Source organism: Hippopotamus amphibius, chromosome 6, assembly GCF_030028045.1.
Source record: "Hippopotamus amphibius kiboko isolate mHipAmp2 chromosome 6, mHipAmp2.hap2, whole genome shotgun sequence".
NCBI classification, from domain to species: Eukaryota; Metazoa; Chordata; class Mammalia; order Artiodactyla; family Hippopotamidae; genus Hippopotamus; species Hippopotamus amphibius.
In genome coordinates, this window is record NC_080191.1 from 44,961,712 (window position 1) to 45,105,890 (window position 144,179).

The 144,179-nt window shown below is 38.8% G+C and overlaps 1 long non-coding RNA gene across 1 annotated transcript; it reads left to right on the forward strand.

The window, feature by feature from the left end:
• Positions 1-64,817: 64,817 nt before the first annotated feature.
• LOC130855592 (uncharacterized) lies at positions 64,818-118,674 on the forward strand. Its single transcript, XR_009054347.1, has 4 exons — positions 64,818-64,983; positions 93,663-93,756; positions 109,022-109,134; positions 115,790-118,674. It is a non-coding gene; the product is annotated as an uncharacterized LOC130855592 (long non-coding RNA).
• The last annotated feature ends 25,505 nt before the right edge of the window (positions 118,675-144,179 follow it).

Here is a 144,179-nt window from a genome sequence, read left to right on the forward strand (position 1 = left end):
TTTTCAATAGTAAAGAGATTAGTATAATGAACACCTACATATTCATCATGTAGCTTCAGTAAATATGAATTCATAGGCACTCATGTTCCAGCTATACCTCTTTCTACATTATTTTGATGTAAATCCCCTGCATCATATTATTTCATCCATAAATATTTCAGGATATGTCTCTAAAAGATAAGAACTCCTTAAAAACATCTAATCAAAATACCATTGTCATATCTCAAATAGTAAAAAATAATTCCTCAACATTATTGATCATCCCAGTCATGTTTACATTTCCCAATTGCTGCTCATACACTTCTTTTTCCCCATGAGTTTGTTTGTATGAAGTAGGATTACAAATAAGGACCATAAACTGAAATAAATTGCTAGGTCTTTTAAGTTTCTTTTAATCTGTAGCTTTCCTCCATAGTTTTCCCACTAGTAATCTGATAGGGGAAGAACTGGATTGTTTGTTCTGTGGGTTTCCCAGGAAACTCTTCCCTGGTGTGGATGATTGCCTCTTCACCATGATGTTTACCTCTTCCTCTGTTTCCTGTTTTCTTTTATTTTTTTTAAGCTCTTTATTGGAATATAATTGCTTTACACTCTTGTACCAGTTTTTGAGGTACACCAAAGTGAATCAGCTATATTTATACATATATCCTCATATCCCCTCCCTCCCACGACTCCCTCCCACCCTCCCTGTCCTGGCCCTCTAAAGCATCACCCATCATTGAGTTGATCTCCCTTTGTTATACAGCAACTTCCCACTAGCTATCTATTTTACATTTGGTAGTGTATCTATGTCTGTGCTACTCTCTCACTTCATCCCAGCTTCCCCTTCATCCCCCACCCCAGCCCCGTGTCCTCAAGTCCATTCTCTACATTTGCATCTCCACTTTTGCCCTGTCACAGGGTTCATCAGTACCATTTCTTCAGATTCCATATACATGAGTTAGCATATGGTATTTGTTTTTCTCTTTCTGGCTTACTTTGCTCTGTATGACAGTCTCTAGGTCTATCTACCTCATTACATATAGTTCAATTTCATTCCTTTCTATGCCTGAGTAATATTCCATTGTATATATGTGCCACATCTTCCTTATCCATTCATCTGTTGATGGGCATTTAGGTTGTTTCCACGTCCTGGCTATTGTAAATAGTGCTGCAGTGAACATTATGGTCCATGTTTCTTTTTGGATTATGGTTTTCTCAGGGTATATGCCCAGGATTGGGATTACTGGATCATGTGGAAGTTCCATTTTTAGTTTTTTAAGGAAACTCCAAACTGTTTTCCATAGTGACTGTACCAGCTTACATTCCCACCAACAGTGCAGGAGAGTTCCCTTTTCTCTACACCCTCTCCAACATTTATTGTTTCTAGATTTTTTGATGACGGCCATTCTGACCGGAGTAAGGTGATACCTCATTGTGGCTGTGACTTGCATTTCTCTAATGATTAGTGATGTCGAGCATTTTTTCATGTGTTTGTTGGCCACCTGTACATCTTCTTTGGAGAAATGTCTATTTAGGTCTTCTGCCCATTTGTGGATTGGGTTATTTGCTTTTTTGTTATTAAGCTGCATGAGCTGCTTCTATTTTTTGGAGATTAATCCTTTGTCTATTGCTTCGTTGGCAAGTATTTTCTCCCATTCTGAGGGTTGTCTTCTGGTCTTGTTTATGGTTTCTTTCGCTGTGCAAAAGCTTTTGTTTCATTAGGTTCCATTTGTTTATTCTTGATTTTATTTCCATTATTCTAGGAGGTGGGTCAAAAAGGATCTTGCTTTGATGTATGTCATAGTGTTCTGCCTATGTTTTCCTCTAGGACTTTTATAGTGTCTGGGCTTACATTTAAGTCTTTAACCCATTTTGAGTTTATTTTTGTGTATGGTGTTAGGAAGCGTTCTAATTTCATTCTTTTACATGTAGCTGTCCAATTTTCCCAGCACCACTTATTGAAGAGGCTGTCTTTTTTCCATCGTATATTCTTGCCTCCTTTGTCAAAGATATGGTGCCCATATGTGCTTGGGTTTACCTCTGGGTTCTCTATTCTGTTCCATTGATCTTCTTTTCTATTTTTGTGCCAGGACCATACTATCTTGATCACTGTGGCCTTGTAGTATAGTTTGAAGTCAGGAAGCCTAATTCCACCAACTCCATCGTTCCCTCTCAAGATTGCTTTGGCTATTTGGGGTCTTTTGCGTTTCCTTACAAATCATAAGATTTCTTGTTCTAGTTCTGTGAAAAAATGCCATTGGTAATTTGATAGGGATTGCACTGAATCTGTAAATTGCTTTGGGTAATACAGTCATTTTCACAATGTTGATTCTTCCAATCCAAGAACATGGTATGTCTCTCCTTCTGTTTGTATTGTCTTTGATTTCTTTCATCAGTGTCTTATAATTTTCTGCATGCAGGTCTTTTGCCTCCTTAGGCAGGTTGATTCCTAGGTATTTTATTCTTTTTGTTGCAATGGTGAATGGGAGAGGTTCCTTAATTTCTCTTTCTGCTCTTTCATTGTTAGTGTATAGGAATGCAAGAGATTTCTGTGCATTAATTTTGTTTTCTGCTACTTTACTAAATTCATCGTTTAGTGCTAGCAGTTTTCTGGTAGTCTTTGGGGTTTTCTATGTATAATATCATGTCATCTGCAAAGAGTGACAATTTTACTTCTTATTCTCCAATTTGGATTCCTTTTATTTCATTTTCTTCTCTGATTGCTGTGGCTAAAACTCCCAAAACTATGTTGAATAATAATGGTGAGAGTGGGCACCCTTGTCTTGTTCCTGTTCTTAGAGGGAATGCTTTCACCATTTAGAACGATGTTGGCTGTTAGTTTGTCATATATGACTTTTATTATGATGAGGTAATTTCCTTCTGTGGCCATTCTCTGGAGAGTTTTTATCATGAATGGATGTTGAATTTTGTCAAAAGCTCTTTCTGCATCTATTGAGACTATCATATTGTTTTTATCCTTCAATTTGTTGATATGATGTATCACATTGATGTATTTGTATATATTGAGAATCCTTGCATTCCAGGGATAAACCCCACTTGATCATGGTGTATGACCTTTTTAATGTGCTGTTGGATTCTGTTAGCTAGTATTTTGTTGAGGATTTTTGCATCTATATTCATCAGTGATATTGGCCTGTAATTTTCTTTTTTGTGACATCTTTGCCTGGTTTTGGTATCAGGGTGATGGTGGCCTCGTAGAATGAGTTTGGGAGTGTTCCTCCTTCTGCTATATTTTGGAAGAGTTTGAGAAGGATAGGTGTTAGCTCTTCTCCAAATGTTTGATAGAATTCGCCTGTGAAGCCAACTGGCCCTGGGCTTTTGTTTGTTGGGAGATTTTAAATCTCAGTCTCAATTTCTGTACTTGTGATTGATCTGTTCATATTTTCTATTTCTTCCTGGTTCAGTCTTGGAGGATTGTACTTTTCTAAGAATTTATGCATTTCTTCCAGGTTATCCAGTTTATTGGCATATAGTTGCTTGTCTCTCATGATCTTTTGTATTTCTGTGGTGTCAGTTGTTACTTCTTTTTCATTTCTAATTCTGTTGATTTGCATCTTCTCCCTTTGTTTCCTGATAAGTTTGGCTAATGGTTTATCAATTTTTTATCTTCTCAAAGAACCAGCTTTTAGTTTTATTGATCTTTGCTATTGTTTCCTTCATTTCTTTTTCATTTATTTCTGCTCTGATCTTTATGATTTCTTTCCTTCTGCTCACTTTGGGGTTTCTTTGTTCTTCTTTCTCTAATTGTTTTAGGTGTAAGGTTAGGTTGTTTATTCGATATTTTCTTGTTTCTTGAGGTAGGACTGTATCGCTATAAACTTCCCTCTTAGAACTGCTTTTGCTGCGTCCCATAGGTTTTGGGCTGTTGTGTTGTCATTGTCATTTGTTTCTAGGTATTTTTTGATTTCCTCCTTGATTTCTTCAGTGATTTCTTGGTTGTTTAATAGCATATTGTTTAGTCACCATGTGGTTGTATTTTTTACAGTTTTTTTCCTGTAATTTGATATCTAGTCTCATCGCATTGTGGTCAGAGAAAATGCTTGATACGATTTCAATTTTATGAATTTACCGACGCTTGATTTGTGACCCAAAATGTGATCTATCTTGGAGAATGTTCCATGTGCACTTGAGAAGAAAGTGTATTCTGTTGTTTTTGGATGGAATGTCCTATAAATAGCAATTAAGTCAAGATGATCTAATGTGTCATTTAAAGCTTGTGTGTCCTTATTTATTTTCTGTTTGGATGATCTGTCCATTGATGTAAGTGGGGTGTTAAAATCTCCTACTATTATTGTGTTACTATTGATTTCCCCTTTTATGGCTGTTAGCATTTGCCTTATGTATTGAGGTGCTCCTATATTGGGGGCATAGATATTTACAATTGTTATATGTTCTTCTTTGATGGATCCCTTGATCATTATGTAGTGTCCTTCCTTGTCTCTTGTAATAGTCTTTCCATTAAAGTCTAATTTGCCTGATATGAGTATTGCTACTCCAGCTTTCTTTTGACTTCCATTTGCATGGAATGTCTTTTTCCATCCCCTTACTTTCAGTCTATATGCATCCCCTGGTGTGAAGTGGGTTTCTTGTAGACAGCATATAGAAGGGTCTTGTTTTTGTATCCATTCAACCAGTCTTTGTCTTTTGGTTGGAGCATTTAATCCATTTACATTTAAGGTGATTATTGACTTGTATGTTCCTATTACCATTTTCTTAATTGTTTTGGGTTTGTTTTTGTAGGTCTTTTCCTTCTCTTATGTTTCCTGCTTAGAAAAGTTCCTTTAGTAATTGTTGTAAGGCTGGTTTGATGGTGCTGAATTCTCTTAACTTTTACTCATCTGTAAAGCTTTTGATTTCACCATCAAATCTTAGTTAGATTCTTGCTGGGTAGAATATTCTTGGCTATAGGCTTTTCTCTTTCAGGACTTTCAGTATATCCTGCCATTCCCTTCTGGCCTGCAGAGTTTCTGCAGAAAGATTAGCTGTTATCCTTATGGGTTTTCCCTTATATGTTATTTGTTGCTTTTCTCTTGCTGCTTTTAATATTTTTTCTTTGTGTTTAATTTTTGTTAGTTTGATTAATATGTGCCTTGGTGTATTTCTCCTTGGGTTTATTCTGTACGGGACTCTCTGTGCTTCTTGGACTTGATTAGTTATTTCCTTTCCCATGTTAGGGATGTTTTCCACTATAACTTCTTCAAATATTTTCTCAGACCCTTTCTTTTTTTTTTCTTCTCCTGGGATGCCTATGATTCAAATGTTGGTGTGCTTAATGTTGTCACCAAGGTCTCTGAGACTGTCTTCCATTCGTTTTATTCTTTTTTCTTTTTCCTGCTCTGTGGCAGTTATTTCCCCCATTGTATCTTCCAACTCACTTATTCGTTCTTCTGCCTTAGTTATTCTGCTGTTTATACCATCTAGAGTATTTTTATTTTTGGTTATTTTGTTATGTATTACTGTTTGTTTGCTCTTTAGTTATTCTGAGTCCTTATTAACTGTTTCTTGTATTTTCTCTATTTTGTTTTTGAGATTTTGGATCATGTTTACTATCATTACTCTGAATTCTTTTCCCAGCAATTTTCCTATTTCTTCTTCATTTATTTGGTCTTGTGTATTTTTACCTTGTTCCTTCATCTGTGACATATTTTTTTGTCATCTCATTTTCCCCTCACTTTGGATGGGCGAGATTGTGTTCCTGTCACTGGGTGTTTGGCCTGAGGTTTCAAGCACTGGAGTATGTAGGCTGTTGAGTATAGCTGGGTCTTGGTGTTGAGGTGAGAACCTCTGGTAGACCTCACTATGATAAATATTCCCTGGTAGCTGGGTTTCCCTGTTAGTCCAATGTTTTGGACTCAGAGCTCCCACCTCAGGAGCTCAGGCCTGACCCTGGGCTTGTGAATCAAGATCCCACAAGGTGTGTGGAGCAGGAAAACAAAAAATATAAAAAAAAAAAGTAGGAGAACAGCAGAACAATAGCAAGATAAAAAATACGATAGTAGGAAACTAACAGATGTGTTAGAAAAAATTAAAAAAAAAAGATGGAGCAACATCTGGAAGGTAAAACAACTGCAATAGTCTAAATGAGGAGGTGAGAAGAAATAAAAAGGAAAAGAAAAAAAAAAAAGCCAGAAAAGGCCTTGGCTGTGGGGGCGAGGCTTAGACAGGGTGGGCTGGGAAGTTAGGCAATGCGCAGGTCCTATGCTTACCGCCCTGGGGGTGGTGGGGAATGGGGCTTAGGCTCAATGAGGCAGAGGGGCCCAGGAATGCCTCTGATCCTGGGGGCAAAGGACAAGGTTGAGGTACCCAGCAGGCTTCCTGGGCCTGAGTTGGTGGGAGAGATGCTAGGCACCTCCGCTAGTCCTCTAGTCTCAGAGGGTCACTCCCCCTTGGGTTCTCTTCTTCCTCATCCCCTCTCTCCTATTCCCCTAGGATCCTCACAGCTGCAGGGGGCACTGGAAGGCAGGAGACCAGACTTTGATGCCCAACAGGCTTCCCAGGGTCAACTGGGCTAGGGTGATGCCTGCGGCACTGCCCCAGATCTCCCAGTCTCGTAGGGTCCCTGTCTGCCTCTCTTCCTCTCCCCTGCCCCCAACTCTCCTAGGTCCCAAGCAGCTGGAGGGGGCCCTGGAGTGTGAAAGAGCAGGTCTGTGAGCCTAGCACGCTTCCCAGAGCTAGTGGGCAGGGGAAATACCTTCTCCGCCTACCTTGATCCTCCAATCCCAGAAGACCCCCTCCCCTGCCCTCTTCTCCTCTTCTCCTCTGCTTTCCTTCTACACCCCTAGGACCAATGAGACCTAGAGGGGCCCCTGGAGGACCGAAGACCAGGCCTGCATGTGCAACAGGCCTCCTGGTGCCAAGTTGGTAGGGAGAGTTCCTGCAGTGTCTCCCCTGATCCTCCAGTCCTGCAAGGTCCCCCCACTGCTGTCTGCCTCTCTTCCTCTTCTCCTCTCCTCCCTCCCTCCCATGCCTGTATGACCCACTCAGCCGGAGAGACCAAGGGACCAGACTCGGGAGCCCAGCAGGCCCACCGGGCCCAAGTGGGCAGGGGAAAGGTCCTCTGCACCTCCCAAGGTCCTCTGCTCCTGGAATGTCCCACCACCGTTCTGCTTCTCTTCCTCTTCCCCTGCCACGCTCCAACATCCCCAGGACCAACGCATCTGGGAGGCGACCCTGGAGAGTTGGAGACCAGGCCTGGGAGCCCAGCAGGCTTCCCAGGCCAGTGGGCAGTGGAAATGCCTTCCGCTCCTCCCCGATCCTCTGATCCCAGAGGGTCCCTCCCCACTTCTGCCTCTCTTCTTTTCCCTCTTCTCTTCCCTCCTGTACTTCTAGGACCAACGGCCGGGAGGAGCCTTGGAAGGTGGAGGACCTGCCCAGAAGAAATACCCAGTGGCGCCTCCCCTGTTCTTCTGACCTGGAGAGATCCCTTCCCAGCCCCACTGTCTGCCTCTCTCCCTCCACCCCCTGTCCCCATCTCCCCCAGGCCCCCAGGATCCTCATGCTGGAGGGAGGCCGGAGAGTGAAGGACCAGGCCCGGGAGCTCAGCTCCCTGTCCCCCAATCTCAAAGCCTTCCCACACCCCCAGGACCCAGGCAGTGGCGGGGGGGGGGGCTTGGAGGGTGGAGGACCCTCCTGGGGAGCCCAGCAGGCCCCCAAGCCGGGAGCACATCAGGCCTGCTGGCTGGGAGAAACCCAGTTGCAGTTTCGGATCTCCCCAACCCCTGACGGTTCCTCCAGGTGGGAACCTACCCCCTCCGCCAGCCACCCCCAGGGACTCCGGTCCCATCCAGCTTCCCCTTCCCCGCCCCCCTGACTTCCCCCAGGTCCTACCCGGTTGCTCCGGGTTCCTGCGGTCTGCTTGGGCCTCAGGTCCCCCGCCGGCCTCCTGCAACTGATCTATTTATGGGGAGATGCGATCTCCATGTCTTCCCAAGCCGCCATCTTGACTCCGCCCCCTTCCTGTTTTTCTTACATTTTGATCTAGAAGCCTGGTAAGATTCAGGTTTTTTGTTTGTTTGTTTGTTTTTGGCAAGACTACTTCATAGGTGGTGATGTCTACTTCCTGCAGGAGGTACATGCTTTCTGATATTTCTCTTTTTAGCATGTGGCTGTCATTGATGATTATACATATATCCATTCATTCATTCATTCAAGGTTATAAATGGTGCTACTCCACTCCCTTTATTATACAGAAGACTTCTATGTAGAGAAAATTTCCTAATTAGCTATTTGTTTACTATGATTTACAGTCCTTTTAGGGAAGGCAGAATAAATGCTTGATTTCTCCCCTTTTTTAGTTTTCAGATAATGTATTGTTTCCTGATTATGGATTCAAAAAAGTCCATTTCCAACACTTTTTTAAAAAGATAAAACTCTTCCAATTTGTAGAAAAGTTGACAGAGTATGCCCCTTAACCTAGATGTAATGGTTATTAAAATTTTGTCACATCTATTTTGTCTATTCCTCCTGTATATGTAGAACCTCCTAAAAGTAAGTTGTATACATCATGACAGCTCATTCCTAAATACTTTAGCATATATTTCCAAGAAACAAGAACACTTTCCTACATAGCCACAGTACTATTTTTATAAGAAAGAAATTTAACATAAATACAGTATGTAACAATTAACCCATATTCAAATTGCCTGTTGTCCCAATAATGTCCTTTAAAACTCTCTTTTAAAAATCCAAGAACCAATGAAAGATCTTGTATAATATTTCATCATGCCCCTTTAGTCTTTTTTATTCCCTTACATCTTTCCTCTTGGTGAGATAGCAACCAAAGTGGGCCTGACCTGGAGCCCATTATTCTACATTATGCTGCCTGGAGGGTCACGTATATATATTACATAGGTGATGTTGTTTACTACTCAATGCATCATATCAGGAGGCATATAATGTCAATTTGTCCCAACATTTGTGATGTAAAACTTGATTCTTTGGTTAAGTTGAAGTGTGTCTAATAGCACACTTCAAAGTGATTTTGAATAGCGCAATAGCAAAGAACACTTCAAAGTGAATAGTGAATAGCACTACTGCAAAGGGAATTTTTCTTTTGTAACTAATAAGTAATATGTGGGATAGCATTTTTGGATTATTTGGACCTTCTGTCTTCCCCAAAGGTGTTAGCATCCACTTCTGATCTTGCCTGAATCAATTATTACGTTGGTGGTTGCAAAATGATGATTTTTTATGATGTTAATATGTCTCCTGTAGCTGATATTCTTCTGTGAAAAGGAACTTTCTCTACTCCCCCATTTTTTTGGGTAACACTATTGACTCATAGATTCTTTTTTGATTCAATGCATTGTAAACCATTAACATTGTTATTCTTTTTCATGTTTAAATTGTTCCAAATTTGGCCTATGTAAGCTCCTTCAAGATGGCTCCTGTGTTCTTTTAAATATATCCCCATTGGTCTTCAAGCCCTTCCTTGCTTCCCAGCACAGCTAGATATTCTGGCTCACCTTGTCCCCTAGTGCTCGAGTCAGCAGCTTCTCCAAGGAGCCCTAGTTCTCTTCTGTGAATAATGGTCTTTAGAAACTGTGATCTGGATGCCAAGAATGCTTATTGCTATTGAAGTGTCGTTACTTCAGGCCCTTTCAGTAGGAAAAGCTGGGAGATACCTTTTTGTCCTTTTTGTTAAACCAGGAATTCATACTCAGCAATTCCCGGTTTCCTTACCTTTTCCCTACTCCACATTTGCCTGGAGGGTCTTCCTTCTACCACAGTGAGGACGTTAGTTCTGAACACTCTTAATAAACTTGTTCATTCTCTCTATCCCATAATATTCACAAACATTTTAAAAGAATTATTATTCAATAGCTCTCCCAACAACAATTCTACAGTAAAGTTCAAAATTTCTTCTTAATTTTTTGTTTTTTGGTTCTCAGACTATCTCCCACTGCAATAGGATTTCTCAACCTGAGCACTATTTATTTGGGGCTGGATAATTCTTTGTTGTAGGGGCTGTCCTGTGCGTTGTAAGATGTTTAGCATCACCCCGGGCTCTAGATATTGGATACTCCCTCCGCAGACCCCAATGGTGGCAGTCAAAGATGAATGTAAACGTCATCAAATGTTCCCTGGGCGGGGGGTGGTGGCGGTGGCGAAATCACCCTCAGTTGAGAAGCACTTCACAAAGAGGGTACATACAGCCTGAGCACTGTTTTCAAAAGCTATTTAAATTAAGTTTTTTATGCCGTTGTATTATCAATTTGATGTACAGTTATATTATCAATTTGATACTGATTTATTTCTTTGTGTTCGACCTTAGCATTTTGCTTTTCTTATATCATTTTGAAATTAAATTTAATTTCGTGAGTAAATAAAGCATCTGCATGATTTAGAAGTAAAAAACAACATAAAAAAAGATATATGCTGTAAAGTCTCATTCCCATCCTTATCCCTGCCCCTCTGTTCCTGCTCACCATCTGTAGGTTACTGTTTTCATTAATTTCTGGTTTATCCATTCTTACACAAACCATAGCATATTATATATTCTCTTTGCAACTTGATTTCTCCATTAAAAAATATATCCTGGATATCACTTCAAAACAACTCATAGAGATCCTCTTCACTTTTTACAGCTGCTTACTACTCTGTTGTGTGCCTGTTCCACAATTTATTCCCCTGTCTCCTAGGGATGAGCATTTAGGTTGTTTCCAGTATTTTGATAATGCAAATAATTTCACAGTGAATAAGCCTGTACACATGTTGTTTTGGATTTCTGAAGATGTGTCACTGAGATCAATTCCTAGAAATGGAATTGTTGGATCAAAGGGTAAATGCATATGCAGTTTTGTTAAGGATTGCTAAATTCTTGTTCATGAGGCTTATCCTATTTTCCATTCCCACCAGCAAGATGTGAAAGAATATGTTGTCAGCCTTTGAATTTGTGCCAATCTGATAGGTGAGAGAGGACGTCAGTATAGAATTAGTGTAGTGTTGACTTGTATTTTTTTTATTGTGAGTAAAGTTGAATGTCTTTGCATCTGTTTATCTGTGTCCATTTCTACTGTGTGTGTGCGAACTATTTATCTTTTGCTCATTTCACCTTAAGTTTTTGTTTGTTTCTTTTCTGGCATTTTCATTTTTACCAGTATTAATATATTAGATAGATTAGGTCTTTATTTGTGATGTAGGTTTCAAATATTTTCTCCTTATTTGTCATTAGTCTTTTAATTTCACTTGTAAATTTTTTTGCCAAGTTATTTTTTGAAAAAATTATTTAGATAAGCTTATCAATGTATTTTTTCATGTCTGGATTTAAATAATAATTAGAAGGTTTTTCCCATATCAGATTATAAAGATAGTCACCCATGTTTTCTTCTACTATTTGAATTATTTCATGTTTTACATTTAAATCTTTAATATATTTGAAATTTATTCTGGTGTACTGATCTAGCTTTATCTTTTCCCAAATAGGGTCACATTTTCTTCAACAGCATTTAATAGTCTTTATTTTCTCTATTGATTTGTGACATCACCTTTGATGTCATATACCAATATGTTGATATTTGCGTCTGTTCTGTTTCATGGTCTGTCTCTCTATTCATATTAGAGTAGAGTGTAGCACTTTCTTAATTATAGAGGCTTTGTAGCATGCTTTAATTCTGCTATGGCTAGTCCTCTGTCTCTACATTGCTCTTTTTTCCCAGGGTTTTCCTAGCTATTTTTGAAAGCTGATTGTATTTTTTTCTTTTTTTTAAATATAGACTTCAGAACCAACTTGACTAACTCCAGCAAAGTTTATTGGTATTTTTATTGAGATTGCATTAAATTTATATATATTAATTTAAGGAGAACTGATCGATATCTTTGTAATATTGAGCCATTCTATCCAAGAGAAAAGGAAATCTTTCCATTTTTTTGAAGTCTATTTTCATGTCTTTCAGGAGTAATTTAAAGCTTTAAAATTATTCTCATGTAAGATTCATATATTGCTTGTTAAATTTACTCTTGATTACTTTATCTTTTTTGTGACTCTTGCAAAACAGTATATTTTCTAATTGGTTATAGTTTATATATTTGAAGGCCATTGAGTTTTATGTTAATTTTGTATCCTGATAGCTTACTAAATTATTTTATTGTTTCATCTTATCACTGAATAGCTAAGGTTTTCCAGGGATTCCATCATATCACCTACAAATAGAAATAATTTAATTTTTATTTTAAAATTTTTATGTGATGCCTATCTGGAATCTTCCCTCCTTTTTGCTCTCTGACACTGTCCTTGCTGTTAATATGAACTCAAGTTATCTTTATCTTTTCTTTTCTAGTAAGGTACGTGAATGGACACAGTATGATATACTGCAGGCTCTACAGCCCTGTGCACATGATCCTAGTGACAGCATTCCAGAAGACAAAGGATGTACCAGTATGTCCCCAGTTGAAGATGTCACCTCCTCCAAATCAGGTCTTCCACTGCATTTCTAGGTTATTTCTGGGTGTTCCTAAGTCTTGGCTTTAGCTCTGACTTTTCTTTCTCGCTCCACCTTCACGTCTTCACATTGGATCACCTGCAATTCATGCAGATTTCACTTCAGCAAACTTTCTTCCTTTTCCCTACATCCCATGGCTGGCTCACTTAATGGGTACAAAGGCCCCGACCCATTGCTTCCATAGGAGACCTTTAAAGGGCCATCCTGGCTTCAGAAGCTCATCTGGGATTGGCTCAATCCCTCTAGTGCTACTGCATTTCAGTTTAACTTTTCTCTCTGTCCAATCCTAACTTCCTCACTGCCTAAAAGGTGTTTCTGAGATCACTCCCCAGTAAACTTCCTGCATAAATATCTCAGAATCTCAGCTTTCCTGGGGATTCTGATTCCTGGGGAATCCCACTTGTGACATCTCCTTTTCATGTATGCTGCTACACCCAGGTATAGACCCCTCCTATTTCTTAGAATATTCTAAAAGCCTCTTCTCACTGGCACCCCTTCTATAATCAGTTTATACAACTGTAGACAAATTATTTATCCTAAAGCATAGGTCAAATCATACTGTTTTCTTGATCAAAAACCTTAGAGGCTCCTATTAATTTAATTTAAAAGGACCTCCTGCTTTGGGGAATCCCTTTAATTAGGTTCTTCTTCCTTATTGTGACCTTCAAGGCCCTTCCTGATCTAGCCTCCACTATTTTTATCCATCGTCCTCTACTCTGGTATAAGGATTCCATGCTCCGTTTAAATTTGGCTACTTGCTTTTCTCTGAATCTACCATAAAAATTTCTCCTTCCTACATTTGTCTCAATTTTTCTTTCTTTTATTGTCTTTTGTTTATCAAATTCCAACCATATTTCAAAGTCCATTTCAAACATCACATTCTCCGTGAAGATTTTCTTTATACCTCAATCAAATATCTTTTTTTTCCTCATTAATTATCCCAATGATGTTTATACTACTCATTGATACCTGATTATATTGACTTGTGTGCTTATTTCAGCTTTTTATCTCTCCTCTCCACTGCCACCTGTACTGATGGAATATACTCTTCAGAGCAAGGTTTTAGCTAAATCATCTTTGTATTGCTCGAAGCAACAAGCACAATCGTTAATACAGGAATTCAATAAGTTATTAATAATTTCAATGGAGTGTAAGCTGCCAATTTGTTTGGCATTTGCACAAATGCTTTTTATCTTTCCCACTTAAAGTTTGGTGGAGGAGGACTCCCTATTAGGGCAATAAACTGAAATTTTTAAAAAATGAAATAATATTTACACTATCTTTTCCAGTGCAATTTTCATTGTAACAAGATCCCTGCATTTTCCTTTTAAAAAGTTTCTAAAACTCAGGACAGATTGGTGGCCCCATAGAGTAATGGCCATCTCCTGTTAAATGTAGGCAAACACTATGACTACAAATTCCTAAGGGTGGAGAGGAGAACCATGAGACCATGTAATCAGATGATGTGACATCAAATCTGTGGTGCAATTCAAAACACAGCTGTGGAGCAGGAATCTGGAACCAACCATAAGTCTCTTTCTCTCTTGTTTCCATCCCCCTGTTGAGGTGGTGTGGGTTTTAGTTTTCTTATTCTGCATGGGCAGTTTCACCCTTATCAAGATAGAGCTTTTCTTTTTCCACGCACCTTAGCCTCGTTTTATTCACTAACATCTCTTTCCTAGCCAAACGAGAGTAGTGATATTTTCCAAAGCATTCTTGATTGATACTTGATATTGTCCGTAACACTGCAATTAGAGACAGTAAAAGGAGGGCACTAATTAAAAATAAGTTTTTGGTGTTAAAAATAATATTTATGTAGGCAATCTATAGAAAGAAAGAAATAAAATTAAAGGAGATATCATATACCTCAAGATACACTTTAAATTTTATCCATGTGTTTATGTCATTCTATTTGTCAGAGTAAGCTAACTACAAATAGTACAGTACTAGAATGTTAACTTCTCCTTTGGGGGGTATAGAGGTTGAGTTTTCAACAAGCAGAGTGTGGTTATGGTTGGATAGACCAGTACAAGGTTGTGTTTACATAAAATCTTTCCTTGAAAGAACTTTGAGTGCTTCATAAGCATTGCCTCATGAATCCTTCCAACATCCTTAGGAGATGAATGGAGTTATTGTTCCCATTTAATTAATGGAAGAATTAGAAAAGAGAGAGTTTGAGTTTCATATTCACCAGTGACCATACAAATATAACCTATATAGCTTTTCAATTTTTGATGCTCTGTCTATACTTGTATAAATGATATCTCCCTGTTCTGATTTTGTGCTATTGATTTTTCTTTGCTTTTGCATTAAGCTATTTAAAAATTATCACATAGAGGGAGCTTCCTAGGTGACGCAGTGGTTGAGAATCTGCCTGCCAATGCAGGGGACACGGGTTTGATCACTGCTCCAGGAAGATCCCATGTGCTGTGGAGCAGCTAAGCCCGTGTGCCACAACTATTGAGCCTGAGCTTTAGAACCCGTGAGCCACAACTATTGAGCCCACGTGCTGCAACTACTGAGGCCCGCGCACCTAGAGCCTGTGCTGCGCAACAAGAGAAGCCACAGCAATGAGGAGCCTGCGTACCACAGCGAAGAGTAGCCCCCACTCACCGCAACTAAAAAGAAAGCCCGTGCACAGCAAAAAAGACCCAACACAGCCAATAAAATAAATAAATACATTTATTGAAAAAAATTATCACATAGAAACTTTTCATAAATATTCTGTATTGTGAAGTATCATCTTTAAACTTTTGCTATTGTAGTAGTTCTACTAGAACAGGACTTTGTTGTACCCCATTTATCTAGAAGTTACATCTCAGTTGCTTTAGCCACCAGGAAAATAGCCACAATCTCAAATTTGAACTAAGACTGGTTGCCAGGTGGGGAATTGCTAGGGAATCACAAAGCCCATGAACCTTGCTTTGTAGAAGATGGTACTAGTTCAAACACTCAAGCAATATGTGTAGAGTAAAGCAAACAACAGTAGGACACCAATCTACTGACATCAGTAAGGAAATGACACTTGAAAAAGGAGGACGAGTTCTAAAAAGCGGTTTGCTATGGATGGTGAGAGTATATGAGGGATTGTGAACATTCTCAGAAAAAAAAAAGGCTGTTTAAACGACAACAGCCTAGTAATTGAATCTTGTTTCTAGTTCTGTTTCACAGTAGTTTGGGAGTGTTCTCTTACATCGCTGTGAGACAAGGAACAAAATGGCAGTGGTAAATATGCAAGGTTGATTTGGTGTGCTGATAAATCTTAGCGAGATTCAATTAGAATTAAGTTATATTTTGTATCTCTATAAGACATTTCTAATTCTAAAGGCCAATATCAGAAATGGTTAAAAAAAAAAGTCCTTGAAATAATTACATCAGAAAACGAAGCGCTGCTTCTTACCCTTTTTGAATTGCATTTATCCAATATAAGTCTGGAATCTGAGCCAATCCGTGAGTGAGATGTATACTGGCCCTCTGACAATTGTCAGAGGGTCTTGACATTGCTGCTAATGTTCTGTTGACAGGAACACCTGGTGATGGTAACAGAGGTGAGTATTACCAGAGAAGAAGGCATGGAGCCTCACTGAGCTACTTTAGGACAGAGAACAGCTGGATGGGTGCCAGTCAGACCCCCATTAATTGACCCTTGGTAAACTTCAGGCTCTAGATTTTATAGATTCTACTTGGGGTGGAATAAAGTTTATCTACACATAAACTTATTTCAAGGGGAAAATTCTGATTGTACCCTTTCTGTAATTCTGCACCTGAGTTTTTAAAATCACAGAATATTTTGGATTCAGTATTCTTTGGATCATTTGTCTTTGTGGCAAATAACTTTTGGGTCTCATAGCACTTGAAAAACATGTTTTGGAGATTCTGTGTAACATTCTGGGTGGGGTGGTATTTCAAAGGCTTAGTCTTAAACACAAAGCAGAGCTGTAAAACCAGTGATTAGCAATGATGCAATAAGTTCCCAGCTATGCTGAACATGCAGTGTTCCAAATGCTTTAAGCCCATGCTGGCCTGACACATCTCTCACTATACATTGACAGAAGAGGGCTAAATCGTGTATGCTACACATTTATAATCTTTAACCAAACAAACTTGTTTCTGTAAAAGTTATTTGATAATGAGAATTTATGTGTTTCTCTTTTGAAAAATTATGAAATATTTAATAGATATAAAGTAAGAAATACAAAGTATAAATTATAACAATAAAATTATACCCTTGTGTTTACCATCTAGTTAAGAAAGAAAATATTTCTAATTGTTTTGAAGTGCCCCATAATTATATCTCACTCCAGAGGTAACCACTATCTTGACTTTTGCATTTACCATGAATCTTTTTCCTTACAATTTATATATATAAAACTATAATATGTATCATAAAACTATATATGTATATGGTAACATACATGTGGGAAAACATATAAGTGGCAAAACTGTAATGAAAAGGATATATACATATACATACATATATATATTAGTTATAACAAAGTAGTTATAATTCTACAAGTTTTCTAACTTTATATGAAAGATATAATGTTTTATGCCTTCTGTAGTTTGCTTATTTGTTTAGAATTTTATTTGTGAGATTCATTCATATGCATGTAGTTCATTAATTTTCTCTGCTGTAGAATATTCAGTGGTGTAAATATACCACAGGTTATCTGTTTACTTCCTTTTTGACTTACACCCAGGTTGTTTGCAGCCTCTCAGGAACATTCTTGTGTGTATCTCTTGGTGTTCACAAGCAAGATTCTCTCTAAAGTATAAAAAGTGGAATATGTACACCTGTAACTTTCCTAGATAATGCCAGACTGTTTTCAAAATCAGCAAATCGATTCACACTCCCACCAACAGTGGCTTGCAGTTCTCATTGCTCCACTTTCTCTCCAACCTCTGGGATAGTTAGACCTTCAAATTCTTGCCAGTGTAGTGGGTGTGAACTGATATCTTGTAGTGGATTTAGTATTATTTTCCTTTGTTTCTAAAAAGGTTGAGCTTCTGAGTATATGTTTCTGCTTTGGTTAAATGTCTGTTCATTTTGTATGCCCTTTTTGTTTTGGGGTTGTTCACTTATTCTTGTCTGTTTTTAGTCATTCTTTATATATTCTGGACACATATTTGTTTTCCATTATGCATGTATGTTGCAAATATATTTTCCCAGGTTGTTATCTTTTCAGTTTCTTTTGACACAGTCTGTTATGTCTTTAAAATTTTTACTAAGGTAAACGAATATTTTCTACTTAGTATTTGAAGAGGCAAGATTGGATTAATTATAATATTCAGAATTTTTATTCGGACATAAGAATCAGAAATGGTGCATTTGTGCTCATGTTTTTAAAAGGCAAAATGGCAGATTTATTCTTCCCGACAGACTCTCCAGCACAACTTATTGCGATGATGATAATTAGTCTTCACCAAATGAGTTCCTTTATTTATTTAACTGAATCCTGTCATCATTTTGGGCATATCCAAAAATTCTGTACATAAACCAAATAGCAGCACATCTCTTTCCTTCTAGCATCCAACTTCTGGGAAAAGTAGTCTATTCTTGTCTCCCCTTCCTTATAATCACACACGCCTTATCCTTTGGTGATATGGCTTCCCTGTGACTAGTTTGAAAACTGATCTTTCAGAGATTGAAGTGAACTTGCAGTTTCCAAATTGAATGGTTTCTTATTTAGATTTGCCAGATTTAGCAAATAAAAACACAGAATTTGCAGTTAAATGTGAGTTTCAGGTAAACAAAGAATAACTGCTTAGTATAAGTACGTCACAAATGTCCCGATATATGTCCCAGATGTTTGCCCCCCAGCCCCTCTCTCACAAACACGTTCAATAGAACACAAAGTACTATCAATGCCTCAAATATTTATATTAATAATTCTCTCATAGTGATTGTAATTCTGGAGTGAAACAAAGATATGGAAATTTTGGTATTTAGTTCATGTGATACATTTATAGAACAGTGAGCTCTGATTACATTTCTTTCTAATCAAATGCTATTCCACCAGTCTCCATGCCTGAGATTTCCCCCTCCTTCAGCTGGATTCTCCCTAGGCAGTGTGATTGGAGAAGAAGATGCAGACTAACATAAATTATCCTAGTGGGAAGAGTTAGAGCCTCAGAGAACGGCTCTAACCAAGAGAATTCAGTTCTGAAGACAAAAGAGAAGGTTAGGTTGGGGAGGTTGGGGGTGGGGAGGGTGAGAAAGGCTTGGAATTGTGCCTGGGGCATGCCTTTCTCTCCTTCTCTAATCCTCCATCAAGCATTTTTACTTTTTCTCTAACTTCTATCCTCTGGAAGGAAATGCAAAAGACTAATAAACATAAACCCCAGAAATGGAAATTAAAGCTACAATAAAATATCTTGGAAGGGTTTCAAACAGGTGAGGGAATGTGGTCAAGAGCCTTTCTAAATAAATATACTTTTGTTTGATTTGAACTTTTAACTGCAGTAATAATTTCAAGATGTAAATGATTTGAATTACAGATTTTCAATAACTTGGGAATAAGAGTAGTATACCATAAACAGTGGCAACATTTAGCACTTAAAAATAGCCCAGCATGTCAAAAAAACAGAATTTTCAAAACTAAGAATCACTACTTCCTTCAGGGTTCGAAGTCTTTAGTCATTGCTTTAGGTATTGAAATTCAAGTGTTCATTTAAGATCCACCTTAAAAGTCATTGTCTTGAGAAGTCTTCACCTGTCTTAATGGCCTCCATCACTGGCTCAGAGCAAGTTTGCATTTTAATTTAGTCCTTACTTACTGTCACTGTGTACTGTAGTTTGTTACAAGTCCCTGTCTGCTCCTGGATCATCATTTCCTCAAGAAATGAGTTCATGCCTCATTTGACATTATTTCTCCAGTGTTCTTGGCCTTGGGTTGTGTTTAGAGACTGTTGACTTGAGCCTCAGTTAGCCTTAAAGTAAAGAAGAAACAATTCATTTTGCTCAGCTGGACAAGCAAATTTCTTGCAGAACAATGTTATACATGTATTAGTAAAATAAATCGGCAATATATTCTATCTCCAAAATGATATGTTGAAAATCTGTCTTTGAGTCCACACACATTCAAGTTTTGGAAAATGCTTAGAAATTTCAAAACAGACAGTTGTATATTTAAGATACAAAGATGTATTTAAAAAGCAAGAGTCTGAAAAAATGCTTGATCCACTAAGCAAGGAAAGGTCATTTTTAAATGATGGGTCTTTCTCTTGTCTGAAAAGTCAGAAGACTTAATAAGTCTGCAAGGAGAATGTTTGAGGAAGCAAGGAATGTGGCCTTTCCTCCAAAGGCTTCAGCTATATATTATCATGAAGCCCCGTGTCTACATGTGGAAACTGATGACATTAGGCAACTTGCCTAAAGGGAGTCATTGACTAGAGCTGGGAAAAAATCTCCCAGCTTGTGCCATAACCCATAGATTGTGTTGACAGAAGTCAGGCTCCACAGACTGTTCTGTAAGTGTAATGTTAGCATAATGTTAGCAAACAATAAAGCAACATCTGCTACAGACATGGCCAGAGAAATCAGTTTTTTAAAAGCACAAAATGACCTGGGTGAGAGGAAGTAGATCTGAGAAAGATGAGCCCTGTGGTTGCTAACCTTTTTATTAGAGACTTACAGAGAAATGAACGTCCAACCCCGCCGTGAGTAACTCAGGGAGCATCCCAGCTACCACAGTTATCTGGCACAAAACCTCTCTATTCCTTGCTTCGAAACAGCCCAGTTTTCTTGTTATCTGACATGGACACAGCTTTACTGAAATGATGGGAGGAAAGGGAAGGAGCCATGTTTCACATGGGGGAGGGTATATTGAAATAAATACTGAAATAAAAAATAAGCCTGGCATTAAGAGAGTAGTTTAGAGTGTTCCACCACAATGTTTCTATGAGAAAAAGTAAGCACGCCATTTAGATCATTGCTAGAATATTGAAATGCTACCGTTGGCTTTTCACAGTTTGGGTAAAATATATGACCAAATGCTAACACTCATTACGAAAACACATAAGGAAAATCCTTTTTATTCAGAGTGGACAAACTAGAAGCACTGTTTTAGCCACAAGAATGTGTCCCTATGAATAGGACACCAGAACCCCAGACTTCAGTGCTGCTATAATTTGCTACACAAGAGCTAGGATTTTTATTTTGCTTCACATTTCTCACAAGTCTCTATTTTGAAACTCTAAGGCAAGAGGTGACGTGGGGACAGCATTGTATTCATGAAGATTTCAAAGATGTGGAGGTTCCCACTGTTTGACCTATTTGCCACTCATGCATTATATACTGAGAAAGTTTCATGCATGCAGCAAACTCATTAATGCTTAACGTGCTTATTTCTGTGCATTGATATGTGTGAGTGTATATACATACATATATTTTGGGGATCCAAATGCATACTTTTTCCTAGATGATAAGGTAAATAAACTGAATATCATCAATTATTTCAGCATTTTGAATAAGATTATAATCAGATATCTTAAAGAATTTACTCTTCAAATCCAGAATTCTTTAGGCAAAGAGAATTAGGTTTGAAATTCAAGAAACAAAAAACAAAACAACCCCCTCCCCGTCCACCCAACAGGAGTTAATGTATAAAATACAATGTGCCAGATTCTTTCTATCACCAGCCTCTAGCTAGTCATGAGAAACATACTTCAGAAGATCTGTCAATTCTTTCAGGCCACTAATACATTAGTGTACTAATAGCCTAAGAATTGAAGTGACTATTAAAAGTGCCTAATTTACAACTCGGAGTAAGTTATCTAGTGGCCGAATCTCTCTCAACATAATGTTATTGCCTGAATCTCAAAAAAACCAGACAATTGTTTTCTTGGTGAATTTAAGGCAATAATAGGGCGAATCGGTTCCACCTACCCATTCTCCATCACTTACTGATTTTTTTATTTGACACATTTTTTTGAATGACTACTCTGAGCTCAGCACTGTTTTATGTTCTAGTATAGAATGCTGGGTTAGTCAGACAAGCCCATCTTTTAGGAGCCTATGTTTTAGTGAGGGAGATAGACCAATAAACAATTATATAAACAAATAGGACGTGATTTCCACGAGTGCTGAGGGCTATGAAGAAAATAAAGTGGGGCAACTTTTTGTGGGGGGAGTTAGGAAAGCCTCCTGAGGAAATAATATTTGAGCTGAGCTCTGAATGGTAGAAATAAACCAGCTTCATGAAAGTCTGAGAGGGTGAGTGGTTCCAGGTAGTGGGCATAGTAAGGCCTGAGGCAAGGCTATGCCTGGGTGGTCAGCCAGGCCTGAGTGGTGAGCGGGAGAGGGGGTGAGGTAGAGGATGAGGGCAGAGAGATGGGCAGGGACCTGGCCCTCTGGACCATGGAGAGGAGTCTGGCCTTCTGTGACAAAAAGCCATTGCGTGTTCTAAGTAGGCCACTGGCTTGACTTATGTTTTGAAAGATTACTTAGACTATTGTGTGGAGAAGGGATTGTTTGTTTTTTTCTATTATGGTTTATTATAGGATATTAAATATATTTCCCTGTGCTATACAGTAAGACCTTGTTGTTTATCCATCCTATATATAATAGTTTGCATCAGCTAATCCCAAACTCCCTTTCCATCCCTCCCCCACTTCTCCCTGTTGGCAACCACAAGTCTGTTCTCTATGCCTGTGAGTCTGTTTCTGTTTCATGGATAAGTTCATTTATGTCATATTTTAGATTCCACGTATAAGACATATCACATGATATTTGTCTTTGTCTGACTTGCTTCACTTAGTATGATAATCTCTAGGTCCATCCATGTTGCCGCAAATGGCATTATTTCATTCTTTTTTATGGCTGAGTAGTACTCCATTGTATATACATATGTATATACCACATCTTCTTTATCCATTCATCTGTGGGTGGACATTTAGGTTGTTTCCTTGTCTTGGCTATTGTAAGTAGTGCTGCTATGAACATAGGGGTACATGTACATATTTAAATTATAGTCTTGTCCAGATATATGCCCAAGAGCGGGCTTACTGGATCATATGGCAACTCTTTTTTTAATTTTTTGAGGTATCTCCATACTGTTTTCCATAGGGGCTGCACCAATTTACATTCCCATCAACAGTGTAGGAGGGTTCCCTGAGAAAGCATTATTAAGGGACAGAAATAGAAACAAGAATTTTAGATGAGAGTCATTGAGGTTTGCACTAGGGGAATAGCAGTGGGAATGGAGAGAAGGATCTGTGGATGGAGTAGGGATGTTTTGGAGGTAAAGCCTACAGGATGTTTGGTTAAGGGAAAAAGCAGAATCTCAGAGGCTTGAACAGTTCTGTGATGGTGGTGCCGTTTACTGCCAGGGTAAGTTGGAGAAGGAGTTGGGGTCGATGATGGGTTGGGCGAGAATGCAGAGTTCTGTTGGTTAAGTTACATTTGAGATGCTGGTGAGACACTCAAGTTGAGGTTGGTGATCACGAGGAGAAAGCAGGACTGTTTGTTGATCAGATGAGAGCACTGGGGAAAACCAGTGGAACTCCCAAAGGTCGAAAGCCTCCTTACAAAGCTTTGAAAGCCTGGCGTCAGAATTCCTAAATCAACTCCCTCCTGTGCCTTTTCTTTAAACTCTTCTCTTTATCTTAAAATCCTCTCTCTGCCTTACCTTTAAAATCCTCTTGGTTCCCAAGGTGGGATGAGTGTCTGGGGCCAATGAATTAAGGACCAGTTGGAAAGATTGTAGATTCAACTATAAAAGCACAGTTTCGGCACAGTATCCCCACCCATCCCTTCCAGAGCACGTCCCCCACCAGTCGGGTTTTTCTCTAATCCATTTTGAACCACATGCCAATGACAGATGTGAAGGAAGAGATCTGGTTGTACTTGTATTGCTCATCCCACTCATCCTTCCAGGAGAACAGGCTATGTGTTTATAAGAAACCAGTAGAACTTTGGGTGGGAAATGTTTTTTTCCTCTGTTATCAGAATGTAGCCAGACTTAAAGAAGACTGGTTATCTATTAGTCATTTGGTATTCTAAACACGCGGGTGTGGGCTCCCCACCTGGCTGTGGCTTGTTTGTATTGTAACCAAGTTTGTCCCAATTAAGTTGTCTAAATGCTGTAGAGAATAAGCTTTTTGGCAGTTCAACCAGAAGCCCAATGCTTAGGCCAGAATCTTGATAGTATCATACATTCATAAAGGACAGAACTGACATCTAAGAATGTAACAACGAAGTAAAGTGAGTGCTTTCAAAATGAACATAACAAAAACATAAACTCAGAAATGAGCTTGATTCTTTAAAGGATCGTTAGGGAAACAAATGCAAATCCAAAGCATGCTTTTAACTCCTTAAAAATTCTTTTAGGAATGGTTTGCGTTGCACGTGTGGAAACTTTTTTTTTTAATTGACATTTCTCACTTTTGATTGAAATTTATTTATCATTGTAGGGAAAAAAATCGTAGTCTTTAGAGAGTCACAGACCTGGATCAAATCCAACCTATGCTACAGTCTAGGTTTATGACTTTGTTCAAAGTACTTCTTTGAATTTTCATTTACTCATCTAAAAGTTGGGGAAATTATGACAGCCACTAAATATATGTATGCATGCCTTGAATCAGGCAATTCTACTTGGAGGAGATTATCTGAAAGAAGTGATCACAGGGCTCTGCAAAGAGTGCTCTGTGAAGAATGCTCATTTGAAACATTGAAATCCTGGAATTTGTTGCGTGGATGATGACATACCCACATTCAGGAATACCAGGCAGTGAGTGAAGATGCTTTTGTAGGAGAAATTCAGTGACTTGAAAATTGTTCAGAATATAATATTAAATGAATAATTATAAAGTTATGTACCATGTGATTAGTTTTGAGGGAAAGAGCATATTTATATACTCACTCATAGAAAAAGCATAGACCAATAAGCACGGTAATGTCAATAGTGGTTAGATCTGAGTGGTGAGACCTTGAAGGAGGTTTGGTTTCTTCTTTCTACTTTTCTAAATTTTCCAAATTTCCTTCCGTGAACATACACTAATTTTATAATTATTAAAGAGGTATTAATAAGGGACACTAACATCTGCCTTACAGATTTGTGGTGAGAATTAAATTAGGTGAGATAATTTATAAAATATACTTAGCTTAGTGACTGACATTTAGTTGGCATTTTCCACTGTTTTTACCCAATTTAATCACTTGTCATGGATTTAGCTCAAAGTCATTTTTGACCTAAAACAAAACCAAAAATATTACATTTCTGCCAGTAAAGATTTTTCATCATTAAAGATATTCCAAAGAATGTATTGCAAGCTAGGAAGGCAATTTCAGAAGAGCTGTACCTGAAATGCTTCGTACAATGGGGGTGGGGGGTGGAGGGTGAACACTGAAATCAGCATTTAAACTTAAGGTGACTACCTGCTCTGTGGGGTTTATTTGGACATATGAGCTTTGTATTGTTTGTTTAAAAACCTGTTGTTCCGATATAGCCACATAGGGTACCTAGATAGATAGACCAATAGCACTCAAAGTGAGCAATTAGTCTGTCATGATAAATGCCCCCTCTTCTTCAGGCTGATAAAAAGTGTCTTGTCAGAGCCTCCGTGTCATCCCAGAAACACCGTACATGAGCCCTGCTGCTTTCTCTTAGCAACATTCTTCATCCTGCAGAAATGCAGAGGGAATCTTTTGTGGGTATGGTTGAAAGACAGCTCATATTATCCCTGTCTCTCTTCCGGGACTATTTATCTTCCTCACGTGCTGGGCTCCTCTCCCACCACCCACGTGCCCCCCCCCCCCAACTCCTTCTTACCTTCCCCAACCCCCTCCTATCTTCCTTCCCTTATGCTGTGCTCCTCTTTTTTATTTTTTATTTTTAAATCTCTGTTTTAGTATTTACCATAGAACATTGTAAACACTAGTTTGCTTATCTTGCTCCTGCACTGGAGTTCCCTGAGAGATCTGCCACTTTCATGTAATGTCTCAGAGCCTTCCTTTTTTCCCTAAATTTTTCATTGGTGAAGGGGGAACTTAATGCCTCATTTAAGGGTATGTTGTGGGCATTCCATTGTATAATGGAAGTAGAGTGCCTGGCACATGTTAGGCACCCAATAATGAAAGCTATTATAATGATCAATTATATTATTTATTTACTTCTGTACCCTTAGGGCCTGGCATAGTGCCTGATGTGTGATGGGTGCAAAATAAATTTCTGGTGAATTAATTTATAAGCTTACAGAATGTGGCTTTAAAATATAGAAAGAATATCTCTTTGTAGTATTTATAGACTTGAACAACAATTTCATGCACTGCCCCTTCTCATTTCTTTCCCCACACATCCTGTCTGGTGCCTATCCCTGGGCACTATCCATGAGAAAATCAATGTCTACCGTATAGGTATAGAAAGCCTATTGACATGTAGCTTAATAGAGATAAGAGGAATTTTCTGCCTTGATCATCATCTCCTTAATCTACATAGTTTATTGTTTAGGGACCAGCCTTTTTCATTTTGTTAACCTCTGCATTTTCTCTAAATCCAACAACTAACTCCTGGCCACAATAATCTGATTGAGATGAAATTCGTTCTACTGCTAACCCCAGACTCCATCTGATCTGTTAGTTCCAATCTAGTCACCTCTCTCAGTGTTGACAAAACCTGTCATCTCATTTGCATTCCACCTCCTATCTTTCCCCCACTTCCTTTAAGGAAGATGTTTGTGAGTTATTTTAAGCCAGTTGAATCACTTTGAGAGTTAAGTGCTATTTTTAAGCCTTTGAGGAGCGGTTGAGAAGGAATGATTTAGGGATGTGATCCATTTCACAATAACATCCCACAGAAACTTCAAGTTTGTGGTAAGTTTCAGCATTTTAAGATACGAGAGATAAGTAGGTCACTGTTCTCAGATGCAAAATTCTAAGGTACTCAGTAGCAAAATGCCCCTGAAAGCAATGGTGTACGGTGCAGGTGAGACACGTGAGAAGCCACCTGCTGCTAAAGAAAATGCGTCCTTTCCAATATCTTCTAAACAGACTGCCTCCTCTCTTTGCTGTTTTCTCCGCCTGGATGTAGAACTTTGTTCTCTTTTATTGAGACACCTGTCGCCATGTCCTTGTCAGACTTCTTGTCTCCTATCAGTCCTTGCCAACAGGAGGTCAGCTGCTGCACCATCCTCTCCTCCAAAGACTGTACGGTGGGTCTAGGGCCCCAGGTGGCCTTGCAGGAGGAGCAAGACTTCTGTAAGCTGATCACAAGAGGAGAGCCCTCTAGATCGATTGTCCCATTTGTTTTTAAGAACCTTTTCTGAGCCCTCAGCCCACTAACCAAAGAACATTTCCCCACTGAAAAATCCAGGACATCATCCCAGATTATTAAGAACTCAGGTGTTTTATCTTACCTCAACTTCTCTAGAGCTTTGTATGGTTCCTATCTCAGTTATGCATCTAACGCCTCTGCTGTCTCCTTTACTGCTCACCCTTGTATGTCAGTCTTTGCCTTCTTGATTAACTGTGCTGGGTTTTTTTTGGCCATCTGTATGTCCCTATCGTGCTGGTTTGGGCACTATTCCAATAATAGTCTGTGTGTTGTTGGAAGGGAAGCAGCATGTTACTCTTCTTTCTTTTTCTTCCTTTTAAGGTGATCAGTGAAGCATCAAGTATAATTATGGCTTAACAAGTGCTTTTTTGTTGATGATGATGAAATGTTCTTTCATAGTTACAGACTGTACCTTCCTATAATCCAGGTACTATAGTTCACGGAGAAGCAATAGTGCGATATTAAAGTTGATGAAATCTGGAGTGCTATCTTTGTTATTAACAAACTGAAAATTTGGATACAATTTTAAACAATTCCTTTATATACATTACACCAGCTGCTATCAGGGGTTGGGGGTGAAAATAAGTCCACAGTTTTCATCATGGATTGTGGAGTTTGGATAAAGACAAGGAAATTTTTAAAATGCCAAGATTCCTCCAACCCTCATGGAAATCACCACTCCACACATGAGGTAACATACACTGCAATATTTTTCTAGTGAGGGCACCAGATATTTCTCTGTACATGTGTTTTCTTTTGACATATGGAATACTGGGGAAATTACCATTAAATTTTGGAGAGGTTGCCATAATCACTGATTTCACAGGGAAGAAAGATGATTGTGGTAATATTTTTCTTACTTTGTTGCTGTTGTTACTGGTAATAATTCATGGCATTGTTGAATTAGGAGTTGGTATTTTATCCAGATTTATCAATAGGAATATGAGTATGGGAAATTTTAAATTTAGAGCTAGAAGGGGGCTTCTTAGGTGGCACAGTGGTTAAGAATCCGCCTGCCAATGCAGGGGACACGGGTTCGATCCCTGCTCCAGGAAGATCCCACATGCCGCGGAGCAACTAAGCCCGTGTGCCACAACTGTTGAGCCCATGTGGTGCAACTACTGGAGCCCATGTGCCGCAACTACTGAAGCCCATGCGCCTAGAGCCCGTGCTCTGCAACAAGAGAAGACATGGCAATGAGGAGCCCGCGCACCACAAAGAAGAGTACCCCCGGCTCGCTGCAACTAGAGAAAGCCTGTGTGCAGCAACGAAGACCCAACACAACCAATAAATAAATAAATAAATAAATTTATGAAAAGAAAAAAAGAGCTAGAGGGGGCCCAAGAGCACTCTGTTTTCTAAGTTAGGAAGCAGATGCTTAGAGAGATGACATTTAAGATTAGATGGCTGACATAACCCATCCCATTGATTCCAGTCTAGTGCCCTTTTTGGTGACTGGTGCTGCCTCTATGAGCTCTTGGCACTGAAAGTAGCGTAGAACATGAAGATGTTGAAAAACTGCTCCCAAGTTTTGCCTATTTAAATAGAAGTCTTCATAGTGCTTCACTGATGCCTTTACTTTTTATGGAGGTGTTATCATGGACACAAGCAATATGTGCTTGTATATATGGAGCACATATACCTGGTGTGTAAAATAAAATAATGAGACACAGTAATGAAAACTTTTGCTCCAAATAATGCTGAGCCATCACTAGCCTGGCCTATAGGTCTCCATGAGTAAGAAAAAAAAAAAATTAAATATCATGGCAGCCAATATTTGATGTGGGGTAGAAGGACTGAAGGTGGGAGAAAGGTGGAAAGAAAGGTTTTCAACTTTCTGTGCCTCTTTTAGGCCAAATGATTCTAGCAGTAGTGCGGTGCTCTGGGCTTACCGGCAGAGGAGAGTTGCCCCCTCTTTTCTTTTATCCTCTTATTTCCATGCCCCACCCCTCAATAGAGTTTCGGAAGTTCCTGTCTCCAGTTTAGGGGAAGAGATACTACATCTCTCCCTAACAGGAAAATTTATTTACTTATTTATAGGATCTTGGCTCTGGTGATGATTGGCTTGTCTATAAATTCAAGACAGAAAACAGAAACAAGACCCATAAACCTTCTGTAGACTCTCTTCCTCTTTGTGTCTCCCTCAGAGTCAATCCCTCTTGGCCTTGGCTGTGTCACCTGGCACATTTCGTGTCACCACAGAACTACTGAAGTAAGGCTGGCCCTTTTCCCCTGCTCACTAGCATTATAACAAGGCCTTCTTCTTTGTTCTCCTTTTCAGGGCAATGAATTGCCCTGAAGCACAGGTCTCCCCTTCCCCAGAGACTTTAAAATGTACGTCTCTCTTCCAAAATTATGGGAATCTTAATTTGTAATAAAATCACATGAATGAGTTGTGGTAGATTTTTGGCAGGATCTGGAAAATAATGATTTCATTTAGGCATGAATCACTAAAACACTGCTTCTTTAACACAATTAACTCAAAGCAGCCCTTATTGTTAGAATTAAGAGATTTCCTCCACAAATCTCTCTTCCTTACGCAGACTTCCAATATGGAAGTCTAGGCACCACAGCACAGAAAACTGTTTCAACAAATCTTCTTTACTCTAAAACAGAATAAAGATGTGTTTCTTCTCATTGTCTTCCTGAGGACAGCTTCTTAGGTTTCCAGAGTCTTAATAGACTAAGACATGCATAAGTAAATATATCAAAGGTGGAAAAAAAAGGAAAAGTTGAAGAATGTCATCTCTTCTGAGGGAGATTTTTTTCAGTAATCACAAGAGGAGCATGGGGACTGCTATTATTTAGTGTGGAAGGCACTTTGGTTGGCAGCTTTGCTAGAGTAGGAACTTAGAGTGTGTACCTAGGTTGTCTTGTTCTAAACAGAACTGCAGTTGGATGCATATGTGCATATGGGGTCATGAGCCAGGGATGCACTGAGAGTGAGGTTGTAAGGAAATATCAGTGCAAATATCAGTGAGAGCTTTGCTTTGTTGTGGAATCGATTGTTACACAGTATTGCTTCTGAGCCACACAAAGAATAACATTATTTTCCAACAATGTTTATTTTAAAACATAGGTAGACTTGACAATGCTTAAGATGCTGAAGAAAATTAAAATGTTTTCCCCTTGAAGTCTAAAAGACAACATGATTGGCAGCCTGAATAGTAAATATTACTTTTCTTTTCCAAATGAAGGACTTGAAAAGACTTTATCGTTTTTATCCTCAGGCCCCTTTCTTTCTTTCTGTTGCAAGTCAGTGTTTGGTGATAAGGAAAGGTGAGGAGGTGTATGACCATATTTCATTGTAGAGGAAACCAGGAAGCTGACCAGAGAAAACAGAGCTGACTGGAGAAGGAGTATTTTTTCTTTTAGGGTAGGATGGACGAACCATAAAATAGCAAGGTATGTTAACACATACCATGTTTCCTATTAAGAAAATTTTGCAATAATTGTTGAGCTTGATTCCTTTTTTCAAGTAGGAACCTATGATCTACTCTTCCCGTGGGATGCCTTTCACGTTGAGTAATATCCAAGGAGCTGAGGAAGGCTCTAAGTCACTACTACTCCTATAGGAAAGATGAACACACAAAGTGGGATAGGTTTTGAAGGGACTTTAAAAGAATTACATTTTATTTCTCTTTGATTAGATGACACATACACACGATACAAGATTCAAAAGAGCACACAGTGAGAAGTCAGCTTCCCTCAACACCCACCCCACAACCAGCTAGCTTTTCTCCCCAAAGACTATCATCGTGGTTGTTTTTATTTTGTTGTTCTGGAGTTAGTCTATAGAGGCTTCTTTTAAAAATTCTCTTTTAATCCTTCTGATAACATCAGGTCATGGAGCCCAGACATTTCCCACTAGGGAAAGGCATTTAGTGCCTTTTTGGCAAGAGGTTTGGGTGTACAGTGCCACACAACAACCTGAAAGGTAGGTGTAGCCAACCCCATTTTCCAGATGAGGAAAACTGTGAATCCAGGAGATTGTGTGATTTGCTGGCTGAGCAGGTTGTTCCTGGTGGAACCAGAATTCCCACCCAGGTGGTTTGCGCCCCCAGCCTTACTCTTTCCACTGCGCAGCTGTGCTTCACCACCCCAGAGGTCTCCTTGGCGCCAACTGGCCTTCTCCAGTGTGGGTGCAAATTGGTTTTCCTCTTTTGAAATCATGTTCCAAAACAGCTTATAAGGAAACTTGAATGTTTTACTAACAATATCCAGATCTCCAACAACACGTTCTGTGCTTTAATACAGATACACACAGGCCCACAACCCCTCATGACTTCCTCACGTCTTCCTGCCCAACTCTGATGACAAGTTTAATTGCTGCCATGATTCACTAATATTCTAAGCAAGAGGTTGGGCTTGTGTCTTCTCTTCAGCCACAGGAAAACATTAAGAAAGGAGATGATTTAAGACAGACTTGCTGCAAGTGCCAGGCAATTGGTCACCATTGGTGGTGGATTTTATCTGCCAGCTGGGCATCTCCCACCTCCCTGCTCCACACCCAGCACACCCTATTTCATCCTTGAGGTGGTGCTTCTGGCAGCAACAACTACTAGACATGGGAGGCTGTCAGGGACTCTGCTGGTTTCCAGTTGGGTTTCACTGGCTTGAGCATTCTCACTTGTGCACATCGTGATTGGTTGCACATGACCCAGTTTCTTTAAACTGCTCTGCAAATGTGGCCGTGATGGACATACAGCATTTATTTTAGACTCACTTCTTAAATCGGGATCATAAATAGCTTCTGAAGCATTAACAGGAGGACATGCTGTTCCTCATTTGTATCACCGTGTCACTTTGGAATGTCATTAATAATTGGCTTGCATTATGCATGTACTACCCCGTACTCTTCAAAAGGAATAATTTCGGCTTTATTTTTAGTCTGTATACATAGTTCTGAAAGTGACCAAGGGGAGGAGGAGTACTCTTTTAAAGGAAATTCTTTCTGAACATGGACTTATCAGCTGTGTTCACAAAGAACAAAGTGTTCTGCCATTTATTCCTGCTCCCCCAACATTAAAACATTCCTTACATCTCAGAATGGGCACCTAAAAACCAAAGCTCATAGCTCTCAAGGTATGTAGGATGTACTTTCTTTTCCTTGTTATATGAAAAGCATAGAAACATGTCCGACTCAGATTAGTATTTCTCAGGATTAGAATGAATAAGCTTTTAAATTGCTTTGTAACTATATTGAAGTTAATTGAAACGCACTATTAAATTTTTTCTCTCTTCTCAGTTATGCAAGAAAGAATGTGCTTCAGAGTAATATTCCCCATTTGCGGTATTATAAAAGAGAAATTGTATGTAGCATTTCAATCCTCCCCCTTTAGGCAGGAAACGTGCCTACAGGTGACACGGGATTTGTCATAGAAACTTGGACTGCAATTCATTGGTGGTTGAGGTTGGGCAACACCAGAGACCTGTCTAATTGCTGCCATGGAACCGGAGTCCTGGGTGTGAGGCAAAGACCACCTTCACCATTGGAGCCAGACCATTGACTATGGTGGAAAAGCTCTGATCTCTGCACACAGGACAAAGCATTTCCAAGCATGTTCTGGTAGGATGTTCACACCAGCTGTTATGGGACTGAAGGTTTGTGTCTCCTCAAAATTCCAGTGCTGGAGCCCTAACCCCTAATGGGATGGTATTTGCAGGTGGGCTTTTGGGAGATAATTAGGTTTAGTTGAGGTCATAAGGGTAGAGCCCTGTGATGGCATTAGTTCCCTAAGAAGAGGAGAAAGAGAGACTAGTGCTTTGTCTCTCTCCACCATGTGAGGACTCGGTGAAAAGACAGCTATCTATAAACCAGGAAGAGGGCCCTCAAGGGGGAAACGAATCAGCTGACACCTTCATCTTGGACTTCTGAGCCTCCAGAACTAAACAAAGTAAATTAACTAAATAAATTCCTGTTGTTTAAGCCACCCAGTCTATGGTCTTTTGTGATGGTAGCCTGAGGTGACTAAGACATCTGCATACTTTAATGCTACCCTGACACTGAATTTTTCACTTATCATTTTATCTTTTTACTCAATACTGCTCTTTGCCTTGATCTGGGCCCGTTCTTGCTTGTAGCCAGGAGAACCTATCAGGTCAAAAGTCATCATGTTGTTCAGTGGAGATAGTTGCTTCTCCATCTCCCAATTCAAAGATTTCTTTAACCAGGGGTATTTAGTTTTCTTTGTTACATTTCCTTGATGATTTATTCATAGCGCTTAATCCTCAGCACTGTGTAAAAATTATCTAATTTATTCCCCTTGTCTGCATTTCTCCACTAGAATCTTAGCTCTGTGAAGGTCAGGATGCATTCTTTTTTGTTCTTCTGCATCATAAGCAGCTAGCATGGTACCCAGCTCCAACAGGTGCCTGAGTGAGGATCATTGCTAGGTGTGATCAAAGTCCCTATGTGAGAGCACCTCTGATTCAGTGCTAACTTGGACCCTGAAAAGAATTAAGGAATTTTTTGGATGATGTATCTTTTCTAGGGTATTTCTTTCCGTCTGCCTCTCTATTCCTTGTCTGGATACTGTCAAACTCATTTCCTTGCTTTGCTTAAAGCTGACCACTCTAAACAGCTTGTGGCAAGAAGACTGAACTGGGAAAAGGGATTCCCCAGAGCTCTGAAGGAGTTAATGGAGGTAACTGAGGAACTATTTGGCCAGATCTGTAATCTCAAGCAAATTATAATTTATACCCAGAATCAGGAAGATATTTAGCATGGACCCCGTAGATTATGTTCTCTGTTTCTCCTCTGTTTTAGACAGATTATAAAGCTAGGATCATGGAACATTTACATATAGAAAAGAGAGAGAAAAGATTTCTCTGATAGGCAGTTATGAGCCCTAAATAATTGCCTTGCATTATGATGTAAATTTGCATGCAGATAAGGAGAAAACTGTGGGTGGAGTGTATGCAGATTTTCATAATGTATTTGATAATTCAATTTTTAGTGTAGTATCCCAATGATTTCCTCAGTAGGGGAAAGAGGATGATTAGTCACACTTAGGGAACCAACTTAAAAACAGGAAATGAAGTATATGGTAAACAGACAATTTCACATGGGGAAATATAAAGGAGGCAATGTTCAAGCCTTTGTTTTAAGCAAATTCTTTATAAATGAATTTTAGTATCTAAATTTGTGAATGACACAAAATTTTGGGGGTTGGTAGGCAAGCTAAAAAAAGAGATAAATGCAGAAAGTTCATAAGTCTGTTAAGTGGGGATAAAAATGGCAACCAGAACATTTGAGAGCTTTTTAGGTAATAAGAAAAACTAACATCAAGAACTTACCATGTACTGGCCACTGTTGTAAGCACTTCACATCTATTATTTTACTTGGTCTCCTAACCACCATATGAAGTTGGTTCTAGTACTATCCTCATTTTTATTAATGATGGAACTCAGATAGTTAACTTACTCAAGATCATACAACTAGTAAATGACGGAGCTGGATTTAACCCAGGGAGCCTGACTCAGAACCTGCGTGCCTTTTGACGACTCTAGAGGACAAACCACGTCAAATACATAGAAGATGAAGGGGATAGAAACCAGGAAAGAGATTAAAAATCCAGACTATTGTTCAAAGCAAAAATTCTTCCAAGAGAAAAAAAAAAAAAAAAAAAAAGCCCAGCATCAGGAAGAATGATGAAAAAACCAAACCAAATATGGTCCTATTGCTTTATAATTAATAAATTAGGACACATTTACACCTGCATTTGTCTGGGCACTTCTGTTCAAAGTAACTTAAGAGGGACCCAACCAACCAACAGAAGACTGGCAATAAAAATTGTAGAACGATGAAAATGGAGGTTTGGGAGAAAGACTTCAAGAATAAAGTTTGAGAAAAGACTGAGATTAATATCTATGAAATCATAACTGTCATGACTAAAGTAGATACAAGAATTACTCATGAAATAGCTGGCAAAGCAAATACAGGGCACGAAAAGGATGTAACACTGCACTCATTTAATGATAAACCCATGGCATCGTTACCCCAAGAGTTAGTGTGGGAAGAATATATAATATCTATTGCTGTGTTTAAAATTACTGAGAATAATTATAAACAACTTCTGAAAATAGAGATGGATCCAGCGTACCAGTGTGGTGGCAGGGAGGGTAGTCATGAGCCTAACCCAGCCAGAAAAAAGAGAGAGAGAAATTGTACTGCGGTGGTCAACTGTGGCTTTGAAGTCAGACAGACTTAGGTTTAGATTCAGACTCTACAGTTCACTGAGAAGTTATTTAATCCCTCTGAGTCGTGGTTTTATCACCTGCCAACAGCAGATAATCATACTTCACTAGGCAATTGGGCCTGGCACATAACTGGCACTGAAAAAATGTTGGCTGTTATTGTGATTAAGATGACCCCATGTGTCTCTGTGTGATGTGCTCAAAAAAGCTTTTCTCTTCCATTAGGCTGAAGGATGTTGAGGGTTTCAATTTTATTTTACCCTGAGCTGAGGTTCTTAGGCTCAGCTTTGAACAGAAGTTCATGTCCCTACATGCATGATGGGAAATTTCTGTGGCCTCCCTTAATCTTGGGAAAATATGTGCTCATGTGGCATTCTCTTACAAATTAAAGCAGCTTACATATTCTTTCTTGATTACCTTTTCTTAAGAGTTTACAATTGTATAGTGATCTCTTATGCATCTCTTTTGAATTCTGTTTTTTGGCTGCTTGGTTTATTTTTGGTGATCGTTTTCTGCCTATCATGTGAGAGGGGGAGGACATTTTGCTTTCTTTGTGAGAGTGGATTCCTTTTGTTTGCCATTTCTTATCTCCTAGATTGAGACCATTCTAGTCCAGGGACCTAACATACTGTAGGTAACAACGACAATACTCAGATAAGCCTTCTGCTCTGAAATGACAAGCTGAATAAAAGACAAAGTAGTGTGTGCTTGTTATGACTCACATGTTGCCTAGAACTTCAGAATCTCTGCCCTATTTTGTTTAAATCAAACGTGTCAGGTGATCTGGCCACAAGGACTGAGTATGACACTGATGTGCATTTTGCTGAAACAAGGTCAGCAGTCAGAGCTGGAGAGCTACACCCTAGGGAATTCAGCTGTGACTGTTGCCCAGAAAATTATAATTTAGGAAATTATTTCCTAAATTTCAACAACATTTCTCATTTCTGGTCAATGTCATTTTTTTAAATCTTATTTTTTTTTTTTCTGTTTGCCTGGTGAGTAGGTGACTCTTTTTTCAGCGACAACAGTCAGGCTTGACCTAAAAGAGAAACAGGAAGAAAGAAATTGTCCAGAGCTTTGAAATTATGTGTTTCCATTTCCATTATATTTATAGTGTCCAAGAAATAGAGAAATAATTTTAAAAATGGAGCACCAGCCAAAACAAATTTACAGGAGGAAAGTAAATAGTTGATTAGAATCTGAGGTTATGAATATTACTTTGTTTTTTTTGTAAACTGACATCATCTACCTTAAAGATATAACTTTGGAAAAATGTATAAAATTGAAAACACATTCACAATAAAGCATGCTCACTCCATCTTCCCTTTATTTTTACCTCAGCTTCAAATTTTCTGCCTACAATCACAAGCAGGAATGAAAGATCAATGAAGAACTACAGAGTTTCCTTTAATCTTTAAAACTTCTTTACATGCTTTAGATGGCATCTACCTGGAGCCTGGGGCCACCACTATAGACTCCTTGGAATTGTTGCTTTGACATGCCTGCCATGAATGTTTTCTGAGATGTAATCCTCTCAGAAATGTAGTCAACATTCATGTTTGCTTTAGATTAAAAAAATCTCTAATTCGAAAAGATGCAAGCAGCAGTTTACAATAGCCAAGACATAGAAGCAACCTAAGTGTCCATCAACAGATGAATGGATAAAGAAGATATGGTGTGTGTGTATATATATATATGTATATATATATACACAATGGAACATTACTCAGCCATAAAAAGAATGAAATAATGCCATTTGCAGCAACATGGATGGATCTAGAAATTATCATACTAAGTAATGTAAGTCAGACAAAGACAAATATTATATGTCACATATGTAGAATCTAAAAAATGATACAAATGAATTTATTTACAAAACAGAAACAGACTCATAGACATAGAAAACAAACTTATGGTTACCAAAGAGGAAAGGGGCGGGGATGGAAAAATTAGAAGTATGGGATTAACAGACACACACTACTTTATATAAAATAGATAAACAACAAGGACCTACTGTATGGCACAGGGAACTATATTCACTATCTTGTAATAGCCTATAATGGAAAATAATCTGAAAAAATATATGACTGAAACCCTGCTGTACACTTGAAACTAACATAATATTGTAAATCAACTAGACTTCAATAAAAAAATTATAAGAACAGAAAAAAAAAACTAGATGTTTTTAATCCACCAGGTAAATATATCATAGAGAATTTCAGTGACAAATTAAAGTGTCTTTATTTTGAGAGAGAGAGGGAGGGGGAAGGAGAGAGAGAGGTAGGTGATTGGGACTGACTGTGTGCAGTAAGTGAGACAGCAGACAGCTGCACTACCTGACCACCCCCTCTGCATTATTCAGTGTATGCAACTGCGTCTTTCCTTATTCTCCACAATTACCAAAATAATTTGCCAAGGTCACCCTTCTGCATTCTTTCTCTTGGATTCACCCTTGTCTTTTTTTGGCTGGTTTTGAAGCATATTTGGTAAACTTCCTATCCAACAATGAGAAAGGAGAAAACTGGGTAACAGGGAATAAAGGTTCTCAATTCAGAGGTGCCGGGTCTAGTCTTTTGTGAATAATGTAGGTACTACCTTATGGGTGAAACCTTTGTAAATCAAGGCAAAAATGCCTGATCATTTGTTTTAACACTTTCAGATTTATTTTTTAAAATTAAAATGTCAGTTTTGGAGAGAGAAGATAATGTTGTTAATGCGTTCTCCGGCCCTGAAGGAAGGTTCCGGAGTGGCCCGTGGCTGCTTCCCTCAGAGAGGGCACCAGCTTGGGGATGGTGTGCCAGTTAAGTTTAAATTCCAGTTTCCTTGTGCAACTTGAACAACACTCAAAGTTGACTTGACTGCAAAGCCCCCCCCCCCTTTTTTTGTTTTGTTTTTGCCTTGTTTTTAATCATCTAATTAAAGAATTCTGGGTACATATTAACTTCTCTCCCTCTACACCACCTCCCCAACCCCACCCCACCCCAAGTGTTTTGATTGTCAGCGACTAAGCACCACAGTGCTTTGATGGATTTCCTATTTTGATAGTAAAATCCTTGTTTTTCTTACAAAAAGGATTTTTCTCTGCTTCTACCAAAACTCTAATCTTGCCCTTCTGACTCCTCATTCCCTGCATCCCTTCCCTCCACATTTCAGGAAGGAGCAATTAAGCAATCCTGTCCTGTTCCTTCTGAAAGCAGCAAACAGAGTGGCTTTAAGAGCCCTTATGCTGAGTCACGACATAGACATGTTTTCAACACCATCCAGACCATTTTGGATTAAGGCAGAAAGGCTTATTCTAAGCCACTATTGAACTCAACCCTGGAAAGACAGAAGTGTGGAAGAAGGGAAGAACGTTGAAGAAAAACAACCTTATCTGAGTAAAAAGTCCGTTTTTCTTCCAGTGTGTCGTTTAAAAGTGCTGACTCATTGGAATGAATTTGAGGTTCGGGTTACAATTTTCTTATAGCAGATTTTGGGATTAAACACATTGAATAAATCCTTTTAAACCTGTTACATGACATATACATAGAGATTAAATCCAGCGCCTTCTCTACTCACTCCCCCACCTCCATGTCCATCAAAACCACTAACCTCTGATTTTTTTTTTTTTCAAAAGGCCCTAGGAAACACACTTGCCTTGGAGTCCTGAGCACTTGGGCAGCTTTAGGAGCCATTATTCCTGAGACTTTAGGTGCCCTGGGACAGGCAACTCCCGTGTCCAGGGAAAGTCGCATTTCCCTGAAGGTAAGGCGCACACCCAGTCTGCACTTTTAGAGTCACGGAGGCCGGAGGGAGACAGAGATAAGATTCAAAAGGGAAAAAGAGATTCCTCTTCTCTGCCTCCACCTGCATCTCCTTCCTCAGGTGGGCACTCCAGGACCCCACCTTTTATTTTTCCTTTTGATGAAAGGAATGTGGCACTTGACCTACTCCTTTCTTCTTCAAGGCTGGGTAAAAGGTTAAGAGGGGGTTGTCTTCCTAGAGGGGGTTCCTGACCCCCACTCCTACCCACCTCTGACTCCCCGACTTCCGTCCTCAGTCAGCTGCTTTTTATCCTCTCCTCTGCAGCAGCTGGCTTTGTTGTTGGTCTCTCCAGACAGGAAAGTACTTCTAGACATTGGAATCCAGGAGTCTTGGTAAATCTTTGTAGCCTCCTGTCTCGCACTTAGTAGATGCACAATTGTTAATTGAGCAGACAAGCCGTGGGAACCCACAGAGTTCTGACTCCCTGACCACACAGATAAAGCCATATCTGTTGAGTTAGGTGGACCAAGCCTGATGTCTTAAAATGGGAGATGCTTTGAAGGAGGGAGAGGAGGAAAACAATGATAGAAGTGGTCTCCTGGTAAACAAAGAGCTTTTGAAAGGATCAACAAATAACAATTAACTAGGAATCTCTGTTTTATCGCAAATTGAGTATTCTAAACCCAGATTCAGGGCTGCCTGGCTTTACCAGTCTCGGGCCATCACAAATCTAGTTGTGTCAGTTTCTGCACATATTTTTTCCTTCCAGTTGTAGTATAGATGAAGCCATCAAAATGCTAGTATGAGCTATATCAATCACCTCCTAAGTTTTTAACTGTGTGTTCTCTAGGTAAAAAATGTATCAGCCCGCATCTTCTCTTTCTACATAGCTGTAAATTACATGCATGCGCTATTACTATGCTAGCGCATCGTGCACATTAGAAAACATTACCTATATACATTAAAAGATGGGATAAAAATATAAATAGATAATCCAGCGTTTTCTTCCCAGGCCTGGGTGGACCATTGCTGCATCCTCCGCGGATGGCGCACCCAGTCTGGGAGGGACTTCGCCCACCTCCCCCACCTCTCCCACCTGTGATTTGGACAAAGTCAGAGAGCATGCAGGTGTGGGCTACTCACCACGCTTCTCTCTGCCTCAGTTTTTCTCTCCCAATGAGATAGCCTCATTTATCTCACAGAAGTGTAGAGATCAACGAACGGTACACTTGACTCCACGAGTGAGGCTATTTGTTTACTATATTGTATATTAATTCCTACTTACCTCTGCTGTTTTCTGGGAAAACCTTGTGATTTCATTGTCATGTTGATTCTTCCATTAAGCAGTGGTGGTGGGGGATAGAGTCACCTTTGTCTTTGAATTGTGGAATTTTAGCAGCTGGAGGAATCTTAGTGGCGACCTCTCGTCTAGTCTTTACCTGGTGACGTGAGGAAACTGAGCCACAGAGCAGACAGAAGGCTCCTTGATCAGCTAATCCCTGTTGCCTGCAAAATTGACGTTTCCTCCTTTCCTCTAATTTTGTTTACCCTCCTCTGAGTGCCACATGCTCAAAGGTAGGCTGGCCCCCCTCGTCAGCTGCAGGGAGTGTGTCTTGATTAGGGCACGTTAATTATGAAGATTCCACCCGTAAGCCTTGTGAAGTGGTTGGTTTATGCTTAGGCCTGTGACGTGGTCTGACCAAGCTTCTTGGAAAGTTTCTCTCACTTTGAAAAAAGGACACCCTGGAAGACGTTCCCTTGCTTCCTCTGGATCTCATCACCTCCATGGGACACGGACACTTCAGCAGCCACCTGAGGGACATGGAGGGAGCTAGCTTACGGGGACAACCTGTCCAGGATGCATGGCAGAGTTATAGAGATGGTCACAAGTCACGGAGTTTTCAACTTAATCCTGCTGCAACTTCCATCACTCTGGGCTTCACGTAATGAAAAATAATAAATTCCCTCATTTTTTAAACTACTGTTAGTTGTATTTTCTGTTATTTGTTGCCAAATGCATTCTAACCAATACACTTATACAACATGCTTGAAGATGGCAGAAATGGAACAAGATGCTAGATCTTTTCCTTCTTTTTTTAATTGGTTGCGTTGGGTCTTCATTGCTGTGCATGGGCTTTCTGTAGTTGCGGAGAGCAGGGGCTACTCTTTGTTGCAGTGTGTGGGCTTCTCACTGAGGTGGCTTCTCTTCTTGCAGAGGATGGGCTCTAGGTGCGTGGGCTTCAGTAGTTGTGGCACACGGGCTTAGTTGCTCCGCAGCATGTGGGATCCCCCCGGACCAGGGTTCGAAGTTACGTCCCCTGAATTGGCAGGCGGATTCTTAACCACTGCACCACCAGGGAAGTCCCAAGATGCTAGATCTTTAAAATAGCAAGTAGTATAGTGCTTGGCTCTTATTTACAAATGATAGCTTAAAAGAATTCATTTACCCTGCATGGTAAGAGCAGTTTGTTCCTTTCTCTTCAGGAACTTTTGTCCCTGTATACTTGGAAGATTGTGAGAAAATGAAATTATTTGATTATAAGAATGTTCTGTTTCTTTGCTTTCATTGAATGTTCAACTCTGGACATCTTGATGGCTTTCTTCTAAGAATACATCTTTTCTTTTTTTTTTAACAGCTTTACTTTTTAATGTTGAGCTCCTTGTGTAGAGATATCCAGTTACACTATACATTTCATCTATTGGCAACTACAAGTTCCCTTCAGAGGCCTGGGCCAACAGTTCCTCAGTGAATTAGGGCAGAACGCCTGAGTGTGGAGTCAGGATAGCTGTACATTCAAGCCAAAACCCTATCCACGGCTGGGCCGAGCTGCCCTTGCTGCTGCTGATTACTTGGGACACTCAGAAGTAACCCAGGAGCTTATAAAGGTAATGAGTGGTTTCAAATCACCCATAGGCACCCATAGTAAATGGAAAAACTCTTGTCAACATCTTTAATGGTTTCAGTTGGTAAATTATTAACAGAATATATGTGGAGCCCTCAGCATTTCAAATACATTTACTTTCTGAGCGAGAACACTGGAGAACAGCCTCTCCTGCCACGTCCCCAGCTGCCGGTGCCCACTCTCCTGCTCCCACCTCCCTCCCTCTCCCAGATTGTGTGGAGTCCCCCCTCTCTTACACAAGGGGGCTTCCCTTCCCAGGCTCTATCACGTGACTAGTGTCATTCCATTCGACTCCTCCTCTCCCGGCACGTGGGGGAAGATCACTATTTGAGAAAAATAAAAACATAGGTTCTGGTGAAGGCGCTGCCACCTGCTGACTTATTAACTTTCAGTAAATCATTTAACTTCTCTCAGCCTCTACCTCTTCACCTGTAAATTGGGGCCAGTCACACTATGGGTGCTCTCTACCTCTCAGGAATGTTCTCAGAATCAAGTGATGTAATCCACGTGGATAGGCTCTGACCCTCATGATTCTCAGTGTTTACACATTGTATTGTTTATGCTGATATTTTTCCTTCCCAGGAGGTTGACACACATCCACTCAAGTGTTCTGATTCTGACTGACTCAGTAGGCAGGAAGAACAGGTCCACGTGCCAATGAGTGGAATGACCTATATGACACATTTGCTGGAAAATATAGAGTGTGGTGTTGTTTTTACACAAACGAACACTGAGAAGCAGATCCTGTTATTATTTTTTGTGGCAACATTTCCTGACATACACTTGGCATGCTGGGTGATGTCCACATGTTGGCGACATTCAGTATGCGAGGGAGAAAGGGAAAAGGTTCAGAAGAAGAGAGAAAGTATGGGTGGCAGAGACAGGTTTTACTTCATGAAGATTTTTTTAAAAGAGCAATAGCTATTACATCGTTATGATTACATCTGTGGGACAGGAGACACTGTCCTGAGTCAGAAGACAATAAAATGTATAGTCTGTTATTGTCACTAACAGTAACGATGCTGGGCGAAATACGTAACTTTGAGCTAAATTTTTCCCATCAGTGAAATGGGGATGGTAATGGTACCTGCCTCATAGGGTTGCTGTGAGGATTAAATGGGATAACACACAAAGTAACTAGCACATGATGATGATGCTGTGTGTATGTTTGTGGGCATACTTTAACATCACCCAGTTTCTGGTTTACGGAGAAGCCATACATTTGACTGATGACTTACAAATCACAGTTTCATGATGCAAGACAATGAACTCTGCGCTTAGAATATAGACAAAAAATAGAAAAGACAAGCGTACAGAGAACAAGAGTACTGATGAAAAGTAAACAAATTAAGATGCTAAATACAGACCATCATTGACTGTAGATGCTGAGAAGAGTACATTTTCCTTGAGACCTGAAAAATTCACAGAAGCTGTGTTTCATAGGCAGGATCATGTCTTGAAATGGGGAAGAAATTCTAGGTGTAGAAACCACGAGAACAATGGCAAGCTGGGGAAGTGGGAAGAAACCCAGGCTAGCAAGTGGCCAGCCAGTGGGAACTGGCTAGATAGGGTCAAGCATCTTTTTCATGGTTGCTGCCATTGGTTCCAACACCAGCAGAGTCTCCCTGGTCATTGCTCACGCATTCTTGTCTCTCAGGAGAGCAGCTGCTATGAGTAATGCCTGAAGACACTTCATTAATACACAAAATAGAATGTGGCCTGGTCTTTCTCTTTGTAAAGAATTGCTGTTTTTTTTTTTTTAATTAATTAATTTATTTATTGGCTGTGTTGGGTCTTCGTTGCTGCACACGGGCTCTCTCTAGTTGCTGCGAGCGGGGGCTACTCTTCATTGTGGTGCGCGGGCTTCTCATTGTAGTCCCTTCTCTTGTTGTGGAGCACAGGCCCTAGGCACGTGGGCTTCAATAGTTGCGGCACATGGGCTCAGTAGTTGTGGCTCACGGGCTCTAGAGCACAGGCTGAATAGTTGTGGCGCATGGGCTTAGTTGCTCCATGGCATGTGGAATCTTCCCAGGGCAGGGCTCAAACCCGTGTCCCCTGCATTGGCAGGCGGATTCTTTACCACTGTGCCACCTAGGAAGTCCCAAGAATTGCTGTTGATCAACAACATTTACTGGGTGGATTTGGTGGGCTAGGCATCAAGAAAGGTTTTGAAGAAAGTAGGTAGCATGCAAGATAGCTGGCTAGAAGATCATTATAATTGTGGGTATAGGATAAAACACATATATAAAGAGAGTGGATCTTTATAGAATAGGATGGCTGCGTGTTTTAAAATAGAACACCTTTTCTTAAAAAACAGCATAACAAAAATAGAAAACTGGGTGGTATTCCCTGTTGTTGACAAAAGTGGTATTCTTGTGAAGCTCGTGTGTGTGCAGAGCAGCGTTCAGAAAACCTGAGATCATGATTTGACTGTGCTTTGCCTGAGGCCCACTCAGCGCTGGGGGAGCGGTCGGCATGCCACAATGTTTCCTGTTTGCCTGGCAGGTTACCCATAGTGTTTTGATCTTGCTCCATCAAAGCAGTGATGATGTGTTCAGTGATTTTTTTTTCATCCTTTGCTCATTCTCTTTTGTATTTATGGATCATGTGTCTCCACTTCGTCCTCCTCAACCTGACCCTTGATGTAAGCTTAACAGTGTCTCCCCTCAGTTGTGGGCACTTCTTTCTACTTCTCAGAACTTCTATATGGTTCTGGAAGAGGACCTCTAGCCGCTCCCTGCCTCTTGCTAAGTGTTAGGGCAAACAAAACCCTGAGAGGTGAGTTGGTTGCATGCGTAATTCAGAATTAGAAGGAGAGAAAATATAAATGGATACGAAAAAAATGGTGTCAATCTTGGAAAATGAGATTGAATCATGGCTACATAAGGTGGTAGAAACAAAGAGAGCCACCTGCTTCCAGTAAGATACTTGCCAAATCTTCAGGGAAGTGAGGAGGAAAAGGTGATGAAGGTGGCTAACGTCAGAGCTCCTACCAGCTTGAGCTCTCTGGGACAGGGACTGTCTCTTTCACTCTTTTGGCCTCCTGCAGTGCTGGGCACATTCTAGATGCGCACTTAGAGTTTTGCGTGCATAAATAAGTGAACAAACTCTCTCTCCTCTTTCTACCAACCAAAGAACAGAACAAAACAAAACAAAAAATCTAAGAACAAACAATCTCGCAACAATGGCAACAGAGGACAAACATGAGGATTTAGGTGGAATGATACCACATCAGCAAGTGCGATTTGGGAATGTCATGTGGCTTATGCAATTCTAGGAAACAAATGTTTTATGTGTTGCTACCAAAAGAAAGTGGGAGATAGGAAAAAGAGAGAGAGAGAGAGAGAGAAAGGGAAAGCTCTGTGTCTGGGTCAGTGTTTCTCAGCAGGGACACTATTAGCACTTGGGGTAAGATGGTCAATCATATTTTACAAAATACAATGAAGAATTTTGATAGGGGCTTAGAAATGGGTTGGACTCCTCTTGATTAATTGTACATTTTATTCCCACTTCCAAAATTCCTAATGTTTTAAACTTTTTTGAAAGAGGATTTCTTCCTGTTGCGGTTTATAAATGTCTCAAAGTGTGGGTGTACGGCAAACCATTCCAAATTTACCCTCAGAGGAATATTCTTTAATTTTGACTGTTCTGGTTCTCCATTTGACTTTTACTTGAGCATCTTCAACTCTCTCTGCTCTTCTGTCTTTAAACTCTCTCTGGGTGAACTGATTAATTGTCATGGCTTTGATTGCTGTTGATGGCTTAGTTTTTACACCCATTCCTGACATTTCAACTACTCTTCAGCCCCATGTCTTAAGCAGTGGTAAGAATCTGAATTTAGATCTATTTTCCTCATCTAAGAAAAATATGATAAAAATCAAAGTTACTACTTCTCCTTAGCTCCCTTAATACAATCAATGACACCATCATTTATTGAGTTTTTGTCTTTGTTTTGTTTTTGAGTTTTTTTAATTTGACAAATATTTGAACTTTTTAATGCTAAGTTCTAGTGACCAAACTGGCAGAGTCCCCAGTCTCATGGAACATTATAATATAGGGGTAGAAATATATTAGTAATCACACAAAGGTATAATGACTAATAGAAATAATGGCCATATAAAACTACAGATTTCTCTAAGTGTCTAATATAAAGACCTCAATTAGTCTGAACAATTAAAAATGACTAGTCTGCATTTCCTTTATCTCCCGTATCCACTCAACCACTAAGTCCGATTGGCTGCATCCCTATTTTTACAGTTGCTACTCTGTTGGGGGCTATTTCTGCATTTGGATTACTGCAATTGGATCCTCACTTGATTTTCTCCATTGCAGACTGTCAGCACATGACTGCCATGTTAATTTTCTTAAATTTTCATTTTTATCACATCACTCCCCAACTTGAGAATCTTCAGTGGTCCCTCACAGTCCATTGACTTGACTTCAGGTGGATTGCTTTTTCCTAAATGCTTTTATTGTGCTAAATCAGAGCATTTCTATCACCACTTTCTTATTCAGTTTCATCACGCTGTCCTCTGCACCCAGAGGGCTGCCTTCTTTCTCTTCTGTACCTCGTACCTTCTAGATTTCAGTGACTTTCCAACTGTGAACACTTGAAGAGAGAAGAATAACGTGGGAGAAATATGGTCAGTGGACAGGGTGAGAGGTGGGCTCTGTTCTTATTGCTCCCTGCACTGGCTTTCATATGCAAGATTTCATTTGAGGAAAGGGGTCCAGGATGAAAGCACACTTGGAAATCTATATATCATTGAAGTTTCCAATTGAGATTCACCTTCCCTCAGAAGTTCTTCCTTACTAAGCCCCTCTCCTCCACACTGACTTTTCCCTCTTCCTTCAAAACTGCACTCCTAGGTGTGATGCACTTGTTGACTTATTGTTTTGCTTTGTACTCTTGATAAACTTGCCTCCACAAACCCAATTTTTAAATTCTTTTGCATTCCCTGAAGTGCTTTACTTTGGTATAAATGGATAAATAAATCGAATACATGAATACTCTGTGGTTCTGTCAGCTAGAGGAAAGTTTTTGTCGGTATATATGTTTTTAATCTATTGTTCACTTTTTAGCAACAAAACAGATGAAAATAATCAGTACAGTAAGTTCCCTACATACGAACAAGTTCCGTTCCGAGAGTGCGTTCACAAGTCCAATTTGTTTGTAAGTCCAACAAAGTGAGCCTAGGTACCCAACGAACACAATCAGCTATATAGTACTGTACTGTAATAGGTTTATAATACTTTTCACACAAATAATACATAAAAAACAAACACAGAAAATAAAGAAAACATTTTTAATCTTACAGTAGAGTACCTTGAAAAGTACAGTAGTACAGTACAACAGCTGGCCTACAGGGGCTGGTATCGAGTGAACCAGCAAGAAGAGTTACTGACTGGAGGAGGGAGAGGAGGTGGGAGGTGGTAGAGCCGAAGGATCATCAGCAATTAGGAGACGGAGGCAAGCTGCAGTGTCACTCATGCCTGATGTTGATGGCCCAGGTTCTGGTGCCTTGCTGGCTTCAATTCTATCCACCCTCTTGAAAAAACGATCCAGTGATGTCTGGGTAATAGCTCTTTTTTCCTCATGATAGATGACAGGTGTAGCACTGGACTGCATTCTGAATGGCTGCTGCAACCTCTGTGTACCATTCTGCGTTTGGGTCCTATGCCTCAAATACTAACAGTACTTCCTCAAATAAAGGAAATCCCCTTGTCATTTCCTGCATTGTGAATCTCTTTGGTTCTTCAGTTACTTGTTTTTCCTTTTGTCTGTCTTCCTCCTTTCTCTGGTAAAGTAAAGTACACAAAAGCACAACCACTTGTAGAAGATGCACACACGTGACAATGTGCACCAGACACGTGAACTAACTTACGTGATTGGACATGTGAATGCATGTTTACATCTCTGAAAGTTGGAAACTTGAAGGTTTGTATGTGGGGGACTTACTGTATATCAAAAGTGACATTCTGCCATGTGAGGGTGAGTCCATGTAGATGGTCAAAAAATAGGGGAGAGAAAAAAAAAATAGGGGAGAGGATTTGTGAGAAGTGCTGAGAATGTTCTGAGACCCCCCCCGCCCCCTTATTCACTGGGATTGAACTCCTTTTTTGCTCTGTCCTCTTTACTCCCCCAAGGTTGACATGGGTCTGTTTACCAACCTGTGACATATAGGTTCAAACTTTGTATCTTTTCTCTCTTAGGGCAGAATGGAATCTCTTTTAGGACCAAGGTTTACTCGATTAAATTGAAGTAATGTAAATTTAATTGGATCACAAATCTTGTTAGCACTTATTGTTCAAGTCTGTTCCTGAACTACAAGAGGACCCTGATGTATCCCAAATTCCCAGCTGAGACCAAGCAACGAAGAGAACAAGTCCCTGCAGTGGCTTCTCCACTCAGCCCAAAAAACCACATCTGATAAGCTATGTAATTTGCTTTAGCAATTTGTGCCAAAAATAAAGGCACACTTTTGCAGAGTTCCACATTTCTAAGAAAAACTGAACTCCGCCTCATGCTAATCCAGCTCCTTTTCTTTCTTTTTCAAACTTGATGTTCAGGGAGAGAAAATACCAGTTTGCATCTTAGGTCCGATCGACCCTTGGCCAAATGGCTAGGTCCACCCTCCTTTAGTCACCCTAAGCCTGTCTTGCCATCACACAGAAACCTAAACCTGAAGGACGGGCAAAGGCGCCAGCAGTGGTCTGTTTTACGACACCCCGATAACAGGATGTTTTTAGCAACACAGCAGATTCTTGGCCGATGGCCCCAGTTAAAGGAAGAGAGGCACAGAATCTTCGAAGTCATCAATTTTAATGAGGACTGCAACTATTCCAGTAAACTAGATCCCTTCATTTTTGTTTGCTTGACAAAGAAACCTGATACATCCAAGACATTTATTTCTTTTTAGTTCAGCACCAGGACAGGAACTCGTTTTTTCACCACCAGAATTAGGCCCCCAATGGTGATAAAAATTCCCCTGCAGTCTTTTGGAGGGGAAGAATAAAAGCATCTACAAGGGGGAGAAAAAGAACACCAAACAAATACTAACTTTTGAAAAATTCAGGCTTTTCTTGGCCCAGAGGTTAAACATGAATTGTTAGAGTTCCCTTTCAAAGTTGGAGTCTGCCAAGGTCTCTCATAAGCTTGGATAGTTTTGTGGAAGTTATAACAGAAATAAGAATAGATATATGTACATATATAACTGAATCACTGTTCTGTACACGTGACACTAACACAATGTTGTAAACCAACTATACTCCAATATAAAATAAAAATTAAAAAAAACCCTGGAGATTAAAACAAAAAGGAAATTTCATCTGCATTTTCAAAGGTGAGGAATATTGCCTTTGAATAATGGTGTGTGTGTGTGTGTGTGTGTGTGTGTGTGTGTGAGAGAGAGACAGACAGACAGACAAAGAGATAGGCAGATAAATTGAGCCAGAAGATGAGAAGTCAACTAATTTATTTATAACTTAATAAATTAAAATAATTTGAAGAAATATTTCTGAATTTTCTGGGAATTCACACTAAGTAATTTCTAAGTTTCATGGTGAAATAAATAGGTAAATTGCTTGAGAAGTTTGAGTATCAGAGAAAACCAGAACCTGGCCTTTGCTTCTAATCTTTTCCATCTTTGCGCAAACTCACTGAACTCTTATTCCAGATCCCAAGGCAACAGGCAGGCATTTGTTTTAACTCCTTAAGTAAATTCAAGGTCTAGAATCACTAGGGTTGAAACTCCTGGTACAATCTCTAAATCCCACTCCTCATTCGTAAGGGATTCACAGCAAGGGCAAGCTGTGCCATCTCTTACGAATTTTTCAATCAACAGTAGTTTCCACTTTTTTTTTCCCTGTTAAAAAATTCTTTAAATAGAGTTGAAAAAAAAAAAAAAGCCAGAAAAAAATTACGCAAATGGCAAGGTAGTGACAGGGCATCTATCAAAATGGCTCTGGAAATTCCAATTTTTAAAGTGCTATAAAAATATCATTATTAATGATGATTGACTGGGTTTTCAGAGCCAAGATATTTCAAGGCTGCTAAGTTAGCACTGAGTGCAAAAGCGGGGGTGCTGAAATGGCTTCAGGGTTCCCTCACTGTGTTTCTTCATTGATTTTTAAGTAACATGTGAGCACACTCAAATTGATGATTTTCATTTTGAATTAGTTTGGCCTCTGTCATGGAGAGCCTTCCATCTTTTCCTGACTGTCAGTGTCTAATTCATCTTCATCAAGTACCCAGCAGGAAGATTTGGATCTTATTACTTTTTGTTTTACAGTTTTATCATTTACAGGAAATTGGGACACAGAGAAAAATAGAGCAGAATCTACCCAAGTTTTCAGTAGAACTATTCAAAGGGAGAAGATATACCTTTACTCGTGAACCTTGCAGAAAATCCTGGATTGTGGCAGTCCCACAATGTGGAAGAGGTAATAATATAATGTAATCCAATAATAATATAATCCAGTACTCCCTTCAGATTTTGTTTGTAAGATTCCTGAAAAATCTTAGCTTCCAGTCTGTGGGAACCTGAGACCTGTACCTGTTGTTTTTATGAACCTAGAAGTCCTCTCCATTCTGCAGATGGGAAAACTAAGGCTAAAGAAAACCATATACAAGATTGGAAAAACCATATTAGATTTCAGTACAGTCAGCTGTTCTTGTGAAAGTCTTATATTTTGCTCTATTTTCACTCACTGCCAAGACTGGAAAAAATGACAAGTATGGTTTTTTTTAAAGTGTAATTAAAATGTGCTTGAAAAACATCACAAAAATATTATCCTGTTTAGGTAAGGCCCAAGGGCCAAGTTAAAGGACTTCTTTAAAGGACACAGGAAAAAAAAAAGTCAACACCAACGAAACCAATCATTTACTGAGCAAAAATCATCTCTTTTCTACCCCCTGAAGCTCCTTACCGCTCATGCCTCTGCTTTCCACAGCGAGCATTGCTGCTTCTTCTCTGAAGACTCACTCATTCTCCAGTCCTCTGGAAGGACACTAGTTTGCCTTTTTGATGGTGTGCCAAAAATGGAGAAAGGAAGAATTTAAGCAACTGTCAACTAGGAAATTTTTTGTTTGTTTGTTTTTTAAAAAAGGAAACTTGCCAACCTAGCCAAGAAATTTTGTCTAAGTTACAGACTGTCAGTCTTTATAATCCCTCTTTGTTCCTTTTCTTTTCTGAATCCCGCATTTTCACCGAGGGTAGATAATCTTTGGCATTATCCTCATTGGCTCAGCTTAGCTTTCAGTCCCTTGGGGTCCTGCTGACTCCATAAACTTTCAACTCCTAAATCCAGTGCTGGCTCACCCAGGAAAGAAAAAAGCAAATTGAACAATAAAATTCAAGCTGTAGCTTCCGTTGTGACTCAAGAGCAGAAAATGTTTTTAATGGCCAAGAGCACATAAATGCCATTAATCACCAAGAATTTGTTATTTCTCATTGGAGGCTCCAAACAAACACTATTTTGTCCAACTCCATTACTATCTGGGATTTGACAATTATCTGACTGAATATTCATCTAGGGTTGAGCATTGTGGAAATTCTTTCATAAAAATGATATGTGCCAGAAAAGAGAAAGAAACACTTTTTTCTCCCTTTCTTTTCTTTTTCATCCGTCCCTTGTGTTTCTCTTCCATTCCTTAGGCCCTTTTGCTGTGTCAGCCCTTCTATGCACGATCGGTTTTCTGTGATCTATGGAAAACTCCCACCTCAGGAATTTGAAGACTTCTGTTAAGTCTTTTTATTTCATTGAGTCCAGGCTACAGATTTTTGTTTCGAAAAAGTCTTAGAGGCGTATATTATAGCCACACATTTTCATCCTTTGAGCTGCATAGATAAATTAGCCCATTTTTTAGGAGGGACTTGCAGGCATATTGTCTGGAATACTTTTCTAGTATATCACTGAAACATTAATATTATTTGGAGTTTCACACAGTAAGTTGATGGGATGCTTTCTTTCTTTTCTCTTTCTCTCTTTTTTTTTTCTTCTGGTGTTTCTAGACCAATAAATAAGTGGTTGAAAGAATGTTATAAATTAACTTGTTGGTGATTCTTGGAATAAATTAGAATAATTGATTTGGGGAACCTAAGTAAATATTTATCATTAACAAACCCATATTTTAATTTCATGTGGAAGACAGCTGCATTTTCCTTCATGCACAGAGATCAGAAATCTGGTGTTGAGCAACAGGGGCTCCAAATCTAGTCTCTGGTCTTGGGGGACATAACCTCTTGGGAGAGGTAGACTACGGTTTAACTACAATATTCAGAATGCAAGGAAGAATTTTTGAAAAAAGATTCTTCTTTTTCTGAGTTGGGATTAATGACTTTAATAGTGTGTCATTTTATATGCTCCATTCAAACAGAAAACTAATGGGGGAAGACAATTGCATTTGTTGAAAGCAAACCTGCAATGTACCAGGTTCCATATATATTCTGCCCACAGCCCTGCAGGGTGAACATGATTTTCCCCACCTCACAGATGGAAAAAAAAAAAAAAAAGGCTTAGAGGGGTTGGGGATCAAACAAGGGTCAGAAACATAATAAGTAGCAATGCTAGGAAGATTGTGTGACTCTTTTTCATTATAACATATTGCCTCTAGTAGGTAAGAATGTTAATTTGGTATTTGCCACTACTGCCTACCTAGACAGGTACATTTCACAGAGATGACTAATTCTTCCAATGGTTTGCCAACCAGAGGTAGGGGAGGCCACTGCCTTTGGCTAACGGGTCTCTTTAGGAATCTTGAGGATGAGAAGAATACCTTTTCCTTCTCACTGTATTGCTCCCACCCCCACCTCCCCAAATAGACAGCTCAGAGAGGCCAATACATACTTGCAGCTGATGTCAAAGTGTTCAGAGTGCGGAGAAGATCAAGCCATATAAGCACTGTTGTAACGGGTGTAGTAAAGCAAGCCTGAATCAGCTTGAGTTCTCCTATAATCTTCACTTTGGGGTTCTTTCATAGGTCATTGAGTAAAACAGTCTTAATTGACAAGATCATAACAAGTTCTTGGTGGGACGGCAGTGGTTGTGGCTCTAAGTGCAATTATAAAATGGGCAGACTTATTTTTGGGGATACTAGCTTCCCCTTCAGAGCCTTTGTCTCTATGATAAGAATTCCTCTTACTTCAGGCACCCTGGACCTTCATACTCTTTCCACTTTCCCCTCAACACAATCTGCTCTGGTGAGCTATCACTTGGAAAGCATCTAATCAATTAATCATCCCTTGCAGGAATGACTGTAGTGGTGGAATTTCAGGAATCAAGGCAGGCAAGGGAAGATGCAATTTCAGAGCAGCAGAGGTTTCTTAACACTCTTCAATGTATAGGACATAGGTGACCACCTGTTCATAGAATGTTCATGGGTAAGGCTGATCCTGAGGGAGACAGAAGACTATTGTAGATGGCTGAAGAGTGCTTGACCAGAGTATGCGTCTGAGAAAAAACCAAGAGTTCTCTTGCTGGTCTGCTGTCTCTTTGTCATCTTCCAAGTCACTCTACTGCAAACTGGGGCATTTAGGTTGAGGTTGGGGGTGGGGTGGGGAGTGGGGGAGCATTTTCTTTCATGCAGCAGGGCTCTCAGCCTCTTTAGAGAAAGGCCTAGATGGTTCTTTCAACCATTGTTACTTGGTCAAAATATTTTACACAGAAGAGTGATTATGAAGACTGATAGCCTAGGCAATGCAGCATAAAAATGTAGCACATTCTTAAAAACTAGTCTATTGATTGGCTGTAGTGCCAATAGAATTTGATGAAGTTTTCCTAAAGCTGTTTCCATATCTATTGGTTATTAGAAGCTTTTCTGAAGGCTGAAACTTTTGGTTTTGGAGTTGAGGAAGTTTCCTGGAGTGTCAGAAATTTACCTGTCTCTTTACTTACTGTAGATACTCACCTAAGGGAAAAGGAGATTTGCAGTCTATAAGATGATCCATGGTGTAAAAAAATATCTAAGAAGGAGATTTCTCCTACAGCCAGTTCAGAAGTACCACTATTTTATCTAGAGAGCCAAGAAATACTAAAGGCAAAGGGGCTGTTGCAGTCTTTGGCAGGGTAGGTAGATACGTTTCTTTTGTGCTTGAGGGGCTGGCCAATGATATTTGAAGTAATTGTAACTTATTTCTTTAAAAAGGAGGAGGTGAAAGGGCTCAAAGAACACCTCTGTATATTCCACACTGTGAGAGGATGTGTTGGAGAAATAACACAGAAAAGAAGCCAGATGGGAAAACAAGAAGAGGGAGAAGAAGAAAAATCTGTGTCAACAAATCCATGTCATGAAAGAAATAACTCTTTCCATTGGCAGAAATTAGGCATGTTCATAATTCTTTTTGTTTTTATTTTTTAATTTGCACCCTTCCATTAGAGCATTGCTCTAGTTGTTTCCTAATTATTCCTTTAAGTCTGCCAACCCCCACTAGGTTATGAACTACACGAGGGCATGCATCTTCTTTATTTTTGTATCCCTGGCATCAGGCATGCTGCTGGACACAGAACAGTTCCTCAATAAGTGATTTTTAAATGACGGAAACTATTTTTATATAATAGACTTTTGATTCTAAAATAAGTGCTTCCCTGGGAATGAGACACCCCTGTGAGTCATCTCAGAGAATTTAGGGGACGAGTGGTACCAACAACCTGACTGAGTAGGACTAGTTATTGACTAGTAAAGAGATTGCAATCTTTCTTACTGTAATCGACTGAATCTGAACCATGAATACAGTGAAGTTAGCCAAAGAGGATACCTTGGGGCAAGGAAGATCACACGAGATTGAAGACTAGGTTGATGGGAGCCACAAAGGCCAAGATCAGAGAAGCTTCACCCAGATAGTATCTGAGAAAAGCAGGTGAAGATGCAAGCATTGAACATGAGTAAAACTCATGTTACCTGGCTAGCGAATGTGCTGCAGGCACTGTACAGGATAGATTTCCCAGAATAGTGAATGACAGGACTACCAGTCAGGGAAGAACAGGCATCTTCCTGCGGGGAGAGTCTTCAGGGAGCAAATAAGAAAGGCCTGTTTCCTCTGAGGTGATAGGAGAGATGAAAAGGAGGACTTACAGGTTTGGGAGAGTGGGAAAGTCTCAGGAAGAGTGCAGATTTACTCTTTAAATTCAGAGTAAAATATCCTGAAGTGCAGAGAAGGAATCTTTAAGTATTCCTAATCTTTGTTCCAAAATAGGGCCCCCGTATAAATGCCAGATTGGTCAACCTGGGAAGCCTCACACCAGGGACAAATATTAGAATGTAAGACATTAAAGAATAGAAGACACTAAAAATTCCTAAGAACTCACCCTCGTTTCGAATATACCAGATAAAAAGGAAGTCAGTAATTATATGCAAAGAAAATTATTAGGACAACTCTTAGATACCTTGATATTTTGGGTAAATTTTTCACATTTGTTGTCATTATCTCCATTTAGTTTCCCATAATGATTAATGATATTATCTTAAAATGGAAGGGCCTGTGTACTTATTCTGGGATGTACCATGAAAGGGAGCGGGTAGGAGAATCACATGGTACTCTGTCCTCTGTGCGGGGAGAGCCTACCTTGGAAAAAAACAAATTATAGGAATTAGAGAGGGGACACCTGTTTTTTGTTTGTTTTTGTTTTTGTTTTTGTTTTTTAAAGAAGGTTATATATCTGGGAGGAAGATGTTTGGGACTGTAAGTGACTCTAGGTTTGTCACTGGGAGTAGCTTGGAGGATTGTGACACAGCTGAGGATAGCAAGAAGAAATTAGACTGTGTAGAGATGCTTTATCCCAGCCTCTAAGAAGTTCCAAGAGATTCCCAAGCCCTCAAAAAATTGTGGAACTATGTTATCTGAATCGAAGAAAAACTTGACATGTCATAATCATTTGACAATGAACTCTCTGCTGGTTGGGAGGAAGTTCATATGTATAAACCTGGCATGATCATGGGTGCACGTGCTGTAACTTCTTGGAGTGCGGAGCCTCTAGATATGACAGAGAGCCTGCCAAGATCACCAAACTCACCAATCCTCACTACTCCGATGGTTCCTGTGGGAACAAATGTTGCAGTCATAAGGAATCTTCAGGGAACCTCTAGGACTAGGTAGGGAAGTGAAACCATTTAGGGGTGTGGTGGGATTTTTTTCCTCTTCTTCCAGTTTGTGGACATGCCTTTGAAAGAGAAAGGAGGGTGATGATTGATTACATAGAAGGCATCCAAAGGAAAGAATTTGTCTTCTGCATCATGACGGGAATGTCAGGAAGATGTACTACTGAAAATGGAAAAGGGCACTGGATCAAAGTGGAGAATGTGTTTAACAAGGATAAATGGATGAAGGGGAGGGAGAAGAATCAGGACTGACTACCAAGTAGGTAATAAGGACAGTGGGCATGGCAGAGAAAGACTCTGGATAGTGGGGGTGGTTCTTAGTAATTATCATTCTTTCATTCATTCATTCAACAAATAAAAGAGAAGTTCACTAAGAATAATGCTTATGACCTTAGAGAACTGCATATGTCAACATGGAATAGGAGGTGACAACATAACTCATAATTTTAAAGCAAAAAAGTAAATGTAAGGTTATTGAGAGCACTAAGATTTGATGGGATAAAACTCAGGCTAAAAATATCAAGAGATAGATGTACTTTATTCAAAAACTTATCTGGCAGAAGAAAAATAGAATAGTGCTATATATAACTAAGGATACTTCCAAGTGGAAACAAAGGTAAAGCAAAAAGTCACAGGAGAAATAAACCAATTATACTGCCATGAGAATATACCTCAGACTACTTAGGAAGAGAGGTTATTATGCTTTTGGTGTTAAATCTTGGTATGAAGTAACCCTCTGCAGTAATGTGAGGCTGTGACTGTCTTTTGGAAAATTAACTTTGATAAAATTAAAGTATTTGATAAGCATTTAACTTTTAACGTTGACCTTTTTAATCGCTAAAACAGAGGGTGGATACAAGAGAGGTAAACGTCAATATGGAAATTCTGAGAGGCAATAATAGTGGGGGAGTAACCAGAATCTTGGCGTTGAGACTACTGTGAAAGTCACATATGTCCCCTTGCCCAGTGTTCCTCAAAATGAGGTCCCCAGACACAGCGGTACCACACATTGTTACTGGTCTGCAACGAGCTTAAAGTAAGTTTTGGAAACTTTTACAGTAACTTCCATCTCCACAACATTTTTACTTTCCAGAATTAAAACTGATCCCTTGCTCTCTTCCACTGGAGGCCCACATGCCACATCTCTAGAAATGCGAGTCCTCAACGCCCACATTGATGGGCGTTAGAGGATTGCCTTTGATAGGCTCATGTGGTGTTGAGGAAAACAGACTGACCTCAGCAAGTTGGCAGGAGAGCTAGCTCACTGAGGCTGAGGTAGAGCGTGTGATCACCATGATGCAGAATCCATGCTAGTACAAGACCCCAGACAGAAGGACGTGAAGGATAGAAGATACAGCCAGGTCCTGGCCAATGGTCTGGACAACAAGCTCCATGATGTCCTGGAGCAACTGAAGAAGACTGGGGCCCACAGAGGCTGCACCACTTCTGGGGACTTCATATCCGAGGCCAGTACACCAAGACCACAGGCCGTTGTAGCCACACCGTGAGTGTGTCCAAGAAGAAATAAATTTGTGGGAGTTGTCTGTTAATAAATACAGTTAAAAAACAAAACAAAACAACTGATTCCTCACCTACAGATGCTCTGAGAAGCACTGTCCTAGTTCATGATAAAATAGAATTCAAAAAGAGTACTGCTCTTTGTCCTGAAAAGGAATACAGCTATTAGGAAAAAGAATCTAAAGAGAAAATGAAAGAGTGAGGGAATTTGAGTGTACCGTTGGGGATTATTTCAATGGGACAAATGAGAGAAATCATCTAAAAAGTAAAGTGGTTATATTAACAGCTCTCTTGATGAGAATAATGGGTGCAACCCTTTTATTGAGCACTTGTTTTCTGTTGGACACTTTTATTTCCATTATCTTACTTAATCTTCTCCCTTCAAATAAGTGATACTATTCTAATTTTTGTGGAAGGGGGCATGAGGTTCAACGACTTTAGCGGGTTGCATGGTGGCCCCCAAAAGATATGTCTGCACCCTAATTCCAAGAACCTGTGAATATTACCTTATCTGGCAAAATGTGATTAAGGATTGTGAGAGGAGGAGCTTATCCTAAATGGATCCTAAATTCAATCACACATATCTTTATAAGATGGATGCACAGAGAAGATGAGAAGGAACAGACTGTGGAAGCAGAGGTGGTAGTGATGTGGCCACAAGCCAAGAATGCCTGGAGCCACTAGGAGCTGGAAGGAGCAAAGAATGGATTCTTCTTAGAGCCTTTGGAGCCTGCAGACACTTGATTTTGGTTTCTGGCCTCTGGAACTGTGAGAGAACAAACCTCTGTTGGTCTAAGCTACCCAATTTGTGGTAATTTGTTATAACAACCTTAGAAACCTAATATAGTGACCTAAAGTAACTTCTAGAAAATGAAAAAAAAAAATCTGATATTTAACCTCAGGCTAACTCTAAAGCCTTTTACTCTCACCTATCACATAGCAGCCTTCCAGACTTTATGATGCCTGGACCAAATGATTAGGAATATATTGAAAAAAATAGGGCTAGCACAGAGAAAGAGTGTAAGATGTGACATCATGTACCACGTGGGAATCCTGGTTCCTCCACTAACTTCAATTGTCTTCTCAAAGTCTTAGTTCCCTCAACTGAAAACAAGGCATCATAAACGAAATTAATCACATTATTGTAAAGACTGAGGTTTGTGAGGATTTGCAAATTGTATAGCACTAGTCCAGCGCTAACTACCAAGACCTATTCTTTCCTCAAGAGAGACTGAAGAGATGATGTTGGCAGTACCCTTTCTTTCCACTCTTTCACATCTTTCCAGATGCAGTGGCACTGTGTTGCCCACCTTCCTGCCACACAGATGGCAAGGCGAGCATCCTCCCGTCTCCAGATGCACAGTCCTAATATCACATGTTGACAGAAAGCCCCTGAGCCTGTTGAGCAATTTCTACTTGAAAGAAAACCTCCACAGCTACCAGGCCAAAACAAAATAGTTGTTTTTGGCAGATCTTTTTTTTTTTTTTCAGGATTCAGACGGACAATACTAAATAACTCCATTTAACAGGCCAGCTCATTTTTACTTGTTTACTTACACCCTGCCTTGTTCCAGAAGGGATTTAAGGTGGATTACCTATTAATACCACACAAGATAAAATAAGTGAAAAATAAGTGGTGAGGAAAGTAGGACAACAGGAAAATGAGACTCAGAAAAATAAGTGAAACCAGGAATGAGTTAGACTCACTGTGTTCTGTGAGGATTTTCCCTCACCAGGGGTGGCCACAAGTGTGTCTCTAAGCTTTCCTGCTGTTAATACAAAAAAGGGCTCTAAAGCGAGGTCCCCGACAACATCCTCTTTAGAATGTAACTGGAGTCTGCCCAGAGCACTGGCTATGGGAAATCAAGGCCCTAAAGAAGTTGACATGGAGCATAACAGTCATCATTGTAGCCAGGATTAAAAAAAAAAAATCAGTAAAGCATCAATGAAATTTGTGTCTTCGAGGAACATAACTTCCTGATGTCCTGTCTAATGTAAACTCGGTATAAAGTTTATATATCCAGAACAGTTGACTCACTAACTGTACAGAATGATTAACTATAGATCAGGTAAGCAGAAGGGGACATCTACCGAAAAGGACAACTTTGGTTTTAGAACCGTTCATCTGTAACCCTTCTTTTTGGCTCTAATCCGGGCAAGCTTTATCTGTAGCCCTCTCTCTTCATGATAATAAACTCAATGTCTGCTTATAAGAGAATGTCTATTTTTCTCTTCTCTAGAACAGGGGGAAATGCATCCAGCTTATAGAAAAGTGTCATTAAATTATTAAGATTCCAATTAAAAGGAAAAGGGCAGTTGGAGCACATGTCTCTATTTTTACTTCACTGAAATCACGATTAAAGATGGATTCAGCTAGCTTTTGTGGAGTGAGTTGTGCAGCTAATTCATGGGGTGGGTGGGAGGAGTCCTTCATGGTGTTTAAAAGAGTTTATAAGGGTTATATTAAGGTATTTTATAGTGAAAATTGATGATGGGTATGTAACTATGGTCCTCACACATCTTTAAACCTGAGTTATTTATCTCTGCCCTCTGGCAGGGGTTGGTGAGTTTGTTCTGTAAAGGGCTAGATGGTAAATATTTTAGGCTTTGCGGGCCTTATGTTTTCTGCCGTGACTGTCCAGCTCTGCAACTGCCGTGCAAAATCAGCCATAGACAACCGGTAAGTTAGTGAGTGTAGCTGTTTTCCATTAAAGCTTTATTTAACAAAAGCAGGTGGCAGGGGACTTGGCCCATGAGCCACAGTTTGCCGAATCCTGCTCTAGGATGTAGAACCATGGGGTTTTAAGTCCTTGTTCAACGTTTTCACTGTATTCCGTCCGAACTGTTTTCTGAGAGAAATTTTGGCTTGGCAGCCCACCTCCCTGAAGGTGATGGGAGGGCCCTCCTTTTAGGTAAGAAGACCTTAATTTTTGAAATCGATCATTGCCACCTAGATACCAGTTTTCTAAAGCATGGAGCTCTCCGTCCCATCAATAAGACAGGAAAACTACTCTCGACCTCCAGCTTGGCCTCCGCCTCTGGCCTAGCCCCCTGTCGAGGTCTGACTGCAACACAGATGAGGGAGGTAACTTAACGACCACAATCATAATTCATGACTCTCGGTGTTAGAAAGTTCAACCTTGCATCAAGCCAGGGTAGAGGAATGCTCGTATGGGTAACGTTACCTTCTCTTTTCTAGAAGACCCTCACAGGGTGACAGTTATTTAGGATTGTATGTAAAAGTGACCATTTGGAGGACATATTTCCTCCTTTGTAAAAGTGCTGTTGAAGACACTTTCCATTAGTTTGTTTTGTGTTCTTCATGTAAAGCTTTGTGATCCCTCTTAGAGTTTCGAGGGACGACAGAAGTGCTTCCTATTATTAACCAGACAGTGCAGGGTAACTCCTTCTATACCACCCTTTTGTCCTATTTTTTAGTTCTTTTTCCAAAAAGTAAAGCTAAGTACATGTTCCATTGCACAGATTACACATAGTCGAGGTCTTCTTACCCATCTCTCTCTTCCTTTTCATTCTTGGTCTTTGCCTTTTTGGGGCGGAAGGGGATCTGATTGTATTTGTATCTTAATATAGAATACCATAGAAATATAAATAACAAATAAATAATAAAGTTTTGGCTTGTTGAAAATGTTCAAGACCACAAAAGGACATTTTCATCTGTGTTTGAAACTAGAAAAACAAGGAAGTGATCACCAAGCTGCCTGGGGCAGATGGTGTAATGATAACAGATAACAAAACTATAAAATTTATATTTTGCTTTCAAATTCTGCTGCAAGGAAAGTGGTCTCCAGGCTGGAGGGATAAGAACATATAATACCTTGAATTATTTTTTTGAGTTCCTTGTTTCTTGGAATTTATTAAAAAAGAAATTTTTTTTAACAGCTTGTCTCATTGTATTTTTACTCTGGGAGGTAGTCACAGTAGTTATTATTATCCTGCTTTACTGAGGAGGAAATTATGACTCAGTGTTAAGCGACTTGTGCACACTTGCAAACAATGCAAAGAGGGAGTTGACTGCAACTCTATGTAAATAAGTGGACAGTAAGGCAAAGCTGTAATTTAATAAATTTATAAATTTATTATTTATAAATTATTAAATGAATTAAATAAATTTAAATAAATTAAATTTAAATAAATTCTGGTTGCCAGAACTGCATGCAAGTTATGCCAGCCTTCTGAGAAAACTGGGGTGCTGGGCAAATAGGCGATGCTCAAAATATTTTTTTTGAATGAGTGAATATGAGCTGAGCATTAATCTTAGTAAATTACTGAGGTATTGCAGGGACCAAAAGATGAATGAATAAGGGAAATGTCAGTCCATTTTTCAAAAAGCGGTCAACTATTCTCAGAGGCAATCCCAGAAAAACTCAAGAATGGATTTTCAAGCTAATGGTTTGTGAGTATTAACAAAGGAATGTAGTGGTTACTAGGAGTGAACATAGGTTTGTAAGGAATGCCATGTTTTTGCTTAATTTATTTTCTTGCTTTGAAACAGAGCTACTGTAAGATTAGAGGATTGACTGTGAAAATTTAATTTTCACAACAGTATCATAAAAATAGCAACCACTTTTTGAACACTAACTATATGCCAGACCCTATTTGCCTTATTTCATTTAGTCCCACAGTGGTCCTAGTGCATAGGTATGTTTCTATCTCCTTTGTTTCAGATAAAACAGAGGTTCGGTGAGAGCAAGTAACTAAAGTCTCATTGCTAGCAAGTGACTGAGCTGGAGTCGAAGCCAGATTTGTCTGACTCAAAGCCATTGGTGGTAAGTAACTACAGCACCATTTCGTGTTGACACACAGCAGAACTCATGAGATCTTTGAGTCGAAGGTGGGCTAAGGATGTACAGATTGGGTCACAATATCTTTATGTAGATTCACAATGGGTTGAAAACAAATCTAAGGCATATTGATTAGTATTTTGGTCTTAGTCTAGTCAACATTTGAATCCATGAGCTGGATAAAGACATAGAAAACATACTTATCCCTCCTGCATTGGACAAAGTCAAGAAGAGAAGCCAATCTTATCACTGCTGTTAGCTAACATTTGCATGGTGTGTCTCATTGTACAAAATACTTTCACTTAGTTTGTCACATTTGATTCTCTCTCACAACTCTATAAAGAAGACTTATCACTAGCTCCCAAACTCTCTCTCTTGCCCCCCTCCCCCCCCTTTTTTTTATAGTGAGCAGAAATGAGGTTCAGGGAAATCAAATGACTCAATCAGAGTCATGGTGAATAATCTGGGGACTTCTGTTTTCTGTCACTGCAACAGATATGGAGTCATGATTAGAAATAATATCAAGACATGCAAATGCCAGATAAAAATCATCAAGATGAAATATGAGGGTGATGAACATGAAGTCTAACACTGAAGGAAAATATATGTTTTCTTTGAATGCGTAATGTAAGCCATTGTTTCATTCTGATTACTAATAATACTAGTTTAATCTTAGCCTGGATTAATGAAAACATAATGTCTACATCACAATAAGCAATATTTCCACTGAATATGTAACTTTTCAAAAACATACATGGACCCATTTCCTGGGCCTAGTATTTATTAAAAACTCAGACTAAGTCGAGTGTACCTAAAGGCAGGTAAATACTGCAGAGACCATGGGCTACATTTGAGAGTGGAAAGGAATGAGGAAATAAATAAAAATTCTAATTTGTTTCAAAGTTTTAAAAAATATCACATGGAAGAGGAAAAATTAAGATTTGTTCTGTCTTTGTTGGTCTAGGTCCAACAGGTGTTGGTGCATAACAAGACAAAAAGCACAAAGGTGTAAGTATCAGACAGTCAGATGTTGGGTCAGCATTAAAAAATAATTCTAACAATGGAGCAGTTCCTGAGGAAATGTGTTATTGTGAGGTTTTTGCTTTTTGTTTTTTTAAATTTAATTTATTGAAGCGAAAAAGGAAAGCCCAAACCAGTTCTTTCATTTCTCCCATTCCCCACTCCTTACCTTGGCAACTAACCCATCTGTCTGTTCTCTATATCTGTAAGCTTGTTTTTTGTTGTTTGCTTGGGTTTTTAGATTCCATGTATAAAAGAGATCATATGGTGTTTGTCTTTCTCTGTATGGCTTATTTCACTTAGCATAATGCCCTTGAAGTCCACCCATGTTGTCACAAATGGCAAGAGTTCATTCTTTTTTATGACTGAATAATATTCCATTGGCTAAATATACCACAATTTCTTTATTCATTCATCCACTGATGGACGCTTAGGTTGTTTCCATATCTTAGTTATTGTAAATAATACTGTAGTGAACATGGGGATGTATTTATCTTTTCAAATTAGTGTTTTTTATTTTCTTCAAATAAATACCCAGAAGTAGAATTGCTGGATCATATGGTAGTTCTATTTTTAATTTTTTGAGGAATGTCCATAATGTTTTCCATAGCGGTGGCAGCAATTTACATTACCACCAACAATGTACAAATGTTCCCTTTTCTCCACATCCTTGTCAACACTTGTTATTTCTAGTCTTTTTGATAATAGCCATTTTAACCGGTGTGAGGTAATACCTCATTGTGGTTTTGATTTACATTTCCCTAGTGATTAAAGATGTAGAGCATCTTTTCATGTACCTGTTGGCTGTCTGTGTGACTTCTTTGGAAAAATGTCTATTCAGATCTTCTGCACATTTTTTAGTTGAACTGTTTGTTACTTTTGTTATTGAGTGTATGAGTTCTTTACATATTTTGGATATTAGCCCCTTATCAGATATATGATTTGTAAATATTTTCTTCTATTCCTTAGGTTGCTTTTTCATTCTGTTGATGGTTTCCTTAGCTGTGCAGAAGATTTTAGTTTGATGTACTGCCACTTTTTAATTTTTGCTTTTGTTGCTTTTGCTTTTAGTGTCAAATTCAAAATATCATTGCCAAGACCTATGTCAGGGAGCTTTTTGCCTGTGTTTTCTTCTAAGAATTTTATGGTTTCAGGTCTTGCATTTTAAATCTTTAAACCATTTCAAGTTAACTTTTGTGATTGGTGTAAGACAGTGGTAAAATTTCATTCTTTTGCAAGTGGCTGTCCAATTTTTCTAGCACCATTTACTGAAGAGACTGTCCTCTCCCCATTGTATATTCTTGGCTCTTTTGTCATAGACTAATTGACCATATACATGTGGGTTTATTTCTGGGCTCTTTATTCTGTTCCATTGATCTATGTGTTTGTTTTTATGCCAGTACCACCTTATTTTATGTAGATGTTTGGTTGGCTTTTGTTATAAGATATAAAAATACCTCAATGATAAATGATATTCTCTCTCCCTTCCCCCAGCTATCTCTCGCTCTCTCTGCCACACACACACGCACACACACACACACACACACACGCAAAATCTCCTGTCATTTGAATGTTAGCTCCTTGGTAGGAGGGATTTTGTTTTATTCTTGCTTTTTATGAATTGAATTTTGTTCCTCAAAGCTTATATGTTGAGGTCCAAACCCCAGTACCTCAGAATGTGATCTCATGTGACTGTAGGGTTGTTGCAGATATAATTAATTAATGAGGCCATACGAAGTAGGGTGGGCCCTAATTAAACATGATTGGTATCCTTATAGAAGGGGAAATTTGGACAGGGATGTGCACACAGGGAGTATGCCATGTGAAGATAAAGGTAGAGATCTGGATGATGCTTCTACAAAACAAGGAATCCCAAACATTTAAACTACCAGAAGTTAGGAAAGCGGCATCAACAATTTCTCCCTCAAAGCTCTGAGAAGGAGACAACACTGCTGACACATCGATCTTGGACTTGCAGCCTCCAAAACTGTGAGACAATACGTTTTTGTTGTTTAAGGCACATGGTCCACAGTATTTTGTTGTGGCAGCCCTAGTTAACTAATAATCTGCTGCATCTCTGTATCTACAGCTGTGACTAGATAGAGTAGGCATTTGATAAATATTTTTTTGAGTGAATGTTGAATGAATAAATAAATGGATGAATGAATGAATATATTACCTTGAGAAAGTCGTTTATTTTTTCTAGTCCTCAGTGTTGTCATTTGTAAAATGACATCTGCTACAGTGTAGAAGATATATCCAGTTCTCATCTATTTTACTACATTCATAAAAGGGAACTCTTATGGCAGAAAAATTGATCATGTATTAGAAGTTATCAAGAAAGCTTATTTAATCAGAATCTCTATTAAAAAAATACAGGCAGACACAGGTTTTAAGGATGATTGAAATTTTAATTTGACCTGAGGCAAAAGTCTGAAATGAATAATTTCCTGAGTTTGCTTTCAGATTGTGATCCTGTGTTTTTCCTTGACGAATTTATCTATTTATAGAAATCAGGTCAGTGAGACTGTGTGAGTTATAGGCAAAGCGATTTCATTGCACTCCAGGCTCAACCATGTTTCAGAATAGAATCATCCTTACTGTGGAATTGAGCCATCAGCAAAGAAATGGTACAGGAATTGAATTAGAGCAGAATGCAGAAAATTGTCTTCATGGTCGAGAAGTTTGGGTGTGTCATTACCTGAGACAATATTAAAGTTATCCATGTGCCTGCAAATAATAAGCTTTGAAGAAGGAGCTGGATGAACAGACAATGAACAGAACTCCAGAGAGTGATCTGGATGTGATGAGATTTACTAGTCTGGATGCTATCTGGAAAGCCCCAGCTGGCCAGAATGAGCTTATGTTTTCAGTTCTTCAGGACTGGCCTGGGTGGGCTCTTCAGTGCTGAGCTGCAGAGGTGATTTTCCAGAAACCCATTCCACTGGACAGAGCTGTGGTTCTGTTTCCCTTTTTAGATCCTTTACCTTCCAATGGTCTTATAGAGCCCTATTCTCTCTCTTTCTCTCGGTCTCTGTCTCTGTCTCTCTCTCTCAGCATTCAGAACCTTTGACCCCTCCTGTGTGGAAATTTTCCAAGTGTCCTATCATTGAAAGTTAACGTCCTCCACTTGGTTCTTTTTCCTTCTACCCTTCAGAAACTCACATTTCCTGAGATGGACCTTCACTCCAATAAAAGACATTGATACCTGGGTGTGCAAAACTCTTAGATTCATAGGGGATGGGTGAGGAGGGCAAAAAATTTACAGTTCCAGTAGGAGTTAGATGCATCTTCTCTCATTAGTGGTCTGCTGCGCCCTATGGAGAAAATATTTTAAGCTAGAATTTTGATACTGTTTGCTTCACTAACTCTTGGGTTCTTTTAGGTACCCACCACGGTGTTAAATATACAAAATTAAAATCAGCAAAGAGCAGAACATGCCTTTTACTTTCCTACCCCTACCCCAGTTTTGCAAATGGGTCAATAAAAATAGTGTCCTTGATGTGGGCAAGGGTGTAAATTCATACAGTGAAAACTAAAGTGGAAAACAAATCCCAAGAACAGAGGCTATATTTCAAATCTTTATATTATGGAGAGCAGTTAGAGAAGAAATCTTAAATGTCATCTAATTTAACTCACTTATTTTACAGATTAGGAAACAGAATGCTCTGAGCAAGAGATCTTCTGACTAGCAGACCCTATATTCTTCATGTACTTCTATAATTTTACATCTTTTGGATTTTTGTTTGTGTGTTTGTTATTCCTCCTTGCATTATCTCTGCCTGATCTAGGACAAAAAAAGGTTTATAAAATAAGAGGGTGGGTGAATCAACCAAGATCATAGAGCCAACAAAGTGAAAGAACATGGATGGGACCTCATGTACCCTAATTCTTAGTTCCTTGCTCTGTTATTTGAGCATTAAAGCAAATCAAGACTGGGTGAGGATTAGAATTTGTGGTCCCTAGACCCTGGGGTAAAATAGGCTGCTGTGTTGTTCTGTACAGTCTAATATTTGCTCTCAGTCTCTATGGCAATGGTTCTAAGGTTCTTCTGGAGGATGGAGTAATGGTCCCCATTTAAGAGTTTGAATATCAAGGATCCTCTCCTCAGAAAGGTGTACATACACAATTTGCACAGAAGTTCAGCTGATTCACATAATTGAGGACAGATCCCTGGACTGTGAACGTGTGGTCTATATATTATTGTCAAGTGACGTTTTCTATGTTGCAGGCTTTAATCTGAGGACTTTACATGTGCTATGCCATTTAATTCCTGCAACACTTAAAAGCAGTTTCCATTCTTATTTCCATTTTACAGAAGAAAGAGACATTTAGAGAACATCTGTTTATTTAACACTATTTACAAAATACTGACAATGCCAGGTGCTAAGGATACAATGGTGCAAAAAAAAAAGGGGGGGGGGGGGCGGGGCCCAGTGCCTGCCTCTATCAAGCTTGGAATCCAGTGAAGCAGGCTGATTGCATGTTTACATAGAAATGTGCCATGATGCAAACAGACATGGGCGAGGGTGTCAGGCAGTGACAATAACATACAAGTGGGGTATAAAATCCTTTGCTAGAGGTAAACTCCAAAGGACAGATCCCAGGCTCCAACCAGGTCCATCTACCCCTGAAGTGAGCCCCTGGCCCATCGTTGCAACAGTTGAGTACTAACTATGATGACTTTGGTGATACTTATAATATCTCGTCCTGGTCTCCTCCATGCCTGTAAGATACACTTTCCTAAAGTGCCCACATCAGTGCTTCTTGGACCATCTATGGTGAAGGACCAAGTGTTAAAATTTTTAGTGGGTTACACTGTGCTCTGATACTTTTGTCCTTACTTTCTGCTGGAGGATCAATCTATCATTCCTTCCCTGAAGCCTTAGCCCCCAACCTTGTCCCCATGTTTGGATGGACCCTAAAGTAGGAACGCAGAGACTCTTGGGTAATTATGGGTTCATGTCTGGTCATTTCCTGCCTCACTCTGAATATTGAGGGATTCTGCATCTACACTGGTGCCTTAATTTGCTGAAAAAAATAATCTCTATTTCTAAAAAATTACCTAAAAGTGCTCAAGCTCTCCCTGTTGCCCCCACATCTGCAGAGCCCTGCCCCAAACAATTGGGACTTTATTTCTTCTTTCCAGAGCAACAGCTTGCTGACTCATGTGATTCCCAGGCCCGGGGCTGGAGCCCTGCCCAGAGTGACCGTGGTGGGTACCTGGGCCACATATGCCTTGCACTCTGTCGTCCAGCTGATGTATACTTGGCGAGCCACGGCCGGCAAGTATGCCGCACACGACAAATAGAAACAGTGCTTATTTCAAGGTCTATTAGAAACACAAGGCCATAGAAATAGTGGTTGATAGACGGAAATGGTAGGAATTGGCAGGTTAAGTCCTCTTCTAAAAGCTTCTAGGGGATGTCAACAAACACTGGGAAATAAATACACTTTACGATAATAAAAATGTACTTGACAATGGGCAAGTGAGGGACTAAAGTGGGTGATACGTGACCATGGTTTTTGCTCCCCACCACCCAGAGCTATTGATCAGGTCAGGCTGAGAATAAGCGTCTGTGCATGAATGTAGAAGCTATGGGAATGCAGCGTGTTCCCAATGACTACATTAATCACTTTCAACAACCTTCACTCCTGGACATGATGTAATTAATTTTTGCATTGGGGAAGCAAGATGGTCTGTGGTCTGATATTTTCATTTGAAAGCAAGTGGGAAGACAAAAGCAAACAGGCTTTTTGGCTATGAGGGAATGAATGACCTTCCAAGTAAGGAATTTAAAGCGGAGCTTTTGACTTCAGAGGGGAGTGGGGCTGGAGAACATTTTTGTACCAGAAACTTAAGGTGGAGAAATGGTTGTGGGTTACAGGGCCCCCCATCCCCCTGAGCATGTGCACCCGTCCCCATTACTCACGCCGCTCTCAAGGGTTCTGATGGCCCTGAGCCCTTTGGAACAGAAAAACATTATTGCTAACAGTTTTCTTTTCTCTTTCTTTCTTTTTCTTTCTTTCTTTCTTTCTTTCTTTCTTTCTTTCTTTCTTTCTTTCTTTCTTTCTTTCTTTCTTTCTTTCTTTCTTTCTTTCTTTCTTTCTTTCTTTCTCTTTATTTTTTTAAACACAGGGCTGGCATGCCAGCACATGCTTGAATGTTCTCACAGTTACATATAAACTTATTTCTCCCTAGCCTGACTCATACTCCATGCATCATATAACCAGTGTTTGGAAAGCCTATGAAGAATGCTCAGGGCAGTTGGATATATTTTGTCCAGTTGTAGGAGTGACAAAAAACAGGTGATTTAGAAGGGGGTAGGAGTGTAAAGTTGGGGGGTGCATGTAGGGTGGGGAGAGGTTATGAAAGATGGGAGGAAAGTTTGTCATACTTCTTGACTATTCCTTAGGACATTTAAGATAACAGAACATTTTGAAGATCGAAAAGACATTCGAAATCTGAAATGAAGATTCAGAGGTTATTCACTGCCAGTGCAAAATCCTACATGCATCTAGGGAGAAGGAAGCCTCCAAACACTCTGTATAGCACAGACCCAATTTTTGGACCACAAAACCCGTTTGAGAATCTGATAAAGCCTGCAGCCACTTTCTCCTGAAAAACAAAACTACACATAAATATTTCTTGTTCATTTTAAAGGAATTACGGACTCCTTAAGTTTATCAATGAACCTGAGGGTCTGATGAATTTTCCGTTATACTATGGTTATCAACCAAGCATACGAATAATGTTCAGACTAGGTTTTAAGTCCCTCCTTTCTACTTATTGGCTGAGCACAAGTAAGCAGGCGATATTTCTATGCCTCAGTTCCCTGACGTGCGAAATAGGTATAATAATAGTACCTCGTCCTAGGTTATCCTGAAGGCGAGATGCCATGATGAGTTTAAGGAAGCCTGGCAGTGGGGAGGACAAGCCATGTTGCTACCATTGTCACTGTTACCCACCTCCATGCTCACTGAGCTCTGGCATCTGCTTGGCTGCTGATGGGCTCCTCCAGACCCAGGTCTCCTGAATTGCTTCCTGTCCTGTGCCTTTTGCTTGCTTCCAGCATAAATCTGTTTGCTTCCTGGCCATTCTCCTTTCCTTGAGGGCCTCTCCTTCTCAACACATGAAAGGCCGCCTGTGTTAAAATGTCTTGATAAATTTGTTGTGCGGAAATCCATTAGAAGGAAGTGCTAGGAAAATAAGATTGTTGGAGAAAAGAGTACACCTGTGAAGTGCTTCCTCACTGCAGTGGAGATCAAACAGTAGAACAAGTGGAAATACCAGGTCTGCAAGAATGGTTTGAAGTCCGTGTTATTATTTCAACTTCCCTTGATTAATAGCAGGGAAAAAATTTTTTTTAACACAGTTCATTTTTTTAAATCTAAATTTTCAGTGTGGAAAACTTTTATTTTTAATATCAGATTCTCTTGCTGATGTACTTTGATTACTTGCAACTTCTGAGGAATTCCACCACCTGGCTCCACCCCAGTCTCTTCAGATCCGTGCTGAGAAACAGAAAGGTAGCCTCAAGAGGAGGAAGAATGTTAAAAATACTGAGCAGAGAGGAATGTGCTCACATTACTCTCCTTCTAATTCAGGTTGTCTATTTTTCAGTGTTGGAAGTTCTCCTGGGGACTGGTGTAGGGTGAATTATATGAAATTTTGGAAACCGAGTCTCCAAAGATAGTTTGTTGTAAGTCTCAAAGCTTCCCTTCAACCTGATAAAAGTGGATCAGAAGACTGATAACCTCTTTTTATTTTTTTTTTTGGTTTGTCTTTTTGGTTTTTTTGGTGCCCCCTCCCACTTATACTTGAAAGTAGGACTTCAAGTAACTTTACCACAGAAACCAGAAAGCAATCTTTAAATAGTTCCAAAACAGCAAAAGTCTACATTCTCATTAGGCTAACTACTGAGTTTACCTTCCCCCACACAAGAATTATATGATAAGAGCCAGAAGAGCAAGTTTCTGGCTTCCTGATGCTTTACAATTAGACATAGTCATTCTCTTCTATGTTGTCCTTTCACTATTGACCTGGTGGGAATGAGAATGAAGTGCTAATGATGATCTTAGTAACCAGGTCTTCCTCCTGGTAGAGATGGTGGCCGTGTGATGGCTCCCCAAGAGCTGCATCTCAGGGGGCATAAAATGAAGCTGCCTTGCATAAAGTGTTTTAGGGGCAATTCTGTCCTTCTCTTTGCTCTTAGATTTGGGTTCAAAGCCCTCCTTTACTATCTTCTAGCTAAAAAGCCTGGGCAACTTACTTCCTTCTAGATTTGTAAACTAAAGCCTGGGCAACTTACCTCCTTCTAGATTTGTAAACCTTTGTTTCTTTCTCTGGAGACATAGAGGCATTGGTGGAACCAGTCCATGTACAGTGTCTGACACATAGCATGTATGTCCTCATCTTGGGGTGAGAGTTTCATCTTGGACAGTGACTAACTGTCCTGGAGGATGAGAACCTGCCTTTTGGATAATGACTTTATCTCTAGAGTTAGTGGAGATGGCAGGTTTGGAATTGGAGTGTGTGTGTGTGTTGGGAGGTGTTGTTTCTACTCATTGAAGATAATGAGCTTTTCCTCTAACTTGTTATAAACATACACTAGAACTTTTCTTTGCTCTTTTTTCTCAGTGTCTCATAATAGTGTCTACAAAGAAATCAATTAGATTGATGCGGGGCCAGCTCATCACCTTTGTCATCCAGGTGATTTGTTAACAGAGACAGCACCAATTTGTTACTAACTTCAGCACAATTTGCTGAAAACTGGGTAGTACAAGGAGAAACTTTTATTCCATAAATGCATATTAACACCTACTCTGTCCTAGGTGCTGGGCTAGGTGCTGAAGATACAAAGATGAGGGAATCCAACGGCACATTGCTGAGAGATTTAGTGCAGTATTTCTCAACTGGAATCCAAGGATTTTTCAGGGATTGGAAGTTCTAGAGAACTCTATTTTTCTTTTTTTTCCTTTTGTTTCGATAATTAATTTTAATAGTCATTTTACTTATTACAAAGGCAAAATTTTAAACTTTATTGAGATATAATTACCATATAACTGTGTAACTTTAAGGTGTATACCATGTTGATTTAATACACTGATATATTACAATATGATTACCACCGTAATTTTAGCTAACAACTTCTTTACGTCACATAATTACCATTTCTTTGTGTGGTGAGAATAAGATCTACTTTTTTTAGCAATTTTTGTGTATATAGTACAGTACTGTTATCTATATTCACAAGGCTGTGCATTAGATCCCTAGATCTTATTCATCTTCTAACTGAAAGTTTGTATTCCTTGACCATCTCCCCATTTTCTCTGCCTCCCAGGCCCTGGAAACCATCATTCTACTCTCTGTTTGTTCAAGTTTGGATTTTTTTGGATTCCACATATCAGTGTTATGCAGTATTTGTCTTTCTCTGTCTGGTTTATTCCACTTAGCATAACATCTTCAGGGTCCATTCATGTTGTTGCAAATGGCAGGATTTCTTTTTTTCTCATGGGTGAAAAATATTCCATTTTATGTGTATAGCATGTCTTCTTTATCCATTAATCCATGGATGGACACTTAGGTTTTTTTCCATATCTTGATCTTTGTAAATTATGCTGCAATGAAGATGGAGATGCATATATTTTTTTGAAGTTGTGTTTTTGTTTTCTTTGCATAAGTACCCAGAAGTGGAGTTGCTAGATCATATAGTTGTTCTATTATCAATTTTTTGAGGAATCTCTGTACTGTTTTCCATAGTGGCTGCACTAGTTTACATTTCTACTAACAGTGCACAAGGGTTCCCTTTTATCCCCATCTCACCAGCACTTGTTAACTATGGTCATTTTGATAATAGCCATTCTAACAGGTGTGAGGTGATAATTCATTGTGGTTTTGATTTGCATTTCTCTGATGATTAGTGATGTTGAGCATCTTTTCATGTATTGGTTGGCCATCTGTGTGTCTTCTTTTGAAAAATGGTTGTTCAGGTCCACTGCCTTTTTTAAAATCAGATTATTTGTGCTTTTTTTGCTATTGAGTTGTATGAGTTCTTTATATATTTTGGATGTTAACCCCTTATAAGATATATGGCTTGCAAATATTTTCTCCCATTTCATAGGTTGTCTTTTCATTTTATTGGGGTGTTTCTTTTGCTATGCAGAAGCGTTTTAGTTTTATGGCGTCTCATTTATTTATTTTTGCCTTTGTTGCTTGTGCTTTTAGTATTATATCGAAAAAAAATCATTGCCAAGACCTATGTCAAAGAGATTTTCACTTATGTTTTCTTTTGGAAATTTTATGGTTTTAAGTCTTATATTTAAGTCTTTAATCCATTTTGAGTTTATTTTTTTGCATGGTGTAAGATAAGGGTGCAATTTCATTTTTCTGCATGTGGTTATCCAGTTTTCCAGGCAAAACATTTTTATAACAATAACTCATATATGAAAGATGATATATCCAAAGATTATGGATTAAGTTTCTTAATCTGATATCTAAGAATATAGGTATAAGAATATGCCTACATGCTCTCAGAATCCTTGAGAAGTTTCTTTTTATTGGGGGTATATATTTTATCAAAGAGAAATACTGACATAAGGGATCTGAGTTTTTGTACTCCCCAGTCTCTAACGAGATGGTGTGTGCTCTTAGTTAAGGCACTCCTTTAAACTCATTGACCTTAGAATCTTTCTCTTAAAATAAGATTCCTGGATCAGGTGAACTCTGAGGCTCTTCCAGCTTTAATAGTCTATGCTTCTATGACTATCCCTCTAACAGGGTTGTAACCTGAATTTCTTTGTAATTTCTGGTTCAGAGGAGAGGGCACTAGCCAGACAGCAGATCTGTTCTAATTCTGCCTTTAGTAATGATTGCTAGGAAAATGCTGATGGAATCACTTTTCTGCTTCATGTTTTAGGTTTTCCATCTGAGACTTGAAAGTGGTAATCTAAAAAAACAAAAACAAAAACAAAAAGCTTGAAAATAAGTGATAGAAATCTTGAAAACTTTGGGGTATAGCAGCAATGTTGCTATGAAAATGAGCCCTGCAGTGATACTAAGTGAAAGGACAGATTACCATCTGTAAGGTAATTAGTCAGGATAATATAGGTTATGCTGTGGCAACAAACAATCCCAAAGATTTACTTGTGCTTAAGTCAGTGCAAGTTGTGGGGGTGGGGTGGGGATCTGCTCATCATGATCACAAACTACACATTGCATTTTAATCATTTCATTGGCTAGTACAGGTCACATGGTTTTGCCTAAGTTCGCAAGGGGTGGAGGATAGCATTTCTACTTGGACCAAAAGAAGAGTATCTTTTTTTTTTTTTTTTTAATTATTTTTTTGGGGCTACACCAAGTTCAATCATCTGTTTTTATACACATATCCCCGTATTCCCTCCCTTCCTTGACTCCCCCGCCCCGAGTAAAAGAAGAGTATCTTGAATATTTGTGAAATTATTATGATACTAGGTCTTCACAAATACAACATTACATACATATTTCTCAGAAGAGAGTGCTTTCCTGGAGCGGGTGAAGGAGGATATTTGGCAACTGTGGATTGGTGGGTTGCCCACCAATAGAAGAACTGGAAGGTAAGAATTCTTAGCAGTGAGAATGTGCACAAGGAACAAAGCAAAACTAGCAGGTTAAAGTTCATGAAGCGTGAAAGAAAACAGGTTGAACTGTGATCAAAGAAACGAGTGGTTTATGACAGAACTTTTCTATTAAGGATTCTGACATGGAAGTCACGTTTGTGTTTAATATAGAAGACTCCTCTATGGGGCATGGGGAAGCAGGTTTGCAATGAAAGAAATGTGCTCAAATTGGAAGAGCTGTAACACACGGGGAAGTTGATAAAGTTACAGTGAATGTTTGAATTTCTACGTTGGATCATACAAATTGGTTTCGTCAGTAGCGTACCTTCACATTTAGTACTTTAGTGAGATTGTCACTGCACAGCTCACTGTCACCCAGCAGAATAAATGAAAATTCTAAAAGAGAGGGATATTTTAATCAAAACGTAATTCGTTGATTACCTGCTTGGTAGAGACAACAAGTCTGCTGTACCATGGTTTTCTGTCATTGGTCTGGGGGGTAAGCATTCTAAATAGAGCGACCTTATGGTTCCCTTGAACACAGGCTCCTTAGAATGACATTACAATTTAAGACAAAATATTGCTAATTCCCAAATCACGGGAAACATATATGCAGATATAAGTATAAAAACATTTTCAAAATTCCAGCTCTAGCTTAGAAAAATAGATAAGCTGTCCAGTGCTGGCTGACTAGTGATGTTTGTATTTATTCACATTTTAGATTATTTTTTGCTATTGTCCTCTATATTGGTATGTCTAGAGAATTTGTGAGCATAGAAATAAAAGCGAAACCCCACAAAGGAGAAAGGATGGTATTGTTGGTACCCCCAAAATTTACAAAGATGAAGGACCTAGGCAGAAAGGAGGAGAGCAAATTCCTTGCGTGATACGACTCTTCTGAAATGCCCATTCGTGATTTGGAGGCAGCAAAAATTAGAAGAAAAAAATCTTATTAAAAAAAATAATGTTGTGACGCTTAAATTTCTAATAGATACTGGGAATGCAGGTAGAAATGCACTTGGTGTGGAGAAAAAGCACCTCAAAAACCTGACTCACAAGTTCGTGCATGTCATTTGCCATTGTGTCCTTGGTAAATCGCTTTCATGCTTGAGAAGTACAATATATGCATACATAATATTAATGCTAACAGCAACCATAGTTAGTTCCTGGTCCTGCCTGCACTAATGTCTCTCTACTCCAAAGGCTGTTATGGGAGGCCACAGCAGTAAAGAACTAGCAGCAATGGTTGGAAAGAATGTTCTCCACCTCTTTGTTTAAGATGAACATGGCCTTACACTTCAGGTTCTGCTTCTGCCCATCTATAGAGTCGTAGTAGCGACCAAAACGTAGCTACTAATTACAGTTATGATCGAGATGGCTTCATGACCTACTGAAATGGCAGGAAAGCAAATTTAGCGGACGAAAAAGGACCTATGAAGATAGAGAGGAGGACAAACATTTATTGTTACTCTCCTGCTTCTACTGGCTGCCACCAAGTTCTGATCTTAAGAGCTTATAATTATTTTATGATGCCTGAAATAGTTATGTTACCTGCATTCTTCATGGGCCTATCTCCATGGGAAAGTGTTCTCCTGCTTGATAAACCTATTGTTGTAAGAGAGCATGGCATTGTCAAGAAAAGGGGTGCAGCACTCGGGGAGCCAGCCAGTCCTCACCTGGTGCGCACTCGTGCCCACCTATACCGGCAAACCTTAGCACAGGCGTGGAGAGACTCAGCGTGACACTAGTTCCTGGGACTAGAAGGGCGAAGGCAATGACTCAGGGATGGGCCTTTCCCTCCTGGAGCCTCAGAGAGCCTATGGTTATTGCCTGTCAAGTTTGAGACAAGAATTCAGGTTATTATATAACTTGTTTTCAAAACATTCTAGTGGGGTGGGGAGGTTGCAGCTATTCATGGCCCCTCTTGCCAGGGAAGCTCTGTAGCACCTGTGAGTCTGATCCCACTGTGGTGTGGCAGGCTGATCAGGTTGGCCAACCTTGCAGAGCCTGTCCTGCATAGAATATTTTCTTCGCTGCCGACTTTTGTTGTTTACTTAGCAAAAGGTACTCCACCCTCACTGCAAGTTTTGACACTCTCTCTGATAAACTGTATGGCTACTGTACCTTGACTTTCAATTACATTCAATCCTATTATAATCATTTTCTTATAACAAATCCTCTTTAACACCTGAAAAGCTCAGCTCCCATGAGTATAGTGTTATGCTGTCAAAATAAAAAACAGTGGAATCCACCTGGAATTGCAGTAGCTATTGTATGTGCTTGAAAATCAGATCAGCATAAGGGCCGAACACACTTTGCTTTCAGCTCTGGTAGTGAAAGAGAAAGTTATTCTAAGCCATTCAAATATGGCTTGACCTATAAACCAGTGGCCTTAATTCAGTGATTTTAAATCAACATGGTAGCATGTTAAAATACTTTCTCTGGGAAAGCATTTCTTTCAGGAGCGAGGTCGAGAATTCCTAATTATTACCATTATGATGATTAATGTAGACAGAATTCTTCACTAATACAAGAACACACTATATGGGAAGGTTTCTGTTTGTTTGTTTGCTTTATTTCTTTGAATGTTTCTGGTAGAATGACTAAACCATGATCAAGTTTCAGATTTTATAAGCACGTGATGATTATTTTTGGCCAACATCTGTAAGTATAGCTCAGAAGACTGTTTCATTTTTCCAGTTATTTAGGTTTTATTCCACGTGGCTTGTTGCAACTTTGGGGTAACATCATTCTGAGGAACATCCTCAGGGTCAAAGTAGAGAAGTGGATGTCTGAAGAAAGTAACAGATTTTGTCAGCGGTGTCTTTTCACTATTAGTCATGCCTGTTGATTCTACAAACTGACATTCTGAGTTCCATCCTGGGCAATGAGAGCCCCTTGTAGATTAGCTGGTGGGAGGATGGCTCTCCAGTTAATCAAATCCCACCCCAACAATCTTGAACAAAAGTACTGATAAGATTGCTGATGACTCTAGTACCATATATGGCCACCAGGTCTTTTGCTATAACCTGGGAGAGGTGAGAGTTCTCTGCTTTCCTAAAGTAGCTTTGGTTCAGGCCCATCTTTCCAGTCGAGGGTAATGTGAGCTGAAATTGGTTGCAGAGGCTCTGGCAGCTGGCTTAACCTGTTTATATAAAGACAGAACACAGCCACTGATTAAGAGAGCCACCTCCTACTGGTTGGTTTTGGAGTGAAGCCCAGAATTTTCCATGGAGATAGCTTTTAAAAGTTAGGTCAGCATCTCAATGAAAGATAAGGACACACAAGAAAGCCCTTGTGGGTTTCCCTGTCTTCAGAACCCCCACTGTTCAGCAAGAGTTAGAATAGATATATTTGACCAATAAAATGCCTCTACTGGGTTTATCTCCATGAAAGGATCACTCTTCCTGAAGTGATCCTCTGGACTGAGGATTAAGTGAGTCAGTTTGAGCCAAGTTGAGCATTTAGCCACTTATGTGTGGCCCTGACTCTTCAGAGTGGACTGATCAGTGATAAGATCGATTTGAAGTCAAGATATTTTATATGGAGGATGTTTTTAAATGGTTAAGGGTGATATTTTAATAATGAAAGACTGCTGCTTCTAGGTTTAAATCAGGAAATAAGGTTAAAGGGAGCAAATGAGCATGGGAAGGAAGCTGAGCGGGGGAACAAAGACCTGATGAAAGAATTCCATGCAGATTCAATGGAGAAACTCTAGGGCTTCAATGGCCCCATGGATTTCACCACCCGCCTCAGTCCTCAAGCATACTTGAAGAAACTGTATTCCTGAAAAACTGAGAAAAATCATCTCAGGTCTTGGTGTGATTTGTGGAGGCAAAGGAGTCCTTATACTGGCTTGGATTTTGACTCTACGATTCTATTTATTTAGCAGACACAGACTATTCCTTAAGTTTTCTGTATGCTTGGAAATAAAGGCATGCGTGGTAATGCCAAAACACTCCTTGAATTGGAGTCTTTAGTAGCTGGAGTGTGTGCAGCTAAAAATGGTGATTGGAGGATATTCCTGCCCTCTAGTCTGCAACTTCCAGAGGTTAAAAAAAAGAACATCCCACTTTCAAGAAAGGGGAAAAAAGTCCTTTGCATAGATTATTATATAAATAAATCTTCTTAACAAGCACTGCCGTTCTTTTTTTTTTTTTTTTTTTTACAAAGCACAAAGAGTTATTGTGTGATTTATGTGAAAAGGTTATATAACTGTACTCTGTTACTTTAAATAGTGTTTTTTATTTAAACTGCCAACTTCTTCATCACCAGCAAAGAAAAAAAAATGCATATTTGCAAAGCACAAAGGTAATTTTCAAGGACTGTAATTAGCTCATGATAACTCTATCTTTTGTGATGTCTTTGCTGCGGAACTAGAAAAGAAATGGGTTCTCATCGTTAAATCTAAACTGTGTCACCTGCAGTGTGTCAGAGAGGGAGGAAGTTTGAAGTATCACACACACTGGTCAGGGGAAAATCGCCGATGGACTACAGTAACAGATCTTGCAATTTCCATTTGGCTTCAGCTTTTCTTTTTACAAACATGGCAAGTGGAAACCCTGTTCCTATTCCCCAACTGACCCTTTATCCCCCCAATGCTAAAAGATCTATTTAAAATACAAGCTGAATACATGATGTGGAAGATGGAAACAAGAATGAAATTATAGTATAAGAAGGTAGGAGAGCCAAAAAAGTCTTTGCGTCTTAAAAATGGATCATAGGACAGAGTGTTGGCAAGAAAAAGAAAAGTAAAAAGGAAACAGCATTTGAGGAAGAGGATACTAATTAATTTAATTCCTTCCAGGAAATTGATTACTAAGAAAAATTTTGTTTCCATGAAAATTTCTACCTTCAAGGGAGGTCACAGTAGATGTGTAAACAAGGGGTGTGGGGGTGTGGGTGTGCGTGTGTATGTATGTGGTGTCTCCAAATGTACTGTTGTGATTGGTTGAGACAACATTATGTCCTCCAATCACAAACTTTCCCCCTGGTGAAGAATGTATCCAAAGAAAATCTAGGAAGTTTCCTTGTTAGGAAAATAGGCTATTTTAGGTAGCATGACTTCCTGGAGATCATAACTATACTACCTTCTGGGATTTAAAGCACAGGTTTCTTCTGAGAAGTGAACCCTGCCTTTGTGGGCTTTGAGTTGGGATTCTAGAGCTTGTTTACCTCACAGGGAACTATAACCACAAGAACAGCAAGAAAATCCATGAAGCCCTTGAAGTCAAGGAATTGCAGTGTGGCAATCTGAGTGCTGGGTGTGTTTTCTGTGGGACTGTGAGAACATTATCACCTGTTTGGTCACCAACTTAGTTGCTCAGGTGGCAGTTTGGCAAGCGACCAGCATGAATAACAACCACCTCTTGCAATGGACTGTGAAATATTCAGGCGGAGTTGTTCTCAGACATCAGTGATCCTTCTCAGTGCAAACAGTAGATTTTAATGGGAATAAAAACAACTGATATGAGGCTGAAAATAAATAAATACTTTCAGAGTTCAGGCAACAGATAGCAACTTCTGGCAACTCTGCACTGCGAGTAGGTGACTGTTAAAGAGTGCCTTGCAGCTGGCAGGGAGAACTGAGACAGCCTCTGGCTGTTTCAATATGTTACGGACACTGATGTCAGTCAATATGCTTTGCAGCTAAAGCTCAATTGTAAATTTGATTGTTATGTCTTTAAAAGTTATGTTGGACAGCGGAGCTTCTATCAGTGAAGTCTTCGGCATTTAGGGTCTCATGAAATCTTGTCTGGAAAGGTGTCACATACTCTGCTTAACAGATCAAATAAGAGAGGACTGAAAGTTAATTTCCTAGCCAGGAAGAAGGAAGTCAATTAAAAACATACAGTTGAAAAGTGATCAATTTCCGTCACACTGGAACCCAAAGGAAGTGTTTTGAAATGTGTATTTAAACTAAGAAGTAGAGTACATATCAAAGGGGAAAAGAAAAGTTAAAGTGTGAAAGGTAGGTCCAAGGTAGCAGCAATGGTTTACACACGAACAGGTGCAGCCTTTTCTAAATCCACAACCACCCTCTCTGGGTTTGACATGTGGTGGGAAAAATCTCTTCAAACAGGAGATAGCATTTTCTCCAAGACTTAAAGGCTATCTTAGACTTCTAGCAAAGGCTGATGAGTAATATAAATTCCTCTGTGTGCTCAGAATGAGGATCAGATTGAAATTAACCTGACTTGCAGACAGAAGGTAGCCATGATACTATTATCCAATATGCTGAACATGAGATATTCCTCTTTAAACTTAGAGGGCAAATGCAGAGACAAACAGTCTTTCAGATGAATTGTGTGTCCAGTTTTATGCAGGCTGGGTCACTTGGAGAGACACCTCTTTACTTCTGTCTTCTTCTGTGGGCTCCAATTAGACATTAAATAATTAACCCTCTTTAAAGTTTGGGTTTTTTTTTTTTCCCCTAGTCACCTGCTCTAGAAGTCTAGCATTTTGTATTTTTAGATGCTGGGGTCAGGGAAAGTGCAAAATGATGACATTTTCTGACTTTGCAAGCAATTCTTTTTGACTTTAGCAGGACACAACAAAATGAAAAAAGTTGCCGTATTCCATTTTAACCCCTTAGGGTCAGAAGAACCAAGTGTCAACACTAGTATATTCTTAGCAGGTAACCCCATTAGAGTGAATCTCATTTAGGAAGACAAGTACTCCCTGTCATGAAAACCCTCCAGGTCCTACAAGCTATACAATTAGGCCCATTTATTTCGTTGATCTGCTGTGATTCCATTGTAACCATGAAAGTAAGGCAAAGAAGCTACTTTCTGATTTGATTCCTTTTTTCCCTGATAATTCTAAATTGAGTGTTCTGAGAACAGTTGAGCTTTCTGAAGTGCTTTTCTCTTTTAAGGAGAAGAAGCGTGTGTTCTGTTGGAGGACAGAACCTCCTGTCTTCTCAATTACACTCAAATTCAGTCCAAGCCTCTTAGAATAAATCACATATGAAAGGAAAGGAGGATGGCTTGAGAGAAACAATGGAAAAACATACCGAATTGCATAAACATTTCAACTTTCAAATAAAGACAGGCCATTCCTCAATTGTGGTCACCCCTTATTCACGAACAGCTGGGTGTCCAGATAAACACTGCCCCTCTTTGCTCTTTCTCCCATCACCAGGGAGGGCTAACTCCTAACGTCCCGCATCTAAAGCCTCAGAACCAGCCCTCCTCGTTGCATTGCATTCATTTATTTATACATTCACTTGATACATATTTAGTGAATATCTGCTATGTGCCAGGCACTAGACAAAGCATTAAGAACATGGTGGTGAAAGAAATAGATCCTGGAAATAGGCCCCCTGGAGCTCACAGTCTAGACTCAAGAGGAAAAATAGCCTTTAATCAAACAATTACATGAATAGATGTAAAAATCACAACTGATAAATGCAATGAGGGAAAAGTACCTGATGCTACTAGTAGAGGAGAGAGGAGAAATTGAACCTCATCCAGGGGTTCAAGGACCATTTTCTTGAGGAAAGAATAAAGTTGAAATGTGAAGGTTGAATAAGAGTTAATTCACCCCAGAAGGAGATGAAGAAACTTCCAGCATATTTGAAAATCTGAGGTGGGTTGGGGTGTGGGATTGATAGAGGGCTGATGGGGTTGGGACAGCCTGGTGACAGCTTCCACAGGAGAGGAGCCAAATGAGTCTTGAGGTCAAAGAAGGATTCTGTATCTTAACCAGTTTGATCACAGTGTTGGGTGGCAGTGAGGAAGAGGGCCGTCATAGCCGTTTGATAAGTGGTATTAAAGGGGGAAAGCGTGTCCCCTCTCATTCCTGTTTTTTCCCCACCACTGTACCTTTTCCTTAGCATCTTCTAGATGCCCTGTTTCTGCTTCTCACCCACCTTTGTTCACCCCACTCCTTACTCTAGAGCTCCTGCCACCTCTTCACTTTGGGTCTCTGCTTCTCCCCATCTTGGTTTTTACCCTATTGGGCCTTTTGCCTTCTTGGCCTAAAGCCCCCAAACCCCCATGGAGTTAAGGCAGTCAGGGATCCTCCAGATTAGAACTTTGAATGTACTTCTACACAGAAGCAGTGGCACACGCGGTCCTAGGAGTCTACGTCACCTATGGGATGGAGGACATTGGTTTCGGAAGGCTGCTTTCAGAGCCTCACATCAAGTCATTTCTATGGGAAAGATGATTTTAACCAACAGCTTATAAGTAAATTCCTGAAGTCGAATGCATTTTCTCATTAGGGACTGCCTTAATATAAAGAAGTTTTTGTGCAGTAAGGACATTGGTGATATCTGCCTCACTTTCTTGTTTTTATCTTTGCAGATTGAACTCAGTCAAGTATTAAATTAATGAACAACTGGCTAGAGAACTCTTTAGCTCCAGTGATGGGCTGTTTTGTTACAATTCTGGCTGGGAGCTGGTTAGATCAATGATTTGAATGCTAGTTTTGATAAAGTAGCCAGATTTGAAAAAAATTTTAAACCCAGGTGCTGAATGGATATTAAAGCTTTGTGGACAATTAGTTTTTTTGCAGTTACCAAACAGGCAAATGCTTGTGTTTGTCTTATGGCTATTCTTCCTGTCCACATTTCACATTTATCACTTGGTTTAGCTAGGCTCTCACTTTTTTTTTCCAATGAGGGATTTTTTTTTTTTTTTTTTAAGTCTCATTCTCCGTCTTCCCACATTGGGAATAGATGGGGATCTTCCTGGGTGGATTATTTATTCAATAAGTATTGCTGTGTTATTTGCTAAACACTCAAGGCCCTGTGCTACCGTAGGGAAGAAAGATACAATCCCTGTTCTTATGAGTCATACGGTCTACGTAGAACCTTCTATGATGGTGGAAATGCTTTATGTCTATAGTGTCTAATGTAGTGGCAACTAGCCACGCATGGCTAGTAAGCAGTTAAAATGTGGCCAGTGCAACTGAAGATATCAGTCGTTAGTTCAATTTTATTACTTGAACTTGAAATTGAAATAGTCACATGTAGCTACTGTATTGGATAGCGCAGGTCTAGAGGTACAGAGAGAGGGGCCTAGAAAGCTATCAAGAAGGCAAATAGGTGGAGCCTGGGGAATTCATGAACGACTTACACATTGTAGAACTAAAAAAAAAAAAGGAAGTAACTGAGTTCCAGATCATTGCCATTTTAAGCAGGAGAAATGTAGGGTAGAGAACATTCACACAATCTTCCAGGGAAATAAGTTAAAGAGTCTTAATAAAGCTAAAATCCACTAAAAAAGATGTCTGACCATTCACTGGCTCTTCTCTGCACCTAACTGCTGCCTTCCCCTGAAAAGAGACCCCTTCAAGATTTCTAATACCAAATGCACAAGCACTTTGAGCTTTTTGGAAGTCATAGCAGACCCTTACACTATCATTGTGCTAGAAATTATTACTTAACCGAGCTGCATAACAGGAAAGAAGTTGAGCTTTTAAGGATAAATGGGTCATGCAATGATTTAAATCACTGTTGAAAAAAAACTAGCATAAAATGTTATGTTCTGGAAGAATATCACCCATTTTAGAAATCAGTTCAGAGAAACTCTTTGGCTAGAACAGTTTGTATCAGACAGAGTTGTTTAAAAGTTGTATGTTGTGTAACTGGTAGCAACAGGCTTCAGAGATATTTTGCAGTTGAAATACCTGGCTTGTAGCTGCTAATCAAAGAAGGAAATAAGAAAAGGAGGGAAAACTTTCCTTCATACTCTGAAAAGAACAACGCCAGAAGAAAGCTTTCTTGGACTGGAAATGGTTGGAGGGGCGGGGGTTAGCCTGCAGAAATAGAGGGCCGCTGTAAATGTCAGCAATGAACTCTGCTTCATTCATGGGGGGAGAGACAGCTCAAGACAAAGCAGAGCCCTGCCACTAGGGCACCGGGGCTAGAAGGGAAATGAAAACTGTGTGTTTAATTGTTTCTAGAAAGCTAATAAGGGAAAAGAGACCACATACAGATAGAGAGAGAGGTGCACCTGGTTTCAGGCCTAGGCAGTGGATATAGCATGGAGTAAAAAAGCAGCCTGATCAAGTCTCGGGGGAAGACTAAGGTTAGATTAAATGGTGGTAAATAGATACAGATTTCTGAGAAAAGTACTTATGAAAAATTTAACTGTATGCTATTTAAAAGTTGTTCAAAATGCACTTGACCTGAAATCATGACATATGTATTTTAAGTTTAATGACTTTGGCCCATTTGTGTCCATCATAGAAATCTCAGTTAAAAAAAACACATCATCTTCTTGCCTTCCACCACCTGGTGACAGTCTACTTCAAATATATTTCCCTGAGACATTTTTTTCCACCTCTCTATTAGTCTTCTTATTGCTAGAATAAGGGCAATAACATCTACCTCTGCCTGCTTCACGGAAGTGACAATTCAACAAGATAGCAAGTGCAAAACACTTGGGAAACTCTAGAACATATGCAAATAATAAGCAATTTCATTTGTTATTTGAATGGCAAATGGTTGCCTTGAAAATTACATCTGTATGCTTAAACACAGAGAGTGATTACAAAAAACGCTGAGATGTGATTTACTCTCCCTGCTGGCGAGGTGAAGGGTAGTGGGCAACAGAGGCAACCAGAGCACGTGTGTCCTCGGGGGTGCAGGTTTGTTCAGTAGCTGGATTTCTAAGTATTTCAGGCCCTAGGCCTATAATAGGAAAGGCTGGAAGAGGAACATTAAAGAAAGCCCCATTTTTTTCTGTCCATTCTACTAGAAATCTAAAATATGTATGTGTTTTTAATCATGGTGCAACCTTCTACGTGTGCATCTTGTTAGTTCCAGACACATGTAGCATTTCTTGTCTGTTCACCAAGTACCTCTAACCACCGTAGAAAGTGAGCTAACAAAAATTACCCTTGCTCTCTGAGTCATAAGATAAGAGCCAGGGGACTTCCTAAGTGGCGCAGTGGTTAAGAATCCACCTGCCAATGCAGGGGACACAGGTTCGATCCCTTCCCCAGGAAGATATCACATGCCACAGAGCAACTATGCCCGTGTGCCACAACTATTGAGCTTATGCTCTAGAGCCCGTGAGCCACAACTACTGAAGCCCATGTGCCTAGAGCCCACTCTCTGCAACAAGAGAAGCCACTACAATGAGAAGCCCGCGCAACACAATGAAGAGTAGCCCCCGCTCTCTGCAACTAGAGAAAGCCCGTGTGCAGCAACGAAGACCCAACACAGCCAATAAATAAATAAATAAATAAATAAATAAATAAATAAATAAATTTATATGTATAAAAAAAGATAGGAGCCAGGCTGGCCTCTGGTTATAAGCCGTTGAGTCATTCACTTACCTTTCTGGGGAACAGTGTTCTGAGCTTTAGAATAATGTCTATCTGAGGTCTTAGATTTGAGGATTCTGAGATTAAGGACACAGAAAGAGCTTACTTTAAGAGGGTTTACTCAAACTGGAATCAGAAAGGGGCTGGATTCATCAACTCTGTTTCAGATTATTCCTCTTTCTCTTAGTCATTGTAGGTTTCAGGGAAGAAGGCAAAACCGTGGGAGGCAGTTAAATGAAGAAGTCCTTCAGAACCGCAGTGAACATCCTATGCATTTAAGGGTCTCTGGACCCAGGGTTCTCAAAGGAAATTTGCCTGAACGGAGAGGAACAAACTCACATTTATTAAGTGCCAACGATGTGCAGGAACTCTACCAGTCCCTTTATATGTTATCATTTTGTCTAATTAACAGAGATTAGGAAGAGTTGAATAATGTCTTTTTTTATGCAGTTTGGCTATAAAGCGAAGTAAAATTCTGCCAGTGAATCCAATTTCCCATTGGCTTTCACATTGCATTAGACACCATCCTTATTGTGGTGGCTGCTCCAGTGGTCTCTCCTGGAAGTTTCACTTTTCACATGCTCAATTATCATAGCAAATTTGTGTCATCTCTTTCATAATCAGGCTTACTTGAAGGGATGTTGTCATTGTCAGTTTTGTTCCAAATGCATATTTCCCCCCTAAACATGTTGGAATTAAGATAGTGTCATTTTTTCCAGAGCCAGATCCAAGATGGCCACATTTGTGTTTTAAGTCTTCAGATCCCAATTTCTTAATTCTATATATTGGATCCTTGCTGTTTGAGTTTCCATAGGGAGTGAAGCTCAGGGCCTAGGGAAGAAATAGGAGCACAGTAGGCAGTCAGGCTGGGTCCATGTATCCACAGAAATCAAAGCAACACACAGGCTGTCCTTGTGGGCTTTTTTTTTTTTTTTTTTTGCAGAGTCACTGGAATACTTGATTTTTTTTTTCTCACTATTTCTGCCACTCTCTTTTGAGGACAGGTTCTCCTCATCCACAGAAGCCCTTTTCAAACATTACTGAGAAGACTGATAAGAAGAAAAAGCATCCACTGATGGGTTCTCAGAAAGAAAGCATTCGATTTAACTACAGGGCAATACTGCTCTGATTACCACAGGCCCAGCTGACAGCAAGGTTGCCAGGCAGCACCGGCTCTGCCAAGAGTGGTGGTGAAACGAAGCAGCCATGTGGTTTGTATTACCATTTTTCAGCTTTTTAAGGTCTAGAGAGGAGAACGTCACCCGTGATGATAATTCAGTTTGGAATGAATACATTTTCAATGCAGTGTTCGGTAACTGCTGATTTGTTTTAAATTTTAAAGTCCACAGTCACGTTTTACAATGTGGACAAGATAAAGCACAGGATATGTCAAGATCCTACTCTATGCAAATAACAAAGTTTCTGGCCAAATCCTCTTTAAAAAGAAAAAAAAAAAAAAAAACAAAAAAGAAAGAAAGAAAAAAAATTCTCCAGCATTTCTAAGCTGCTACTTACAGCCTTTATAAAGATAGCACAGGAAAAAGAAACCAAAGCCAAACAATGAGCTAAATTCTGCCTTCCGTTTACTTACACCATCTTCTTCAAAGTCAGAGTTGATTTTTTTTTAAATGTCTCAAGTCAGAACTTGCCACAAACTAATCAATTTCTGTAAGCTTACGTTAAACCATAAAATGCAACTGTTTTAATTTGTCATTTAGAATCTAAATCTTTTAGTTTCAAAGGAGAGAGAGTGATCTGGGATTATTCACACTTTGAATTCTCTGGGGTGTTCTTGGAAATATTCTTCTCAGAAAGTCTGAAACACTAAGTTGGAACAAATGATTCAATTCATAGACAAATTTGCAAAGTCACAGGTTTGCTTACGTTGAGTTTAGTAAAACACCTTATGAATTAAGTCCTTCCTTGAAGCAGCACATCCCCTGCCCTGTCAGTGGAGCACATCCAGGTCCCCATAGCACTGCTGCCACGCTTGTCCCTTAAAGAAATCCATTTTTCAAAAAACTCAGATTTTTCAAAATCATTTTAGCAGAATTCAGATACCTTTAGAATGCTGCTGCCTTCTTATAGCATTTTAAGAATTCTGAGAAACCCACTAAAACATGGCACTCCTGGAAGCAAGACCTTCCTGTCAGAGGTCATAAAGTAGCAGAAACCAGAAAGAGTCTATAGCTGGTACAGTCATACATTTCTGCAAAGACTTTCCAACAAAGAAAAAATATAACTTGTCAGTCACAATGCCTTGGCCCAAACAAAATGTAGTTTTGCTTAAAGAGACACTGTCAAACATAGTCATTTGGCCTCCAAAATTATGCTTTTCAAAACACTAAATTAGTTTTGTCAAAACATAACCTTGGTTCTCAAAACATTGTCAGAACTTTCAGAGTTCGATAAAAGAAGGCAGCATTTGTGGTTTTGGTGGACATTGTCTTCTGGGTTTATTCTACATATCACCCAGCAAGCCGCCCATCTGTCTGTCCATCCATTCATGCAACAAGCGTTACTGAATTCTTATTTTGTGCCAGGGACTGTGCTGGACCCTGGACATGAGGATGAAAAGACATCCGTGTCCTCAAGGCCAGTTAATCCTAGTGAGGAGACAGGCATGAATAAATAAAGTTGTTATAGTCAAATAAAATAGCCACCATAATGGAAAGACAGAGCAGACGGGAAGCAAGGGCTGTAACATTGGATGAATTGTAGGAAACTCTGGGAGCTAAGCTGAAGACAGACTATTCTTTTCAGATATCTATTACCATTCACGGAAGACCTAGCCTCTGAAATCACCTTGTTTTTTCTCACGAGTACTATTGATGACACGATCACAGGGGACACGCAACCATAGGGATACACGTATAAGGTGTTCCAACCCAGATTTCTCAGAAGAGGGAGCTTTCCTGGAGAGGGTGAAGGAAAAGAAGGAAGAAATTTGGCAATTATTGATTGGTGGGTTGTCTTCACTAGCTGTATCCACATATTTTTCTCCCCTTTCAAGGAAACATATGAGGGTGCCAGTGACTGAGAATGACCTTATTGTGTGGATAATCTAAATCAGATCTAGTTTACTTAAAAGCAAATGTTTTGAAAACTCTTATACTTAGTTACAACTTATGTATGATGGGTTTCAAATAGATTGTGACTCTTGGGTGGTTTCATTGCAGTTGACAGTGACGTGTTCCACACGTTTACCAAAGACATTCTCAAAGAGTTTATGTTCTTCCAAGGATAGATAGTTTTTTAATGCAGCACTTCAGGAACAAATTATAGAAAATAAATTTGATTTTATAATTTCATTGTTTATGACTCTAGGTGTCAGCAGCCACATAAACGTTGAGAACCAGAACTGCCCTCCTACTTTCCCAACATTAAGAATGAGAAAGTATGGTTGGGCTCAACACTTATTTATGGCTGGGGAAGTGCCCTCTCTGCCACACAGCACTTTAGTAAAGCCCCAAAGGGAAATTCAGAAAGCAAACCTGATGGTCCCAGGGCAATTCTTCTGAAGGCCTTTGAGTTCAAATAGAACATGTCAAAACGGTGTAGCTGAGTAATTTATCCTTTAGGCCAGGGGTGGTGGTGGTTGAGGTGAGATATTGCTTATTCTGGAATCTGTAAACCTAGGTGACGTAAAAGCTAGAGGATATACTGGACAAAGCAATATTCCCTCTTTATGTCATAGGTTAAAATGTTGTGTCTGTACACAGGACAGAACAAACTGTTGCAAAACCAACCAATGATTTAGAATTTTTCATTTTTATCATTGCACAACCCACTCGATGACAATCAATTGAGGGGAAAGTTTACTGATCTTTTTCAGTCACTAAGATTGCAAATTAAAAATCCTAGATCAGTGGTACCTTGGTCCACTCCTTTTAGTCACTGTGATGCCACTGATATTTCTGCTAAGCAGATAAACTATACAAAGCTGTCAAGAGGCTTAACAGTTTACTAAATTAAAGGAGTAATGAATTTATTGTGAATGTCTTTAAATGTGATTCTTTAAATCTACTTGCCATCTATCTCAGACTTTTCACGGAATGTTGTTTGAAGTTGGCTCTAGTCCTCCCGACACTAAGTTGTCAGGGAGCGCTTAGTGGCTTCGCCCACAACCACGCTCAGAGCTGAGGAAGAATCAGCAGGTATTTGGGAGCCCATGTGTGTTCCTAATGCATGCTGCAGTACTTTTCTTGGCTACTTTATATTGAGCAGTCCATAATCAGTATCTACTCATTAAACCTAGATGTATTTTTCACGTTAAGGAAACAACTAACAAACTGAATCTTCTTGGTTGCTTTAGTGCGCACACCTGTGAGGGTTGGTCCACCAACGGACAGGGAATGCGTGTCATCCATTATTGCCCAGGTGGAGCCCAGGATGCTGCACCTGGTCCCCCTATTCCTTAGCTCGTTCACCTCAGACAGGCATCCCCACGTGGAATCTAGCTCTGCCATGGGCACTTCTGATGTCACCCTGCAGCTTGAAAGCTGTGTCCCGTTCTTGTTTCTTAGCTCAAATCCCTTTGGGTTAGGCGTGCTGCCGAGCATTGATCTGAATTAGCCCCGTTGCCCTCTGCTCTGTCCTCACTCCTCCTCCAGCCCTAGATCTACTCCACTGGCCTTCCTTCTGTCTTGGGGCTTGCCCCACTTGCCAGCTCACTTCCTCCACCTCTACTTCCCTCCAGTGCCTTCCCTCACAGTGGGATTTACTACTGACCATAAGCACCTTGGTGTGAATTATTTTATTTGACCCTTTGTTGACTGCTAATACAGATAAGGGTTTTAAAGTTAAGCAGGGAGAAAGGAGAAGGTAACTTCCCAAGGAGAGGTGGAAAGGCAGAGGCAGCAGAACTTGTGGGGATAAAAGGTAAATTTGACAATCTGTCTTTTTTTTTTATTACTACCTAATTATGGTTAGGTATCATTTAGTACTCAGTATTTTTTTTTTAATTTTATTTATTGGCTGCGTTGGGTCTTTGTTGCTGCGCGGGCTTTCTCTAGTTGCGGAGAGCAGGGCTACTTTTTGTTGTGGTGCATGGGCTTCTCATTGCGGTGGCTTCTCTTGTTGCAGAGCACTGGCTCTAGGCGCATGGGCTTCAGTAGTTGTGGCTTGAGGGCTCAATAGTTGCAGTTCATGGGCTCTAGAGCACAGGCTCAGTTGTTGTGGTGCACAGGCTTAGTTGCTTTTCTCCATGTGGGATCTTCCTGCACCAGGGCTGAAACCCGTGTCCTCTGCATTGGCAGGTGGATTCTTAACCACTGTGCCACCAGGGAAGTCCTGACAATCTGTCTCTAACTGATTTGTGCAGCCTTCCAGCTATGGTCACTCTGAACCTGCCAATTTTTGCCTTGTGCTGTTGTTGTTCCTGTGCACATCAATGTTCATTCATCTATTCATTCAACAAATTCTCCTCGATCATCAACTCTGGGCCAGTCATATAACAGATACTAGGGCTACACTGGTGAGCAAACAACTCATAAAATCTGGTGGAAGAGAGGTAATCAAATTATAACATGATAAATTTGTATATGAGGTGAGGGAGATATATGATACAGAGAGAGGTTATAACTGGGGAATTTGACTGGGTCAGAGATGTCTGGAAAAATACACCTGGGGAAGTGACAAGGTTGCTGAGACTTAGTGAAAATATAGGACGTGTCAGTGAATATAGAAAGAAATATTTTCACGGGAAAAAAGATTATGAACAAAAGCCCTGTGGTAGAAAGGAGCATGGTGTATTCAAAGAGCTGAAAGAAGGCCTGAATGTCCAGGAGGCAAAGAGTGGTGTGGTATGTTATAGATGGGGCTGGAGACCTGGGAAGCGGCTCTTTTAAGCATGTTAAGCATTTTGTTCTTTGTCTTAAGAGCAATCAAAGGTCATTAAATGGTATAACAATTTGCTACAAACTTAGTGGCTTAAAAAATAATAACCTGTTCATATCCCACAGTGTCAGTGCATCAGGAATCCAGGAGAACTTAGCTGGGAAGTTCTGGCTGGAGGTCTCTCAAGAGGGACATCTTGCAGTGTGATGTCTGCCGAAGCTCTGCTGTTATCTGGAGTCTTGGCTGGAGCTGAGGGTCTACTTCCAAAGTGGCATGCGTGCATAGCTGGCAAAGTGGTCCCTGTGTTTCAGTTGCTGTTGATGTCAGTGTCTCCACAGGACTGCTTAAGTATTCATGTGCCATGGCAGCTGTCTTTCCCCGGAGCAAGTGATGAGAGACAGCGAGAGCGAGAGCGAGCTATACTTTTTAAGACCTAGCCTCAGAAGTCACAAAGCACTTCTGCCACATTGTATTGGGTTGGCCAAAAAGTTTGTTTGGGTTTTTCCATGATGTCTTATGGAAAAACCCGAACGAATTTTGGAAAAAACCCAAACAAACTTTCTGGCCAACCCAATATTTGTTAGAAGTAAGTAACTAATTCCTACGAATATTCAAAGGGAGGGGAATTAGTGTCCACCTTTTGAAAGAAGTAATGTCAAAGAATTTGGGGCATATTTTAAAACCATCAGATCACTAAAGGGTGTTAAGTAGGAATAGTAACATAATCAAATTTGCTTTTCTAAAATATTACTCTGAATGGAAAACACCTTCAATAGGGCCAGTGTCTGCTAATAGATATTAGCGGGATCCAGGTGTGCATTTCTGGTACGGTGGAGTAGGATACTGGTGAAGATGAAGAGAGTGAAAGGGTTAAGATACATTAGAAGGTAAAATGAGTCTTAAGAGATCAATGGGACTTGGCAGTTGAAGGAGAGGGGATATCATAGATTCCTAGATTTCTAGTTTGCATAGACAATTGCTGTGGTATTCGGTGACATGGAGAATGCTAGGAGAATACCAGTTTTGGTCTATCAGAGGTAGTGGTGTTGATCATGAGTTTTATTTAAGACATATTATGTTTGCAGTATCTTTGGAATATCCAAGTACGGATACCAAGTAGTTCCTAGGTCACAAAACTCTGGAACTAAGAAGAGAGTTCTGAGATAGAGATATGAATTGGTGAATTATCTGTGCACAGACAGAAAGGAAATCTCTGGGTTTGGTGAGCTCTCCTAGAGCAAGAAACAACAATATGAAAAGAGATGAGGGTTTTGGAAAATTGGGTTTTTGTCTAGCAAGTATTCCCTGCTTTCCTTCCTCCCTTCCTCCCTTCTTTTTTTCCCCTCATGGGAGGAGTATACTTCTGTGTGTCATTGATGCTGGGCTAGGCCATGTGATTCGCACTGGTCAATGAAGTGTCAGCAGGTGTGATAGTAGCATGTACTTGAAATGTGTGGTGTGGCTTTCCCTTTTATGCTCTTTCCTTTGGCTTTGAAAAGAACATGCTTTAGATAGCAACTGGTTCATGGAGGGATTAACAGACCTGCACCCAATCCAAAGTTTGAGGCCAAGCCCAACTGAGGCTGGCCTCCATTAGCTGAGCCTGATTTACAGATACATGAGCAAAAAAAAAAAAAAAAAAAAGCTTATTTTTGTAAGTCACAAAAATGTCAAGATTTTTACTTGTTGTTTTGCAGCACTGTTTTGGTAATAGCTGACTGATGCAAGGGCCTAGGATCTAATAGCAAAGAATACTATTCTTTAAAGTCCTTACTGGACCACATGTGTTTTAAGGGCAGTATGTATGTCTGATACATGATTATATTAGCAAAACCTAGCATAAAGTCTTGGTCAAATATCTGATGAATGCATGCATGGATCACAATCTAATTTAAGCATGGCTGTTTATCTATCATGAATGTCTGTGTCACTCACATATGATCTTATAATAGCTCTTCCAAGGAGTGTTTCCTCAAACAACAAGAGGGTCCACCTACCCCAGATACAACAGTCATCAAGATCAACAACTGCATCCCTTCCTTTTGCGTGAGTACATTTTTATGACATATTGTAAAGAAATGCTTGAGGAAATGCTTAAGAAAATGGACTCTATGTACATACTATGTTAATATTTTAGATTATATTTTACTGTTGTTGTTAAAGCAGATTTCAAGAGAACAAATTTTAAAATTAAAAAAAAGTTTTTAGTGGCAATAAACAGGCCTGTAAACAGCGTGCCAATGGAGTGACAGCAGTCAAAGTGGCTCTTTGGCTACTAACGTTTTCATAAAAGCTTTGATTAGTTACGAGATAATTGCGAGAGACAATGAGTTAGACTCAAAGAAAGAAAAATAGTTTCCCTAGTTTAGCAGCTGCAGAATCTTTTGGTAATTGCTGTAATATTCCTCGTCAGTAAACTTAAAGCTTGCTCTTTTACGTCACTGTAGAATGCTTGACCTAAAATCTATATTTTAACTTTATCTTATTTATAACTTTCTTCTTCAATGTAACTCTAAATTATAGCTGAGAAAAGCAGCACTTGGATTTACATGTCACTTCTGTTAAAAAGACAGGAAAATTCTATAGGAAAAGCCCCAAAGAGGTTGCAATTAAAATATTTGCTCATGGTTTGGGTTATTAAAATGTGATTCCTCTCCACCCACAGGTACCCACCTTAAATGCCCATAAGAGTTGTGTGCCTGTGTGCACCCAGGACAAGTGTAGTTGTCCAATGTTTACAGGGACATGTGAAATTATACCTTGCCTAGTTTGACCACGGTGTGAAATTTTAAAGTATAAACATGATCAAAAAGAAGAGTGGCTTCAAAAACGGAGAAACAACAACATTCCATTCTCCCAGAACCTTTTCAGTCTCTCAGCCAGACAGCGGCACCCCCATTCCCTTCTCCCAGCAGTCACTAGAAACAACATCCCATTCCCCACACCAACCCCCGCCTGAAAGTAAAGGGCACCATCAATTCTGAGAAAGAAATCGCCGGAATAACAAAACTTATTGGAGTGAATAATTTCTCACAGAAACTGCCAATCAGCTACAGATCTGCCTTCCTTATCCCTCACCCCACCCCTCAGCTAGGGAAAACAACTTAAACCCTCGGGAGAAAATTTTCAGCCAAACCTTTCAGCCAAAGGATAAAACAAATGACACTGCCATCTTGGAATATTTTGCTTGTACTGCCCTTCCGTGTTCTTTATTACACAGCTGTGTGTGTGTGTGTGTGTGTGTGTGTGTTGTGTTGTTTTGTCTTTTCATTTTGCTCAGGGTTCAAAAAAGTTATTATTTTAACTGAAAATATCCCATGAACATGGTTAAAAAAGCAAACAACACAGAAATGAATGAAATAAAAATTGAAGGACTCCATCTCCATATTCCCCACCCCTTTTCCCAGTTGTCTTAGACTTCCAAACAGCAGAAGTTCTGTCAGCGGAGCATGGTATATGTGCATGTGTGGGGAATGGGAGGGAAAGAGAGTCTTAATATTGTTTTATTTTTAATTGAAGAAAAAAAATATATCACACACATATAAACTCCTCCCTTCATCTCCCCTCCACCAGAAAAAAAAACCCACCAAAAAAATGAACAAAAAAACCACCAAAACCCACCAAAAACCCCCAACCCATTAAAAAACAAAACAAACCCCAAACAAATGAAAAACCCAAACCTCTGCTGTTTAGAAGTCTAAGAGAATTGCTGGTTAAAGGTCTTTCAGATTAAGCTCATTCCAAAGACATTTCCAGTATAACCAAACAATGAGAAACACTGGTATCCAGCCAGCCACAGCCCCTGCCACCCCTGATTTAGTGCAATTTGATGATGATTAACTCAAAGAGAAGATGGAGATGGGTTCATGGAAGAGGAAAACAAACAATCCCAAATTCCCCTCCATTTATTTATATTTAAACTATCTTATTTTTATCTATTTTACATAATAAAGTCATGTGAATTTAGGATTTTTTTTTTTGGTAAGGAAAATTCTCTTAGGACTTGCATTTTCTTCTTAATTATAAAGGGTTGTTGAGTGTTTTCTAAGAACAGAAATTCTTCCTCATAGAGTTATTTTTCCCAGAATATTCGGAGGATCTGTACTAGGTAAGCAATGATGTCAGTGCAAATGTTTTAGTACTCTCCTCTCCCATCCAAGTTGGCTTAATATGCTTTAGTTCTATTACTTAACTGTTTTTAAAACAGATTGAAAAATTTGCTCACCAAGAGAACAATGATTAACTAAATCTGTAAAATGTCATTTTAGTTGCTATCAATAGCTTAAAAGAAAATCTAAATCCATAACTAATCGCCCAGGAGTTTACTACTTGCTTAGAGGAGCCTTTTAGACCAAAGTGTTATTATGAGATTTTTAATTTTTTTCTTCCTTTGCTATGTCATTCTACATTAAAAAAACAAACAAACAAAAAAACTTACTCTTAATAATGAAGAAATATATTCCCAGGCTTTATTTTCCTTTTAACTACATACTTGAGTTTCTATAGTCAGTTTCACCTCTGAATATCTATTCTTGGATTTGCCATGGGACAGTGAGAGTGTTGTTAAGAGCGTGGCCCTGAGAACAGCCATCCTGATTCAAGACCTTACTAGCCATATGGCTTAGATCAATTTTCCTAATCTCTCTATACCTCAGTTTTCTCAACTGTAAAATGGGGGTAAAATTTACAATTATAATGTGAGCTTGATAGGGTTGTTGTAAAATTGAAAGAGTAAAAGTAAGTGAAGCTCTTAATGTACTTTTATCCCACAATAAGCCTCAATGAAGGACTTCCCTGGTGGCGCAGTGGTTAAGAATCTGCCTCCCAATGCAGGGGACATGGGTTTGATCCCTGTTTGATCTTCCAGGGAAGATCCCACATGCCCTGGAACAACTACTGAGCCTGCGCTCTAGAGCCGGCGAACCACAACTACTGAGCCCGCATACCATAACTATTGAAGCCCGCATGCCTAGAGCCTGTGCTCTGCAACAAGAGAAGCCACTGCACTGAGAAGCCCACAACCTGCAACAAAGGGCAGCCCCCACTCTCTGCAACTAGAGAAAGCCCGAGTGCAGCAACAGAGACCCAGTGCAGCCAAAAATAAATAAATAAATAAATAAAATACTCAATGAAGGAGAGTTTAAAAAATAAGATACAAAACAAAAAAAACCTTAAACTTTGCCAAAGTTCTCAAACACACACACACAAAAAAAAAAAGAAAAAAGAAAAAAAAAATTGCCATACTATGTGATGTTGGATAAATAAAGCTGAAATTACTTCTCCGGATTATCCTATGTCTCAAATTCTATGATGCAGAGTATGAAAGTATGTATTATCTCAATCTGTTCTATGACAGCCAGGAAGTAACTGATGATATGGGGATGCCCATGGCAGTATGCTGGTCTAAGAATGTGAAAGAAAACGTCAAGAGAAGTTACCTAGACCATAGAGAGATTATACTGAATGGCCTAGGGAAAAATATATATTTGCTATTGTATTACTGATTGGATGGCACCTAGAATATTGACTAGTATTTCCACATTGGAGCTTACACATTGTTGCATATAGAGATAGAATTCATGACCAAAGAGATTACTAACCACTTATCAATCTGTAAAACTGTAAAACTCCAATGACTAAGTATACATATCAATGTTGTAGAATATATCCACATCAGTTCTGTGTCATGTGAATTTTGTCTAGGTTGGGATGTTCACTCATTCCACAGAGAGTCAGTGTATTATCTCTTTATTTGCTATGAGCCAAGCCTATTACCCCAGCTCTCAAGGCCATTGAGGTTAACTGATAATTCTAATGGAGTACTTTGGGGTATTATGGGGGTCCTTGAGGGACATCTACCACTCTCGGTGGGGTGGTGGTGGTGGCTGACATCACAGCTACGAAATGACATCTGAGATAATTCTAAAAAAGAGGAGTCAGGGTCAATAGAGAGATAAAGGAAAGAGGAGAAAGCTAGTGGAGAGGACAAGATGGGCAAAGATGCAGAGGTGATTGATTGGTTGGTAGCTGGAGATGAATCTACAGTTAAAGGAGGGCTTTTGGTCAATGCGAAGAATGGAGGAACATATTCAGGTTGAGGGAAGAAAGTCAGAATAGAGAGGAAAATTACAGGTAGAAGAAAAAGGGGGCAAGTTCTCAGGAGAGGTGATGGCGGACTTTATTTTTTTATTAAAAAATTTTTTTAATCGAAGTATAGTTGATTTACAGTGTTGTGTTAGTTTCTGGTGCACAGCAAAGTGATTCAGAGATGTGTATATATATATATATCTCTTATAATATATATATTATAAATAAATTATATATAGTATATATAATTATATATATAATTTTTCTTATTCTTTTCTATTATAGTTTCTTACAAGATATTGGATATAGTTCCCTGTGCTATACAGTAGGACCTTGTTCTTTATTTTGTATAGAGTAATTTGTATCATGGTGAACATTAATTGAAGGAAGAACACCCCACATTCTGGGGCCAGAGAAAAGGTCAGATGTAGGGACAAACTGTGATAAATATTGATTTCATTGTTTACAAAATGGATTTTTCTTTGAACAGAATTTTCCTGAATGCAAAATAAGTAGGGAAAAAAGAAAACAGGGAAATGAATTTTAAAGTTAAATACTGGTTAATTCTCTATTTGGAAGATATTAACTTCAAATTAGTTTTCCTATTTCGTCCATCTTGCAGAAAGATTTGTTTTGTGTGTCAGTTGGCAGGAAACATTTTACGTTTTTTTTCTAAAATTCTAAGTGGTTTAAAAACAGTATTCACATGGCAGGGGCATTCTTCATATTATCAAATATTTGATTTCCTGCGAGGTTAACATTTTTCATATTTTTATTTTCCTCTTTTATGAATTGTCAGTTTTGTCATCTGAAAGAAGGCTTTTTTATGAAACACCTTCAAGCTAAAAAAAAAAAGTCCAAGATCAAAAGAATTCAAGATGCTCTGATCTAGGGTGGATGAAATGGGGAAGCAGGAAAAAATAACTAAGACAGAAAAAGATTCATGGAAATATAGACTCTCATATATGAAAGGGACTGCAGTGGTTCCTGGTCTAGTTAATATCAAATGAATTAATCTGATGTGCAGTTTCCCTTTGGAGTAACTATCTAGCATTGGTTTGATCACTTCTAGAGATAGGAAGCTGTTGCCTTTTGAAGCTGTTCATTCCATTTTGAGTAAACTCTGATCCCCCCCAGAGTTGTGAAGGGGTCAAAATTATTAACATACAATATGAATAACTGGTACTTATAGAGAGCTTCTTATGTGCCAGGCATAGTTCTAAATGTCTTAGGTGTATTAAAATCATTTAACGCTCAGAGTCATCTTAGGAAGTTGTTACTATCTTCATTTTACAGAGAAGCTAGATAAATTTTTCAGTGTCACACAATTAGTAAGTAATAGAGCAGGACATAGGACCCCCAAATTCTAGCTCTGGAGACCAGGCTCTTAACCATATCAGTGTTCTTCCTTTCACTGCACAAACATTCTAGGGCTTTCCTCACCCCTTTTTGGTCAAGAAGATTCTAGTGTTGCCCTCTCAAGTGTGTTCCCCCAGCCTTATTTGACCTACATGGACAGATCTGCTATTGCCAGACTCTTTGTTTAGACTTTTGTGATGCAGAATTGGGAAGAGTAAGGAAAAGAATAAAAAACAGGTGGGCCAGGGGAAGACATTTCTGAGAAATGTGGTACAGAACCAACATCATATGATAAAAATGTTGGAGGGAAAAGGGAAATTTAAAGAAGTATCACTAGAGATTATACATTTCATGGCATGCAAGAAATGCAAGAAAGGAAACAGTTATGTTACTTTTTCGTTTGCTGGACTATGTCTCTTGATCACTACACCATTCTAACACTGGGCTATATAGAGCATGGAGTTAACAGCATTGCATGTACTTCTCTATAACACAAATCTTTCCTCTTGTTAAGTTCTTCTGGAGCCATCTGGCTCAAAGATGGCCTATCAAGTATTTAAGGATGATGATCCCATTTTCCATAATTTTTCTTTTTTCTTGGTTAAACATTTCTATCATTTATTTCTTTTTTCCTTAAAAAAAAAAACCCCAGCTTATTGACGTATACTTGACACATAACAAACTAAACATATTTCAAGTGTACATCTGGATTAGTTTTCTCATATGTGTGTACCCACAGCCCATTACCACAGTCAAGATAGTGGACATATCCATCACCCTCAAGAGCTTCCTTGTGACCCTTAACTTCCCACTTCCTTCTACCCTTTCCAAATCCCCAGGGGAACACAATTTGCTTCTTATCACTATAGATTAGTTTGTACTTTCCAGAGTTTCATACAAGCAGAATCACATAGGATCTATCCATGTTGTTGGGTATACCAGTAGTTTATTCCTTTGTATCGCTGAATAATGTTCCATTGTATGGATATTCCTCAATATGCTTATTCATTCACCTGTTGATGGATATTTGGGCTTTTATCAGCTTTTGGATATTACAAATAAGGCTGTTATGAACATTTGTGTGCAAGTCTCTTTGTGTAGATGTAAGATTTATGTTTTCTTGGGTAAATAAGTAGGATTGAAATAACTGGATCATATGGTAGATGTACATTTAACTATTAAAAAAAAAAAACTGCCAAACTATTTTCCAAAGTGATTGATTGTACCATTAAAAAATCTTACTGGCATTTTATAAGAGTTCTACGTCCCTACATCCTCATGACACTTGTTTAGCTCAGCCTTTAGTCATTATAAAGATGTTTAGTGGTATTTCATTGTGGTTTTAACTGGCATTTCCCTAAAAACTAGTAACATTTGGAATCTTTTCATGTGTTCATTTGCCATTTTTATATCTTCTTTGCAGAATGTCAGTTCCAATCTTTCCAGTTTTGAAATTGGGTTATTTTGTGTCTTCTTTTTCTTTTCTGCATACAATTTCTTTATGAAACACATTATTTGAAAATATTTTCTCTTAGTCTGTGGCTTGTCTTTTCATTCTTTTAACAGTGTCTTTTGAAAGCAATGTTTAGTTTTAGTGTAACCCTATTTATCAATTATTTATTTTGTGGATCGTGTCTTTGGTATTGTGCAAATGAACTCTTTGCCTAACTCAAGGTCACAAAGAAATTCTGTTATGATTTCTTCTAAAAGTTTTATACTTTTATATTTTACATTTAGATCTGTAATCAGTTTTGAATTAATTTCTATATGTGCCTTTAGATAAGATGGAAGTTCATACATTTTGCATATGGTTATTCAACTATTCTAGCACAATTCGTTGAAAGACCATCCTTTCACTACTGGATCGCCTTTGCAACTTGATTAAAAATCAATTATTTATATATGTATAGCTCTACTTCTTTATTCTATTTCGCTGATCTCTTGGTCTGTCTTTTTTATTTTTTTGTCGTCTGTCTTTTCATGGCCATCATATCATCTTGATTACTATAGTTTTATAATGTCTTTAAATCAGGTAGAATTAGTTTTACAACTTTATTTTACATTTTCCAAATTGTCTTGACTATTCTAGGTTCCTTACATTTTCATATGAATTTTGGAATTAGCTTGTCAATATTGACAAAATGTCCTGCTGGATTTTGATTGGGATTGTATTGAGCCTGTAGATCAATTTGAAGAAAAGTGACATGTTAATGGACAATTGCTATATTTCCATCTCCTTAGGTATTCTTCAGTTTCTTTTAGCAATGTTTTGCAGATATTCACAAATCAGTCCTGCACATCTTTTGTCAGATTTATTCCTAAGAAATCTATGTTTTTAAGTTATTTTAAATGGTACTTAAAAATATTCAATTTCCAATTGTTCTTTGCCAGTATATAGAAACACAATTGATTTTTTATGCAACCTTGATAAACTCACTACTAGCAGCTTTTTTGTAGGTTCCAAGAGATTTTTAAACACAATGACATTGAAATAAAGAGATAATTTACCTCTTCCCTTCCAATATGCTGCCTTTTATTTCTTTTTTGATCCTAATTGCACTAGCTAGAAACCTCAGTACAATGTGAAATAGACGTTATCAGTTCAAACATTATTGTATTTTTCTTGCTCATAATATTCAGTCTTTCATCATTAAGTATGATGTTAACTATAGGTATTCATAGATGCCTTTTATCAAGTTGAAAAAGTTCCTTTCTATTCTTAGTTTGCTGAGAATTTTTATCAGAAATGTACACTGGATTTTGTCAACTGTTTTTTTCTGCTTCTACTAAGATGATCATATGGTTTTTCTTTTCCAGTATGTTAAAATGATAAATTGATTGATTTTCAAATGTTAAACCAAAGTTATTTAACAATATTACTTTCGTGGAATAAACTTCACTCTTCCATGATGTATTATGCATTTTACATGTTGTTAGATTTGATTTGCTAAATTTTGTAATATAATTTTTGCATTTTTGTTCATGAGAGATATTGGTAGAGTTTTCTGGTCTTACTGTGTTTGTCTGCTTTTGGTTTCAGGCTAATGATAACCTCAGAGATTGAAATGATTAGAATCCCTCCTCTTCAATTCCATGGAAAAGTTTGTGTAGAATTATTATGCTTCCTTAAATTTTGGAAGAATTCTCCAGTGAAGCCATGTGGGCATGGGATTTTCTTTGTTAGAAGGTTTTTAATTACAAATTCATTTTCTTTAATTAAAAAATGTAGTATTATTCAGATTACCTACTTCTTAGTGAGCTTTGGTCATTTACGTTCTTCAAGAAATTAGTCTATATCATCTTTTGTTGAATTTATTAGCACAAAGTTCACAATATTTTCTTATTTTCCTTTTATTATTCATAGAATCTATAGTGATGTAACTTCTAGCATTTCTCATATTAGTAATTTGTGTCTCCTCTCATTTTTGTGATTAGACTAATGGTTAATCACTTTTATAAATTTTCTTTAAGAACTGTTTCTTTTGTCTATTCATTTTATGTTTTCTAAATTTCACTGAATGCTTTTGTAACCCTTATTATTTATTTTCTTCTGTCTACTTTGGGTTTAATTTCTCTTCTTTTTCTTGTTCAGGGGTAAGCAACCTTTTATGTTAAAGACCATATGGCAATATATTAGGCTTTGTGAGCTATCCAGTTTCTGTCCAACTGAACTCTGACATTATAGCATATATGCTGCCATAGAATGTAAAGAAATGAGCATGACTGTGTTCCAAATACAGGCAGTGGTCTTGATTTGGCCCAAGGGCCATAGTTTGCTAAGCCCTGTTTTGGTTTCTTATGGTTGAAACTGAATTGATTGCTTTGAAACCTTATTTTCTAATACAGGCATTTAGTGCTATAAATTTTGGTATGTTGAAATTTTTTCCTGTGAATCTGCTCTGTGTTTAATTTTCAAACTGTAGCAAATGTTTCACGGATACAATAGCAATTGTAGGATTCTTTTGAGAAGATATGTTTAATTTTTCTTTTCACTTAGTTTACAATACTTTCTAATTTGTCTTTGAATTCTTCTTTGACCTATGGGTTTTGTAGAAGTTTGTTAGTTTCCAGAGATCTTTCTGTTATTGATTTCTAATTTAATTCCTCAGCAAACACACTTTGTGTGACCTAAATACTTTTAAAGATTTGTTTTATGGCCCAAAATAGGTCTATGTTGATAAAGGTTCCATTATTCCTAGGATGTGCACTTTTAGAATGTGTATTTTCCTGTTGTTTGGAGGAGTGTTATAGTGTCAGTTTGGTTGATAGTGCTGTTTAAATAGTCTGTGTCCTAGATAATTTTTTGTCTACTTGTTCTATCAAATATTTAGAGAGGTGAATTTAGACCTCCAACTATAATTGTGAATTTGTCTATTTCTCCTTGCAGTTTTATTTGATTTTGCTTCATGTATTTTGAAGCTCTGTTATTAGATGCATAAATGTTTAGTATTGTTACATCCTCTGGATGCATTTACCCCTATACAATTATCAAATGATTATTTTTATCCCTAGGTATATTCTTTGATTTGATATCTACTTTATCTAATAGTAATACAGCCACTTCAATTTTCTTTTTGATTAGTGTTACTATAGTATACCCTTTTCCATCCTTTTATTTATAACTTATTTATGCCTTTATATTTAAAGGTGTTTTTGTAGGTAGCATATGATTAGCTTTTGGGGGGGGCACAAGCCTTTTAAGTGGGTGTTAAGGCCATTTACATTTAATATAATTATTGAAATGATTGGGCTTAAGTCTAGCTTGTTGTTTTTTTATATTATTATCTATTCTTTCTCTTCTTCTCTTTTTTGCTTTCTTTTGTATTAATTGAATATATTTTATAATTAACTTGATCTCCATTGGCTTATTAATTATTATTGTTGTTTTGTTACTTTGTTTCTTAATGGTTTATATTATACAATTTAATTTATTGAAGTCTACCTTTAGGGGATTTTATACCATTTTATAAATAATATAAGGACCTATTGAAGTCTGCCTTTAAGGGGTTTTATACTATTTTATAAATGATATAATGTTTATAAATAATATACCATTTTACAAATAATATAAAATAGTATACTTCCATTTCTCTCTCCCTGACCTTTGTGCTGCTGTTGTACTTTTTTACTCTTACAAGTGTTTTAACTTTATAGTACATTGTTATTATTTTGTTTAAACTATAAATTGTCTTTTAAAGAAATTTAAATACTAAGAAAAAGTAATCTTGTATATTTATCTATATAGCTGCCATTCTTGGTCCTCTTCATTCTTTAGTGTAGATTCATATTTCCATCTAGCATACTTTTATTTCTGCCTAAAGGACTTCCTTTAGCATTTTTGTTTGTTTGTTTGTTTTTTGTAATGTGGGTCTGCTGGTAATAATTGCTTTCAGTTTTTTGTAGGTCTGAAAAAGTCTGTCCATCACTATTGCTTTTTAAAGCTTTTTTTTTTCTTTTTTACTAGATGTAGTATTCAACATTAACAGTTTTATCTTTCAGTAATTTAAAGATGTTGCTCTACTATTTTCTTGCTTACATTATTTCTAATGATAACTCTCTCAATGTAACCTTTATTCTAGACATACACAGCATGCCTTTTTTTCTTAGCTGCTTTTAAGAGTTTCCCTTTATCATTTGTTTTGAATAATTTGATTATTATGTGCCTTGGTGTAATTTTCTTTGTGTTTCTCTTCCTTGGGATTTGTTGAGCTTCTTGGATCTTTGAACTTATTGTTTTTATCAAGTTTTAAATATTTTTGCCTTTATATCTGCAAATATCTTTATCTGTCTCCTCCTTTGGGGACTTCAATTACATATAAACTGGGCCACTTGTAATTATTCCACAGTTCACAGATATTCTTCTTATTAAAAATTTTTTTCTCTATGTTTCATTTTGGGAAGTTTCTATTGCTATTTTGACACCAATCTCATCTATTATACTTTTATTTGAGACATTATTATTCTCATCTCTTAAAATTTGATTATGCCTATACATAATTTTTTAACATACTGAATGCATTTATCATATTTTCCTTCTTGACATATCTAGTAATCTTTGATTGAATGCCAGACATTGTGAATTTTACCTTCCTGGGTGCTGGGCATTTTTCTATTCCTAAAATTATTCTTGAGTTTTCTTGTGGGATGCAACTAAGTAATGTGAAAATAGTTTGCATCTTTTTGATCTTCCTTTTAAGATCTGTTAGCTAGTAAATGCTACTAGCATTTGCTCTGAGACTAATTATTCCCTATAGCTGAGTAAAGACCTTCTGGGTTTGCCCATACCCCATGAATTATAAGATTTTCTAGTCTGGGCTGTGGGACAAGGCACTATTCTCAGCCCACTATGAGCACTGGGAACTGTTTGCTCTAATCCTTTCAGGTGTTTTTTTTCCCCCAACATCAAGTACTTTCCTCCCCTGAGTGCAGCATAAGAACACATTCCTTTACATCAGTCCCATTATCCTGTGGCTTGTCAATGTGCATGCAAAGAAGTAAAATACCCAAGTATTCCTTACTTGTGTAGTTAAAAGCTATGCTCCCTAACTTGTGTTTGTGCAATTGTTATATCTTTTATTTCGTGTTGCTGGATTTTAATTTGTTTTAAAATTTAATTTCACTTGATTAGATTTCAACCAAGTCTTACTAATTCATAACGGAAGAACAGATTTTAGAAGATACCTAGGATCAAAGGCTGGAGGAAGGAGTAGAGAGAAAATTAGATTTTTAGGATTATACCTTAGGAAAGAGAAATCCTGCAGGATCTGAAACAAAGGGAGTCCCTATTCTAAAAGCAAAGTGATGATAAAGAATTGCTAGAAAAATTCACTGGTGGTTTGATCCTATGCCAGGAGGATTGCATAAATGCAAAGATTCTAGCTGAGATTTTCTACATTTTATGTATGATGACTCTCTCAGTGTTATTCAACCAAACTAACATTTATTTGTATTTTTGAAGCTACTGTTTATGATGGTTGGCAGGAGACAAAATTAAAGGAATATGTTATATTGGTAAAAAGGGAGTAGAGAAAGGATATGATCCAGGTAGATTGTGTTAATGCAAGCAGTGCCATTCTTCTCATTAATCTGCATAATATAAATGCAAGCTTGACCTGTGAACAAACAGTATAAAGTAGGGACTTATCTAAGCAGCAGATGTAGGCCTTTATTGAGGATGTTTGGTGATCTGAAGGCAAGCATTTTACCTTTTTGGGCGAGGCATATCAGTTTTTATTATAGCTACAACTGAGTGAGCCAGGTTTAAGTAGTAAAGTGGATGAAGTGCTCTAGACTTCAGTAGAGGCCAGAGCACTCTTTTAACAAACAAACAACCAAGAAATTTTTTTCCCTTTCCTTAGATGTTGTTACATTCCTCTTCATTTTTGTTTTTTAATCACTTCTTATAATTTTTGTTTCTTCATTTCTGTGCCAAATATTTTTAATGCTTTATATCTCTTCTTTATTTCTTTGTCTTTAAAATTTTTTTTTTAAAGTTTTATCACCTGTGCTTTCCATTTCCTTTGAATAACATTCAACTTGCCACCCTTGTAGACAGTGCTTTCATGAGAGCAAAGAGGATTTTGGACAGGTAGAAGAAGAAGGAGTAGGCCATGAACAAATCTGTTCTTTCTGAAGCAAACAATATGCATTACATGGAATGGGGAGACATTTCTGTAGTGGTCAGTTAGGGCTCATCATGATGGGGCCATTGAAGAGAATAGTAAACAGGAGGTGGGAGAAAAAAGCTGTACCTGCTGCAGAGTAGTTTCCCTTTCTTACTCATGCAGCAGAAATATGAGACCACAGTTGATAACTCAGTGACCTTATATTTTGAGTCACGGTTTCCCCTCATCTTTGGGAATTTTCCTTCCCACATACCCACAGCAAACTTCTCCCACCCTTCTCTGTGAGCTAAAATGGACACAAGTGGCAAGCATATAGTATTCTCACCCAATACAGAATCTAACAGAACTTTGATTCAACAAACATTTATGGAGCACCTACTACGATGTAAGTAATGGTTGAGTGTAAAGTTGTACAACCTATGGTCTTTAATTTTGGGGAAACATAATCCTGATAAACACATACAAAACCATACTGAATGTGGCAAAAAAAAGAGAAAGATCACAAGAGAGGAATAAAGTGGGAGGCTAGAGGAGTGAGAAGTTATTTCTTGCTGTAAGATAGAAGGAGGCTTCACGGAGGAGCTGGAATTTCACCTGGATTCTAAATAGTGACGAATCATAGAGAAAAGAAAATGCAAAATTACTTTCACATTTGTAAAGTGAGTGATGGGAAGACAGTGGAACTGAAAGGACATTTCAGGTGAGCATGTGAAACATGCTGGGGTCCACTATGCAGGCTGGACTTTATTCTGTAAGCAAAAGGCAGTCATCGATGGGCTTTAAATAGGCATGATGACATGATGTAATTTGCACATGGATAACTCCATCAGTAACTGTGTAAGGATGGACTAGAGAGACTGGAGGCAGGGAGACCAGACAGGAAAAGGGAGGAGGAATAGAGCCAATTCTTAGTGAGGTGCAGTAGAGCACACAGGGAGCTAGATGGTTTGATGTAGAATCCTGGACTTACAAGCCATGACCTGGGGGGAAGTTTCTTATGTTCTCTATGCTTCGGTTTCCTCCTCTGTAAATCAAGGATCAGCATAGTAGTTATTTCATAGGGTTATAAAGATTAAATGAATTAATACGTGTAAAGCCCTTAGATCTGTGTCTAGCCAATAGTAAACACTCAACAATGTTATAAACTATTAGTGAGGCAGTGGTAAGAAGACGCAAAAAGGAGTGGATTTGAAAGTTATTGTACTGTGTTATTATGTCATTATTTATATTGGAGTTATTTTCCGCTATTTGCCTATTGTACATAATTCTGTCATTTAGCAAGCAAAGCAAGAAATCAAATTGTTTCCATAGCACTTATTATATTTTATTTATTTTTTGTGACTGCTTTTTTCTAGAATATGTCCCAGACTTTGAGATAATACATGAGGTTGCCCTTGACATATGTTAGTTTTAAAAAGGAGCTTGAAAATGTAATAGGGCTATTTGAACTATGTGGTTGGAGTTAGTTCTAATTGATGTTTTATCATCTATATCTCTCTATCTATCTACCTAACTATATACCTATCAGACATAAATATATTCATTTATTTATACTTTTTTACATTGTACCTAACCTATGAGACGTTAAAGATCCTAAAGTCCTTTGCAGATATAACCATGTAACTTCAGAACCCCTTCAAGGCAGAGGAAACAATATTAATGAAAGTTTAGAATGATAATTCCACCAAGCCCTGCACTGCTATTTTCCCCTCCCTTCTTCTCTACCTCCACTGTCGAAGTCATTGCTGCAGAGCAGAGGGAGCTCCTCTCCTAGAGATGTCTCCCGGAAGCAGGAAGAGGGGCTGGAGGAGCCCGTCTCCAGTTGCCCTGTGTGCTGCTTTGGGTCCCCTTCTCGTGGCTGATACGAGAAAACCAAGATGCAGCTCTCTTTGCGCGAGACCAGGGAAAGAGGAAAACAGAGGGAGATAAGCAATTCTCCTTTACTATTTCCTCTGCAGTCTGTCTGAAGTGGACTTATCTATGGTCTAGACCACACTGGAAATGTGAAGGTCACGATAACAGACCCATCTGCAGTCAACATCTAACTGTAAAATGTTTATCTTGATCCACTTTGGGTTTTAATAATAATCTGGGAACTAAGAAGGGAACCATAGGAAGGTGTCAGTGGGATGGCAAAATAGCCGAAGCTCCTCTAAGGGAAGAACAGGAAAGTGGGGTGCTCTTGTGGCTTGTGGCTCCTCAGCTCTTTCTCTGGGTGGCCCTTGGCCTTCTTGTTTCAGGGACCCCCACTCAGCACTGGGCACTTGGCTGTCTCCTTTCCCACCTCTGACCAAGGGCAAGGTTGAAGAAGAGACCTGCCTTAGTCCCCACCTTGGAGACACTCTTGACTCAGGTAAGTCAATGGCAGAGGCAAAGCAATTAGGGGATTTCAGATGTGCCTCTGATGCCGTCTCCTCAACTCAGCTCTGAGGGCTTATCCAGCATCGGAGAGATTAATGCACATGCAGCCTTTAAAGATAAACACAGAGGAACATTTACTGGCAGGAAAATTTGTTCATGAGATGCAAAAGCATGTAATAAACATTGCGTAAGGGATGATCTCTCCTTGTGAGCCAAACCAAACTAACCATACATATCACACATAAGCAACGAGAGCTTTAACCATGGCCACCTCTGGTGGGGAGGAAATACGGGTTTTGCTGTATATAAATATGTGTGTGTACGTGTGTGTATGTGTGTGTGTGCGTGTGTATCTTTTTCTGCTTATCAATGAAAGTCATTTTTAGTTTTCAAAGTAAGAAAGACATTAACCCCAAATTCCACAGCAGCTAAGTGGTGTGGCCTCCACAGATACCCCTTAGAAGCCAATGTGAAGATATCTGGGAAATCACGCAGTCCTCCTTTCCCTTTTGCTTTCTGTTGTGGGCTCTTCATTCTTTGCACAGAAGGCATGGAGTAGCAATTGCCTTCTTCTCTAGCAGGGATCCTCGAATGTGGGTGACTGAAGGGAAGGAGAGGTTGAGGAGATCCCTCTCTGCCCTTCCATGTGCCAATCAGCTGCTTTCACAGATCACCCCTCCCCCAGCTTCCTGCCAGCATCCCTTTAGCTGGAAGAGAAAAATGGCCTGAATTCCCAACAAGTGGAGAAATATCCTGTTCCCACCAAGCTGCCCATGATTTCAGTGGAAGTATTGAGTGGGGGTGGGGTGGGGCAGATACATGGTGGAAGAATCTATTCTTAGTATGTGTCAGGTCTTTCCTAACCACTTTCAGTCAATACAGTCACAAGGTTAGGTCAGCTTCCAGGCTTTTCCCTTCCTTGGCTTTCTCTGACCAATGGCCGGTGGACTTGCTGTGATAACATTTTTCTTCGCAAAGCTGACTTTTAAACTGACAACCAAAGTAACAGTTACACTTACACAAGAGAAGGTGAGGAAACTTCAGGCTGGTTCCTGTGTTTGTTCATCAACTGACATTATTTGGGCGCCTTCTGAAGAAGGAAAGAAACAGGCCACAGTAGAATCTAAACCACAGTGACAAGGAGCTGGTCAAAGCCCGAAAATCCTAAGTGGGGTGGAATGAAGTGTGGGAAACTCTTTCTAGAATTTCACTGATTAACCATTGATAAAATAACAGAAGTCTATTTTTCCCCTCTCAGGGCCCCCTTTATTCACAATCTGAATGTGAAAAGTAAGAAATCCAACTTACCTAAACTTTACACTGTGCTAATTGTGTAAGAGCGGCTGTCATTTGAGAGTGTAGCCTCAAATCTCTTTTCTGAAGGACTTGGTGCAGAGCAAGTGCCCTGCCACCTTCTCCCTCCTTTGAGGAGGTTGTGAGGAGCACAACAGTGAATCCTTTCATTCTCCCTGTTTGTTTTAGGGAGGTGGATGGCATTTGTTTTTTTGGTCTCATCTTCCTCGACTCCCCCCCAGCAGGGTTCCTCCCCTCCCCATTATCTTTAGGGGGCACATTTCCATGTCAAAGACCTCTCTGGAGAGAAAGCCTCTTTTTCTTCCACCCCCTGCCTTGTCTGTGCCTGACTCACCTTAACTCTATCCTTTCCAGCCCTGTTCTGCATCAGCAATAGCCAGGAGCAGAACCTTATTTAGAAATCAAAACCACAGGAGAAAAAAAAACAACAAAAAAAACAGCTTCTCTCTGTGAAGGATAAGGGCAGTTTAATTGCCCTTGAAAATATCAACTTGTTGTAAGAAAGATCACTAGCTTTTACAGTAAACATAGAAAGAAGAATTGTTCTAGAGTGAAATTGTAGGTTTTCCTTAGGAAAAATGGAGACGCTAAGACTACTAGATTCGGCTAAGTAAATCCATGGCAGGCTAAGTTAGAAGGCTATGGAAGGGGAGAGGGAATGTGTTGTCTCTTGTCTTGCATCTACAGATTGTCTCTTTGTGTGCTCATCCAATAGAACTACTGGGTAACTCAGCTGGACACAAAGAAGGGTCTCCATGCTCCTACCATGTTCCTCCTCTTCTAGGATTGGGGAACCTTGGAACTTATTACTGCTCTTGCACTCCTGACCGGTCTTGGGAATCCAAATCCACTTATTTCCTGTCAGTTGCCAAGATTAGAAGGCATTCATGGTAGGACTTCACTTAGGAGTAGTTCTCGGTGTTTTGATCAGGGCTGTTTGTACCCAAGTCATATATTGTCCTGAGGCCATCAAAAGCCCAAGCAAGCTCCTACACCCGTCACAAACCCACCAGGAACTCAGGCTCATTAGCACTTATCTGGTACCAGAGTAGACACCCATTAAACTTCGAATGGCAGCTGACCCTCTGGGGTCCTCGCATTAAAAGGGGGTCTTAGAACAAAAAAAAAGTCAAGGTCTTCTGGTTCCTGTTTATTTCTTACACTCCAGAAGTTGCCCTCTCCCCTTCTACACTAGACTTGAGTCATATAGAAATACTGGGATTTCTTGAACAGGTCTGCTTTTTTCTTTCCCCAGATAGTTCACAAAATATCCCTTTTCTTTGGAATGCTCTTTCCCCTCTTTGCCTCTGGCTAACTTCCACTTGGCTAACTCTTACGTCCAATTAACTCCTGAGTCTTTGAAAACTCTGTTAGCTGTTACTCCTATATAATGTCACAACTGGCAAGAGAAACAAATGAAACATGGGAAAGAAATAAAAGTTTCAGAAAATCTTCCAATTCCTTGCCTCTTACCTCTCCTTTTTAATGTAGTACTTGGAAGTCCTAATGATTTCTTTTATTTTGAAAACAATGACTCATGTCTCTCTGAAACCAGAACAAGAATCTAGGCCTAAAAGTGATGAGTCTATACTAGCCCTATACTAGTAGGACTTTTAAGTGCTCCACGTATGAGCCAGTTAAGGAAACACAGCAAGTGATTCTCACCAGAAAGGTCAACCTAGGATGTTTCTTTCCAAAGATACCTAGGAGGTATACAGATACATACAAAGCCTTGGATTTAACATAGTTTATAGTCTAGCAGTAGGGTACGGTACTTGTATTACTTTTCTATTGCTGTATAACAAATTACCCACAAGTCTAGTGGCTTAAAACAATAGCCATTTATCAGCTCACTGTTTTGTAGCTCAGTAGTCTGAGTGTGGCTCAACTGTTTTCTGCTCGTGGTCTCACATTCAAGGTGTTGGCTGAGCTGAGTTCTTATCTGGAGGCTTGGAGTCCTCTTCCAAGCTCACAAGGTTCCAGGCAGTTGTAGGACTGAAGTACCTGCTTTCTTTCTGGCTGCCCAGGGCTGTTCTCAGCTCCTAGAAGCCACTTTTCTCAGGTCCTTGCCATGTGTTCCCCTCCATCTTCCAAGCCAGCATCAGAGAGTCCCCCTCGTGTCAAATCCCTCTCACATTTCAAATCTCTTTCACCAAGAAGAGCCCTGTCCCTTTTACGGTCTCGTGGATGAGATCAGATTAGGTCGACTGTGACCTATAATATGACCTGAGCATGAAATGCTATCCTACCATATTCACAGGTCCTTCCCACACTCAAGGAGAAGGAATAATACAAAAGTGTGGGTCATTGTGAGTAACCTTAGCATTCTGCCTACCTCAACATTCAATGGATAAGGCAGAATAAGATAAATTCTTCCTAAAATACACACAATGTTACCTGGCTGCATAGTAGGGAGAGAAACTTAGGGTATGTGTTTAGCATACAATAGATGCTCAATCAGTATGTATTAATATGTAGGAAATATTAATGCATATATCCCAAGGGCATAATAGTGTATTGAACTGTATTGATCAGAATAAACTTCATTAGTCAAATAAGAAAGCACTTTTGATCCACAATTTGTGTTTGGTTTGAACTCCAGAAGGCTGCAAAAGGGAGGGCTGCCGTGGGTAAAGGGGCTTCACCCATCTAGGCATTTTGAGCTGTTCTAGGGGAAGGAGAGAGGAGACCCGAGTTATGGGGTAAAACCCAGTCAGGAACCACAGCAGGTAGCCGGGATCAAAGGCAAAAACATAGCCACAGGCACAAGCTGCCCAATGGTTTTCTTATTCACTGAAGTGCTTGAAAGAGTCCACTTACTCACATGGGTTGCTACATTTCCATTCAATGTATCACTGCCTTTGAAAGCGTTAATGAGTTTCCCTAAGTAATTTGCTAATAACCTTGCAGCTAATGAGAAGACTGACCCAGACTAAAGTTCGACACCCAGTTGTGTTGGCAGTTCTTCCAGTGTCTAATAAGAGATTGAATTGTGGACATTGACAGTGCTTCTCTGGAATCACTCAATAAAAACAACAACAGAGGTGCTTTTGGTTACATAACTCCCACCCAAGCAATGTCAGACCGAAGCAATGTCAGAACTTTATGGACCGATCTGTTTTGAGCTATTCCCATCCCTGTTTCACAAATCGAAATAAGCTGAGGTATTCTGAAGGAAATTGACTTGTCCAAAGTCTTAGTAAATCACTGGAAGCACAGGAAGGTGAATGCAATACCCCCACATAGCTTTTACATTTCTGGAGTGGAGATAATGAAGCTGTGTTGATACTCTAAATTGATGTCTGCATTTCTCAGTTGGATATTCATTTTATACACTTCATTGAAACTTCTGTCATTACTTCCAAAGCCTCTAGTACTGATATCTTTTCATGCACATCCTAGGCAGGAACTCCGGATATTCTATAAAGAAATTTAGTGGCTGAAGATCCAGATAAAGCATGACTAACTGAATATGGACATTTGGAGATTTTCAGGTTTAAATATTTTTATTTAATTGCTAAATGCACAACTGAATTATTTGAAGTGACCCGTCTGATTATTTCAGCGTTACACAAGAAGTGTTAAGAATTTCCTCTGAAGTTCTTGGGAAAGAATAATCAAGACATTGTTACTTCTTATAGAAAGTCCAGTCCTAAGCACTAGAGAGTAGGTTTAGACATCCTTGGCCACTGCTTACAACACTCTTAGCTGTTAAAGGAGAAGTAAGAGAAGCGTGTAAGTAGTGAATGATGACTATATAACGGCAGGAAATACAAGTGTAGTCCAAGTACAATTTCAGTGCATTATGGTTGAAGTTTGAATGCAGAGTAAAAAAAGTTATGTCTTGTTACATAAGAGTAAAGGATGAGTGTAGGGAAGGACTTGGAAGTCTATGGCTTGTGTCTGGTAACAGTTTTATAACTTTTTTCTCATTCTAATCGTGGTGGCTAATTCCCACAGGAATATGCTTTCTGTGGAGACTGGGAGATGTTTGGGTCAGGTCAATTCCATCACATCGCACTAACACAACAGGGATGTAGTGTGGTAACAACGTCCTAAAAACTGACTATAAGTGACGTGGATATTGGGTGTTTGTAAGCTCCTAAACTATGAGTTTGCATGTTTTTATAACAAATTGTTATTAAACTAGAACATTTTGGGTATTTTCCTACATTAAGAAGGAAAACAGAGCATTTTAAAATGGTGAGTTTTAAATTAGGAAACAACAGCAAAGTATCTAGCGGGACAGAGAGCGCCAAAGGAAACCCACAAACCACAAGCTAAGACATTGTTACTGTGTGGACTGACCACGGACAGAATGCTCACTCTCCTTCCCCTCACAAGTGCTGCCTTCAGCTCAATACTCAGTATTATTGACAAAAAACCCAGGGCACTAAAAATGTATCTAGTCTGTCTTCCTAGTTTTTGTTTTTCTTCCTCATCTACCCCAATTCTATGTGAGAAATGAGCACTAGTGTCCCCCCAGTTATTGAAAATCAGAGGCTAGAATCAGAAAAAGATTACTTACTAAAGATTACCTACCAAAGGATGGCGCTAAAACCTGGTGGCTTTTGCTCTCTTTTTGGAGCTGTCATGAGGAGCAAGAGTTAATGAAAGAATGCAAATCTGACCAAGCAAATCTCTCCTTGCTCAGAAAATTGAATGCACATATGAAAGCGTTGGTGGTCAATATCACCGCATTAGCAGAAGCACTGAGACTGTGCTGGCAACACGCCAGGCTTTTAAGGCTATTGATGGGGGAGGCAGGAATTGAGCAGCAGAAAAACAGCCAAACCATATGCAGTTCTCTTCTATTGTCTTAATTGTCTACCACATACATTGAGTTGGCCAAAAATTTCATTCGGGTTTTTGGTAACATCTTACAGAAAAAACCTGAACGAACTTTGTGGCCAACCCAATATAATGGTTGGGTGAAAAAAGTGAGAAAATCATTCTGTCTCAACAGTTGTAAATTCTAGGGATGGTATCCTGGAACCAACGAGCATCTAAAGTTTAGCCTCTATCTCCTCAATGTTCTAGAGAGCATCTACAACACAATTGCTGTCTATGGAAATCTTTGTAACATTCTCTTATGTGAGAGATATTTAGTATAAAAGATAGATGTATGACTTGTAGTGGATACACCCTTTGTGTGGAATGCCCTTCTCCAAGATTGACATATGGCTCTTTCCTTCTTATTATTTAGGCCTTAGTTTATAGGTCATCACCTCAGAGAGGACTATTCTGACCACCCTATCCAGTCACTCTGTAAGACAGGTTTTATTTTCATCACTACCTGCTATTTTCTCTTTCATTTTGTGTTCTGTTTGCAGTCCGTCTCCCAGCCTCTCTCTCGGATGGACGTTCTACCGGAGTGGTGACTTTGTAGGTCAGATTCATTACTGTTTCCCTGTGGCTAGAACATGCCAAGCCAATGGCAGGTTCTCAGTAGATGCTGATGGAATGAAAGAAGGTCTGAACAAATGACTGATCGATTATAGGTATGCTCTGCAGGTATAGAAGTCTTGGTTTGCCAGGGAAAGTTGTTTGGTCTTAATATTCTGCCACTCATAGGCACCTGGGTTTCCACAGACTGGAGGCCTTAGGCTGGAGCTTGGGGACAGAGACTAGGAGGCACCGGGCAGGTACTGTTCTGAAGAAGGGCAGAGTCTGGCAGCGAGAGAACCGGGGAGACAGAGAGCGGGACTGCAACCCAAGAAATATCAGCCCTAGATGCCAGGGCTGGGACTCAGAATTGTGTGGTGATGACAACCACGCTGCCATCATCCCTGTTTCTACAGCACCTGACACAGTGGTCCACATAAAGCAGGCCCTCAAGGGTGGTTGAATCATAATTCCTGGGGGCGGGGGGTCAAAATCTAGGGACTTTTCTGTTTAGATTGTGTGTGATTTGGAAGCTGTTGATTTGCCCGAAAACTGTGTACAGATTCTCTGAAAGGAACTTAAAAACTACATATTAACTTGGCCTATGTGAGAATTAGGTATTAAGTGACTTTCTGTGAGCTGCTTATGGTTTGTTAACACCTACACTATAATACTCACCATGCTTGTCATTACATTTGTATCAGATTAGCCTCACTGTAAATTTTATTTGATTGTAATAGCAAACTCTAAGTATGTTTAAGCTACATTTATAGACTATGGGGCTTCATCCACAAGTGACAACGGAAACTGTTCTCAGTGCTTTATAGACATACCTGGCAAGCTCAGACTTCACAGAATGTAGCACATATCCCACCTTTGTTCATTCACCAACTTATAAAGACAAAAAGGAAGATAAGAAAAGGTATTGCTCAGAACTAAAGGTGGGCAAGGGTGGAACGAGAACCATCAGTGCAGAATGCTGTGTATCACCCACGACTGGGAAGAGCAGAAGTTGAAAACTTCGGAGAAACCCAGTGGCAGTGGGGAAGTGGAGGAGGAGAAGGAAGAAGGGGGCAATGAGGGAGAGGACCACGAGGCCTGGCAGTTACCCCCAATCATTCCTACCTTCTTCATACAAAGGTAATTACGTTAAAATTCTACTAAAGAAGGTCAGATTTCCATGGCATCCTATTGGCCCTAAATGTGGAGTAACAAATCTTGAGCAGTTGTATGATCAAAAGGCTTCCCCCCCCACCATAGAGTCAAAGGAAAAATAAAAATTAGACATAAAGTTAACATTTTACTTGGATAGCATTTGTTCTTTGGTTCCCAAATCCTTGTTTGTAAACATAGTTTGAGTTTCACTGAATATTTTTCTTCTAGTTAATATCAGATCTTCCCGCATCCACTATTTACCAAGTTCTGTACACTAAAAATGTTTTCAATAGCTCTCAAATCTTTGGACAAGTTCACCAGAAGGACGGCTCAGGGGAAGGACTTATGTGTAAGTGATTTTTCAGGAAGTGCTTCCAGGAGAAGCAGGTAAAGGAGCAAGGGAAGTAAGACAGGGAAGAGTGTGGTTTCAACCTGATCCCATGGAGAACTTTTGAAGTGTAACATATGCCTTGGAATTTGTCCAAGCAGAATCAAAGCCACCAGACTTTTCCATTTTATATGTAATAATCCCTGGTTGAGGACTGTGGGATTTGAAGGGTTAGTGGTGGTGAGGGTGGTATGTGGAGAAGAAACTTCTAGTCACTTTGAGCTGTTTATGCCTATGGGCAGGGCCCTCCAGTGGCCAAGCGGTGTCTCCAAAAAAGAAGCACAGGTGTGGGGCGATGTGGACATTCAAGCCCAAGCCCAGTGGGAGGAGAGGCAAAGAAAATGTTGGCAAGGATGCCAGGAGATCTGGGGGGACCCCGGGAGTGTCCACAGCCTCTTTCTCATTCTCTCCCCCGCCCCCCTCTGCCACCACTGTCCATCTTTAATTCATGTCCCTGTGGTTATTTCTCTTCTGGATTATAACATGTGTTCCTAACCTACATTCTCTGACCCACGCAGGCCTCCTCCAGTAAAATCTTGTTGTGATCAGTGATCTTTCTAAATCGCAAATGTGGTAGTGCTCGTCCGGTGCTTACAACCCTTCAGTTACTGCGTGAAGTCCAAGCTCCTCAGCATGGTTTGCCTGATGTTCTTGATCTAACCCCTGACCCCAACTCCTAGGGCTGCACCAAGAAGCCTGGTGGAATGACCTGCTGCTCTCTGACCTCTGGGATTTTATAAAGCTATACCCACTGCCTGGAAAGACATTCACCCACCTCCTCGCCTGGCTCACTGTTACTTGCCTTTGAAGATCCACCCCAATCTTCCTGGCCTCTGGCTTCCCACCGCACCCTGGTTGTAATATTTGTAATATTTGCCACATTCTCTTTTCCCACCAGACTGTGAGCCTCTTTAAGAAAACCCTGTGTTCTGTCCATCTCTGCCTCTCATCATGCTCACATTCTATTAGAAGATAAGGTGAAATGGAGGAGGAGTGAGGATCTTTCTTTGCAGGCATCTGCAGGATAAATGTGGTCTATAGGTTTCAAGGGCCCCATTCTTTATGTGTAAGGTCACGGGAGCTGGGCAAAGGGTGGGTCACCTCCATGTGTCAGATAATGAACTTGACATGCATGGTCCATGGAGTCCTCTTGCAGTAGGACTGAGGTGCATGTTATTATCCAAGCTACCGATGATCATGTTGAGGTCTCTTGATGTCAGAGGGATCTGTTCTTTATTCAGAGAGTTTCTGGCTTCCTGATGGTTCTTCCTTTCAGAAAAAAAAGTATATATATAGCTCCCATGTTCAATTTGGCTTGCATCTGCACTGTGGCAGAGATAGTTAAACATATATTATTGAAGACATTGGACTTCAGGCAAAGACCTGGCATTGAACTAGATGTCAGGTATGCAAAGATGAATAAAACATGAAACCCGATCGCTATGGGCTGAATTGTGTTCCTCCCAAAATTCATATGTTGACGTCTAACCCTCAGTTATTTCAAATGTGACCTTATTTGGAAATAAACTCATTGCAGATATACTAAGTTAAGATGAGGTCATATTGGAGTAGGGTAAGTCCCTAATCCAGTACGGCTGCTGCCCTTATAAAAAGACTGCCATCTGAAGAGACAGACATGCCCACGGGGAGAGTGCCACGTGAACACGAAGGCAGAGATGGGGTGAAGCATCTGCAAGCCAAGGAACAGCACAGATTGCCAGCCAGCCACCAGAAGCTAGGAGAGAGCCATGGGATAGATTTTTTTCTCACAGCCTTCAGAAGGAATCAACCCTGACATCTTGATCTCAGACGTGTACCTTTGAGAACTGTGAGAAATTTCTGCGGTTTAAGCCACTCAGTTTGTAGTAATTTGTTATGACAATCCTAGCAAACTAATACACTAATCCCAATCAACTAACAGACAGACGTAAAGACAACATGGGATAACGTGATGAGACTAGTACTGGAGATCGGTGGGAGATAAAGACACAGCCAAGAGAAGGGAGGGTCGGCTGGGAGTTCTGTGGAGGTGTGTGCAGGTAGGGGGTGCTGGTCAAAGGATGGTTGCATCATGGAGGAGTTGCTTGAGCTGGATTTTGAAAGCTGGAGATGATGAAGACAGATGTCTGTCTATGGCAGTTACAGCAGTCACAGATAAAGTCAACTACTGTGCAATATTACCCCTATTTCCTCTTAATGATTTTTGGCGGGAGCTGCGCAGAGGGGTCAGAGCAGACATGGAAGCAAGCAGGTGGCTTTGGGGCCTGACAGTAGCAGGAGTAAACAGCCCAGGACCTTGCACCAATGGGTGTCATTCCCTTCCCATCCCCCATCCCTTTGTAGCATACTCTTTGTTCTCTCTTTTTTTCCCTCTGAGTAAATCTGTTTACTACCCAGAAGAGAACAGGGAAGGAATAGACCAGTTGCCCGGGGCAGATGGTGCAATGTGAATAGCTGACACGCAGAAAGCAGAACTCCTCAGCTCCTGTCTTCCGTTCACTTTCTCCAGCAAGGCTCTTCGAACTAAAGAGCATCAAATAAACATGATTAAGAGGAAATTGAATCACAGGTCAATGGAAGAGCTAGTCGGGGAACCCCTGGCTGATTTAAATGATTTCATGTCTTCAGATCCAAGGGAATAACACTCAAAAAAACTCCCAGAAATAACCAGTGAACCGCAGAGGAGAAATTCTTTTCAGTTTTTGTTTGTTTGTTTGTTTGTTTAGAAATTCTGGTTAATATAAAATGTGCCTGAGGCCTGGGGGAGGGCAAATGTTTTCTCACATTCAAAATATATAAAAGAAAAACTCACAGAAGATACAAGTTCATATTGATTCCCTGCAAACATTTTTTGTTATTTTATTTGACCTATCCACGTACAAACATGCAAAGTGAAAAGGAGGGAAGAAAGGGCAGAACGAAAATGAAGGAAGGAGAGAGCTGAGAGACAGAGAAGGAGGGAGAGAGAATAGAGCAGGAAAGACTGAGATGGGAGAATAAGGAGTCTATTAGATTTATAAAAATTACCCTAAGTTTACAGAGTACACACAACTCAATTTGCCTATAGATGTGACTTGAATAATCCTGCAAAATTTCAGGACAGGCTATGAAATAAACATGATGTATGTCTTGACAAAATAAAAGAGATTACTAACAAGAACCAGAGAAGGTTAAGTAAGAAAAGATCATGCGAAACCTGGAGCTTCCTTCCTTCCCAATTTCCTTGGATTTGTCTTCTCTCATTTCCCCGGAGTGGAATCCACTCTCATTTCACTCAGAGACACAGCACCACTCCCATCAAACAGAATGTGGCAGTTTCCAAGTTCTACACCCTGCTCCCCAGCACTGAATCTTACCAGAGTTGGCCGCGCTGATTGCCATGCTCCCTGCCAGTCCCTGAACTGTGTTTTCGACTCTCCAAGTTCCTCATCCTAATGCCTCCTGCCCTTTCTTTCTCTCCTCCCAGTGCTCTTAAATCTTGGGCTTCTGAGCTAGCCACGTTGCTTTTTTCCTGTTCTGAGAATCTTCCTAGTGCATTTGCCCATCCAAGAGCTGGCTCCTGGCTTGCTTTGGTGCGTGACTTCTCTCAGGGTCTGTGTCCTTGATTGATGGGTGGGACCAGGAAACCGCTGAGCGGTCCACCCTCAGATGCAGACTGTCTTTAGGGACTGCACTTGTTTTGGAGTCTCATGCTCTCTCCCCCATTGGGATCATACCTGCCTCTTGTACTATGTCATTGTTATTCCTTTATTCTATACTAATTGGACACCAACTCTTTGAAATACATTATTGTCCTAAGGTTAAGCATAAGATTGACTATTTTCATCTGTAAAAACTATAAATCAGATCGTATCTCCTCTTGCTTCAAACCTTCTAAGGTTTTGTTTTTGTTTTTTAATTACACTTAGAATAAAATCTCAACCCTTTACCATGGCTGGCAAAGATCATCATAACCTGGCCACTGCCTGCCTCTGTCCTGAGACATACCAAGCTTTTTCCTGCATCAGGGCTTTTGTACTTGCATGCGCTCATCCCCCAGATCCTTCAGACCTGGATCTTTCTCTTCATGCACATTTCAGCTCAAACTTTACTTCTTGGGAGAAGTACTAACATATCTTTTTTCTTCTTCTTTTTTTTCCAGCTCTTCATTGGAGCATAATTGCTATGACTAACACATCTTAACCAACCCTCCTTTCCCTGGCCAGGCAGTCTCTGTCAATATAGTACTTTTTTGCATTCCTGACATTTAGTACTCTCTAGAATTACCTCATGTGCTTGTTTGGTTTCCTTGTTTATTTCTTTCTCTTTGACCCCAAGAATGCAGACGTCATGAGAGCTGGGACCCTATCCCCAGCACCTGGACATTTTCTGGTATATGGTAGGTGCTCAATAAATGTTTGAATGAATGAATGAATCCTTGCTCTATACTTACTGACTACATGACCATGGAGTAATTGCTTACATGGACTTTAGTCCCTTCTTTTGACAATGCGGATTGCAATTCCCATCTCATCAGGACTTTGTGGGAGTTGAATGAGATGATAGAGGTAAGGTGTCTCCAGCAGAGTGGGGAAAAGAAGAGGCACACAATAATTCCCAGACGAGGTTATTATGAGATGCTAGTCTCTCAGAAAGGCCATGGGAACACAGAGATGATCCTAACATAGTCCTTTTTCCCAAAGTGCCCAGTTGCTTTGACTGAATGAGGATTAGTGATGTTGCCTGTCTTGGCCACCACGCCTCCTCTGCCCTGCTGAACCTCTTCTGAGAGCCAGACTTTCCCCAGGGCCTGTCACACCCACTGGTTGGGACGGGTTCTTGGGCCTGATTATCCACATTGCCTTGTCTTATTGTGAATAAACAGCCAAGGTGCACTGACAATCCCTGAGATTACAAAACTAACCTAATTCCCTTTTATGCATGGAGCTATTACACAAGTATTTCTAGGCATTTTATAGAAACTTAGTATCTCTGGATTTCAATAGAGAATATGACAACCTTTTATATATTTTTTGGTGAATATTGTGGATAAAATATGGGATTATGTCTCTTTGACATTAATGGCTATTTAATTAGATAAACCTAGACCACTCCCAATAGTTTCTAAGATCCAAAACCATTCTTAAGATTACAAATTACAATGAAGATTCATAGTCAAAAGACTGACAGCCCAAATTAGCAGGTCTGTATAACCAGGTTCATTATACAGGGATGTCTAGTTCCTTCGTTTCCCCATCAGTCAGTCCCTGTACGTGATCCTGCAGGGTGATGGGCCCCTGAGCTCCGGTATCTCTCTTCTAATTAATTGAACCTGATAAGAAAGCTACAAGATGATGTCTGGAGCATGATACAATTTTAATGAAAAGTACATATTTATGCATGAAAGAAAAATCTCAGGCAGATGTATACCATGTTAACAGTGGAAGTGAAATTTTAGGCTTTTTTTATCCTCCCTATTTTTCACACTGTGCTGCCTTGATTATGCACAACTTGTGTAAGTAGAATACAAAGTTATACAAATCAACTACACACTTACAGGATGAAGAAGGGAAAGTCAGTGAGCTGAGCGTCAGGAAAGACTTAGGCGCTAAGCTGATTGTGAACCATAGCATAGTAGCATCTGGGACATGGACCACAGCATCCAGAGCAGGTGGGACGCAGGCCCCTGTGGACCCTTGTGCACAGGCCTCAGTTCCATATTTTAAGCAACTTATTTTGAAGTTAGAGTGAAGTAAACTCTGTCTGACTTTTAAGAATACATTTCTGATACGTGTAGCCAAGAAAAAAAATGGCCATTGTGGGTTTTTTTGGTTTGTTTGTTTTTATTTTTATTTTTTCTAAGTTACTTGTTTTTCCTCCATATACATTTTTTATACAATTTTAAAGGTTACACTCCATTTACAGTTACTACAAAATGTTGGTTATATTCCCCGTGTTGTACGGTATATCCTTGTAGCCTATCTTACCCAATAGTTTATACCTCATACTCCTTCACCCCTGTACTGCCCCTCCCCCTCCCCCTTGGTAATCACTAGTTTGTTCTAGATCTGTGAGCTTGTTTCTTTTTTGTAGCATTTACTAGTTTGTTGTATTTTTTAGATTCCACATATAAGTGATATCATACAGTATTTGTCTTTCTGTGTCTGACATATTTCACAGCATAATGCCCTCCAAATGAAAACTAGCTATTTTGTTAGACTGTAATCTCCACACTCACAGGTGGCCTTTCTCTGTCAGAGGTGCTAGAGAGAGGATTCCTACACAAGGTGGGGAGTTGGACAAAATAATGTCTAGTGTCTAGAAGCTATAATTATCAAACCTGTCACTTTTACTTGTTTACTGTTCATAATACCTCCATGATGAAATCAATGCTCAGAGAAGTTAAATAGTTGCCAAATAACCCAGTAAGTTTCTGAGCTGGTTGTTGAGTTTAGATCTATTTGGCTCTCAAATCCAAAACTTTCTAGTATGTCATACTACTTTCCAGCTCTGTGATTCTTTATTCACCCTTACTTTCTTTCCTCTTCCTCCTGTATATTTCCTTGCTTCTTTCCTTTCCATGACTTAAGAGAAAAATGGTTTCTGGTAATATATTTGGCTGCCTCCTGGATAGTAGTATCATGACTTATTATTATTATTATTATTGGACATAGTTTGGACACATTATTTTTGGACATATAATTATTTTGGACACATTTTTGGACATATTATTATTTTTGGACATATTTTGGACATATTATTATTTTTGGACATATAATTAAAAAACTTCCAGTGATGACTGTCTAGAGAAATCTTAAGATTAAAAGTTTAAATATCATTCTTTTTAATACTAAAACCTATAGTGTGAGGCTTTCAGTAAGATACTAATGGGAGACAACTGAACCACAAACTGGAAGTAAAAGCAGGTGATTTGGTGCTGTTCTAGTTTTAAGTTCTCCAAATTTCATTTATTAGCAGTGTACACATTCCCCCGTTTGTGTGGAATTCTCAATTCTTTCGCATCGATTAATCCCAAATAGTTTCCGTGTATATCATTCACCAGGCAGTAGCTCTTACTTAGGATACCTTGATCCTCTGGTACGGTGTAAGTTAAACATAGCTCACTGGGACGTGCACAAGCAAAGTCCATCCTATGTGGGCTCCAGCCCAGCTGTCAAAATCCTCCAAGTTGGGACTCCCCTGCGTCTAAATTATGTAGCTGTGGCAACAAGCTCAAGAAAGGCTGCTGTATGGGAACAGAACTAAGGAGGATGTTAAGGCTTGGGTGAACTGACCCCTTGACAACGAAACATGGAGGCCTTTATCTTTGATTTAACACATTTGTCAACTTGACAGGAAGCTGGGGCTGCAAATTCTTGCACTGGTGAGACTCCAAGGCCCTGCAGAAAGAGTCTGGGCGTGGAAGTCAGACTCAGGGAGGGGCAAATCCTGGCCATGCAACGTACTATTCTAGGACCTTGTTTCCCCTGACTACAGCTTTATCATCTATAAAATGGGGTCATAATAATTATTTTTCAGAAGATTGAAGGGTTAATGATGCAGAAACAGAAATAGGGAAATAGAAGCAAAAACAGTAGATGAAAATTCCCAAATTGAGACTCTGCTTCACAAATCTTTATGCTTCATTTTTATGCTAGTCAAACACTTATAAACTATTACAGAGATACAGTCCTCACTCAGTATCTTGACAGGCTCAGAAGAACTATTAAATTGAGCAGCCTAATGACCACCCCCACCCCCCAACCCCAAACACACAAAAAACCCTGCAAAGTTACACATGAAAATGAAAGCCAATGGAAATAAAGCTGATAAACAAATAGTAATCGCTACTTAATCACAACCTGGGAAACATATTTTTGCTCTTCTTACAGCCATTCTATCCTTTAAACTCTTACAAGAGCATAACACTTGAAATTCTTTTGATTGAAAAATAATACATTCTTTGAGTATTCACCCTGTCCGTGTCAGACTGACAATGAGAGTAGTTAGTGAAAACCTGAGCTGGGCTTTCAAATAAGAAATGAAGTAAAACATAAATTGCTTCTTGAACTAAAGCTAGCTACGATTGATGGTCAATAGTATGTGTTATTTATTCTACCATGAAGCAAGGGGGAGAGATGTTTGAAAATGACTAGTTAAATATCAGTCCATTTTATTTAATAACTGATAGTTATTTCCTACATTAAATAAAACTGAGTTTACTTACCCAGAACTCACACTTAAGTCTCAGATGCAGCTTTGACTGTATAATAAGAAGCCATCCTTGTGGACCAAAGCAGGGAAATTTTTGGTAAGGATTCTATGACATGGTTATATAGAAGACCAAATGGATTTGGTTAAAGCTGGATTACTTACACAAAGTCCAAAGATAAATTTAGTTGAAAATTGGTCACAGGTAGCCTTGCAGTCTCAAAGGGCATTTCTGACTAGACAAACAGCGTCTCCCAGCATCCCCTCCACTGAAATAAACAGCCAAGTGTTCCCTCACCACAGGCTGGGTAAATACTCACTAAACTGTCTGCCTGTATGCCAATAGGAGCAACATTCGCTATTTTTTAGCAAAATATTTTTCCACTCTGGCCATCCAAGAAACTCTCCAAATCCAATACATTTCAATGGACTTTTAAGGCTTCTCTATTTTTCTCACTATTTATAGCTTTCAGATGTTGGCAGGTAGAAAGCTGCATTTTCTTCAGAGTAAACTCATAGATGGCAGTGATGCCGTTTCATCGTATGCCACATGGTATTAAATAAGTATTAAAACAATCCTTCTTCCTCATGAATGTAAATATTGACAAGGACTAGAAAATAAAACAAATCCCTCACAGATATGGTATCAAAGGTTATATTTAAATTGTGAAGAGTTTTGCTCAGTGAAGACACTGGGACTGGGCCTAGAGGGAAAGCCCAGGCTGGTCAGGGCTAATGTGTGGAAAGAATCTTAAGGAGACTACACGACTGAAGTCCAGGATGCTGTGATCTGCCCCGTCAATGAAAATAAGGCTGAGGAAGGCACACAGGAAATTTGAGATGGCTCCAATGTGTATACTATTTAATACATTACAAATCTTTTGCCAATATAACACCTTTACTGGTCCTTATAACAACCGTGGGCCACAGACAAGGTAATTATTCACCCATTATATGGATGAGGAAACTCAGGCTCAGAAAAATGACTTAATCAAAGTTACATGGCTAAAATGTGGCAGAGGCAAGAATGCGGCAGATCTGGAACCAGAAGCTAGATCTTCTGATGGCTAAACCCATTTTCCTTCCCCAACTTCACATGGCTCCTCGAAGAATTCAGCCCACAGAACTGTATAGCCTCACTGGGAAGACAGTCTATTCACGTGAAAGAGCTGGTGTATAATGAGAAAGAGAAATTGAGGGAATTTGTTCAGAGACTAAGAAACAGTTTATTCTAGCTGTTAGTAAAGGAGTACATTTGGCTGATCAGGAAGTGATAATCTGGTACAATTGGAATGTGGAAAAGTTGAGTGTAAATACCCAGTTCTGTTTCTCACCTGCTAGGTGACTTTTGGAGTTATCTGTAAAGCTATAGGGCCCCACTGGGGATTATGGTAAAACCATCAAGGATGAAGTCCCTCTGGGGCCACTTGAGACAGAGCCTCTAAGATATTCCCCAAGGGCACCGGAACCAGGATTCACCAAAGAGGCAGGATGTGAATGGGGAGGCTACAGCTCCATGGAGGAAAAGTAGGAGGGAAATACCGATAGGGAAAAATAGCTTCAGCAAAGTTCTGGTGGCAAGGACCAGTGTGCTGCTTACATGCAACAGGAGGGAGACAGCTAGATACAAAAACAAAATGTGTGGAAAGTTCAACAATTATTAAATCAATTTTATCCACATACTTAGTCATTCTGGACCTTTCAGGTTAAACTCGACTCCTTTACCTTTTAATCAGTTATTGAAATAATTGTACTAAAATTTCCTTCCTTCCTTCCCCCCTCCCTCCTTCTTTCTTTTCTTCTTTCCACCTTGCCTATTTGTAGACAGTCTACTTTGGAGTGTATTTTAAGAGGGGTGGATTTATTTGTTTTGGACAGGTAAGGTTGTCAAATACAGGTCATGCATACTGCCACACCCCTGCCATAACAGACAATGCTAATCAATCACTGCTCTCTGGGCACAATCTCAGGATTCATTTCAAGGTGCACGGGTTGCTTAAACTTGGCACAAGTGATAAGACCTATTTGCCAAAACAAATCCAGGACAAAAGTAGGTCAAATATGGCTTTCCATTAAAAAATGGTAAACATATATTGTAAAATGCACTTCCTTTACCCTTTTCAAACATTTCCCCTTGCTGTTTTGATTTCAGCAAGAGCCTCATGCAAAAATAGACAAATGTTATTTGAAATTATAATCTAGTGCATTGAGAGCCTAGAAAAGATTTTTTAGATATCACCCTTTGAATATTTTGTCAGACAAATTGACTTCTGGATATTCTGATGTTTGCTCTTTGCAAATTTGAATTTCCCTGGTGCTAACAATTTTTTTTTCATTCCAAGTCAAATATATTATATGTGTGCGTATACGTAGAGGTCATGAGCTCAGCTTCTGAAGCCAGAGTTGGAATCCCACCTCTGTCTGTTTCTAGCGGAGTGTCTTTGAACAGGTTAACTTGACTTTTCTTAGCTTCAGTTTTCTTATATTGAAAAGGGATATAATAATCATTTCTATGTCATAGGGTTATGTTGAAGAGCAAATGAGGTAATTCATGCATAGCATTTACCATAGTATCTGGCACATGGTGTACTTAATAAATGTGAGTTTTGTGTGCTGACATTACCTAGGGCGAGTTAAGACTCTGATACTTCCTGAATCGTTTGGCGAAATGCTACATTTCTTTGCTTTTGTGGATTTAGGTTAGAGTTTTAATACTCCTTGAATTCTGTTTTGTGGTTCCATTATGATTTGTGTGTGTGTGTGTTTGAACTCCAAGAAAAATTTCCCCACTTTTGGTAGCTGATATATTCATACCACTAGTGCTGGAAGAAAAATAATCTGTCATTGAAGTAGATGAGAGTTGACATGACAGACTGCGCGCTCTATCTTAAACATTCATAACATGCGTAATATGGTCTCTATGGAATGAAATCACTCCTTCGGAGTCTTTGCAGTCCCTTGTATCATGGCTCTCAGAGAGCAGAACCATTATAATTCTAAAACAGCTATGCTTGTTTGGGGAATAAAACATCAAGAAGAAAAGACATTTCACATATATAACAACTGACATTTATAAATTGTTTAGATATGTGTGCATACGTGTACACAAATGTTTGTGGATGAGACGTGCATAGGTACATGTGCACATAGGTTATGTGTGGTACTTTAAAGTCTGGTGTTTGCTATCTAATACCTTATTGGCTAGAAGTAAATTCTTGCAAATCTGAAACACTTGATTTCTAATCTTGACTTCTCTATTTTACTCGTCATGTGATTTTGGACAAACCGCCACCCCTAAATTTTAGATACATATTTAAAATGGGGATAAATATAACTTTACCTGATAATCTTTCACAGGGAGGATTAATTCATGTGAAATCATGTATTTAAAATGCATAGTAAAACATTTGACACATCAATCTCTCAATAGAGCTAATAATGAATAAATACATAATACATAAATACATAAATAAATAAAATAAAACAAGTAATTAAAATTATGTCCATAGCAAAGAAAACTGGTTTTCAGCTTCATTATTCAATGTCTTGCTTTGGTTTTTACTTCATGGAATAATCATTTGCTAGCATAAGTAATACATCATTCCTTAATTATAACTGTCATGTGAAAACTTTACTAATCCATGCCTCTTACGAGAAATATAAGCATTTGAGCAAATAACTAACTTCTGACCCAGAGTTTCCTAATCCAAAAAAATAATGTACCTCTCTGACTTCATTCTGGCCTGGCCATTCCTACTGAAAGGATAAAATCAAATAATGGATTTCACAGGGCTTTGTGCAGCACAAATTGGTCATGCAACTGAAGAAGAGATATAAAATTAAACACACTTATCAAATGCTCACATATTTATTGACTGACAGGCAGTGTCTCTAAAGAAGACTAGAATATTAGTACAAACAAACAATTAGCCCCATAGCAGGTTGTGATGATTAAATTTGCTAATTACTCTTCTCAGTTGGAAAAGTTGACTTGTATTTGTTTTTAATAAGAAAGTACAGTGCACGCTAAATTTCACCTTTAAAATTCATTGGTTTGGAGATAAATGGCATTCCCAAAAGAATTCTTGGGCTTGTAACAGTGCTGTATCTCCGTGTTAGGAAAGAAATGTTCACAGAGCCATCAAGATGATAACATTTGGTGAACACCATCTACTTGGAGTGACCAGATACTGCTGGGTCTCTGTGGATTGTGCTGGTGTGCGTGTGGGACCACAAACACTGATTTCCCAAATGTTCCAGCATAAACAGCCTCTCTGCTGTCAAAACTTGGAGTTGAAGCATAGAACATCGATATTTCAACCCTCTTTATACTTCCAGTAGAGAAGAGAACCATTATAATTTATACTTTTTTTTTTAAGTGAGAAACATTGCATTAGTCTAGTGGTTTAATTTTAAGAAGAGTGAATTTGGAGTTAGGAGACAAATCTATCATTTGCTTCCATGCATCTTGGATGATATGTTAAACTTTTTATTTCTGTCATCTGTAAAATAGGGCTAATGATACCCATTTCACAGTACTTTTGTGAAAAATTAAATTACATAAAATTGCTTTGTTAATAACAATATTATAAATGTGTAAATTAGGAAAATATTGTCTTTATCTTTGTCTTTCTTAATTCTCACTGAAGTTGTGATCAATTTGTGTTTTGGAAGTACCTTGAATCATTAATTCATTCGCTCAGATTGAAATTTGCCCTTGAGCAAAACAATATTTGATACTTAAATTCAATTGTGTTAAAAAAGATAAGAGTTCAGAGGTATTTTCTACTACTTGCAGTTCCTGAGGGTATGTACTTGTGTTTCTGGGTAAAAATTTCCTTTCATCTGCCTTGTGATGTGGAATAATACAAGTGGGACTATGGCAAAATACAGGAAGAGGGAAGCAGAGTGAAATGTATAGGAATAGTAGTTAAGGGTAAGAGGTATGTAGTCAGCCATACTTGGGTTTTAATATGATCTCTGGTACTAACAATGTTATTGTTTGTAAACTCTATCAGATGATGCTTCCAATCTGAGATAATTTGATACCTCTCTACTAATATCAGAAGTATATGAAAAATATTAACACTCAGATTGGCACTCAGCTAGTAGAGGAATCTCCTTTTTCTTTGGCAAAGAGAAATGTGCTTCAGCTTTAAAGTGGATGAAGTGGATCAGCCAATAAAGAAGTAAAGAGATAGAGGGATATTGTCATGATTCTTTCAAGATGACTTGAGACATACAAGGAATGTGTAGGGCTGTGGGAAATACTGAAAACTGGAGGGGCAGAGAGAGAATTTCTTTTACTTTAAGATAATGTGATAACAGAAAAGCCAAAAGTAAAATAAGAATATTTATATATATATACATACATAGTGTTATTGAGGTATAATTTGATACCTTATAATTTATAAATTGTGCAACCATCACAATGATCCAGTTTCAAAACACTTCTATCATCACAAATAAAAAGTTGCCTTGGGCTCTTTAGTAGTTAATCCTCACTCCAAAATTTAGTGCTGGGCAACCACTATCTGCTTTCTGTGTCTATGGTTTTGCCTTTTTGAGAAAGTTCATGTAAAAAGAATCTTACAGTGATATATGGTCTTCTGTATGACTCCTTTCAATTAGCATATGGTTTTTAGGTTTATTCACATTGAAGATGTATCAGTTGTATCAGTGTTTATTCATTTCTAGTGCTGAATAGCATTCCATCATATAGATGCCTCACATTTTGTTTATCCGTTCACCAGATGATGAACATTTGGATTATTTCCAGTTTGGTGCTATTATCAATAGTACTGCCATGAATATTCACATGAAGCATTTGTATGGACATATGTTTTCAATACTCTTGGAGAGATACCTATGAGTAGAATTGCTAGATCATATGGTAAGTGTGTTCAACAATTTAAGGAACTATATATCTATTTTCTGAAGTGTCTGTGCCTTTTCACATTTCCATCAACAATACATGAGGGATCCTGTATTTTGTTTTTTTTTTTCACATTCTCTTCAGTGCTTGGTATTATCAGTCTGTTGGAGTATAGCCATTCTAGTAAATGTGTAGTGTAATCCATTGTGGTTTTAATTTGCATTTCCCTAATGACTAATGATGTTGAACATATTTTCATGAGCTAATTAGACATTTGAATGTCTTCTTTGTTAAAATATCTATTCAAATCTTTTTTCAAAAATTTTTTGATTTTTTTTTCTCTTCATATTATTGAGTTGAAAGAGTTCTCTATGTGTTCTGTGTAGAAATCTTTTATAAACAATATGATTTGCAAATAGATTCTCCCAGTCTGTGTGGCTTGTTTTTCCTTTTCTTAATGATGTGTTTTGAAAAAGTTTTTATTATTAATGTCACAATTTATTATTATTTTTTTATAATGATGAGGGTGCCAATGTCTTTTTTTAAAAAATTATTTATTTACTTATCATTTTTGGCTCTGTTGGGTCTTCGTTGCTGTGCTCTGGCTTTTCTCTAGTTGTGGTGAGCATGGGCTACTCTTCATTGCGGTGCACAAGCTTCTCAATGTAGTGGCTTCTCTGGTTGCGGAGCATGGGCTCAGTAGTTGTGGCACATGGGCTTATTTGCTCCACGGCATGTGGGATCTTCCTGGTCCAAGGATGGAACCCATGTTCCCTGAATTGGCAGGCAGATTCTTAACCACTGTGCCACCAGGGAAGTCCCTATTTTTCTTTTATAGATCATGCTTTTGGTATCATACCTAAGAAATCTTTGCCTAACAAATGATCACAAAGATAATCTTCTTTATTTCATTCCAGAAAATTTATTGTTTTAGTGCTTACATTTTGAGTTAATTTTATGTATGGGGTGAGTAAAGGGTCTAAGTTCATTTTTGAACGTATGGATATCCAACTGTTCCAACACCATTTGTTGAAAACACTGCCCCTTAGCCATTGAATTGTTTTGATATCTTTGTTGAAATCAGTTGACCAAAAATATAAGGGTTTATTGATGGATTGTGTATTCAGTTGCATTGATTGATACGTCTATCCTTAGGCTGATACTACACTGTCTTGATTATTGTAGCTTTGTTGAAAGTTTTAAAATAATTTAGTGTAAGTTCTCCAAATTTGTTCTTTTTAGAAATTGATTTGGTTATGCAATCTTTTCATTTCCGTATAATTTTTATTATCACCTTGTGAATTTCTTCAATAAACCAGCTGTAATTTTGATACGAATTTCTGCCTTTTCTTTTCTCTCCTATGCATCTAAGAAGTCCCTTACATGAATACTGTGATGATTGACATTTTCATCCAGTTTCTGAGGCTCTATTCATTTTTCTTCAGTGTTTTTTTTTTTTCATCTATTCTTCAGATTGAATAATATCTCTTACTATGTCTTTAAGTTCATTGACTCTTCTGCCATTTTGAATCTCTTGTTGAGCCCTAATATCCTAGGTATTCTTTCATTTTCATTATTATATTTTCAATTCCCAAATTTCCTTTTTTTTTTTTTCTAGTGCACTTTTCTCTACTAAGATTCCCTATTTGTTGGGTCATTATTGTGATAATGTGTGTATATGAATTAAAGTCAACATTTGTGCCCACTCAGAGTTAAGCTCTGTTGACTATATTTTTTCCCTCTGTGGGTTACATTTTTTTGACTGTCTTGTAATTTTTGGCTGAAAACTGGACAGTTTATATATTGTAATTGATAATATATGGTGGCAACTCTGGGTTCTGATTTATTTTTCTACTTTTGTTTTTGTTTTTGTACCTTGTCTGAGCTTAAAATGCAAAATATTTTCCCCTACAGGCAGTAACTGGCTTGGTTTTTATCCTTATTTTGATTATTTTTAGCCTGGCTTAATAGAGGTCAGTCTTGTTTCTGCATAACCTAGGGGTCAGCTAATGATTTGGCTAGAGGTATGCTCAAACACTGCCAGCCTATAAGATATTCACCTCTGAAAATCAATGTGCATATGCTTTGGCGAGTATGTTAAAATTCAGCTGGTTCTCAAGTCCTTCTTTGTTTTAACTTCTAACTGGATTCCTTCAGGTTTCCCCTATGTATGCCAGTAACTCCTTGGTCAACCATGGGTGTGTAGAGAGCTTATCTAGCCTCTAAATAGAGCTCTCTTTTCTAGGATCTCTGGATAAATTTTTTTTTGTTCACTGTTTGCCCCAAACAGGACCACAATCTCAAGATAGTAGAGCTGTGGGTTTTTCTCACGTATTCTTTAAGGTGTTTGTCAAAATCATAAGTTTTGCCCTATTTCCAACCAAGTTTTCTCCCTCTAGTAGCAGTGTTGCTGATTTTCTACCCAGTCTTGCTTTGATCACCAAATGAGCAAGGACATAAGTGAGAATATCCTCAGGCAAGAAGGATATAGACTCCAGTTGTGTTTACGCAAAGTTCTAACAGTTTTTCAAGAATTAATTCTTCTCAGCTTGTTGTCTGCTTTTGGACACTTTCCAGACTTCTGATGTGGTTGATTATGATGATTTTGTCCAGTTTACACTTTCTTTATGAAGAGAGAATTCTCTGACTTCTTCATGCCATTGTAGCTAGAAATTTCCCCTATATCTGAGGCTGTATTTTTAATTTATAAAATATCTGCATTTTTTAATGATTTATTTATTTATTTATTTTTGGCTGCATTGGGTCTTCATTGCTGCATGTGGGCTTTCTCTTGTGGCATGTGGGGGCTACTCTTCATTGCAGTGCACGGGCTTCTCGGTGTGGTGGCTTCTCTTGTTGCAGAGCACAGGCTCTTGGCACATGGGCTCAGTAGTTGTGGCTCGTGGGCTCTAGAGCTCAGGCTCAGTAGTTGTGGTGCATGGGCTTAGTTGCTCCACAGCATGTGGGATTTTCCCAGACCAGGGCTCGAACCCGTGTCCCCTGCATTGGCAGGTGGATTCTTAACCACTGTGCCACCAGCGAAGTCCTAAAATATCTGCATTTTAAAGTGTGCCTTTTATGTTCTTTCTTCTCTTCCTATGTATGCATATGCATATTTATTTATGTATATAAACCGAGACTCTTAAAGATCATCTGTGAATTATCTACATTGTACATGGATGGCCCATAGTGACTCAATTTCTGGTATTATTACCTACTTAAGTTTCTTAACTCTTAACAAAATGTAACACAGTTAGAGACACTGAGTTTAATGTATTTTGATTTACATATGTCTATAATTTAAGAGCAAATACAATTTGGTTTTTGTTATCTGTCATACTCATGCTGTCATTCTTTTTTCCTATCAAAAGGCAACTTCTTTTTCTGCTTCATTTCTGACTTGAAAAAGCATTCTGGGGAAAGTACACTTGGTAATGATACTTTAGGAAATATCTCAGAAAATGTTTTCCAAGCACTGGTCAAAAGTTATCACCTGACATGTCACACCACCCTTACCACCTTTCTCACTTCTATTCAAAGTGGTAGTTTACATTTAGGACATTTGAAGCAAGTACAGAGGAAAAAAAGGTTCACATTTACTTAAGTAAATTGCCACAAATTATAATTTTTCCACTTATTAAATTTAAATTAATTGTAAAAAATATTTTTAGAACTACTGATGAGAAGGCCGTGATACAAATAGTTTCATATATTGCCAGTAGCAGGAGAATATTAGTTTTAAAACCTATGGAGGTATGCCAACAAATAGGATAACTATAAGAAATAGACTAAATTGTTATAAACATACGTTCTATCAAGAATGAATTGTGAAGAAATACAATGTCTGAGCAGACCTATAAGGAGATTAAATAAGTAATAAAGAAATCTCCTAGCACAGGAAAGCCAAGTGCCAGAGGACTTCACTGAAGAAGTATGCCAAACATTTAAAGAAGAACTAACACCAATCCTTTTTGAACCTTCCAAATAATCAAAGAGGAGGAAACATTTCCAAATTCATTCTATGAGACCAATATTATCCTGATACCAAAATCAGAGAAAGATATTACAAGAAAACTACAGACAAATATCACTGATGAATATTGATGTAAGAATCCTCAACAGAATACTAGTAAACCAAATTCAACAGATCATATACCATGACCAAGCAGTATTTATTCCTAGAATATAAAGATGCTTCAACATACAAAACTAAATCAACATAATAACACCACATTAACAGAATGAAGGATGCAAACCACATGATCATCTCATTTGATGCAGAAAAGGCATCTGAAAAAAATCCAACACCTTTTCATGATTAAAAAAAAAACTCAACAAACTAAGAATAGAAGAGAATGGTCTCAATACAATAAAGGAGCCAGAGCAGTCAGGCCAGAGAAAGAAATTAGCAGGCATCCAAGTTAGAAAGGAAGAATTAAAATGATCTGCAGATAACATAATTATATATGTAGAAAACCCTAAATACTCCCCCCACACAAAAAAGTGTTAGAACTAATAAATGAATTCAGCAATTTGCAGGATAAAAACCAACACATGAAAATCAGTTGTGTTTCCATATACTAACAATTAATAACCCCAAATGAAAATTAAAACAACCCTGTTGATAAGAGCATTAAAAAAGAATAAAATATTTAGGAATAAACTTAACTAAGAAAGTGAAAGACATGCATTGAAAATTATAAAACACTGTTGAAAGAAATTAAAGAAGACATAAATAAGTGGAAAAACATCCCATATTCATGGGTTGGAAGACTTAATATTGTTAAAATGCTCATACTGCCTAAAGTGATCCACATTTTCAATGCAATCCCTATCAAAATCCCAACAACATTTTTTTGAGAGATATACAAAAGCCATCCTAAAATTCATATGGAATTTCAAAGGACCCCAAATAGCCAAAACAATATTGAGAAGGAAAAAACAAAGCTGGAGGCCTCATACTTCCTGATTTTGAAACATATTATAAAGAAACATATACAAAGAAAAAAGAGCAGAGCTGGAGGAATCAGGTTCCCTGACTTCAGACTATATTACAAAACTACTGTCATCAAAACAGTCTGGTATTGGCACAAAAATAGATACATAGATCAATGGAACAGAATAGAGAGCCCAGAAATAAACTCATGTACTTACAGTAAATTAATCTAAGACAAATAGACAAGAATATACAATGGAGAAAAGACAGTCTCTTCAATAAGTGGTGCTAGTAAAACTGGACAGCCACATGTAAAAGAATGAAATTAGAACATTCTCTAACACCATACACAAAAATAAACTCAAAACGAATTAAAGACCTAAATATAAGACTGAATACTAGAAAACTCCTAGAGAAAATAGGCATAACACTCTTTGACATAAATTATAGCAGTATTTTTTTAATCCATCTCCTAAAGCAAAGGAAATAAAAGCAAAAATAAACACATGGAATCTAATTAAACTTAAAAGCTTTGCATGCTAAAGGAAATCATCAACAAAATGAAAAGACAACCTACTGAATGGGAGAAAATATTTGCAAATGGAATGACCAATAAGGGATTAATATCTAACATATATAAACAGCTTGTACAACTCAACATCAAAAACAAAACAAAACAAAACAACTTGATTGAAAAACGGACAGAGCTGAATAGACATTTTTCCAAAAAGGAAATGCCGATGGCTAACAGGCATATGAAAAGATGCTCAACATTGCAAATCATCAGGGAAATGCAAATCAAAACCACAATGAGATATCATCTCATACCTGTCAGAATGGCTATCATCAAAAAGAACACAAATAACAAATGTTGGCAAGGATGTGGAGAAAAGGGAACCATTGTACATTTTTGGTAGGAATGTAAGTTGGTGCAGCCACTGTGGAAAATAGTATGGAGGTTTCTCAAAAAACTAAAACTAGAACTACCACATGACCCAACAATTCCACTCCTGAATATATATCTGAAAAAAATCAAAAACACTAATCTGAAAAGACACATGTACCCCAGTGTTCCTAGCAGTATTATTTAGGATTGCCAAGATATGGAAGAAACCTAAGTGTCCATCAACAGATGAATGGATAATATATATATTATTATTATATATACTATTATATATATATTACCACTTCTTCCTTATCCATTCATCTATATATACACAAGGAATATATGTATACACAAGGAATACTACTCAGCTATAAAACAGAACAAAATTTTGCCATTTGCAGCAACATGGATAGATTTGGAGGGCATTATGCTAAGTGAAATAAGTCAGACAGAGAAAGACAAATACTGTATGATATCACATATGTAGACTCTGAAAAATACAACAAACTAGTGAATATAACAAAAAAGAAGCAGACTCACAGATGCAAAGAACAAACTAGTGGTTGCCATTGGAGAGGAGGAAGGGCAGTATTGGGGTGGGAGAGAAGGAGATACAAACTATTGGGCAAGATAGGCTACAAGGATATATTGTACAACATGGGGAATATGACCAATATTTTGTAATAACTAAATGGAGTGTTACCTTTAAAAATTAAAAACTTAAAAAAAAGACACCCATGAGGTACTACATCATACACACAAGATTGGTGCAATTAAAAATTTAATAAATAGAAAATGTTGACAAGAATGTGGAGTTATGGAAACTCTCAACTGCTAGTGTGAGTGTAAAGTGGTATCAGCATTTAGATAATCAATTTGGTAGTACTTAGGAAAGCTGAAAATGTACACTCCCTACAATCCAGCTATTCCACTTCTACGTATAAACTTTAGAGAACTTCTTGTACTTGCATTTAAAGGAATGCTCACTGAAACTGATTGTAGGAACAAAGAATTAGAAATAAATATATATCAGTATTAGGATGGAAAAATTGTGGTCTACTCATATATATTGAAAATGAATAAACTAGACACAAGGTGAATCTCAAAAATAATTTTGAATGCTAAAAAGCCAGTCTCAGAAGACTTCATACAATATGACTCCATCTATATAATATTCAAAATCATATCAAAACAAACATACATTGTATTTGTGTACATATAAATCTTATGCATGCTGGAACACAGAAGTACTCAAAAGTTAAATAAGCATAACTTTTTTTTTTTTTTGAGGACTTGTAGCTAAGTTTCATAGCTTTTCTGTCCCTTTCTCTGAATATTGGAAGCCAGTTTTCATTTTTCATTATGTTGAGAATGTTTCTAGCGGTACTCCTCCATGCCCTTGTAATTTGCTGCTTTTTAATTTTTGGTGGCCTGGGAAACCAGAAAACTAAGCTCAGTAGAATCTTGCATAAGACACACAGTTTCCAGATTTGAGCCTAGGGCACCCTCCTTTGAGCAAACCACATGACCTTTTGTGCATAGGCCCTGTAGCATTCATTTATTTAACAGCCATTTAGCAATTTCCTACCACATGCCAGACTCTATTCTGAGTTCTAGAAATACACCAATGGATAATGAGACTAAATCCCTGAGCTTATGTAACTTACACTCTAGGGGCAACTATTTGGGCTCTTGACTCTATTCTATAACGTAGACAAGGCTGCTTCATAAGGCGAACTTGGGTGTGGGAGCCATTTCTGTAAACACAAACACACACATTCCAGTGTGTACACGTAGAAATACAAAGTTTGCAGCTCTATGTCTATGATTGTAGATATGCGTCATTAATGCTGATGAACCCAATAAGATGCTTGGGAATGGACAATGCTGTGGTACCATTTGGCAAGTTCAGCATCCTAGATTATGTTTGCTAAAGCCTAACAAATAGACAATGGTTGGAAGTAAAACAAAAAATTTAAACCATCTTTCCTTGATGGCATTTAGTTTCCTTCCAAGTACCCTAGGGGAATATTTGTTATTGGTACGCAAAGCAGGTAGTATTTTTAAAGGTGACTTGCAAAACGTTAAGAGTGACACCCAGAGCTTCAGGTCATAAACGATCATCTGGGGTGTATGGCATTGTGTTAACAGAGGCAATGTAAGACTTTCTTCTTTGACCATACTTCTCATTAATCACTAGTGTTGGGTAAAGTAGGATGCTTCAGGATCTCAGCCTTTATTCCTCTTAATTAGTCCTTTATTTCTGAAAAAGTTTGTTTTCATCTACCACTAAATTTGATATAAAGAAACAAAGAAATAAAACATGTCCAGGATGGTATGTGGTATACTGTAATCTCTACTTGTGGTATTTATTAACTCTCATAGCATTATCAAGTTATTTTGCATTTAAATTCAACGACCACCTTCACTGATTGTCATTCTGACTCTTACCTGATTCAGAGACCTGAGGAGATTTTAAATGTTCATGTCAGTTGCCATTTGAAAACAACTTCTTTTCACAATTTTCTGACACTAATGGTAATCAGAAAAGCATTTGAAAACAAGAGGACACTTGAATTTTCTCAGGGTATGAACGTGTGTGGCCTCTGGACCCATATTCTGATTTCATTGGGTAAAAATAATGACTAAACAATACAAGAGTCTAGGTGGCTTCATAGATTAATTCACTAAGGGTTAGTGTCTCGATCTGGGAGTTTACATAAACATGTGTCTCAAGATGAATCCAGTGCATTAGATGTTTTTGGTGAACTGGTTTCCTGTTCCCTCCCCTGGTTTAAAACAACACATACTTTAAATAGTTTGGTTCAAGTCACATGATGGTCATGTCTCCTGAGGAAAATCCCAGCGCTGGCCAGCAGGTAGATTACAGATTAGTGGTGCTGGGACACACTGACAGCTGTGGTCCAGGTTTTCCAGCATCTTTACCACCTTCCTCCACATAACCACTCAGGGCTTGTCAGTCACGCCTGGCCATTGCTGCTATAATTCATCTATTTACTCAAACCATAGTTTTGAAAGGCAATGAAACAGTCAACATAAACACGTAGAAAGCATATATAATGTAAAAGGCTTATGGGTTAAAAAAAAAAAGGTCCCACATTTTATAACTCTAAGTGATTAGTTTTATGCTGCTTTATAAAGTAAACTCAATGTGGAGGTCATAATGAATGAATCCCTAGATGTTTACCAAACCCTCAAATTAAATTGCATTCTTAATTGTTTTGCAAAAACATTAGCTTACCTAATTAAATAGGAACAACTCTATGTTGCTACAGAGGATAGAATATTGAAGCCTTTAGGACTCATTTCAAATGAGCTATTCTGCTTGATTAAAGAATTTAGCCCATTCAGATTTTTTGGTACCGTGAAGTCATACTGTACTGGTAGAGACTACTGAAACAAATGTTTTTCAAATGGGCAAAATATTATTATCATTATTTTGCAGAGTTATAAAGAAATGAAAGATATTTACTGGATTTGAAATTTTAATTTTTGTAATAAAAAAGTTACACTTTTTCTTTTACGTTTTGAAGACATAAGTAAAAATAAATTTTAAAAATACTTTTGATAAAGAAAAGTGAGAAAAAGAGATTCATTTATATCTTGAATAGCATAATAAAAATATCTGCAGAAGCACACACAAGAACTTATATTTTGAAATCTCAAAAATCTTAAAATTTAAAAAATTGGCCACATATACAAATATTCCAATATAAAATTCTATTCTACAAGAAGTTAAAGTATGAATCTTATTCTATCATAATTATTAATTTATTCACTTCCACTTATAATTAACATTTGAAAACATTTTGAAAAAAAGGGACATAAAATAGGACTTGTGAATTTTATTCAACTTATTTTTTCCTGTTTTGCCAGCTTCTTAAGGCCTCTCTTCTACTTTTGAAAATAGTAATACTGATGCCAATGTTTATAGCTTGTGAAAGGAGTTCCCCAAGGTATCTTTGTTTTTTACAGAAATTTTCATAATTTAAAAATTCTTCAGAGGAGGCCTTAAAAACAATTTCTCTAACTTTTTGTAGTATTTTATTCCTTATTCTAGGCCTATTAGCATTTATGAGAGCAGATTCTTGGACTGCAAAGGTTGCCCACATACCATTTATTTGTAAGATATTTTCCCCTTGGAGTTTCATTGGGAACCTTCTGGATGGCCCATTTGTGGTATCACTAGTGACAGTTTAGCCACTTAGCTGTGTGATGAAGACAGCTGGTATTTGTGCTGTTGACAAAGAAGGGTATTATTAGATCATTGGCTAATCATCTCACTATCATTTTATTAAGGGAAAAGCATGTTTAAAAAATGAGAAGTGAAACCACTTCTGTATTCCAGGTATCATGTGCCTATACTTTCAATCCTTATGACCATTTCGTAACACTGAGGTTTCTGAGAGGCAATTGCTTTTTCGTACTTCAATTATGAGTCCTGATAAAATTTTTTCCAAGAGGTGCTAATGCCCAGGAATTTGGAAGCTTGGGAAAAAAATTAGAGGATTTTGTGTTGTTATTATTCCTTATTTCCCTGTAAGGAATTCTTAAATTTGAAAAATTTTTGTTTAAATCCAAAGTACCATAGAAAACCCCTTTATGACAGCGGCATGCCTTGAGAAGAATCAGCTCAAATCACTATAGGAGAGTTTCTTTTTACTGCTACAATATGATGGGAAAATTTTCAATTTCTAGAATTCCTCCAGAGAATTAGGTATGTTTAGAAAAAGAAAAAATATATATCTCAAGTAACAAAAGACATAAATGACCTTCTAAGAAAGTGGGCCTTGTTAACCAGACGTACCTTTGTCTTATGGAATTCCTTGATGAACTGGACATGGAGATTTAAAGATAGTAGCTAGGACACAGATACATCGCTCTGAAAAAAACAGGGAGGGGATGAATGGGTGGGAAAGGACTAAGACATTCCTGAGGAAAGAGAAAATTTGGAAGGGAGAAGAGAAATGAGGTTGTACGCTGCAAATGGGAAAAGAAAAAATCAAAACCCCCTTGTGCAACTTGACTGAGGAGGTACTTAGAGGGTAGAAATTTTTGATCAGGTTTTTAAATTGTTTGCTGAGGTTAGTGAGGATTAATGCCACCTTCTTCTTCCCCTGTATTTCCAACAAAGGCTGTGTTGCTCTCTTTTTTTGGTGGTTCCCCCACCCACACACCTTGCGGCATATAGGACTTTAGGTTCCCCACCAGGGATGGAACCTGTGCCCCCTGCAGTGGAAGCGCAGAGCCTTAACCACTGGACCGCCAGAGAAGTCCCTGTGTTACCATTAGATCAAATGCATTCTTCTGGGTGAAATCAAATAGGTATTGAGTTCTACATCTGGAGATGGACAAAAACAGCAGATATAAGAACTGACCTTGGGGGTCACACTAGAACTTGCCCTTTGCATAGTGGCAGAGCATTTTTAATACAGATGAAAGGTGTTTTTTTTTTTTTTGAGAAAGTGACATATAGGTGATCTCGAAGTATCTTTTTCTTCATGCACAGAACTGCATAGCAGAACTAGTTTCTAAATTTAGACTGGAGTTAAATAACAAATAAAGATGTGTCCATTTATATGAAATTCTAGCCTGGCAACCTAGAAAGCTATTCACATCCCAGCTGGCTCTGTGACAGTGGAATATGAATTGTTAGGACCCTTGGTTTTCATAGGTTTGTGGCTGATTTAATATACAGTAGCTTTAAAGGAGCTGAATAAAAATAGATGCAGGGCTTGCCTTGGCTCTATAACCTTATGGAAGTCCAGGCTTGGCTTCATCATGTATGATATAATAAATGTAGGTAAATGACCTCTAAGGTCCCATCTAAGTCTAATGTGATGAGTTTATCATTAGAAAAGGTTACTCCTTAAGTGGCTATAAATGTTTCTTTCTCAAGGCCTTAATATTCCAAATGACATGTGCCTCCTGGAAATTCTAATAAAGTAGATCCGTAGGCAACCCTTAGTTCTAAAATGACCCTCTAGCCACAGTCTGGTACTTCTGGAGTCTTAATACATTCTCTTTTCAATGGAATTTAGCTTTTACCAAAATAACCCATTTTATAAATAATGGAAGTATAAAAATCTAATTAATGAATGTAGTAATAGTGGTCATAAAATGCTGAGATACGAAGGCAATGATATTGACAATAAACCAGTTATGATGATAATAATAGTAATAAACCTAATCATAGCAAATCTTTGTTTTAACAACACTCCTCGTTCACAGTAGTGCTGTCAAACATGGCTTTTTGAAACGATCAAATTGACAAGTTTCTTAATTTCTCAGGTATAGAAAAAATGTCTGTTTATCAAGGAGCTGGTGTTCATTCATTCAACAAAGGAATACGTTGGTAAAAAAAAATTCAGGCGTAATCTCTTTTTAATGAAGTTTTGCAGTCTTGTGGGAGGGTCAGATATTTATCAAATAAACACCCAAATGAATGAAAAATTGCAGCTGTTATGTTAGCAGTATTTGATCCTTGAAGGAGAATAGAGAAGGCTTCCCTTCTCTATTAATTAATTAATAGAATTAATGAGGGAAAGAGGGAGGGAAGAGTGTCTTAGCAGGGAAACCTATCACAGGCTGAAATGCCATGAATCAGAGGGACTGAATAAGGGCCTCTGTAGTCTGAGAAGACCGGCAGGGAGCATGGTGGCACGAGGCTTGAGACGCAGGTGAAGCTAGACCATCCATGGACTTGTATGCCATGTTATGGTGATTTGTCTTTATCTTAATAGGTATGCTAATTCACTGAAGTTTTTAAGCAACGGTGTGTAGCATGGGGGTGGGGGTGCAGGCTGAAATGATCATAGTTAAGGTTTGGAAAGATCACACAGGCTACAGTTTGGAAAACAGACGGGAGGGAGGCTGGTTTGAATGTG